At 41.5% G+C, this 130,330-nt stretch overlaps 2 protein-coding genes across 6 annotated transcripts; one reads left to right on the top strand and one right to left on the bottom strand.

The window, feature by feature from the left end:
• Positions 1-9,284: 9,284 nt before the first annotated feature.
• Positions 9,285-24,312, top strand: LOC127652882 (GTP-binding protein 1-like). 4 transcript variants are annotated; one of them, XM_052139308.1, is made up of 14 exons: positions 9,330-9,416; positions 9,545-9,733; positions 12,441-12,552; positions 12,645-12,825; positions 14,483-14,831; positions 15,225-15,348; positions 15,448-15,562; positions 15,712-15,856; positions 15,937-16,119; positions 18,974-19,109; positions 19,213-19,391; positions 20,319-20,483; positions 20,832-20,882; positions 23,233-24,312. In XM_052139308.1, exons 2-14 carry the CDS (start codon positions 9,545-9,547, stop codon positions 23,329-23,331), a joined length of 2,028 nt encoding a protein of 675 aa, XP_051995268.1. In that variant the 5' UTR covers positions 9,330-9,416; the 3' UTR covers positions 23,332-24,312. The 4 variants fall into 4 exon arrangements, with proteins under 4 accessions (XP_051995267.1, XP_051995269.1, XP_051995270.1 ...); XM_052139307.1 differs by having other exon boundaries at positions 9,285-9,733; XM_052139309.1 differs by lacking the exon at positions 20,832-20,882 and having other exon boundaries at positions 9,285-9,733.
• A 2,397-nt stretch (positions 24,313-26,709) lies between these two features.
• Positions 26,710-63,704, bottom strand: LOC127652880 (small G protein signaling modulator 3). 2 transcript variants are annotated; one of them, XM_052139305.1, is made up of 22 exons: positions 63,544-63,704; positions 49,462-49,543; positions 47,806-47,891; positions 43,593-43,656; positions 43,221-43,432; positions 42,789-42,896; positions 42,207-42,350; positions 41,910-42,105; positions 41,016-41,161; positions 40,598-40,828; positions 39,220-39,402; positions 35,210-35,365; positions 35,065-35,119; positions 34,868-34,917; positions 34,593-34,745; positions 34,315-34,385; positions 34,156-34,204; positions 33,332-33,417; positions 33,063-33,185; positions 32,377-32,437; positions 32,181-32,252; positions 26,710-28,056 (listed from the first exon to the last, which is right to left on the bottom strand). In XM_052139305.1, exons 2-21 carry the CDS (start codon positions 49,466-49,468, stop codon positions 32,181-32,183), a joined length of 2,253 nt encoding a protein of 750 aa, XP_051995265.1. In that variant the 5' UTR covers positions 49,469-49,543; positions 63,544-63,704; the 3' UTR covers positions 26,710-28,056. The 2 variants fall into 2 exon arrangements, with proteins under 2 accessions (XP_051995265.1, XP_051995264.1); XM_052139304.1 differs by lacking the exon at positions 32,181-32,252 and having other exon boundaries at positions 26,711-28,056.
• Between the last annotated feature and the right edge of the window lie 66,626 nt (positions 63,705-130,330).

The raw sequence follows: 130,330 nt of genomic DNA, 5'->3' as shown, positions 1-130,330 counted from the left end.
GTATGTAGTAAGTAAGCAATCTATAGGATTTACGATTCCATTGCATATTTCTTTTTCCATTTACTCACTATGAGGTGTGCAGCAATCAGGAGAAAATCAATCAAAAACGATATGATTAAGTGATGAGTAAAGATGCTCACTACCACCCCTAGAGCCGCGAGTTCGAATCCAGGGCGTGCTGAGTGACTCCATTCAGGTTTCCTCAGCAACCAAATTGGCCCAGTTGCTAGGGAGGGTAGAGTCACATGGTGTAACCTCCTTGTGATGTGGTTCTCACTCTCGGTGGGGCACGTGGTGAGTTGTGCGTTTATAGGGAATTGTAGGCCAATTGAATAAATTATGCAGCTAAAATTGTGTGGGTGTGTTGGTATGGATCCCAGTGTGTGTTTTGTATGTGTGTATTGAGAAATGTGTGTGTGTGAAAAACAACAGTGGCATTATGTAAACAAAGTGGCATTTAAAGAGTTAAAATCCTGAAAATGAATGAATATTTGGAAGTTATGATCAGGACTGATATTGTTAAAAAATAAATTAAGTCAGTGAAAGTGGAAAATAATATTCATATATAAAATTTTTGTTTCAGTTTTTTGACGTGGACATATTTGTCCTCTAAGGTACTGAGAGTGAGGTTTTTTATCTGACACTGCACACAAAAATAAAATAATGCATCAAAATCAGTGTTGTAGCTAATTATTGACTGCACTTGAAAGGTGGCTTTCTAGATTCTTTTAGATCCAGAAACGTCTCAATAACTATTTGGAAATTATTTCTGCTTTTATTATCTAAAATTGTCTTTTTTTTTTGTTTTGTTCATGCTCTTGTCAATATACATTTGCACTATAGATAACTTCAACGCTGGGGCATTTGTGGGCTGCCACCTGCAATTTTACACACTGACATTTACACATACTGTGGCTTAATTGCCAAAAATGGGTCCCATTAAATTAAAAAAGGAAAGAAAAAAAAGACTTCAATTATTTATAAATAATATTGTGTGTTTACAATCTTATAATGAATAGAAATGTAAATAAATAAATAAATACATTATTAAAAAAATTGCTGTTCTAACTTTGAAAGCATGTAATTCTGGTTCTGTTCGCCCACATCTCACTCAAAGTCTTATTTTATTCCACTAGATGGCAGCAAGTACTAGAAAAAAATAAGTTCCCTCTCGAGAGGTCTCTCCTATTGCGTAAGTAGCTTACGCTATGGGAAAACTCCGTTTCTTGAGAAATATTGAAGTCTTTATGTAAAACGCATTGCAGCTGCACAGCAGAGAGCAATGAGTGAGGCAGCTCGGTCATTGGCTGTGCTGCAGCAACTTGCTCGAATCAATGGCGGGGCGACTCTGAACGTGCGACCAATGGGCGCGCGCTTAACGCTCGCGCGCTCAGAGCCCGCCAAGATGGGCGTGGCTAGGGCTATATATTAGGCGCCCCGTCATGAGAGTTCTTTAGATTTAATCTCCTCAGCGAAGACCTTCTCTTCGCTGGATCCTCCGGATTATTGGAGTCTTTTCGCCCGCCGTCGACAAGCCTACAGCAGGACTGCTACGAGGACGCCGGCGCCTTCAGCCGCATTCAAAGCCTTCTGCTACGCCATCCGGCGCGCATCACCCTGATATCCTTTTGCTAAGCTACTTTGCAAGTGTTCGCCTCTGCGACGCTTTTTGTATTTTAGTAAAAGAGCAATTTCGAGGCGTTGTTCCAAATGCCTTCCACCTGCGCCTCGTGCAGAGGCCTTCTTCCTGACGGGGACCGTCACATTATCTGCACTCGCTGCCTGGGACCCGACCACGCAGAAGCTGCTCTCTCTCGAGGCGGATGCCCCGAATGTGACTCCCTGGGCCTCACCGAGCTGCGCGCTCGCTTCGCCGCCTTCGCCGAGAACGAGCCTGCTACCACCGTGCTGCCGTCCCCTCTGTTCGAGCCGCACAAGAAAAAGCGCCGCTCACAGAGGCTGCCAGAGCACGCAGACTTCAGTGACGTCATGCCGGGCCAGTCCCCCCGTGCTTCACCACTACCCGAGAACTCCCCGCCGCCAGTCCATTTCACGCAGGCGGACCAGCACCCCTCCAACAGAGCGGTGGGTCTCGTCTCGTTTGGTGCGTCAGGGGACGACGGTGAAAAGGATGACAGCCTTTCCATTGACGCTGCATCCGACGACTGGCCGGGCTCGGCCTTCGACCCCGCGCCGTCGACATTAGCGGACACGAGCACGGGCACCAGCATGGACTCGGAGATCGTCCGCATCCTATCTAAAAGCCGTGGAAGACCTCGGGCTCGACTGATCTTCTCCGGAAGAACCCGCCCGCAGCCGGCTGGACGAGTGGTTCCTACAGGGGCGCCGGCAGGCTCCTCGACAGAGACCCTCCCCTTTCTTCCTCGAAGTTCACGACGAACTAGAGAGAGTGCGTGTCTCGCAAAAGCCGGACCACTCTCTCCAAAACGTGTAAAACATTACCCAGTCCCCTTACAGGCGGCTGGAAATGTCTGTACAGCAGTCAATGGGCCAGTCACAGAACTCGATCACCTGCAATCAAACGCCGTTTTAACGGCGACACACAAAAATCACAAATAGAGTCATTTTCTGCTTGTGTCACTAAGGGGTCACATGTCCACACTAAAGTGCGCATTCCCACATATCAATACTGTCCAAACAGTGCCGAATACTTCCCCAGCTCCAGCTGGACGCCCCATAAATGTAGATTGTGTGCCTATTGTCATGTATGCACCACTACACACAAGCACTGTTCCCACAGTTATAAACACTTCCTCAGTAAAAGCGGGAAATACTATAAAGGTAGCCTGCTGTCATGCATGCACCCCTACACACAAACACTGTATGCATGGCCAGATACCCCCCGCCGCGAGCGGGAGGCTTTATGAAAGTGGCGCGCGTGCCTACTACAGTATATGCACCCCCACCCATAAGTGCTGCCCATACAGTTTCAAACAGTTCTCTGGCTCATGCCGAGAGCATCACAGATGCGACGCGCGAACCAAGAAACTCCCCGCTAAGAGCGGGAAGCTTTATGAAAGTGGCGCGCGTGCCTATTACAATGTATGCACCCCCACCCGTAAACACTGTCGATACAGTTTCAAACATTTCTCCAGCTCATGCTGCGAGCATTATGGAGATAGCATGTGTGCCTGTAATCTCACACGCACCCCTGCACTCGGCACTCAACAAAGCTGCTCAGCGTGCGCCCGCGCTTCTGAGAGCTGTAAGCCCAGTGTTAGCACAAGGCGATTCGCCGGTGGGGCCCATACAAAGGGGTCACATGTCCACACTAAAGTGCGCATTCCCACATATCAGTACTGTCCAAACAGTGCCGAATACTTCCCCAGCTCCAGCTGGAAGCCCCATAAATGTAGATCGTGTGCCTATTGTCATGTATGCACCACTACACACAAGCACTGTTCCCACAGTTATAAACACTTCCCCAGTAAAAGCGGGAAATACTATAAAGGTAGTGCGCGTGGCTGCTGTCATGCATGCACCCCTACACACAAACACTGTATGCATGGCCAGAAACCCCCCGCCGCGAGCGGGAGGCTTTATGAAAGTGGCGCGCGTGCCTACTACAGTATATGCACCCCCACCCATAAGCGCTGCCCATACAGTTTCAAACAGTTCTCTGGCTCATGCCGCGAGCATCACAGATGCGACGCGCGAGCCAAGAAACTCCCCGCTAAGAGCGGGAAGCTTTATGAAAGTGGCGCGCGTGCCTATTACAATGTATGCACCCCCACCCGTAAACACTGTCGATACAGTTTCAAACATTTCTCCAGCTCATGCTGCGAGCATTACGGAGATAGCACATGTGCCTGTAATCTCACACGCACCCCTGCACTCGCCACTCAACAAAGCTGCTCAGCGCGCGCCCGTGCTTCTGAGAACTGTAAGCTCAGTGTTAGCACAAGGCGATTCGCCGGTGGGGCCCATACGTCACTGCGACACGCCCCCAGCCAGCATTCAGCCCATATCTGTGCGAGCAAAAGCCTGGGAAAAAATCCCCAACATACCGAAATGGGTTTTGAACATAATAAAACACGGTTACTCGCTTTTCAGCTGTGGTCGAGACGAAAGTGAGGAAAGATGTTTCACATGTTCTACGCACCGAGGTGCTCAAACTGATAGAGAAGGGCGCTATAGAAACTGTCCCTCCCTCTATGAGCGAGGCGGGTTTTTACAGCCGCTATTTTCTCATCCCGAAAAAGGACGGTGGCCTCCGCCCCATCCTAGATCTCAGACATCTGAACAAAGCTTTAATGATTCGCTTGTTCAGAATGTTAACGACCAAACATATCCTCGCGCAAGTTCGCCCCGGGGATTGGTTCCTATCAGTGGATTTGAAAGACGTTTACTTTCACATCCCGATAGCGCCTCATCACAGGCCTTTTCTGAGATTCGCTTTCGAGGGACAGTCATACCAGTACACAGTACTACCATTCGGCCTATCATTGGCCCCCCGTACATTCACGAAATGTATGGACGCAGCACTTACTGAATTACCTCGACGATTGGCTAATCATAGCACAATCAGAGAGTCAGTTGACAACGCACAGATCTTGGATTATCAGCCATCTAGAATGCCTGGGTCTGAGAATCAATTTTGCAAAGAGCGTGCTATCCCCCAGCCAAAATATCTCTTTTCTGGGAATAGTGCTAGACTCAGTGCAGATGACGGCGCGCCTCTCATCAGAGCGCGCGCTCGCTATTCGGAGCCTTGCAACATCATTCAGAGCGGGCGCGCACGCCCCGTCAAACGATTTCAAAGGATGCTCGGTCTCATGGCCTCGGCATCAGCTGTACTCCAGCTAGGATTGTTGCACATGCGTCCTCTCCAACGCTGGCTCAAGAGCCGTGTCCCCACTCACGCGTGGCTCTCGGGCCACTTTTTAATCAGAGCGAATCACGGCTGTATAAAAGCCCTGACGCCCTGGAAAGCCGTCGACTGGTATCAAACCGGCGTGAGTCTGGGTGTGAACACACGGAGAAAAATGATCACGACAGATGCCTCCAAAATAGGATGGGGGGCCCTTTACGAGGGCAGGCCTGTCTCCGGCTTTTGGTCAAACCCGGAAAAGTGCCTACATATAAACTGTCTGGAAATGAAAGCGGTCGCCTTGGCTCTCAGAGCCCTGCTTCCGTATCTGAAAAACGAACACGTCCTGGTCCGAACGGACAACATGACGGTAGTATCGTATATAAATCGCCAGGGTGGACTCAGGTCGAGCTCCCTGCACTCTATGGCCAGGGAGCTCATCTTATGGTCACAGCACAACCTGCGCTTGCTGAGAGCAGCGCATGTGCCAGGCGTCCTGAACCAGGGAGCGGACATGCTGTCCAGAGACAAAGTTCTCCCAGGGGAATGGTCTCTCCACCCCCTGACGGCTCAGTGGTTATGGCAAACCTTTGGCGAGGCAGAGGTCGACCTCTTCGCCTCTAGGGAAAATGCGCACTGCCCTCTTTTCTTCCCCAAGTCTGGCCGAACCGCCCCTTGTATGCTTTTCCCCCGATCGCGATGCTACCTCAGATCATCAGTCGGATCAGGGAAGTGAAATGTGCAGTGCTCCTGGTAGCCCCACTCTGGAAGAACCAGATGTGGTTTCCAGAACTGATGCAGATGATGCAATCTGCCCCATGGCCGATTCCGTTGAGGCTGGACCTCCTCAGGCAGGCCAACGGGATGATTCTTCATCCCCGCCCCGATCTGTGGGCCCTTCATGCATGGCCCCTCAACGGGTTCCCGAGAACCTCCCCAGTGGAGTGTTGAGAACCATCACTGAGGCGCGAGCGCCCTCTACGAGGTGCTTATATGCCCAAAAGTGGAAAGTGTTCAGTGACTGGTGTGATACCAAGAGCTTGAACCCCAAATCGTGCGAGATACCAAGTGTACTCGCCTTCTTGCAAGAGCTGCTGGAGGCGGGCCGCACACCCTCCACGCTCAAAGTCTATGTGGCTGCCATAGCGGCGTCACACAATCCTGACAAGGGACGCTCATTAGGGAAAAACGACCTAATCATTCGTTTCCTAAGAGGCGCTAGGAGGATGAACCCTCCTCGCCCCCCCCCTCGGTGCCGATCTGGGACCTGGCCACGGTCCTGGACGCACTCAAGAGTGCCCCGTTCGAACCTCTCCGAACCATGCACCTTAAACAGCTCTCGCTCAAAACTGCGCTCTTGCTGGCGCCGCCTCAGTCAAGACAGTGGGCTGACCTGCACGCGCTGTCATCAAGCGCTGCTTGCCTGGAATTTGGACCTAACGACTGCAGAGTTGTCCTTAGGCCAAAGCACGGGTATATTCCTAAAGTGCTCTCCACACCCTTCAGAGTACAGGTTATATCTCTGGCAGCGCTATCGTCTCCAGCAGACGAAAGCGACGCTAATTTACTCTGCCCGGTCAGGGCGCTCAGAGTATATTTGGAACGTTCTGCCCCTTTCAGACAGACGGAACAATTATTCGTATGCTTTGGCGGCCGCACTAAAGGTCTCGCAGTTTCAAAGCAAAGAATATCGTGCTGATAGTGGATGCTATAGCGCTGGCTTATGAAGCCAAGGGCCTTAAATGCCCCTTAGGCGTCAGAGCTCACTCTACGAGGAGCATGGCCTCCTCGTGGGCGTGGTCGAGTGGGATACCCATTGAAGATATTTGTGCGGCGGCAGGCTGGGCCTCGCCTTCGACATTTATCAGGTTTTATAACCTACAGGTCCCCTCATGGCATTCCAACATTCTATCAGCCTGACTGTAGTATGAACTGGAGTATGTATTTGCTGAGCATTATCTCCTCCCTTATAAGGTCCGTCTCTGACTGACTTAGAGGGTTTTTATGCATATCAGTAAGTAAAAAAAAAAAATCAGTACATAAGATATGTGCTTATGTTTTTACAATGAGCGCCCCACCATGGGCCACCTTGGGGCAAAGGCGCTCTGTATTATCCCATTATATAGCTCGCCGTTGGCCGGCTCGTTGAATAATCACTTTGCTTTAAGGCTCAGGCATCTGCCTCTGGCTTTATAGAGCGAAGTCAGCACGCACGGCGTTTTGCATGGTGTTCCCATAGCGTAAGCTACTTACGCAATAGGAGAGACCTCTCGAGAGGGAACGACTCGGTTACTAACGTAACCTCGGTTCCCTGAGAGGAGGGAACGAATATTGCGTAAGCTGCCGTGCTTGTGCTTGGTCAGTTCGCATCAGTCGATTGAACCTAAAGAACTCTCATGATGGGGCGCCTAATATATAGCCCTAGCCACGGCCATCTTGGCGGGCTCTGAGCGCGCGAGCGCGAAGCGCGCGCCCATTGGTCGCGCGTTCAGAGTCGCCCCGCCATTGGTTCGAGCAAGTTGCCGCAGCACAGCCAATGACCGAGCTGCCTCGCTCATTGCTGTCTGCTGTGCAGCTGCAATGCGTTTTACATAAAGACTTCAATATTTCTCGAGAAACGGAGTTTTCCCATAGCGTAAGCTACTTACGCAATACTCGTTCCTCCTCTCAGGGAACCGAGGTTACGTTAGTAACCGAGTCGTTTTCCTCCATCATCTTCTATCACAAAATGCCGATTTGAAATGTAGGTGGCGCCTTAACGCATTTTTGCCCTCACAGATGAGCTTGCCCATCAATGTTTTGTTTCATCAAATATTTCGGCCTCTAAGTGAACTCAAAGCTCAATCTTGGTGTTGCGATGATGTATTTTATTGAAAATTGTATTATCAATAGTCAACAGCATGTATTTCCGATGAATTGTTTACATGCTTTTCCTGCTGGAATGCATATTTTGTTCAAGACATCTAAGATAAAACATTGGATTATTCAGCCAAGCAGGCTCACGGACGATTAAAAAATGACTAATATTTTAGAAAACTGCCTAAGGTAAGAGCAGATATATAGTTTTTAGTTATTTGGGTTTTACGGCAGCAGTGATCGGCACATAAATTAGAGGTTTGTATTTGATGTCTTATAAAAAATCAGAATAAGAATCAATCAGCTTTATTGCCAAGTATGCTTACACATACAAGGAATCTTAGTGACAGAAGCTTCAAGTTCACAAACAATATAGCATATATATATATATATATATATATATATATATATATATATATATATATATATATATATATATATATATATATATATAATACACAGTTTCAAATATATATATTTGAAACTGTGATATTAGGGCAACATTATAAACTGTACGGTCACATTTCTGAGAATGAAAGCTTTCAATTTATATATGATCTGTCTTTTTAAGTGCTATTTGAAAGATTTTATATTCATAGGAATATTTCTACCACATTACCTCTAGTTGGCGCTGATTTGCTACACGGATGTTTTCATGCCTTATTTTGTTATTTTATGTAACAAATTCAGAAGTGATGATATCTATGTAAAGTTCAAGACTGAGCTTTCAAACGATATCCCATATGACTGATTTATGTATCCGGAGACTTGAACATTTTAAGCATAACTTTTTTCATGACTTTTTTTTTTGGATCCGATGGCGGGTCCGGAGAGTGTAAGAGATCTCAAACTTTTAGTGTGCGTGTTTATGGAAAATATTGGTTCGGTGGAAGAAATGGGAAAACATAAATATTTGTAAAAATTAGTTCAGTCTGCTCAAAAAATTAATAAATAAATAAATGATCAAGTGAACATAGAAAATCAAGTAAACATAGAAGGTTGTTGTTGTTATTATTAGTTTCATTTTAGATTTATTCATTCTTGCTAAAATGCCATTTCGGCTTTACATTCAATAGAATGGCCTTAACCATAGCACGCATATGTTGTCATTTGTGTCTAAATAGACGACCACTGCATATACAGTTTGATAGTTTAATGAACCATAAGGTTTAATAATGTAACACATTGATATGATATTCTTGATAAACCTGTTTTGTTGTAACAAATGTTTTCAGAGTTGCTACAAAGTTACAGACTGTAAACAGAAGTGTCTGATACTTCTTTCAGGCAGAAAATAACTAACAGTTATACATTTTATGGTCCACTGACACATTAATGATTAGTTACAGCAAACTGTATATATTTTACTATCATAATGGAATTTGTTCTTGTTTCTATCAAAGATTATTCCGAAATAAACTTTGCGACTTTGTTAATAAATGTTGCATCGTTTGCATTGCAGTTACGTTGCATGACAAATAACATGCACCGCCCACGAACTTTCATTGGATAATGACACATCTGATTTGGATCAGGAAGAAACTGATTGGTCAGGAATTCTGTTGAATAATTCATGAGCAAATGAAAAACACACATGACTCATTTTCTTTCAATTTTAAACAAACGCGTTAAACACCATCAGAGAAGAATTTTAGGTCTATGTTTACGATGTTATATAGATACTAGTAATATTCTTGTTTATGTCGGCACAGCAGGTTTTAACCTATTGGTGAGCGGCGTAACAGTCTGAATGTGAATTTACAAGTGTTTGTGCTATATCAGAATACAATTGTTTTTCCTAAAGCTGCATCGTTTTAAAGTTGTTTTATCTTAATCTTAAAAATTACTGCCTGGAAGATGGCATCGGAAACGACGACGGAGCCGGTTTTTAATCCTGGGACCTTGGGGTTATCAGAGTCCGTAGTCCCCGCTAGCATGTTTGCTCCAGGCCGGGGATACGGCGATGATGACGGGGCAGAGTGCTTCGAGGACGAGGAGATGTTCAACGGGGAGACCTTGGATCACGGCATAGACTTCTGCAGCAAGGTAGGCCTCATCAGAGTCAGGCTTGTCGGGTTGAATTATTGCGTTTAAATTGTATCTGAAATATCGAATTGAAATGACTGTTTGACAAATAATTTTGATTGTAATCACACTTTAAAATATTACTCGTATACGTACTAGAATTATTGTGATTTTGCAAGTGTGAGGCTATCATTAGCTAAGAATGCTATGTTAATCTTTACAACATTTAAACATATGACGTATTGAGTATATTGTATGCATCTGTAGTAGTGTAGTGTACGAATATGGCTTTGTGTATTATCTATTTGTGTGCAGGATTAGCTTTAATGTGTGTTGATTATAGGCTGCATTTCTGCATTCAAGCAAATGAATGAAAAACGTACATTATCAATAAGTGAAGAGATGACAAACTGACATTACAGTACCTGATGAAATATCAGTGCAACACAAAGGGATTTCCTTTAGAGGGAGGGAGATAAAAAGAAAAAGACACCAGGAAATGGATATTACATTACTTTTATCCATTGTCAAAGTTTTAACAGCATCTAAAGCAGTTGAGCTCTAATCAACGTGAAAAGATTGACTTTTATTTATAGAGACTTTAGGTAAACATATACAATAACAAATATCCCATGTAATCTCTCAATGAATATGAGGTTAAAATAATTACATGCATTATAATTGTATATTTATTAATGCTATACGAATTATACATGTCACTATTTGAAATATCAAGATGCATCACAATATCGTGATTGAATTTGATTCACAAGCTTTCACTTCCAGTTCATTTTTGTATATTTCAAATATAATGCCCATTTTGCTTACATATAGTATGAAATAAATGAACTTTACACTAATGATGTAATTAATTATACAGGGGACTTTATAACTTGGTAATTATGGAATTATTCATTTTACAAATGTTATTTTTCAATTAATCATTTTGGTCACATTTTAGCTTTTTAAAAATAGACAAATTCCATGCTTTCCATCAATAAATATGTTGTCTCAAAATGCATTCGTTATATTGTATATATTTATATGTATTGTCATATGTTTGTTGTAGTTTACAAGCATTTACATTAGATATTTAGAACAAGTGCTAAAACGGTACGATCTCTTTGGCCAGAGGCAGGGACAGAAGTGTTTTAGTCAAATGGCTTCTTACAGCATCCATGCTACGTGTGATTAGAATTAAATGTTTCTTTTGTTGTTTTTTATCAATAACTGACTGTAAAGGATATTAAAAAGAGACATTATTCAATGACAAATGGATTGCGTGGATCTCATCTTTGGACTTGCGTTACATGGAATGAGTCAAATCAAACTTTTACTCTCAACACGCAGTGAAAAGTTCTCGATGGCGAACTTCTTCGCCACTACACTACTCAAACACTGGTGAGTGAAATCTGAAAAATGACCAGCCAGTGGCTAATCACAGACATTTAGTTGAATATTTCTTTGCACATCATAGAGGTTTGTGCATGGCATAAAAGAGCAATTTTAGGATATTATGAATTGACTTGGGGATTGTTTAAATGAAGATCAGGATTAAGTGGCAAATCAGTATTTTTGCCTGGCCCTCATGCCAAACGTGAACATGAGGCACGAGAGTGTATCCATGAGAGAAACTGGTTCAGCATTTCTGACTGCACTGAGAAACACCGCTTTCAGAGTTTGCACTTAAACAACCTGCTTTGTCTTTATTGAAATGCAGGACATGAATACACAAATAGTTGAATATTAATATTGATACATGGATCCAAATTATCAATACAATATCGTAAGAAGTATTGCGATATATCTGCATTTGATTGTATCAACACAGCCCTTATATTTATTTAACAGAATTAGATCTGTATAGCATGTCACACTGCTGTCACTGCTTGACATGTCATGTTAGCGAACCATTAACTTTAGTGTAGGTTTACACAGCCACCAGTGCATAAACTGGATGGATGTGGGAACAAAGACAGATGGCTTTTCATGAAATAGATTTAGCAGGACAGGCAGATTTCTGCTGTGGTAGCTGCCTTCTCGTTCATCAACCCAGTTTTAGACTTATTGTAGATATGGATCTGTTTACATGGGCAGGGCTGAACTCTTTCTGTTTTTTTGAGTACTTTGCATGATGCTCTGTCACTCCGTGTGACATTACTCCTCACAACTGACGTAACATGCAGTAAAGCCAGGCAACCCTGTTCCCACAGACTATTGATCTATCTTTGTTGAACTTTGTTTACACCGCCATTTAAATCAATATGTGAGCATGTGTGCTCTGAGGCAAGCAAAACAAACGGGTTTAAAAGTGCCTCTCATCACAAAGAAGTTAATCGTACCTTTTGAGTTTGTATTTTAAACCATTTACTAATGAGATAAAGACTCCGTCATATCAGTAGACACTATTATTTTGGTAACCATCCTGTAATTGGACACTTTTGCCTGTAAAATAAATTAATCATGGGTGACTGCATATAGAACATTCTACAGCGGTGTTGGTAACTTAAATGTTTTACTTTAGGGATGCATCCATACCACTGTATAAGTCCAAGATGACTGCCGTATCATCCAGTGCAACATAAACTAAATTACAGCTTGCACCTAATAATAAAAAAAAAGGAATTAAAGAAAGTCTGTGTTGCTCAATCACAAATTTTATAACTTTGAAGTAACAAGTAGCCTACTATTTTTTTTTTTTTTGTTGTTGTTTTTTTTTGTTTCATAGTTGGCCTTGGTCAGTCCCAATGGGGAACAGTATGACTTGTTACTACGGCAACTGCGTGAGAGGATGGACGAGGGCTGTGGGGAGACCATCTATGTTGTGGGAGTGGGTTCAGGTAAGACCATGGACACAATAAACTGTGAGATGAGTCCTGTGAAGCTGAGTTTTTCCTTGAAGCCCACCAGCATCTCTCTATCCTGCTCTCAGATGGAGGAGACTATGGTCTGAATGACAATGATATGCAGGCGTCTGTTGCAACAGTGAGGTCCATGTGTGAGCAGATAGAGGCAGATCTCATCCTTTTGAGGGAGCGTATTGAGGCTGGTGGCCAGGTCAGAGATTATCTTATTCGCCGCAGAGTGGGAGAGGCCGACTTCCTGGAGGTTAGGTGAGTGATGCTGACAGTGAAAGTTCACCCAAAAATATTATATTATTTCACAGTTAGACTGGAAGAAACTGGAGCCATGCATTTAAATATTTATAAAGCAGAAATGTGAAGCTTGTATTTTTGTGAAAGAACTTCAGTGAATTCTCCCTCTTATAATGGATATTACTTGAGCTGAAAAGTTGTTTAAATCGTAGTTTTTGCTGTAAGATCAGGGCCTGGATTTCTGCATGGGATTGTGGGTATTGTGCACAATTTTAATAATTACTGCAAGTTCTACGTTCAGAATGCGGGAATCTCCCGCACACATTTATTCATGTTAACATGTACAATAAGTGAGAATTTGTAAACTAAACCAAACAGATTTACAAATCAAATCAATAATTTTGTCTTTATATCATAATTCCAGAGCATAGGTAGCAGCACATTGTCAGATACTTGCTGAACTTGGATGTATAAACCTGTTAAATCGATATGCAATTAAGTTATATCTTGTCTCTACAAGCGAGCGACCTGATTAAATTATCGCTCCTGTTTATGACCAACGAAGTTGTCTAAAGTACTTGACATTGGAGTGATCTAGTTTTGCCTTGTCACATTATGCTGCTCACTTATTTTACAGTACCTTTGACAAGATAGGAAGAAATGGCAATAATACTTTGTGCATAATGCTACCAAATCTACTCCGCTGCAGGGTAAAGAGAATCACTTAAAACAGACAACTTCACAAACACCTGTTTCATCTCGCTAGAGTTTCATCTGACCTATACAGGTATTTTCTCTGCCCGGAGACTCAATCAATTTAAATTTTATAATTAGACCAATGTACTGATTTACATAATATTATTGATAATATAATATTAATAATAACATTCATACATAATATTCCAAATATAATTTTATTAATTTTAATATGATCTATTTTCACTAAACATCAGAACTGATTTAGATCCCCTCTAATTTCAAAATTCAAATTCGAGAATATGTTGTGCTCACTGATGTCATACAGTGGCAGTTTGTGATGACCACCTCTTCAAGCATTAAAAGGATGCAAAAGTATAATTATTTGCTGTGAATACCCAAGTAAAATGTCCAGTGCAATTGATGTCTCTTTATGTGTCTCTTATTGCCGCTAAAAACACTACAATTTCCCAGCCCTGAGGGAGAGACATTAGGCCCTTTCCCACCTACGGTCCTGGTATTTTTCCCTTAATAACTTTCTAGATTAGAACTCTTATGAGGAACGGCACACCAGAGGAGACTTTCCCCTTTTGCATTCGCACTTAAAAAATTTATCCCAGTAGTGATGTCATCTATCACCGACCATTTTTCTTGTGACATTGTTTACATGCACAATTCAATAGCAACCACAACAACAACAAAATCAACAACACCGACAGAGGATGCCAGGATCCAAGCTACACTTTTGTTAGGGCTGTTTTACACAAACTGCATCGGAAAACATAGGCAGCTGCATAATCATTTAAATGATAGCATTTTTGAATGAATAGATCTTTTAGGGAAATTGACCTCAGAACAGTTTAAAAAGCACCTTATTATTTAAAGACGCTTTTTTACCTTTTATGACTGTTTCAAGTAACCGTCCTGCACTACTAACTCATTATGGTCCTCTCTCTCTCTCTCTCTCTCTCTCTCTCAGGGTGGCTGTAGTGGGGAATGTGGATGCAGGTAAGAGTACGCTCCTGGGTGTGCTGACTCATGGAGAGTTGGATAATGGCCGTGGCTTTGCAAGACAGAAGCTCTTTAGACACAAGCATGAAATGGAGAGTGGACGTACCAGCAGCGTAGGCAATGACATCCTGGGATTTGATCAAGAGGGCCAGGTGGTAAACAAACCCGACAGTCACGGGGGCAGTCTGGACTGGACCAAGATCTGCGAGAAGTCTTCTAAAGTCATCACTTTTATTGACCTTGCTGGCCATGAGAAATACTTGAAGACCACAGTGTTTGGAATGACTGGTCATCTGCCTGATTTCTGTATGCTTATGGTAAGAAGGGAGACATGCAGTCAAATTTTAAGAAACATAGTGAGCTGTCTACATATGCAGCTACCTTCTAAGGCAGCACCCTAACCTAAATTGAAAGCTCATAAACTAATGATTTGAAATGCTCCTCATGGGTTGCAACTCCATTAACCATCACTTATGTCGCATGTCATGGATAACACTTCTTGTGTACTGAATGAGATATTTTTGGATGAAAATAGGATTGCCTTATCCACATAGATACATAAGATGCTGCCTTTTTGCCAAAAGGAGGTACAGTATAAAGCAACACAATTTTGTGGACTGCTCATGCAAGAGTGTAAGTCTCTGTATTTATGTGGACTTATGATTCTCGAACATTTAGATGCTGAGAACTTCATATCTTTTCTATTTCAGATTGGAAGTAATGCAGGAATTGTTGGTATGACCAAAGAGCACCTCGGCTTGGCATTAGCCCTCAATGTTCCTGTCTTTGTGGTGGTTACCAAGATTGACATGTGTCCAGCTAATATTCTTCAAGGTGAAACATGTATTCACAGATATGATAAATGTTAAATTATTTTATTTATTGACCAAAAAATAATGGAAAGAATACTTAAGAAAGGTGTCCATCTTTCAGAGACCTTGAAGCTCCTGCAGAAGATCTTAAAGTCTCCAGGCTGCAGAAAGATTCCTGTGCTAGTTCAGAACAAAGATGATGTCATTGTCACAGCATCCAACTTTAGTTCGGAGAGGTAATGCTGTACAGTACACACTTCTCTTTGCTAACCTGCCAACATTGATGATGCATGTCAAATGATCTCAATTTTGAATTATTTGTGGTGCAGTACTATGAACCCATCTTCACTCCCCAAACCCATGTGTATATTTGTTTGTTTTGTAGAATATGTCCCATCTTCCAGATCTCTAATGTCTCAGGAGAGAACATGGATCTACTCAAGATGTTCCTGAACCTGCTCACGTCCAGAAGCTCTTTTAAAGACCACGAGCCTGCTGAGTTCCAGATAGATGACACCTATTCAGTGCCAGTAAGCAAGATGTCTGTCTCTCCCTATATTGATACCTTTTATATCTCTCCCCTTTCTCAACAGTCTGATATGTATAACAGGGCGTAGGGACAGTAGTGTCTGGGACCACATTACGTGGGCTGATTCTACTGAACGACACCTTGCTTCTCGGACCAGACCCCTTGGGCGCTTTCCTCCCCATCACTGTCAAGTCCATTCACCGTAAGAGGATGCCTGTTAAGGAGGTCCGTGGTGGACAGACAGCCTCCTTTGCTCTGAAAAAAGTATGTGGTAATGCTGTTTTAAACTTTTATTTCTGTTCTGTAAATAACTTGCTAAAAAAACCTGATATTATTTGTTGCTGGAACACCTGGATTGAACCTGCCACTTTTAAATGACCAGGCAGTTCCTTAAAGTCACCATGACCTCAAAATTGACCTTATTTACTCATAATGGACGTTCCCTGGTCTTGTGCATTTTGTTCCAAATAAATTATGTTGGTAACACTTTACAATATGGTTCCATTCGTTAACATTTGGTATCATGAACAAACAATTAACAATATATTGTTTACCGCATTTATTAATCTTTGTTAATGGTGCTATATGTAAGATTGACAACAAGCATTTGAAATGGGTACTGCATTTCAAATTCAAAATATTGGAGAGTTGCCTGCCCAGCCCTAGACTCGAAGCTCATGCGGTTGCCAGAAATGGCCAACTCCGCATCTGTTTTAAAGGATTTCTTGGCTTTAAGCTGTTTCCATCTTCCAAAGGCATCTCCAATATTTATCCTTGTTTTACTACGCCTCTGGTCATGGTGGTTTTTAGATGGATGGTGAGGCTTTTTAGGTCGGGTGGAATCTGTTCTCTCTGATCCAGTTTTTTTGCTGGCTTCCATGGCTGCAGCACACAGTGTTCTTTGCCTGCAAACTTGTTCAAATCTGGCAACCCGGTGGTGTCGAATTACTATTGGTGAGTGGGAAGTGGGCGGGATCACACAGGCCAAAACATAAACAGAAATTCTGGCCCGGAATGGAAACCTCAAATTAGAATTGACTGGCTGTAGCATTAACCAAAATTAATAAATGCAGTAGAAGTATTGTTCATTGTTAAAGTTAACTAATGTTGTTAAAGGTAAAGTATGTAATTTCTATGCTATTACTGGCACCAAACAAAAATAAAACTTTGCCAACACCTCTTAGACTCATCACGCCCTTTCGCACACTCCGATTTCCTATGAACAAATAGACCATACTAAATGAAAGGTGATAAGCGTTTAATGTTGTGATACCAAGACCACTATAACATATACAACCCTGCTGTCGAACACAACATCACTGTGCAGCTGGGTTCGACTACAATAACGCCTTCAAAAACTCAGAAATTTTGGGGTAACCATTGATAACAAACTAAATTTCACAGACCACATCTCAAAGACCGCAAGATCATTTAGATTTACACTCTACAACATCAGGAAGATAAGACCCTTATCTGAACATGCCACACAACTGCTTGTTCAGTCACTTGTCATGACTGGACTACTATAACACTTTCATTGCAGGCCTCCCTGCATGTGCAATTAGACCTCTGCAAATGATCCAGAATGCAACAGCACATCTGGTCTTTAATGAACCAAAGAGAGCACATGTTACATCACTCCTTGTCTCTCCACTGGCTACAGTTGATGCATGTATCAAATACAAGGCTCTATTGCTGGCATACAGAACAGTCACTGGGTCTGCTCCAACATACCTAAAATCATTTCTGCAGAGCTATACACCCATTAGAAGCCTGTGTTCGGCTAAGGAACGTTGCCTTGTTATACCAACACAGAGGCACCAAAACACTTTCTCAGACTTTCAGCTTCATTATACCACGTTGGTGGAATGACCTCCCCAACTCAATCCGTGAAGCAGACGCACTCTCTGTCTTCATAAAATTACATAAAATGCATCTTTTCCAAGAGCACTTAACTAGTCACCTAAAAAAAAAAACATTGCACTTTTATATATGTTTTTAATACTATTCTGATGCTAGTGAAACTTTGTAATATGGCACCTTTGTACCACTTTTATAAGTCGCTTTGGATAAAAGCGTCTGCCAAATTAATAAATGTATATGTAAATATATACACACTGGAAAAAAAGTGTCGCAGAGGAATTGGGTCGTCCAAAAACCTCGCCAGATTGAATGGTAGCTGGGTGTGCGGTGCGGGGGATCCAGCACATGAGGTAGGATGGTTCTTCTGGTAACTATTAAACGTAACAATAAATATTCCAAGTATCTTATTAATATTTAAGTTCTACAGTAATGAGGTAACTTGTGTGGCAATACCTTGGGTGTAGCTTACCTGTTGAGAAGCAACTTTGGCGTCTACATTGAACCCCCCAAAATTCCCTCAAAGTCCTCCACCTGGTAAATGGGATGCCAATGTTCACTCTAGGTTTACTCTAATCTCTGTCTGTCTTTTAGCAAGTCTTTGAATTTTGGCTAAGCTAAATATCTTTTCCTCTGTACACATCTGCCATGGATGTTCACATTCCCCTGGCTAAACAGCTTACTACAAGTAGCCACTCCCCAAACTCGCACTATAGGTTGAGCTAGAAAGGGATGGGTGTGGCTGAGCGGGCGGCTCAAAAAACAAACATGTTTTAATAGTGCCTGGGAGGCTCAATGTTTTTGGTGGAGGTAAACTCATGAATGGCTCATTTATAGTTGTCAATGAACAATAAACTGGGATAGTAGAATGTATTTTGACCAAAAAAAAAGTTACATACTTTACCTTTAACTAATGTAAATGAATGGAACCTTATTGTAAAGTGTTACCAGTATGTCTTTTGTAATTTTAATTAATACAAATGTAATAACTTACTCCCAATTACCCCCTCCTCTTCAACCATCTTGCTCCATTCTGATATGTAATGCCCACCTTATACAAACCAGTCAATGCCTTATAGATAAAATTACGACCTGCCTTTTTTCATTGAATATTCTGTTTCATTCCAAAAAAGACACATTACGGAATTAAAATAGATTGCAAACAAAATTTCATGTTTACTTCAATCAGTCAGGCTGAACCATTTATGTCTTGCTATTCATTTCAATAACTTTCCTCCTTATTACTCTCTTTTTCCAGATAAAACGCTCCTCAATAAGGAAGGGCATGGTCATGGTGTCACCAAGATTAAACGCACAAGCATATTGGGAGTTTGAGGCAGAGATACTAGTTTTACACCACCCGACGACAATCTCCCCTAGATATCAAGCCATGGGTGAAATGAAAACGCTCTCAGTGTCTATTGTGAATATAATCAAAATGTAGTAGATTCCAAACATATCTCACGATTTCTCTCGCTTGTCTATTCCTTCGCATAGTGCACTGCGGTAGCATCAGACAGACAGCCACTATACTGTCTATGACCAGAGACTGCTTACGCACAGGAGACAAAGCTACTGTACACTTCCGCTTTATTAAAACTCCAGAGTACCTGCACATAGACCAGAGGCTAGTCTTCAGAGAGGGGAGGACTAAGGCTGTGGGCACCATCACCAAGGTCAGCTTCACGAGGTCTAAGTGGGTGTAGGTCAGAACCGAAAGCATACAAGTGTTGCAGTGGTTTTGTAGAGGTTTCCAAGCAGATGAGGATTATTAAATGGATGTTGGCATAATTATTCATCATAATTATTTTTCTAGTCTAGTTACAGAATGTATCTCTTGAATACTTTGTGATTAGTCAATCACTGTATTTTGCACTCACATTTTTTTCATATAATGACTGCTTAAAGGAATACCACAAAATTAATTTTGACTTGCCCCCTTTCTATAAAAAAAAAAAGCAAAAATGTGGGTTCCAGTGAGACACTTACAATGGATGTGGGGCCAGTCCGTAAACGTTCATATAGTCACTGTTTCAAAAGTATAGCCACAAGTTGTAAACAATATGCCTGTTGACATGATTTTAGTCTGATAAAATTGCTTGCTAACCTTTTCTGTGGCCATGACAATATGTCAACAATCCCTAAAATGACTGTACAAATTACAATTTAAACAACTTTGCTAAAATAATACATAAGAGTTTTAACAGAAGAATGAATTTAAGTGCTTTTATACAATTATAAGCCCTCCAAAAATTGTCACCATCCACTTTCATTGTAAGTGCCTCACTGTGACCATTCTTTTAAGAAAAGGAGGGACTAAATTATTTTTGCAGCAATCAACATGATCACAAATGCTGTCGATTGAGCTTGTATTGAACCCAGAATATTCCTTTAACTGTGTTTGACCGTTGTCCTTGGCAAATAATCTCCTACACTGTGCTAACTTCATATATTTACTATATTTATATTATCCTTTCAAGCAAATGCTCCACCTTTGGGGTCCTGTCAGGGTTTATTACACAATAATAATCAGCTGACTGTACATTATCCCTTATTTTACTTGCTTATACCAATTTGATCACTTTTGTTCTCTTCAATTGTAGTTGCTCCTATCAACAAATAATCAACCGTCAAACTCCAAACCTCCACATATCAAGATGCAGTCAACAAAAAAAGCCCCTGCAAGGAGAGAAGATGGTGTGGCACCAATCAATGAGGAGACCACAACCACAGGAGCACCAGGAACTCTGCACAATGCACCACAACAAGTAAGACGACAAGAGACGAGGAGGGTACAGAATGTAAAGAAAATAAAGGGGGATTCAGGTTGACATTTAGATGTATAAGTATTGGCAGTTACTCTTTCTGCTGAAGTTTTACAGATGTGCACATCTCTCCGATCTAATCACTTTCTATCACTTTTTCATTACACTCCCAACCATTTTATTTTTCTTCTGATTCTCACATTCAATATTTAATTTTCTTCATCTGCATCCTGCCCTGCTTTAATTTAATTTTCAACATGATTTTGTCCTACCCCTTTTTCACTTACCCACTTTACCCACTTTTCACACATTTCACTTTACATTTATCTTTCACACTTTTAACCGCTTCAGACAGAGATGGAGGAAGACCCTCAAAATAATGTGGGCAACAAAGAGATCAAGGTAAAAAGGCAACCATTTCCGATGATTCTCTAATTCACAAACTGGCAATTACCCCCCCCCCCCCCATAGGAATTGTGATGTTTTTATAAAACTTGGTTCTGTGTATCTCTCATTTGACCCAAGACTGATGTATTGACACTTTAAAAAGTAGAGCTGTCCAAATAAATGCGTTAATGCATGAAATGAATTTAAAATGTTTAACGCATTATTTTTACTCTAAACCGATTAACTCATTAACAATTTTCACTTTAGATTCTGACATGCACCATTTCAGTTCCTAACACTGGTTGGAACAGGGCAGAACATATGTGATGTTTTCGGAGCTATTACACGTGTTGCACTTATGTCGTACTGGGCAATTCAAATGAAGTATAATTTATGTGCACAGTGCCAGCACTCAAAACAAGACATTCTCTGAAGCGATTTTAATGTGGAGTTCAAAAGTGTGCAAATCATGTAAATACAGCTTCACGATTACTGTAGCAAACTGGATAGCCACAATTAATATTGCGGAGGATGGGAGTTTAAGAAATTGAAAATGCATTGCAATGAATATGTAAACTACAGGGACTAGTTCTTTCATATATTCACCCTTCCACTTTGGGAAATGTTTAATATTACTTAAATTGGTGCTATTTTCCTGCATTCATATCTCTATACTTCTGAATACTTTTTTGGGAAATGTTAATAAAAAATGGTTACAAATTGCTTTTTCTTTTCTAAGAAGGAACTAACTGCATTTCTGCCAGTAAAAGAGTTTGATTTAAGAAATTTGAGCACTCCAAAATATTTTTTTTATAAATATTTAAACCACTGCCAGCACAATGGAAACAGACATGGCATAAGGATAGCATGACACATCTTTTACCCAAATATACTGTGGCATGTAAATAAATAATTCTTGTAACCACAATTTCATTTTCGATAGGGTGTGCATGTTTAATACTTGCTGAATTTTGCAACAGATCAAGGCATCGAAGTTAAAATTTCAAAGTTTTTCTTTTTGTGGAATTGGCATTAAATATGGGCCATAGTTTAGATAACTGTCAAACTCTGTGTATTTGGTGTAGCTCCTAATTAGTTATTACTTAAAGGATTAGTTTACCCTAAAATAAAAATTCAGTCATTGCTTATTCACCCCTATGTTGTTATAACCCTGTGACGAGGAGGAAGGCAGGGGCGGCCTCCAATATGGCTAATCAGCCGAGGAGAGAGATAAGGCAGGAGAGGGATAAGGCAGAGCTGGATGCGGCAGTTGGTGGAGTGCATCATGCCGGGGGTTCCTTGGCCTGAGGCAAAGGAGGGAGGAGTGTGACGACGACAAGGAGGAGGGTAGGGCCGTGAGCCGTCCCCCAGTCGGGCTAATCAGCCGTGAAGAGGGATAAGGCCTAGCCGGATGTGGCAGTTCGGGAGAGAGAGCACCACACGAGCTGCCGTGTGTGTGTTTTGTCTTTTTGTTTCATTAAATATTACTTTGACTGTTCAGCCGGTTCCCGCCGCCTCCTTGCCCATTTTAACCATGTTACAAACCCTATTTTTCTCAACACACTTCAGTTTATGGTGACCACCTCCTCAAGCTTCGATGTCATTGATATAATTCAGAAGTCTAATAAATTATTATATGCGACTCATGTCATGTTTGGAAGGTATACGATAAGATTAGGTGAGAAACCAACTGAAATCTAACGTATTATTAAGTGAAACTCTTGTCTGACCATTGATCTCCTGTTCTTGTCATGAGACTTTAAAGCTTTAAAAGTTCTTGCATGAGAGTAGTAGTTATGCTGCTACTCATGAGGTGGGTCGTGCAATAGAAAACTAATTTTGTTTAGCCGTATAGGGAACCACCAGCGATATTAACAACAGAAAACACAACATAGCTGACATAGCATTGTTTTAACCGGAGTGAGGATTTCTAAAGCTTGCGTGCTACCGGTCTCATGAACGCACACAAGAGATCAACAGGTGGTCTAGAGTTTTAATTAATAATACATTCGATTTCACTTGGTTTCTCATGTTATTGTATTCCTTCAGAACAAGACACAAGTCCCATACAATAATTTATTAGACTTATGAATTATACTTTTGTGTCCTTTTTGAAGCTTGAAGAGGTGGTCACCATAAACTGTCATTGTATGACATCACTGAGCAAAAAATGTATTCACAATTTCTCCCTTTGTTAAGAAAAAGAAAGTCATATGAGGTTATAACAACACAGGGGTCAGTACATTTTCATTTTTGGGTGAACCATCACTTGGTGTTACTGAAAAATGTTAGTTGCCATATCAGGATCAAGTATACAATTTTGAAATCATCAAACATCTTATAACTTCACTCTTTTCTTCTCAAGCCAAAGTCTGGAGGCAGAAGACGAGGGGGTCAGCGGCATAAAGGAAAACCTCAAGGCAACGCCACAGTAGCCCTTGCTGGTGCAGTAGGAGGCTGCTAAACTCATCTCTTCAAGAATTCAATACAGCTGAACAGTCCAGTATGCCCTACATGTTTCACTCTTTTACCTGCCCATATGGACCATCTCACCTCCATGATAAGAGAAAGGAGTTCACAGAGCCAACATGCACATTGTTTTGTGAATTTTAACTTATTAAGATGCGTGTTCTTAAGACTGTATATACCGTAGATATTGAGAAAATAGGACCGACATACTGCATGGTGGTTCTGTTTTGGCTGTAAAGGTCACCTTAAAGTTTCTAACTTGCTAAATGACTCTTATCACATTTTAAGATAATCTAGTTGGAAATTAGGTAGAGCTTGGGCTGAACTCTTAAGTAGCTAACTGTTTTAAGGGGACTATTAACAAGTCTCATCATGCATCTGTGTTTCATTCAAATCAACATTCCAGTGTTAACCTTGACAATAAGAACTGAAGAGTTCCTGATATTTTCAGTAGGTGTAATGGCCTGGATTCATTTGGGGCTTTTCGGCACTGTGACTGCAAAGTTTGTTGGCAGCTACTTTTGTTTGATATGAAATTGGAAATAGAAAATACGTAATATTGCTAATTACCTCATATATTAGTCTATTTGGCAGTGCTCCAAAATCCTTTCTGGTTGAGAAAATCATCCTGACACTTTGCGCCCCTGTTTAGCATTACAAATTGTAGATCTTTGATATTTGAAAGTTAAAAGAAAAGTGAAAATGTCCTGTTTGATTACTCTTATGGAATCTTAACAAAACAGAGTGCCAGTAGTTACGTTTTGTTCATTAATATGGAGGGATGTTGGGCTACATGCTAAATTTTATGAACAAAGTTCTTTATTTTCTGGCAGTCATCCATATCATAATATAAATTTGTTTAAAATTGGTTTAATATTAGCTGAGCTTTAGTAATCACACCCTTTAAGACCATTCTCTCAGTTTACATGTTGTGAAACTCATTTTCCACAACTAATATAAAAATAAACTGATTTTGACACTTTCATAAGTTTGTGACTCCCTTTCTTCTGATCTACATGATTCAATTAAGATTGTAGTTTTGTCAATATAATTCGTTTTATTGACATTTTATTTAGGTCTGTCAATCAGTAATTTTTATTTAATTAATTCAGATACAGTGCATCCGGAAAGTATTCACAGCACTTCACTTTTTCCACATTTTGTTATGTGGTACAGCCTTATTCCAAAATTGATTAATTATTTTCCTCAACTCTACTAACAATACCCCATAATGACAATATGAAAGAAGATTGTTTGAAATCTTTGCAAATTTATTAAAAATAACAAAACACAAAAAATCACAAGTACATAAGTATTCACAGCCTTTGCCATGACACTCAAAATTGAGCTCAGGTGCATCGTGTTTCCACCGATCATCCTTGATGTTTCTACAACTTGACTAGAGTACACCTGTGGTAAATTCAGTTGATTGGACATGATTTGGAAAGGCACACACCTGTCTAATATTAGGTCCCACAGTTAACAGTGCATGTCAGAGCACAAACCAAGCCATGAAGTCCAAGGAATTGTCTGTAGACATCCGAGACAGGATTGTATCAAGGCACAGATTGTGGAAGGGTACAGAAAAAGCATTGAAGTTCCCGATGGAGCACAGTGGCCTCCATCATCCGTAAATGGAAGTTTGGAAGCACCAGGAATCTTCCTAGAGCTGGACGCCCGGCCAAACTGCGCAATCGGGGGAGAAGGGCCTTAGTCAGGGAGGTGACCAAGAACCCGATGGTCACTCTGACAGAGCTCCAGTGTTTCTCTGTGGAGAGAGGAGAACCTTCCAGAAGAACAACCATCTCTGCAGCACTCCACCAATCAGGCCTGTATGGTAGAGTGGCCAGATGGAAGCTCTCCTCAGTAAAAGGCACATGACAGCCTGCCTGGAGTTTGCCAAAAGGCACCTGAAGGACTCCCAGACCATGACAAACAAAGATTGAACTCTTTGGCCTGAATGGCAAGTGTCATATCTGGAGGAAACCAGGCACCACTCATCACCTGGGCAATACCATCCCTACAGTGAAGCATGGTGGTGGCAGCATCATGCTGTGGGGATGTTTTTCAGCAGCAGGAACTGGGAGACTAGTCAGGATCGAGGGAAAGATGAATGCAGCAATGTACAGAGACATCCTTTATGAAAACCTGCCCCAGAGCACTCAGGATCTCAGACTGGGGTGACAGTTCACCTTTCAACAGGACAACGACCCTAAGCACACAGCCAAGATAACAAAGGAGTGGCTACGGGACAACTCTGTGAATGTCCTTGAGTGACCCAGCCAGAGCCCAGACTTGAACCCGATTGAACATCTCTGGAGAGATCTGAAAATGGCTTTGCACCGATGATCCCCATCCAACCTGATGGAGCTTGAGAGGTCCTGCAAAGAAGAATGGGAGAAACTGCCCAAAAGTAGGTGTGCCAAGCTTGTAGCATCATACTCAAAAAGACTTGAGGCTGTAATTGGTGCCAAAGGTGCAACAAAGTATTGAGCAAAGGCTGTGAATACTTATGTACATATGATTTTTTTTTTTCTACATTTGCAAAGATTTCAAACAAACTTCTTTCACGTTGTCATTATGGGGTATTGTTTGTAGAATTTTGATCCATTTTGGAATAAGGCTGTAACATAAAATGTGGAAAATGTGAAACTCTGTGAATACTTTCCGGATGCACTGTATGTAGTTTAATTTATCACAATTAATATTTGCTGAGAAAGACCCCCCCAAATAATTCAATGTATAAAAATTTTAATAATAATTGTATAATACAAAAAATAATAAATCAGATTATTCAAATACATTAATCTTCCAGAATAATATATTACTGAACACGAACATAAGCATATCGCTGGCAATTGGTCAGAGGCAGACTTTAGGGCTGTTCTCACAGAACACATTCTTGCATCTGAGCTATTTTTGTTGGTCTATGTAAACATGCATCAGACAGACGCTTTTGGAGCTTCTCACTTTGGTTACGTCTCATGTCATAAATGCTGTCAAGTTTAAAGTCGTTTTTAAAAACATCTCGAGACCCTATATGCTGATGCGCTCTATCCAGCTGTATTTAAATGGAAGAACGCATCCTTTGAGGTGCTTTTTACTAATTTTATGCTACCTGCTATCGGTCAGTGAGGTTCAGCAAGGTGGGCTGACTGCCCCCTGCGGGTCACAAAAATATGAAGGTGGTACTTCAAGCTTCAAACATCCTCTGATTCCTTGTTTTTAACTAGTGGGTCAGGAGCATGATTAATAGCATATAATCCTTAAACCAATAGCCCAAATTAGAATGTACAAATATTTAATATATTTATACCATTATTTTAGTTAGTTTTGGACATATAAAATACAAGAAATGTTACAGATATAGAGATTTATTTACGTATACATAATCCGTGTATGTGGATATGATCAAAAGCCCTGTGAGTTAGTCATGCTAAAACATTACAGAACTTTTTTCCAATCACAAGAACTAGAAAATGGATCCTTTCTTGTGTGCCACAGTAGGCTCTCGTAGAAGGCCTTTCTACATCATTCTGACTGAGTTGCAAAGCCTGCAATTCAACATGACCCATTATGACTAGTTTAGACTGCAATGCAACTCGCAGCTAAAGACTCAGCCTTACCATGTCTTCATGTAATTTACATTTCAAAAAGGTAAATACTAGTTTTTCGCTTCTTTATACTTTAAACAGTTCATAAGAAATGGCAAAATATGTGACACAAAGCCGATTCATTTTTACACCACCAACAATTAATCATTGACATCCTACACAGCCCCAACAGAGGCAGATTTAATCAAGTGATTTTAATGACTGCAGCCAAAACTACACATTTCAGCAGTGAGAATTCTGCTTGGAGACATGAGAGAAAGAGATCTTATTACAGAAAATATGTTTTCTCGGTCACTTTCCATAATTAGGCTTGCTAGGTTTGATGAAATTTCATGTTCATTTGATTTTTACAGATGAGGGACTGGTAACCACAGGCTGTTTTTTACAGTCATGCTAAAATATAACAAAGGAGATGGCTGCAGAGTTTACTTCAGTTATTTTGAAAAAAGTAATTATTTGAAAATTCTTTATAAAGGTTTAAATTGTTTGATAGAGCAAAGCTTGATATTGAAAATATTTGTTTGGCTAAACGTAGTGATTTAATCTCTGATTATACATGCCCAATATAAACAAAGGGAAAGGTGATCAGTCATCTGAAGCATCAGTTTGTTCTATTCCAAAAGTCTTTCCTACTAACTGCCATTGAGTAACTGAACAAAAGTGTAATCTGTAATCATGCCCAAAATGGTGGAACATGTATCTTACTAGGAGAAAAAGGAAGTGCTTGCAAGTATACCACACAATGGCCCTTTCCGTAGTTTGATACGGAGTAAACTCTTGGCACAGGAAGCATTCGACTCCTTTATGCAGACAGATGTTTTTTCAGTGTCACTTCTATGGTGCAAGTCAAATCGAAATCATTGTGAGGAGACACACAAACACAATTTTAATGTGATATAATGCTGTATGTGAAATAAACATGAATTTTCATATCTGGTCCTCTTTTCCTGCATATGGGTTATAAAGCAGAGTGTGGTTTGGCTATATGTTTGGCTCACGGGCTACCGGAGAGAACCATTTTTTTAGCCGTCGATATCCCAGCTGAACAGGTGATGTTTCACCAACATGTCCTGAACACCCTCCTTCAGAGGCCTCTGCTCTTTCTCCTGGAAAAAAGATCAGAGTGGGGTAAAGTGAGCCCTTCAGTAATGTGCCTTTGCAGTCGGCAATAACAATGATTAAACAACATCCCGAATTGCATCCAATGGCACACTAATAAAAACAACTGTGCTCAGAATGCCTGATGATTTTAAAGACTACCGTAATGTAATTAAACATGGCATTCTATCAGTGCTTGAGAGCAGTCAACCCATGCAGTTCACTAATGTGAACCATGATGCACTAACAATGTACCTAAACATCAGAACAGGAGTTCATCTATGAGCCAACATCAGTGTTTCAAGTGAATGTGCGGTCACTCTGAAACCTGTAACACCAGGCAATGCCTTACAATACTACTTAGTTCACATCAAAGAATTGTATTAGTAGCATGATGCGTACATCCAGAATGCAGAGGTTTTCCTAAGTATGTACTCCACCGTTCAAAAGTCATTTTTCTTTTTTAAATAAATTGATGCTTCTTTTTTAACCAAGGATGCTTTAAATTGATAAATAATTGCAGTAAAGACATTTATAATGTTACAAATGACTATTGTGGTTTAAATAATTGCTGTATCCTTCAAACTTTGTAAATCCAAGAATCCGCTACTTGCACCAATGACATTTTGGCCATTCTAACAGTCAGTTTAAAAGCCCCTGATTTTTTTCTTTAAATAGTTGACATAAAACAGTTATTTCAAACTGTAATAATAATAATTTGCAATATTATTAGCAGTATTTATTTACAATTTAAACCATCCTTGGTGAACAGATGCATTCATTTATTTAAAAAAACAAACTTTTGAACAGTATTTTGTAAGTACTGTGATAACATTGTATTGTGAAATACCAGGCAATTCATACACTAAAACAGTAACTTGTATAGCAGGAAGTGTTTGTGAGGGAAATGTATTCCAGAAAAAGGCATCTGAAAATTCAGCATTAAGGCCTATTCACACCAAGTCCGTATTTTTTTATTTTTTTTTAAACGATGTATCCTATGAACCTTTTAACAAAGATTATGAAAGTTTGTAATGCTGTAATAAAACTGTTGAGATGCTGAACCCCCCAGTGTTTCCCAACCTTTTTTAACACTTTATGACTAAAAAAAATTCTACGGCACAACACTATCCCACATAGGCTAACTATCGTCAATATTTTTTCTTTTCAAGAACTTGTCCATGTTTTCTGTCCATCTTAGTAGTGTGTTTATTGTAATGTTTGAAATTCAGCTATGCACAAAACAAAACAAGCCACATAGGTAGGGTACGCTGTGTGAGGTCGCAGGTGGCAAGAGCAATAAATAAGTAATGAAAAGCAACAAATTTGCTTCTTTTCTAATTTGTAGATTTGTTCTTGCAATGCCACAACAAATTACAGGGATACAAACTCATGAGGGGTGAAAAAGGTAAGACAATCACTGGTCCACGAACATTTTCTCTGGGGATATTATTTTTAAAGAATAAGCTCAAAATACCAATTCCAGCTATTTTAGTGATTCAAGTTTACAATTGTGCAGAATTAGCTGCCAAAAAAAAATATATATTTGTGAGGCTTGCTTCAGTTTCACAAATTTGTTCAATTTTATTAACTGATTAGTTCAGTGACCCCTTCTGGAAATGTCACTAGGTGGTGACAAATGAGCATCTTAGGTGCCATGAGTGAGTCAGTGAATCATTTTGAGTCGTTCATGAGCAAAATCTACCAAGAGACTTTATAGTGTTTAAGCATTAAAAGAAAAAAGCAGATCTATAGTCTTCCTTCAGTCTGAGCATTATTTGTCATCCAATAATAGTGAGTTTCAATAACGTCTTTACCTTCTCTTTTATTACAACTTGCATGGCTACAAATCTACTGACCTCAGTAGAAGAATTACAAACACAAAGCAGATCTACGGTATCATTTTCCTACAGTAGCCTATTTAAACCGCTGAACGTGGCTTTTATCAGAAAATATCACAATAATAGACAAATAATAATTTTGAGTTTCAATAATGTTCTTTCGTCATTGTAAAGCGCATTTCATGAGTTGAGGTGTCAACGCTCCGTCCAACGCCAGCGTCAAGCGCCACATCGCCCTCCACATGACAAGAGTTGCAGAAAGCGTCAGAGGGCAATTTTACGAGTTTGCCACCTAAAAAAGCGGGAGGTGTGCACAATAAACATTGAAAACGTATTTGGAAGAGAGAAAAAAGCTTGCAGTTGCTTTGATAGCAGAAAGTAATAAAAGGACTCCTTTATGTTTAAGTCGAAGCTTTTCTTGATGAATTTAAATTAGTTCAATAACTGGGGTCTCTGATTTTCGTAATGATAAGGTAATATTTAATTAAAAGAAATTAGGAAACATTCAATGTCTCTTAACAAATTTGAACAGTTTTTATATTTCTTGTTGCTTAGTACTCTCAAAGACATTATTGGAGAAGCAAAAACGTGTGTGAAAAACACTTTTTGTGATGTCACTTCATAGACTTCAATGTATTCTGCAGCGCTGACGTGATTCATGTGAAAGACCCTTAACACGTATAAATATCTCTCACTTTTGCACATTAATCATTGCTCTTCACAATCACAAAAGTGACCGATTCTGCTTTCAAAATGGCGAATTTCTCCGAAAGGTGAGGAGTTTGGATCCCTGAAATGTTTATATATTTTTTCATGCATTTATTTATTTTGTGGAATTTGATAATTTTCCACAGCACACCTGACAATCTTTCACGGCACACTAGTGTGCCACGGCACAGTGGTTTGGAAACAATGTATTAGCTTATGGGTCAAGGGATCCTGATATTGATGATGTCTTCAAGGAACTAGGACTAAAACAAGTGAAACAAAAAGAAGTGATATGGAAAGCCATTACAGACAAAATGGGAATAAATTAATATTCTTATCACAGTAATATTGTCCTTTCATAGCTCCATTTCATCATGTAGGTCTGGGTGATTTTTTTTTCTTCAATTATATCGATTAATTCTAATTTACATTTATTATTAAAAATACGGAATCAAAGTTTTGCATAAACCACCACTCCTTTAACCATGATGATTCAGATAGATCACTAATTATTGCTTTGATCTGTGACGTGTTTCAAGTGTACTGCATGTATAGCAAACATTCAGGAAGTGACCGTTTTGATACATTTTGCAAATTAAATTGTAATAAAATAATTGAATACTACTGCGCTGCTCAGCGTGCACCACTAGAGGGCGGCCGTGTGCCCTGGACTATCGGCAGCAGTTTATAATTATACATACAAATTGTTTAATGAGTACTTTCTAGATACTGATTTCTAGATAACATTCTAGATAGACTTAGATTAGATCAAATTAACTACATTGGCTAAGAAGTATTTTGCAGCTTTCTTATTTATAATCCTATTATTTCTAAACAGCTGTTTTTTTTATAAATTAGATTTTAATTTATTTTACATTTACACCATGTTGCCAACTTTACTTTTGTGCATTGTCCTTGCATGCCTATATTTCCTATAATAAAAATAACTTTGATTTCTCTAACCAGATGGCCCTGCATTCCAATAAAGAACATGTTATTTGAATCATGTTGGAGTTACTTTTTAGTTGAGTACATTAAAAGGTTGAAAAATGTAACCGTAAATCTTACGTTGATTTTTTTTTGGCCATATCACCCAGTCCTAACATGTCAGCTACATTTCAGCAAAGAGTACTTCAAGTGACTGAATCTGTACTGAATGAGTACATTTCATTTTCATTCAGATACACAGGCTTTGCAGAGGATAATGGAAATTCGGCATCAAACTCTAAATAGTACTGGTGAATTTTGTTTATTACAGTTCATGCCATTTAGTCGTTTCAAACAGGGCATGAGCAGGCCTTTATCCTTATAAGCACACTGGAATACAAGGGTCTTTTCAGAGTTAAAACATTGGCAGAGATTAGTATTTGCTTTAGTGTTTTAATTAGTATTTCACACAAAGGTTGCTGAACCAGTTCTCAGAGGTTTAGTTCTAGCAGGTTTACTCAGTAGTCACATTATGTAACATGTAAATGGTAGACAACAAGAGAGAGGGACACTCCCAGCACCAAAGCTACTACTACCACCACTGGCTGTTTTGCAGCTAGTTACTATGCATCAGGCTAACTCATTGTCAGCATTACCTAGAGGTCCCAACTAAAGAGGTGATGTTGGACCAAGACATCCACCACTTCTGATTTCAGAATGGGAGACTTCTGAAATGGCAGATAAAACACGCAAACACATGTTACCCTGTGTGCAGTCTGTGTGTATTTGTGTGTGGGAAGGGATAATCTTTTGAGACACTGAGTGAATGTGTCTGAATTGCAGAGCTCTCACCTCTTTTTTGGTAGGCAGCTCACAGTCTTGGGACAGACTGAAGGCAAACTTTGAGAGAACTCTAAAAGTAGCACACACAAACTCATGTCAGATATACACACAAGATATATAATAAAAACAAAAACAAGTGAACATTCATGGTAGTAGTTCCTAACACCAGGTTTCGTCCAATTAATCTCCATGACTTTTCCAATTGTTAAAATAAATTAGCTGTAATTACAGATGATTAAGAGCATTTCTAGATGATTTAATATATTAGACCTGGGCATAACCAGATAAACTTAAATTTATTATAGAAATGTCCATGACTATTCAGGATGTTATTAACTACCATGACTTTACCAGACCTGTAAATCACAATTCTAAAATTGCCAGATATTTCTAGGTTTTCCATGACCATGGGAAACCTGTAACACACAGATGAGCTAAAATATATTTGCAATGTTGATTTCTCCTAGCAAGAAATAATTTTAGTTTAAGAATCAGCTAACTAGAAACAGCTGAAGCTACTTGGCCTAAATACATTAAATGGTCTGTAAAGGACTTGTCTTAATGTATGCCTTTGACCAAGGACTTTAATCTTTTGAGCTGAATTTTACTTTCAATGAACTGATCTGCTCATGCCCACTCAATTCCTGAGTCGTCTTCTACTATTCTTATCAACCTGTCAACAGTCTTGGTCTTACCTGAGTTCACACTTTATCTGGACCCAGCCAGGACTGCGCAGGAAAGACCAAGGATGGTACCATTTCTCCACTGCACTCATACTGGAACACAGTACCTCCAGCCACAGGTGCAACACCTGCTCACTGCCACAACACACACACACACACACACACACACACACACACACACAAAACTTACTAACGAAGTACTTGCCTTTTTTTCACAAGATGTGGAAAAAGCAAAATAACAAATTAAATAAGATGTGACAGCAGGGTAACAAGTGACTTACTTTAGCCCCACACAAAGGAGCGAACGGAATTTGACATCCATCTGAACATGTGCAGCATCGTGGCTCATATTAACAGACTGCATTGCCTAAGATGACAGACTGAGAGCACTCAACATACAAATGTAAAGCCGGCATTAAAAGAAACTCAAAGAACAAGTGATTAATGGTTAATGCCTGAACCAATTTTTTTAAGGGTTAGTTCACCCAAACATAAAAATTCATATATATATATATATATATATATATATATTTTTTTTTTTACTTTTAATGCGGTTTCAAAACCATATGACTAATTGCACAGTTTGGAAAAAAGATGCAATGAAAGTCAATGGTGACTAGGGCTGTCAAAATTCTGAAATTTGGCTGATGATATACTGTCAAACAAATAACTGCAACAATGATAATTAATTGTCTGTTTTAGGGCCTGCATGATTATGACAAATAATTGTCATACAAATTGTCATGCTTTTGTCATTGGTGTACTGTATTTGCCATTACACAATCATTAAAGTGAAACTGGAGTGCTTTGCATTCACTAAAATCCTTGTTTATATTTTTATGAAAGTTTGGGGTGAATCATGAATATCGTGTTCAGATGATTATTGAATAATAATAATAATGCTTTATGGTGACTGTAGCTATTGGTCTCTAACATTCTGCCTAACATCTCCTTTTGTATTCCACATCAAAAAGAAAGTATGGATTTGTAACAGCATGAGGATGTGGAAATGAGTTCTTTTTTGGGTAAACTATCTCTTTGAGGATTTTTCAATGGTGTAATTGACAGTTTAACATGAATATGAAAATGAAGATTTCAAACTCACTCTGTAAAGCAGCTCTTCAGGTGTGAGAACCTTCCCATCTTCATCTAACCTGAAGAGACAAGGATCAGACCAGCTATAACATCAACAAAGCATTTTTAAGGAAGCAAGTTTTGCAGTTAGGTTCCGCCACGTCCGTAATTGTATGTGTATGGGTCTCACCTGTAGGTTTTGCACAGCACCAGTCTGGAGTAGACAGAGTTGAAATCCCTCTCCACTTCCCTGCTGGCTGCCTGTGATCAATACACACAACCAGCTTTAACATATACTACTAACATACAGTATATACATCTACACATTAAAAAAAACCAACCTGCTACAAAATATTTATGGAGTAAAGAAAACAATAAACCTCTCAATTGCCAAGTAGTATTTACAGTACCATATTTACATGTGCTAATATTCTAATTCATTCTAAGTTTGAAGGTGGTAATAGGTACCTCCTCAATGAAGAGCCAGGGGTGACAGGGTCCACCCAGTATGGAGGGCTTCTTCAGGCCATGCTGAAATATAGCCTTGAGTGCAGGACACAATGTCCCTCTAACCAAATCATTCACTGCCTCAGTAACAGTGTCATCTCCAGCCAGAGAGTACTGAAAGACAACACAGATATTCTTTAAAAAGTACAAAAGCAAATGAACTTATCAGAAACCATGCAACAGTTTCTAAGCAAAGAAATTTTTTAGCCATTACACAAAAATGTAACTGCACATACCTCTTTACTTCGCTCATCCAAGATTTCCACAAATTTAGCAGGAAACCAGCCTAAAAATATTCAAGAGTTGCAGGAGATACTGACTGATATACTGATTTTGCTTTAACACATTCTTGTTTTAAGGTTTTCTGAGTGTAGTTAAAGCTACAACAACTTTGGAAGATTGGTTTAATGGTTATAGTTGTATCACAGCTTACCTCTCAGACCATTCAGCTCTCCCACCCAGCAGTGCTCATCTTTCTGTGAGACGATCTAACAATGGGCACAGAAGTACACAGATAAGGAAAAAAAATCTATAGAATTAGTTAATATGCTCAGATGACAGAAATAGTAGGTGCTTACTGTTATGATGTCATTCTTCCGAAAACCCAGTTCATCATCGTCATGCCGTTCAAAGTCAAGCAAGGCTTTGGCTCTTCTCCGACGATTCCGAGATACGACCAGGAAGTTCTCATGATCCCTTTGATGACTCTCCATAGAGTAGTCAGGAGTCAAATCCTAAAATAGAGACAGTGATTATGTATTTATTTATAGCATCATGCCAGCAACAAGGTTATCCACATGGCGAGAACAGCTTAAATATCAGAAAACATAAAATTAAATAAGGAATTTTAGATTTATGTTAGACAGAAACTCTGATAAGGTGATCCACTGTGCTTTTTCCTTTTCTAAACCTACACTGGAATTCACTGATCTTGTGGTCAGTCTCTAGTATCCACACTTAATGGTTATTGACTATTGGGCAATAATTGTTAGTGTCAGAATGGTCCTTGCCTGGTTTCGGTATGGGTATAATTATTGATGCTTGCCAGGATTAAGGAAAGTTTCCTGTTCTCCAGATAGTATACAAATTTTTCCAGGAGGAGCAGTAGTACTGTGAAGCAGATGCTTCAAAAACTCAATGAATTTTGTCTGGTACAACTGCTGTATTATGAGCGCACTTTAAAGCTCTCCTCCACTGTGAAAGGCTGATTATATGATTCCATATTGTTTGATGAGAAATCAAGGGGTTTCTGTTCATGTTGTATTCTTATTGTTTTGAAATGATGTCAACAGTTTTCTAGTGAAGTTCTTTACAAAAGACTTTTCTAAAGTTTATTTGCCATTTCCTGTTTTTTAATTAATAGAGTGCCTTTGTTTAATATGTTGAATTTGTGTTCCACCTCCCCGGTTTTTCATCTTTCGAATCATATCCCAGATCTTTTTGGTTGGTGTATCTGATGTAGATTAAATACAAAACTCCTTCAGATGTCTTTTTCTCTCATTAATGAGTCTGCGTGCTTGTGCCCAACACCTTTTTAATCTCGCAAGATTCTCTGTTGTTGGATGTTTTGTTGAAAAATCGCTCTTTTTTTTTTCCCCGGATTTAATAATATTTTTACAGTTGTCGTTGAACCATGGGTTAGACTTGCAATGTGGCTTTGATGATGTCTTAGAAATAGTTTGATTTGCTATTTCAATTAGTGTCAGAAAGCTTTTTGCCGGGTCTTGGTTATTTTTAATCACCATGTAAAATTTTTCATAACACATTTTTCATAACATATGGCTTTTTTGAGTTGCCGTATTGGGATTCTTTGTTGGATGTCTAGTCTTGTAGAGGTGAGTATCAGAGGGAAGTGGTCACTTCCACATAGGTCATCCCAGGTTTTCCACGAAAAGTCAAGCAATAACTCGGGCTTGCACACTGTCAAGTCAATGGCCGAATATGTTCCATGTCCCAAGTGTAAGTAAGTATCTGAAACATTATTGAAGAGGCACAGAGCATTATTACTAATAAAGTCTTCAACTCTTTTACCCATCACATTAGTGTGGCTTCCTCCCCATAATGGACTATGGCTGTTAAAGTCACCCATAATGATGTAAGGGGATGGCAACTGGTCAGCTAGTTTGTTCAAATCTTGCAAGGTCACGGTAACAACAGGGGGTATATAAATTGAGCAAAGTAATGGTTTTGTGGAGTTATACGGAAAGCTATTGCTTGTAGGTGGGTGTCTATTGTGATCTGACTGTGAATTATATCCTGTCTTAATAATATGGCCTCCCCGCAAGACGGATTATGTATATTTGGGCCATATGCATTCAAACTTATAAATTGTTTCAGAGAAAAAGTGCTGTTTGGTGTAAAATACATCTCATGGAGACAAACAGCAAGAGGATTAAGCATAGCAGTTAGATTCTGAAGTTCTGCAAAATTTGCCTTAACTCCTCAACAGTTCCACTGAATAATGTGACTAACCATCAGGTGGGTAGAACAGGAATATGTCCTCTACTCCTATCCTTAGGGGAGGCACTATGTCTACAGGGGACTAATATCCTCTCCATATCAATGTCCTTTATGTGTTCAATGTACTTTCCTGACTAGCCTTTGGTTGTTGTGCCATGCTGTGTCTTCTTTCCTTTTAAAGAGAGAGAATTCTCCACTATCAAGCTTTAATCTTCACTGGTTTGAGTCTGACTTGAAGTTTCTTGCACCTTCTGTTTTGAGCTACAGAGGCAAAGAATGTTTCAAATTTGAAATTAGTTAGCTTCTCAACCTCTTTGCATGCTTCCAGGTAGCTCATCATTTTAAGGCATTTTACATTTTAATTCCTTTTTCTTTGATCCAAATAGGACAATCTTTTGATGAGGCTCGATGGTCACCTTTCCAATGAATACATTTTGATGGCTTTGAACAAGTTACATGTCCTTCTCCACAACTACATCAAATAGGCTTATTCTTACATTCAGCAGAGCCATGACCAAACTGGTAATTAAAACATCTTAAAGATAAGGAAAGAAGATATCAACAGGAACACTCAAATATCCTAATCGGATCCTTTCTGGTGGTTGGGATTTGTTAAGTCATGATATATGTGCTAGTTTTTATTATTTGATCCCCTTTTTTATTGTGATTCTCTTCACATTTGTTACTCCTTGCTGTGTTAATTCTGAGGCCATTTCAACCTCATCCATATCCTGAAGTTCTCTTGTGTGGATTACTCCTCTGCTGTTATTTAGATGTGGGTTATAAGAGACTTTCATAGGAACACCAGCAAATACATTAGCATGTATTAGATTATCAGAATGAGCTTTCTTTGCACATTCCACAAGGATCTGAACAGATCTCAACTTCTTCATATCTTTGACAGTCGCTGCTAAAACGGAGATTCCTTTCTGTATTGCGAAAGGGGTTAACTTGGTAAGGGGTGTGTGTCGGATGATAAAGATTCAAGAATAAACCTCTGCCATTTTGCAATTTGTTGGGAAAACACAACCAAACTCTGATCCAACATTCGTCTTTTTGGGTTTCGTTTGTTAGCCATGTTAGTATTATTTGGTTTCATCATCTCTGCTCCCCACCCACCTTGGAGCACAACAGGGAGATGCACAGAGCCACGGATCTCCTGCAGATATGCACCAGAGATACAGAGATGATATACTCGAGCAAGAAGAACTGAGAATTCAAATTACTTGATTGACCCCAAGCCATTGCCTTCAGGATGAGTAAAATATGGCTGATTGAACTGCCAAAGACCATCTAGGCCACGTTATGACTAGCCGCTTGATTGGATCAGGTCCTTTCAACCTCCCATCTATATTAAGTTAGAGCCAAAGCACTGTGTTGGACCTGGGAAAGCCACAGCTAACCACATTCCTCAAGCACCAGGACCTCTTCCTCCACAGAAATGGACTTTTACGAACAGCATGGGGGTGCTGGGGATCTATTCTACCCCGGGTCCCCACAGGGGATGAGTATCAAGGTAAAAGAGAACTTGGTAACCCTAGTAACGTAGGCTTTAGGGTTATTCTTCTCTTGCCCAAGGAGAAGACCCTAGTACTACGGAGGGAAGGAGCGTGTCACTGTTCCTTTCACAAGCTACCACCATAAAGATGGGTCCCGTGCCATACCCGGAAACAGACATTGATAATACATTTATAAAAATAAGAATGAAGAATCCAAGTTAACAAAAAAAGTTTTCAAGTGATTCACAAAATTGTATTATCAGAACTCAACAAAGAACTGAAAAATAATGGCATAAATTATGTTAAACTTATATTTGTCTTTCTATATCAATCTAGATAAAGAAATTCCAATATTGAAGTATATCCAGCCTGATGCCATTAATTATTCTAATTGAATAACAACCCAAGTTTCTACATGATTCATGATTTGTTTGCAGGGAATGCGAGCATGTTGCTAATTTCCTGATACATAGGCCCAATTCAGCGAGTCATCAGATTAGCTTATTGCAGTGGTAAATGACTCGCAGTGTTTTGGTTTTTGTGCTCCTGAGAACACAAATGTTCAACTTATAATTAAATTAGACTTGATATATTCAGAACTGTGATGGCTGTGATTGAGTAGCTCTTACAGTGCTGCAATTGCGGGGGTCCAGGCAGTGAAAGTGCTCTGCAGTGCAGCTGATGGCTTCTCTTAACGCCGCAACCAACTCTGTTTGTTTAATGTTTTTGGCCTTCAGCGCCTCAACCTCATCCTCCCCGAAGAGCAGCGAACTCAGGGTGGATTTCCTGTGCAGGCTCTGTCTACGCACCACCTGCACAATTACCCACAAGGCTAAGTCATTTGAGAGAAGTAATTTACATCAATGCCTCATACGAGGAGGCCTTCAATCATAACTTCTATTTTCCGAGAGACTAAGGGAGTACAAGTTTAACATTTAAAGGGATAGTTTACCCAAGAATGAAAATTCTGTCATCATTTACCAACCCTCACATTGTTCCAAACCTGTAGGACTTTCTTTTTTTCCATGGAACACAAAAGTAGAAATTGACAGGCTCAGTTGCCATTGCCTTAAATTCAATCTTTCAATGAAAATGAATAGTTTCTGAGGCTGTCCTTCTGCCTGACATCTCCTTTTGGCTTTGTTCATACCACAGCTGAATGTGGCCCAAATGTGATTTTCTGCTCAAATCAGATTTCTTTTGTAAGTTTGTTCAAACTACATTTTAAATGTAACCCATATCAGACACTGGTCTGAACGGCAGACACTCTTTAACTGACCTGTAACTATTAGCACGATTATAAAGTTTGGCAGACAATTAACTGTCAAACAAATAACTGTGATTATGAAAATGAATTGTCTCTTTAAGAGCTTTCATGTTTAATTGTCATTAAAATCGTAATATTTCTTAAGGTGCATGTGTGCTTCATTCATCTTAAGTGATTTCTTCATATATCACTACAAATATATACATTTATTATATAATAAATAGGGATATATGATTTCCTTTTAATACTTCAAATACTTATGAATGACAGTTTAAAAAAATATATATATTTGTGGGTCAACTTTAGCTTTAATAAAAAAATTTATATATAAATAGTTTGTTATATATTTACACTGATATAAAAATTCAAATTTACATTTGACCTGGCTGTTCAGACTGAAGCCACATTGGAAAAAATCAGTTATGCATCCGATTTATTTCCACATATGAAAGTGGCCCAGATCGGAGGAAAATATCAGATTCAAAGTGCTTGTGACTGTTCACAAGGTCATCCAATTAACAGATCTGTGTCACATATGATTTGGGCCACACTCAGCTGCAGTGTGAACGTAGCCTTTGTGTTCAACAGAAAAAGGCCATAAAGGTTTGAAACAACATGATGGTAGGTATCTAACAAAATTATTTTAATTTTTAAATGAACTATCTCTTTAAATGTGTGGGAAACTGTCACTGAGATGCTAAAGTATGTGCATTACACTGAGATTGTGTTCATGTTTTAACCTTGTTGTAGTTGTTTAGTGAATGGGAGTTGTTGGAGTTGTGCTGGGCCTGTTCTGCCAGGATGTAGGCTAGATGCTTGTGTCTGTGAGCATCCAGGTTTTCCTGAGACAGAGATCCTGTCAGACGCATGGCCTCTCCCAGCACTGCTGCCCCATCCTCCAGCTGACTGGGCAGGTCTGATAGTGTGTTGAAGATTGATGCGGAGTTCTCAGATGACACCAGCTCATCTTCCTTTACCATTCAAGAGGATTAATGTTTGTTGGCATATCAAATATGAAGTAGTATACAAGTTTGTTTGTGAAAACAAAAACACTCATAATTGCCTTGTTTGACATATGAAGGCTTAGTTAATGTTTTTTTTTTTTTTTACTACCAAGTCAATCAATAGAGTGACGCAACCAAGGAGTTGGCGAGTTACCTTGATCTTCAGCATACCCAGTGTGACCTGAAATAATACCACAGAGCTCTCATAGAAGAGCAGGTCCCAGATTCGCAGCAAGATACGGATGTCCACCACACTGGCGAAGGCAGTGAGGAACCAGTGCAGTGTTATTAAAGACAGCTCTAAGAGGACAGTAAAGAAAAAACACATTAACGGTAGTCAGATGTAGTGTTCACAATGTACTTATATGAGGCCCCATTACATCCCCCTCTCCACATACAACGTATGCGTTTGTCTCTTTTGTCATCAAGCTTGAGCCACAATTACTTCATATTATGTATTCTATCAGGAAGTTCCTGAGTTTGGAAGTCATAATAACAAATTTTGTACATTCAAGTGATTTTGGTTGTTGTGCAATTTCATAATTCTTTGTCTTTTTTTTTATCAAGCAAAAAAGACAGGGAGCCTTTGAACATAGGTGCAATAAACTGAAGTGTAAAGGGTGCACATTAGCTATGTACTTGATGCTTTACATATGTATTTTATATATTTTTTTTGTTTACTCCGTTTAACATTTGTGAAAAACTACCTGCATACAAACTAAATTGTACAGTCATTTAATATAACAATGGCTCATTCCAATTTACCATTAACTAATATATATATATATATATATATATATATATATATTTTAGTGTATTTATAGCTTCAGCCATGATTGTTTTAAATAACACACCACTAACTTGGAAAATCTGGGCTTAATAAAATCCAGAGTTTCTTCACTATTTATTTAAGACATTGTGGTACCATCCATGTCTATGTCGTATAATAATTTCAACATGACTGATAAGGCAGCATTCATTAATCCAGTCTCTTTGGCAAATGTGATAATTCTTTGTGAATTAATTGTCCCTCTCTCCAGCATCTCACCAATGTCGTGCTCCTGTAGCAGCTGATCTAGGCGAGGTAGGTACTGCACTATGAGCTGTCTGAGCACACGTTGGTCAGTCTGCACTCCCAGCAGAGTGGAGGAGAAGTAAGAGGGAGGCAGAATGTCCTCTATCAGAGCACACATCATCCAAAGAGCATCCTCCTCCTCCAGGAACAACAACAGGCAAGACACCACCTTCATCAGAGACCATACACAAAAGAGTCTTATATCTGAGTCAATAACCAGAATGTAAGATTGCAGAAAGTCGTAGAGTATGTGATATTGTGGCCTCTCACCATGCCTGTGCCTTGACAGTATCCAATGTCTGGGTAAAGCCATGCCAGCCCTCTCAGGACCCGCTTGAGCTTGGGCACTCCCACACTTGACAAAGTGTTGAAACATGCATTTGTGGGCATGGTCCGCAAAAGATCCTTTTCTATCTGCAACAGAGATGTTGAGAGAGGGGCACAATGAAGGGAATATTGAAAGATCATTTTCGCAAAAGATGCCAGGGCAGCTATTTTGTTTTTTTTGGTCATGCAAGGACAGATCTTATACACTGGAATGGGGAAAGACTTCAAAAACTCCAAAAGAAATGTACAAAACTGTTTGCCAAGCTTTGTTTCAAAATCATGTCAAATCAACAAAAAAAATCTTACAATGATGGTATAATTAGTTTTGGTTCTTTAGATCAAATAAAATACTTTGTCATGGAACACAAAAGGAGATGTTAGGCTAACATTCTGCCTAACATTTTTGGTATTCCATGAAAGAAAGGAAGTTATATCAAACTAGAAAGTTAGTGGATAAGAGGATATCATATGAACTGTATAAACAAATCACCGTGTTACAACCAATCTTTGGGAGATACCATGCACCTGTTTGGCTGCTGTGGTGTCATCATTAGAGCTGTTCTTTACGATTTCTCTGTAAGATATTTCTGATGTTCTCTTTTTCTGCAGGGCCCCTGACAAACGCATCCACAACTGAGAGAATGCATGAAAGAAACAGTGTGGAGAGTCAGAGGGTGACAGATAAATACACAAAGATCCAGCAAAAAAGTGGTTGGAAAAACACAGATTTGAGACACTCTCTTGGGAAACTCTTAAAATAGCAATACAGCATAAAAGAGATATTAGCAATACATCAGGTCCTATTTCAGTGACACCAATATTCCCTCAAGCATGAACATGGTTGCCATGGGAACATGACATCAGCAGATTAGATGCCTGATGGTGTGTAACAATGGAAAGATTGCCTTAAATATGATGTGGAGACTAAACACACAAATGAAAAGTTTCAATGCTAACCTGTGGTCTCATGCTGTGTGGTATGCCTCCCAAAACAAGTGATCGAAGGCGGTCTGAGTGGGGCAAGTTGGGGGAGATCTTGTCCCAGGTGAGGTCTCCTACAGTGTTGTTGTGGGTGAACTCCAAGTGGGCTTGCCAGCGAAGTCTTTGCTGAGGGTCTTCTCTTTGAGGGGCTCCCTCACCCTGCAGCCATTTCCGTGTCTCCACCCCCTCTGAAACCAAACACAGATTCAAATGCTCAAAGATAATGATGATCAAGAGGAAAGAATGACAGTACCAGATCATACCGCAGGCAACAGAAGACAACTCGACTACATTTACACATGTTATTTAACTTTTGATGAGTGCAGATGTTCCCACCAACCAACAAACCTTCACTGTCGATCCGGAATCCAAATTCATCGTATCGTAGTTCTGATTCCATACTGGGGTCTTTCTGCAACAGTCAGAACAGTGTCTGTGAGAATTGAACAACTTCCCATGACAATAAAGATTTTAAAACTGAAGAATAGCTTTTAACAACACTTCTCAATTTAGCACTAACGGTATCAATTAGCAATGCACAGATGGTATCAGCCAATAAATGCAATTATCTGCCGTATCGGACATTGACAGACTGTTTAAAAACAGCTGCAAAACAGTATGCTTCAAGTTGTAATTTGTAAACTTTGCACTATATGTATCAAAATATATATTGAATATCGTCAATTGGTCGAAAAACATCAAGATATAATTTTTGTAGCCATATTGCCCAGCCTTACAATATACAAGCATTATCAGAGTTTTTCCTGGGACAAACCTTGTCTTTGGTGGTGACTGACTTATATATGCTCATCCACATGCTCAAAGTTGCTTTATTACATAATTGCATTTATTAAATATATATTATATAAAATAATAACATTTCATGTTTACACTGGATAAATAATTTTACACCATCTAAGTACACTCACTGAACACTTTATTAGGAACACTATGGTCCTAATAAAGTGCCCCACGTGGTCTTCTGCTGCTGTAGAGTAGTAGTAGTATGCCCACATCATGGACAAAATTCATGAAACAAGAAGAGAACGGCACACTTCTATAAATGCTCCCATGTAATTGAATAGAAAAGAAAAATTTTCGACCACTTGGGTCATCCTCAGTCAGTAAAAATCATCAGGTATTGACGGCCTATTCTGCTCAGTACAATTGTACAGAGTAGTTATCAGAGTTACCGTACACTGTCAGCTCACATCAGTCTGGTCATTCTCTGTTGACCACTCTAATCAACAAGGCGTTTACATCCACAGATGTAAACGCCACATTACATCTGGATGTTTTTTGGTTTTGGTACAATTCAGAGTAAACTCTAGCGACTGTTGTGTGTGAAACTCCCAGGAGATTAGCAGTTACAGAAATACTCAAACCAGCCCGCCTGGCACCAACCATCAAGCCAAGGTCAAAATCACATTCAATTACCCATTCTGATGGTTGATGTGAGCATTAACTGAAGCTTCAGACCAGTATCTGCATTATTTTATGCATTGCATTCCTGCCACACAGGGCCCACCAGCCAACCAGCTAAGGTGGGTGGTAGATGAAAACATTAACCAGCCAGTTCGATTTCTTGCCGGCCATTTTTATTATTTTGTATTTATTTTATAGCATTTTACAGACATGAGTCAAATAAATAATACTGTAAGTATATTTAAAAGTGAACTGCTTTAAAGAATTGTATCGTTTTATTATTTATGAAATATTTAATTGCCAGATAGTCTATCTAGAATTACTTTCCAGTTTATTCACTTATTACAACAAAACTAAATTTGTATTTTAAATACATGTTGTCATATGAATGACCAGTAAGTAACTCTCATGAGCCTGAAGTACACATTACACAGTAACAGATTTGGTTTATTTGGAGTGAGTCAATTAAATCAGAAAGCCCAACTGATTCATAAGTCTGTTAGATTCACTAAAAAGAGCCATCTCATAGATTTACTGCTAACTAGGGATGTCCTCATATAATTTGTTTTTAGAAGTACCGATACTTCCTTTTCAGAACTCGCCGATATTGATTCCTGTTTTTTGTTTTATTTTTTTATGAAATCCATATCAACAGTTTATTTCAATGTTATCATCAAAATTGTGTCTAAATAAGTTAATTTAATTAAAACTTTAATCAAATGAAAAAAGGCCAATTCATTTTCAATATAATAATGCTATTTTTATCAAATGAGTTGGTTTATTTAGAACCTCCCAGCACAATCCAAAATACAACTCAAATAAAGTGTTGCATAACGTAGCATCACATGTGTAAGAAGTTGCTTAAATATTATAAAATTGCCATTGATTTCTTCTTATTATTAGTAGTAGTAGTTTTAAGCCCTATTTGGATGGGATTAGTTTAATATTGTGGACGTGGGGTAATGTAATAATTACCAGAGCTGCTCAGTTCGCAGTTATTTTAATCCCTCGCGAATCAGTCATGTCAGTAATTGTCCCGACTTTCTAAGGACTGCGCATTCTTGCGCCAGTAAAAATGACAACGCGAATTATCTACTATAAAATGGCCTGTAAAAATAACCCCTGGTAATATTAATCCAATGCGAAACAAAAACAAAAGCAGATAATCTGCATTTTACAGCACTTAAGCCCTTTGAATGTAGCCGTTTCTTAAATTCTCTGAGTATCTGAACTGGAAATTGGTCAAGAGAAGTTGCCAGAAAACATTAAATGTGTTTCACAACTTCAGATAATGCTGGCTGTTGCGTTAGAACTGATGCATGTTTTCCTCAAGCTCTTTATGCTGTCGAGTGTTTATTTACCCATGCAAAAAAGAAATGAGCAACGTTTGATTATGATTTAAGCAGAGTGAGTGCCGGATCTTGTGTTGAGCCCAGCAATTCGGAACTTTTGATTTTCCCATGATGTCAAGCAAAGGGGCACGGAGTTTGAAAATAGGCCTTAAAATACATCCACAGGTAGACCTCCAATTCAGTACACCTCCTATCAGAAGCTAATTGTCTAATTGTCTAAAAGCTTAACATCATTTTCAGGAATTTTTTAAAGGCTTAAAAGGCACAATTAACTTAGTATGTAAACTTCTGACCCACTGGAACTGTGATATAGTCAATTAAAAGTGAAACAATCTGTCTTTAAACAATTGTTGGAAAAATGACCCTTGTCATGAACAAAGTAGATGTCCTAAACGACTTGCCAAAACTATAGTTTGCTAATATTAAATCTGTGGAGTGGTAAAAAAATTAGTTTTAATGATTTCAACCTAAGTCTATGTAAACTTCTGACTTCAACTGTACATGAGCGTGGTATCCCTACTAATAACTGAGGTTTTCGATGAGCAGCAGGACTAGCTAATGAGAGTCCTTCCATGTAAAGACCTGCAACCTTACTGACTGAAGACCCACAGAACCCCCTTGATGACAAAACTGGAACATGTTACAATATTTTACAAGCTGACACAAACTGACAAAAAAGCCTCCGCCAGTGGCATATGAAACCGCAAAATTCACCAGACACATTTGCACTTGCCGGGTGTTAATTTCGGACCCTGCTGCCACACAATTGGCTAATTAGATTATCGCATGAATAAGTAGGTGTACAGGTGTTCCTAATAAAGTGCTCAGTGAGTAAATATGGAACCTTCTGAATTCAATGCATAACTTTTTAACTTTAAAGTGCTAAGTGAAATCAAACTAATCTAAATATAATTTTGATTATTTCTATAATTCATTTTCTAGAAAAATTATCTAGTTCCTCCTACTGCATGTAATATACTGTATGTTCTGTTCGACTGATGTATGATATTAGGAAATAAACTGACCTTGTTTGCCTTCAGATATTTTTAAAGATTACTAAAATTATTAGGAACCTATTTGCCAAAATACCACAGTAACTGTTACTGCTGTAAAATCTTGATCAAATTTATTAAGGGTGATCATGTGTATTTAAAAACCTTTATTTTTGGTGCATGCTAGGGATGGGCGATACCACTTATTTTCTTTTTGATCCGATATCAATAATTTCAAGATACCGATAATGACATTTCTATAAAAAAACATTTTTGGATGGATGGATGGATACTTAGAATTTAATGGGTAATTTAAAATATATTAATTTGTCATAATTCAAGTCATTATTTCTTTTTATTTTTTACATTTGTGAGCCTAAACATAAAATTCTAAGACTTCGGTTTTGTTCACCCTTACAAAATTAACCATGGTTTCACTACAGTAACTATAGTTTAATCACAGGATTAATTTAAACCATAGTTACCACACAATTACCACACATAGTTATTATTAAGAATATGTCTTCTTTAGATGTTATTTTAGTGTGAATTTACTCCAGAAGCTGTTTCTCTGATTTTCTATCATTACCTCTAAAAGCTTCAGTTGCACTGCACAAACATGCGACCAAGATGAGAAGCGTATTTAGCAAGTATAAAACGGCAAATGAGCGATGGATATCATTCACTTTGTTTTCCGCCTCTAAATTATGCTTGGGAAATTTAAATGCAGGAAAAACCCTGCATTATCAAAACATAACCACTAAGAACTTGATGGCAATATGAGTGAAATACCTGATAGTACTTGGCTAGGATGTCTTGAGGCCACATGCTGGGTGTGAGGGCTGAAAAAGGGCCCCCTGGGGCAGGAGTGTAACTACCTGTTAAAAAAATAAGAACCGTTTATGAAGAGGTTTACATGCTTAAATGTGTTTTACTATACACATTTAATAAGTATTCCGCTACCTGCAATTTAGAGCTGCACGATTCTGGATAAATTGAGAATCGAGATTTTTTTGCTTAGAATAAAGATCACGATTCTCTCATGATTCTGAAGAAAAAATATTATTTTAGTGATTTACTAAACCTGGACATAAGAGTACTAAACAAAGTAACATGTAATTTACTAGAGGTTCTGACAAAATATTCTCTGCTTCAATCTATGCAAAAATGCATTAAATTTGTCAATCAAATATATAAATGTAAAATGTCAAAAGTCCACAATAGGGCACAACAAATACATTATAAAACAAAGAGCACCTTGTTATTATTGAAAAATAATATTAATAAATATATATATATATATATAAATAAAATAATTAAATAATAACATTAACTCGGCTATAATTATAAAAATAAATGAAAAGATTTAGCCTGTTTCTCACATGCTAAGTAAAAAGCAACGAGTGGAAAAAAAGCTTCATTAACAGTTCTATGTTAAATTAGTTTTTCACTGGTAGGCAAAAAGGCAATGAAACTGTTATTTTACAAATGTAAAAATATATTAGGAATTAAAATTAAAACAATGAGACCTTCAGTGTCTCTTGAAAAATTGCTTCAAGCTTTTAAATGAATTATTGAAGAGGAATTAAATAGAGAACAGAGTAAACTGTCCTTTAAGTTTTTCAGCAACAGTAGCAATTAAACATTTAAAAAAATTATATATATATATATATATATATATATATATAAAAAGTAATTTAACACTAAATGAAACTATTTTAATATTTGACCGTCTTTACGGAGTGATTATTAGATACAAATGAATACTGATTTGAATAAGAATGCCTGAATGCCTAATAAACAGCATGCAGCTTATACACATTTAGACATCTTATAGATATAACATTTTGAAGAATGTGTCCCATCTGCTTATACATTAACGGCTGTGTTGGCTTTAATGCCTTGTCAAGACAGCGCAGATTTAATCCCCCTCTCGTAATTCATTAATAGTTGTGTTTACATTAATATCGCCTAAAGAGGGGTATTTTGGTTAAAAACAGCGCAGAAGTGCATCATTCATCACGAGACACAAGCGCACGGGCAGATACACACATGTAAGAATTGGAAAGCAGATGACTGCAATCAAACGGGTAGCGAGATTCCGTCACACTAGTTAATCATGGGTACACCCTGCAGTCTGTAAAGCACTGTGCTGAACAAAAGTCTTTGGCCGTTGCATTTTAGTTTATTCAGCATCTCATGCAGGAGCGCTGTGTTTTGTAGATGCCACATAAGGTTGAAAGGATCAACATTTAAAAATACATCTTGAAGTGAATTTCAAATTTAAATTTGACCGCCTTACAAAAGGCATGCCAGAGGAAGGTTAATACATCGCAAAATCGGCATTTAGAAGTGAGATTGTGTGGGTGTCTGAATCAAAATCTTTTAACGATTAATCGTGCAGCTCTAATGCAATTTTATTTTGAGTATATATTCAAGAGTGCTTACTTGACATGGTCCTGAAGTTTGAAGAGTGCTTCTTTAGTGCCTTAAGAGAAGATGGACTAGAGCAGGTCAGGTTTCAAAGGCTCTAGACAAGGAGAGCAAATCAAACCAAATGTCAACACACACTGATCCCTTCCCAATCCCACAAGACAATATTAAATAATCAATTCACACAGAATCATTACTTGATAGCCAATGCAAATGAGTCTGTGAAAATAAATCACACAAAAACATGTTTTTAAGAAATCAACAAAGGCACCAGCAAAGCAGAATATCTTATAACTAAGCCACTTTATTGAAATTTAAGGACAGAATAAGGCATGCTATGAGGAAGTAAAGTGGCTGAAAGCTTTTCAAAGTTTAAACTTGAGCTGCACGCACCTTAATACTGTATTCCTTCATGCTCCATTTCTCCAGATCAACAGAGACATACAGAACAACGAGCTAAATTTTCAGCAGCACAGCATGTTTTGAAATATTAATTATACCAATAGGCCCACAGACAGCATGCAACCTTGCATGACTTCTCTTTTCATAACACTGACATCAGTGGTGTTTATAGCCCAGTATAAGGCAGTCTTTGTTTCTCGATTAAACTCATGACATACCTATTATCAATGTGACAGGGGTAATGGGATTATAGGGCCACCCACATCAATAGAGACTGAAGCAAACCTGATCCTGGTTCTTATTACTGGATTCTCACCTACAAGTGCTGCTGTAGATCTTTGGTCTCCTGAGGACATTACAGACTCTTCTGCCCTAGCGTTTTAAAAGCCTGAACTAGTCAGGGGTTTTTCAGATGGTATGCTAATGAACAATTCATTTCCTCATCTGTGTTAAATCCAAAGCCAGTCTGTTTGGGAGTGGAGGGAAGGAATGCTCTATAAATGCACCTTAACACAATGGCAGAGATTATATTCCTGCTCTGCCTATGTGTGTGTGTTTAGTCGAAGTAAACAAATGGAAAAACCTAAATGTTATCTGGATATGCATTATGCAAGTACAAGTCCCTGGTCTTAGAAGCTCCATCTCAGGATATAAAATATGATTATGTAGCTAAGATGACAATATATGAGCCTTATAATCACACTTGCTGAACAGCAACATCTGTTGATGTCACAATGAAGTTGCAAATTACAGTAGAAATACATGTTTCTCGACTGTTACTCACTGGTTAGTTGGTTTTTAATGCATACAGAAGTCCAAAATAGGGATGTGTAAAACTACATAATTCCAAAATCAACAAGTGGGTGGGTTGCCTAAACAACTAGTTAACTAATGGTCTTATATACGGGAATCCCTGTGTAAACAGGCTGGTTTACGGTTCACTAGACCCTGAAAGCGTTTCTTATGGGGCTTCAAAGTCTATGCGTAGGGCAGGGTATCGTTCCAAAAAATTCTATATCGATACAGATACCTAAACGATACTTTTTTCGATACCAATTTTATGAAATCTGCTTTAACAAGATTACAAACTTGTAATGTGTAATACATTACCTCAAAAAAACTTTAATTTTTTTTCAGTCAGATGGAAAAAATTCAGTTTTTTTTGTTCAGTTTGTTGACTTTTTTTTTTTTTTTTTAAAAGACTCAGACTCATCTCCTGAGCCTTCTGGTCTCCTCCTGCCAGGGTCGCCAGGGGCAGAGGCTATAACTTTAATGTGAAGAGGAAAAAAAAAAACAAGAAAGCTAATCTGTTAATTCAGCCAAACCTAAGGATCAGTGTGGTTTAATAAGATAACTAGTTTAATGTACATTAAACTTGATCAGCTACTGTTAACCTTAAAGCATTTTTAGAATTGATTTAGCTAGCTATTTCTAGCCACACATTCAAACAACATCTAACGTGACTTAGGTCCCAGTTTCTAGGACTATGTCACCATGCACAGAAACGTTAATTTAACATGTACACAAGCATGTACAACTACAAGTTAGCCGAATTTGTTTGTTGGTTTGTTTGCTAAACGTTAACCTTACCTGTCGGTGTCCCAGTCATAGCGCCGCTGCATTCATCAGAAGTTTTGAATTTCTTTTTCAATTTCAAGTTTTGTCTGTGGCAGGACGCTGAGAGGATGACTGCATCGGCTTCTTGCAGTCAAAGACGGAGCAACTTTCTGCTCTTAAGTTTATTCAGTACACTGTCAAGTGCTTCATCAGATTTGTCACGTTACCAGATTTGGCAGCAATTATCTTGTCACAAATATTGGATCGCGTGCTGTTGGCATCAAGCCTGGTGAAATGTAGCCACACTTTTGATCTTTTCCACATCTTTTTCATCTATGGGGGTTGAGGCGAACACACAAGAGCCTCACATGTGAGCCACATCTCTGGGCGTAAACTAGTGTTTTTCTTTGATGCCTAAATACAGCCAATCACCAGCACTTTTAGATTTGGGCACATCTAGCATGCTACATGCTTATCACTGACATTGACGAGATTAACCCCATAGGTATCGAAATTTGGTACCGAACGACAAGACATTTTTTGATACTCTATTGCAATTCAGTCTGTGCCTAAAATGTATCGAACTCGATACCCAGCCCTGTCTATGCATCAGCTACAGCATTACTCACAACATGTTAAGAGCTGCAGAGGACATCTTGTTTTGATTTTAGTGATGGCATTGACCACGTAATAATATTTGGTCATTATCTGAATTGTCCACTCACAGAGACTCTTTGAAAGGTCAGCTGCAAAAATGTGTCAAATTTGAAATTGTTTGAAATATAAGCAGAGGCTTAACAGAAACAAAGCACGGCACTCAAAGTTGAAACAAACCTTTTGAATTGTAATGGACAATTCAGATGAAGTTTTATTATGTGGGTGATGCCAGTGCAAGGAAAAAAAAGTTCCCTACAGCACTTTTCATTTGGAGGTCAATGTGGCCCTTGAAGCTGGCATCATTTTAAACTTGACACACTGTCTTAATAATGCAATGCTTGTGGTAAGAACGCTTAAAAGAAAACAGATAATCACTGTTTTTAAACAGATTCCATAAATAAAAGATCGCGACGATAAGCTTTTGAGTAATTTCGATATTTAGCGTGTTGCTAAAAACACTAGCAGTTTGGCTTTCTTGTCATATGTTTCCACTGGCGCGTGTGGAGCGAATGTGAGCGAGCGTTTTCAATTCCTTCCAATGGAAGCCGAGCGTCAAGCTCATGTGGTGGATTGTAAAATTGACAGCAGCACGGGGCGTGGGTTGGGAGTGGCTTTGTGCGGATTTCTTCCGCTTCAATGGAAACGCAGCCTCAGACTGTATGAAGTTGCTATTGCCCCCGCTATGCAGGACACCGCGTTCCGGATCCATTTCCCAGATTGATTCCATCTTGACTGCAAGACATCATGATGATGGTTACGCCCTCTCATCGTCTCTAGTGAGCAGCACGACAAAACAACAGTTCCGGTTACATCATATCTGATCTTTCTGCTCTGTATTCTTGAATATTTTATCTAGCACTGAAACACGCTTCACTGATGCAGTCCCGGGCCGCACCCACATCCTCTTTTCCCCACATGTGTGTAAACATGAGGTGCATGTTTCCAGAACACCTTTAAACCATAAAGTTTTTTCTTTCTAAATTTAGTTTTATTAATCAGCATGTTCAAAGCCTTTAATAATAAACAAATAGATTTCAGTTCTAAGTTTGTGAAATTATTCAGATCTCCTCATCTCTGACAAGGATGAAAGTCAAAACAATTACTAGTTTGTAGTCTAGTCTTTCTCACTTTAATGAAAATAGAAAAATGGTCCATTCAGACTTTTACATTTTCAAAAGTTTCTCTCTGGAGATACCCCTGAAGGTATCATTCCTCAGTCACAAGGGCTTCTATGCCCCCATACGTCCCAGGACATATTTTATTGGTTCCTTCCATTGTCAACATATTTTGTTGACTTCCAACTATAGATGTAAGGCATTGGCCTTATTGCAATTGGAGATTTTGTCCACTTTGTGTTGTGGTTTTCCTGTTTTGTTTCTCCCCATCTCTCTCTTCCTCTGGCCTTCTTGCAGGGTGATTGACATCAGGTGCCAGCAATGATGATTACCAATCACTCCCCTGTCTGGATTGGTTGGTGAGAAGAGGAAAAACAGGATAAATCCCAAGCAGATCTTCATTGCAATAGAACTTCCCTTTTTCCCCCATCCCAGACAGTTGTGCTTGATGTATTGCTGCTACATAGTGTTGTTGTGGTCATAATTTATTGTTGTAAATAGTGAGTTGAAGGTAACTTGTTGACGTTAACCTTAATCATTGTGTAAATATTATAAATAGTAAATATTGTAAATACTAATTAAGTGTGGAAGCTGTAGGGAGGTGGGTGCCATTTTGTTCAACCTTTTATCTTTTCTCCTGTGTTTTGGTTAGTGAGGGAGGTAGGGAAGTTAATGTTGTTTATTTACACTTTTTCTTTGGTAGGTAAAGTAGATTTGACTCCACAACAGATATTTGAGTCTACAACAGATATTTAAATTTTTTTTTGTTGTTTTGGCCTTTGCCCCCTCCTGAAGCCTTTTTGACTTCCTTCTCTTGTTTTGATTAAATAAATGATTTGTTTTGGATTTTAAACTTGAGTGATCATTTAGCACTGGGATGGGAGAAGGGGAACCCCAAACCTTTTAATTTTGTTACTCCTCCCCAAACCTAGGCTGGGGTGGGACGCAACAATTTGGGGCTCATCCGGGATCGTTTCTGTTACTGGTCCTCCTTGTTTGTGGTCCAAACCCTCTGTGTACGAACCCTGTCTTTTGACTGGTTCTGTGTCTCTCTCTAACAATGCTGTGTTCAAGCCCATCTTGATATTGAGAGACATGGGAGCAGCACATTTGCTCGTTCTCAAAAGTGTTTTGCTTTTCAGACTCCTCCACTGGCACCAATGTGTTAATTCAAGGTGCTGACTTGGGCTGTGTCAAAGTGATTTTACACAATGTATATGTGAAGTCTGATATCATCACATGTCCATGCAAGCTAGGTGTGTGCTCTCAGTTACTGGTAGATGGTGGGAGTATTGTCTTTGGGAGTGATCTAGCAGGGGTTATGGTTTTTCCTGTCCAGTTGTTGTAAATGAGCCTGATGACTGCGATCCGTCTGACATTTCTAAATCACCTCGATCAGCATTGCTGCCTGTGAACTGATGTGCACACAATTGCTGAAATTCAGAGATGATGTGGATCTCTCCGACTCATTCCTGGTTTCTGAGTCAAATCCTATTGGGAGCAAATTGGCTGTTGAAACTGAAATTGGCTTTGAACCTGTTGCGTAGTCTGTAGTGCAAGAATCTCCCTTTAAGCCAAAGTTGAAGTCCGATCCCTACTGTATCAATATAATGCCTTGTGATACTGACCACTCATTATCACCCTTAACTTCAAATGAAAGAATGTGTCCAAAACCTGTGTTTCAGGAGATGTTGACTAAAATTTTCCCTGCCGTTTCCACTGCTGTCACTACGACTGCTTCTAGTCCTGTGGATTGACTGGTCAAAAGGGATGCTCAAATCTCCTGTGTGTATTTGCAGAAGACGTTGTTGCTGATACACTGTGCACACTGGAGATTAAGTTGTGTGCTGACCTTGTTGACAGTTTATTTAAAAACCTTTTAATTTTGTTACTCCTCCCCAACCCTAGACTGGGGTGGGACGTAACAGTATGTAAAAAATATGAAAATAATTTTAATGTTAAAAAAAAAAATAAAAATAAAAAAAAATCTCTCTCTCTCATATATATATATATATATATATATAATTACACACTGTCATTATGATTCAAAATGAACAGATCATCTTATAACATTCATATCCAACTGCACTCAATTGATAAACTCTACAATATTTTAAAATGTTTTCATAGAAGATCTCTCAGACTTACATGCATTGGCGGTGTCTGGGCCCCCAATGCAGTTTTGTGAAGACTATTTAGACTTTTTTTTTTTGGAAATTCAAAATAATGTGCAAATGTGATTCAATATCATGCTAAATATCGATATCGAATGATATGAAAAAGAATATCGTGATATTTTTTGCCGTATTGCCCAGCCCTACCGTGGACTATGCATAATAATGGGAACATTGCTCACAGCAGGCAATTTAACATCCGATAATGACTAAAATTTACATTCATTGTTAAATGTGGTGAATTTGTACAAAATGCAAAAAAAACAAACAGCCAATGCACATAAAATACCGGCATTTGTCGGATACTCATATTAGAGCTACAATAATTTAAAATCTAGTCAGTTGGTTTGTGTTCGTTATGCGGTTTCATCAGATATTATCTTGTGAGTTACTGAATAAATCTTAAGAGCGCGCACCACCAGTGTGTCTCGTAGTGTTGTCAAAAAAAACGGTACCGGGTCTACCCGATACCCACGCAGAGGCGGGAACTTTCGAACGCTCACAACAAGCAAAAGATTGTGGCAAACAAAGCTGCTGTTGCTGCGGAGCCTCAACTGAATCTTGTCGAAATGAAAAGTGGGAAAAAGCCAGGTAATTTGAGGCTGATGAAAAGGGAAACCTCATAGATCAACAAAAACCTATTTGTAAACGCTGCTTTCGCAATTTTCTGACTAAAGGAGGAAACACATCAAACTTAATAAAGCACATGAAAGACAGACACCCGGATTTATTCAAGCAAATAAAGCAGGTGAGTTTAAATTATGTAGATCCCAAAGTATTAGTGAATGATTAAAAAAAAAAAAAAAAAAAAAGTACATTCAGAAGCATGTACCGTTGTGGAATAAGCAGAGGCGGAGCTCTTTAAAGGAAACATCCCAGCGTTACATCTTAAATGCAGTCAAATTGAATGCGTTATACCTTTATTAAAGTTCAAATAATACAGTATAAACTCAGAAATATAACTATAAACTCAGAAACTGGCATTGCTCTGTGTGGTCGGTGCCTCTACGAGTTGCGCGAATGTCCCAATCTCAGGGGGAGAGATTGAAACTGCACCCGGCTGAGAGAGACTCTGCCTCGGGGAACTCATCCCTCGCGCACGCACGCTTAATGCAGCTAGATTAGAACACGATTGCTCGCGACTTATTTAATCATAATATATATATATATATATATATATATATATATATATATATATATCACACACACACACACTCACCTAAAGGATTATTAGGAACACCTGTTCAATTTCTCATTAATGCAATTATCTAATCAACCAATCACATGGCAGTTGCTTCAATGCATTTAGGGGTGTGGTCCTGGTCAAGACAATCTCCTGAACTCCAAACTGAATGTCAGAATGGGAAAGAAAGGTGATTTAAGCAATTTTGAGCGTGGCATGGTTGTTGGTGCCAGACGGGCCGGTCTGAGTATTTCACAATCTGCTCAGTTACTGGGATTTTCACGCACAACCATTTCTAGGGTTTACAAAGAATGGTGTGAAAAGGAAAAACATCCAGTATGCGGCAGCCCTGTGGGCGAAAATGCCTTGTTGATGCTAGAGGTCAGAGGAGAATGGGCCGACTGATTCAAGCTGATAGAAGAGCAACTTTGCCTGAAATAACCACTCGTTACAACCGAGGTACGCAGCAAAGCATTTGTGAAGCCACAACACGCACAACCTTGAGGCGGATGGACTACAACAGCAGAAGACCCCACCGGGTACCACTCATCTCCACTACAAATAGGAAAAAGAGGCTACAATTTGCAAGAGCTCACCAAAATTGGACAGTTGAAGACTGGAAAAATGTTGCCTGGTCTGATGAGTCTCGATTTCTGTTGAGACATTCAGATGGTAGAGTCAGAATTTGGCGTAAACAGAATGAGAACATGGATCCATCATGCCTTGTTACCACTGTGCAGGCTGGTGGTGGTGGTGTAATGGTGTGGGGGATGTTTTCTTGGCACACTTTAGGCCCCTTAGTGCCAATTGGGCATCGTTTAAATGCCACGGCCTACCTGAGCATTGTTTCTGACCATGTCCATCCCTTTATGGCCACCATGTCCCCATCCTCTGATGGCTACTTCCAGCAGGATAATGCACCATGTCACAAAGCTCGAATCATTTCAAATTGGTTTCTTGAACATGACAATGAGTTCACTGTACTAAAATGGCCCCCACAGTCACCAGATCTCAACCCAATAGAGCATCTTTGGGATGTGGTGGAACAGGAGCTTTGTGCCCTGGATGTGCATCCCACAAATCTCCATCAACTGCAAGATGCTATCCTATCAATTTGGGCCAACATTTCTAAAGAATGCTTTCAGCACCTTGTTGAATCAATGCCATGTAGAATTAAGGCAGTTCTGTAGAATTAAGGCGAAAGGGGGTCAAACACAGTATTAGTATGGTGTTCCTAATAATCCTTTAGGTGAGTGTATATATATATATATATATATATATATATATATATATATATATATATATATATATATATATATATATATATATATATATATATATATATAGGTCACTATGCATTTCTTATCATGAAGAAAATTGCCAATATGCAGCTTTATTAATAAGAGAGCTCTTTGCACATTAGTTTGGAAATTGTTTTTTATTCATTCTATTTTATGCTTGTTTATTTAGGTATTGTTTTTTAGTACTTGGTAAAAATGTAAATTAAAAGTTGCAAGAGTTGAAGCAAATCTTATGTAAGTGTTCAAAAATACTTTTTTGCATACATTGTTCAATTTTGTTATAATTAAAAAATAATATATTTAAATTAAAGTGTTGTTCAATGGTATATTTTTGTTCTTAGTTCTGCTGCTAATGTTTTGTAGACTTTTTTATTAAAAGATTGTTCTTCAGAAACCTGTTTTTGTGTTTTGCTTTGGTACCGAAAATGGTATCGAGTACCATGAAATTTCACTGGTATTGGTACCGACTACTGAAATTTTGGTACCATGACAACACTAGTGTCTCGCGCTGCTTTTCACCTGTTCCGTTTCTGACAAGCTTGCTGCACCGCATGCAACAACAAACTCAGCGTAAGAGAGTCATGAACAAACAGTCTTTTTCCATGAATCACCCGAAAATAACTGAGGGTTTGAACTTGGGAGCTGAGGTTAGCAGTTTGAGTCAGATTCACTTTCTCAGCAAATCAGCTGTCGGTGAGCTCACAACTGGGAGCGCAGACATTTCAAAATAAGAGTCCCATGTTTATTTCAGGCTTCTTTATAATTAAAAGCTGTCAGTTTGTCCAGATACTCAGGTGACATTTGACCCCATGCTTCCTGTAGCACTTCCCATAGGCTGCGTCTCATTTTGAAGGCTGCGTGCTAAGTAGGACAAGTCCTTTGAAGGCTGCAGTGTACCGACCATCCTCCTTTAAACAAGTCTCGTTTAAATGAGACTGCCTTCGTAGGACAAATGGAACTTATCATGGTTGCTATAACAGCACGCCACTCTTTAACAAGCGCTTCAAGTGAGAAGGTAACAAAGTCCCTTTGGAAGGGAATTATTGGCACTTGTCCACTGCACGTTACGCTTCAACTCGCTTTACTTTTCTGAGCTTGCATTTCCATTGCAGTTTAGTGCCACCTCAACAGTAGCTGTTAGCTACTAGCTCATTGTGCTGTTGTTGCATGGTGATTTTACACAAGTGTAACAGTTAAATTGGCCTGATTGTTTTAGAAGCAAGCTTTCCAGTAGTTGGTCAACTAAATAAAGTGAAGCTTTCAAGCAGTATAAAGTTAACATACCATCCTCCATCGTGGCTCCAGTTCAAGGCACTCCCATTGCACTTCCACTTTTCCTTGATGGTTCTGTAGTCACTTAAGTTTTTTTCTTTTCCTTTTCCCAACACTATTGGTAGGTCCGGTGGTAGCCGTGTGCGGCCAACAGCTGATACACTTCCTGAGAGAATTTTTCGTTTCGCTCATTGACCGTCTGCACCTCGTTTGTTGACCACGACGTGGTTTTGCGCACATCCATTTCTTTTTTTTTTTCACAATTCCAAAGTCACGTGAACAAATGATACTGCTATCGCTGTTACTAAATCTTTAAAACTAGCATGTTGATGTCGCGTGTCGGAAATCCAGTGATGCTGATAGTGACGATCAGTGATCTGCAGGATTTTGACGTCACATTTAGTATCAGTTCGGCTCGTTTGGAACCCCGACCGAGGTGCTACTAAAAAAGTATCAGGTACTATCCACAGTGGAAAACCCCCAAAAAGATAGCAAAGTCGAGTTGAGTCGAGTTGTACCGTGCAGTGGAAAAGCCCCATATGAGGTAAAATTGAGGAGAATTATAATGATGGAGAGAGAAAAGAAAATATATTTTTACAGGTGTAGTTTTAGTCTAATACTTTAATAATATATTAATATAATTATACATATTCTATACTCTGCACCATCTACTGAGGTAATTCAACTCGGTAATTAACATTACTTGAGTTTGAACATCAGATTTACGTGCAAACTAGTGTAATTTTTATTAGACATTTCCGTTGAAGCAAAGAATTGCGGGTTGCGAGTGCCCACGAAGGATGCACCTCATACATCCTCTGAATCCCCGAGAAAGAAGGTCGCATTCGAAGTGTCCTACTCGCTTTTCTGAATGAGACAGCCTTGATGATGTATGCGGCCGACAAATGCGACCTCTGGAGGATGCAGCATTCCAAACGAGACAGCCATAGATGTGGCTGTCTTGTCAGGCCCATCTCACGAACCTTACAGTCTAGCTGATCCAATAAAAGCTCAATGGGGTTAAGATCCATAACACTCTTTTCCAATTATCTCTTGTCCAATGTCTGTGTTTCTTTGCCCATTCTAACCTTTTCTTTTTCAAAGTGGCTTTTTCTTTGTAATTCCTCCCAAATGGACTGGGACCCTGAGACTTCTCTTTACTGTTGTACATGAAACTGGTGTTGAGCGGGTAGAATTCAATGAAGCGGTCAGCTGAGGACATGTGAGGCATCTATTTCTCAAACTAGAGACACTGATATACTTATCCTCTTTGTTTAGTTACATCTTGGCCATCCGCATCTCTTTCTGTCCTTGTTAGAGCTAGATGTCCTTTGTCTTTGAAGACTATAGTGTACACTTTTGTATGAAATCTTACGTTTTTGGCAATTTCAAGCATTGCATAATCCTTCATTCCTCAAAACAATGATTGACTGGCGAGTTTCTAGAGAAATCGGTTTCTTTTTGCCATTTTCCACCTAATATTGTCCAGAAGACATGCCAGTCTATTGCATACTGTGACAACTCAAAAATAAAGACAATGTTAAGCTTCATTTAACGAACCAAATAGCTTTCAACTGTGTTTGATATAAATAGCATGTGATTTTCTAGTACCAAATTAGCAATTTAGCATGATTAGAAACATCAGAGATTCCCTCCCTCCAGGACATATATAACAGGCGGTGTGCGAAAAAAGCTTGGAGGATCATCAGAGACTCCAACCACCGGAGTCATGGGCTGCTCTCACTGATACCATCAGGCAGGTGGTATAGCAGCATCAAAACCCGCACCAGCGGACTACATGACAGCTTCTTCCCTCAAGCAATTCTGAACACTTGATCTCTCATGATCAATATACACCAGCACTGCACTTTATTAATCTATTATCTCACACTGGACTGTAATAATTATATTCTCCACAATACAAATACAGCATATATTATATATATATATATATATATATATATATATATATATATATATATATATATATATATTTTTTTTATTGTATGTGCATTCTATATTGTGTGTATAGTTTACTGTACATTGTATATTATTATTATTATTATGTTGTGTAATTAGGTGTACATTTGATATGTAAATTGTATTGTGTAAATATGTTGTTTATTGTAAATTGGTAGAAGTCTCGTCACTGTCATGACTGCTATGTTGCTCGGAACTGCACACAAGGCTTTCACCTACTGTTGCACTTGAGTAGATGGTCTTGTGACAAAGTGATTTGATTTGATTTTGATTACTCAAGGATAAGGTGTTTGAGTGATGGCTGCTGGAAATGGGGCCTGTCTAGATTTGATAAAAAATAACTTTTTTTTTTTTTCAAATAGTGATGGTGATTTTTTTTTTTTTTTTTTTTACATCAGTAATGACCTGTCTAGACTTTGTGATCAGTTGACTGCCACTTTGGTGGATTAAAGTACCAATTTCCTTCCAAAACAGCCAAATCTACATTATTCCAAACCTTTGGATGCCAGTGTATATATAATTACGTTTTTAACACTTGGGACAATTGAGGGACTTGTACACAACTATTAAACAAGGTGCAAACATTTATTTAATGGATTTGCAATGACACAAGAAATGCTGTTAGAAACAGACACGTTCATGAAAAAACACACTTCATTATATTTTTAAGAGCAGATGACTGAAAAGCTGTCTATGCGCATGTCTGACATGCCGTCTCATGGAACACATGTATATAAAAGGTGCACTCTCTCTTTATTTCAGTCTTCTGACATTTTTTTTGCAAGAATATTATCGTCTATAAGAATGCTGTAAATGATCTCAGATGTCTCCGCTCAGGAAATGCTTCAAGTTCATTTTGCGTTATGTCCACTGGGCAGTTTGTTGTGAGCCCAACTCTATAGGGTCACTTTATATATAGCCTATTTAAATCATAAAGTAATACAAAAACCTTACATCGAACCAGGATTTATATTTTAGTGATAATTATCATCATTACAGCGTTCACATTTAAAATGACAGAAATGTTGGGTGCATCTGTGGGGAAGCAGGTGTGTTTCTGTGTGTGAGCACAACTGTGAGAGACACCTGCCTACTGAAGGACATTCATGCCAAGAGCTGAGAGGAAAGGCACGTGACGACATTCAAGACTGGGAAAACAGGGGAAGGGATGGGGCCAACATGCTACATGACTCACTGTGTGTTGTGACTAGAAGATGCTGGAGGAAGGAACTAATTTCCATTTTTGGGTGAACCATACTTTAATGAAGGGTGTGAAACATGTTAGACAAACAGACTTGTAGCTACAGTACATGCATGTGAGGGGAGAGCCAGATTCAAATTTTAAAGTAGACTACATAATAAATGTGTCAGTTCACTCCACAGTTTTTATGCAATACAATAACTTGACTACATTGTAAGCATATTAATGGTTAAAACAACCTTTCAAATCTGATCTCCCAGGAGGGAGTCCAACTCTTGAGCCAACAAATATTTACAGCTAATTGTATTACATAACATTACAGGGCCATGAAGCACAACAACAAATTAAAGTGTAATCTTAGAAAGTGTCATCTAAAAACATTAATCAATGTGAAATTACTTCATGTGAAATGAATTAATCCATCTATGACTGTCCTATAAAAGAAAAGAAAAGTGAACACGGCGCCCAGACTTTGACTAAACAAACATAGCTTTGTGTGGGCAAAAGGCGTGTGTAATACACAAAGGTGGAGTAAAACACAGGCACGTGCAACAACTCCCATTCAAAAATATAGGAGACAAAAGAAAACATTAATTATTTAGTCCAAAATGGCTAGATACTTAATTTACAGTGGGTGGAGCCATTCATATGAGCAAACAGTACGACTCATTCACCATATGTCGCCTGAAACGTGTCTCAACACGAACTAGCGCGCGGCGAATCAAAATAACGGACCGGCAGCAATAACCGTTTATCGTTACCGAACCCGTCAAAACACACGAAAGTCAATCACCACTGCGACATTAGAAGAGCTACAGGTGTACCTACACGTACAGGGGGAGAGATTTCATAATGTACACAGTGTGACAAAGATGCTGCCATTAAAGCAAACTTCTTAGCATGAATTGTACACCTTGAAACAAGAAGATATTTAAAAATTTTAAATGAATATGATCTTGTCTTACGTGTTTAATTGCATCTACAGGATAAATTACATTAACAATGCTCTTAATAATAATAATAATAATAATATACGATACTCTCAAAATGAGCAAACTACTACATCTGAGAGGACATTTGTGTGCTGCTTTCGTAGCCGATACTGTTACAAAATACAGCTGATACAGACATAAACAGTAAACTAAAACATAAAAGAGCATCGAGACACCAGACCGTTCGAGCATCATTAATCAATACACTTGCCGCTATGATTAGCCACCGAGCTAGCGAAACAACAAATGTCATCTCTTCTTACCTTGTCATGTTGACTCTCCTTTAGAACCGCTGTACCCCGCTGCACTATTGCGCATATGTATCGTGGATACGATTTTATATCTGGGATATGTGTAAATGTTCCTCTGGTTTTTCGATGATGGACGGTTAACTGCGTTGACCGACTGTTTTGCGTCATACACCTGTTCGTGTCGCGCACAGAGAAACAATATCCTTCCGCCAAACAAGATTTCCAAAAGAAATAGTTCCCATCCTGCAAACAGATTATGGCCATTTAATTAATATGAACGGTAAAAAAGCAGTTATTATACATATGTAACGTAAGCAAGTAAAGCGTATTTGACACTCTTTTTACATTTACTTCATCACATATAACAGAAAACTATTGCTCTCTGCAGAGTGAAACATAACGTGTGGGCTATTCAATGAAGGAGAGACGTATTTAGTACGATCTGCTCACATCAGCTGCGTCATGTAGCTCTTGTAAACCCTATACATTTAATTCTGTGAAAGCAGTGTTCAGAAATCAAGCCGGAGAGCAGGAACTAGAGCAGACAGCCAACAAAACATCATATTCATCCGCCGTCTTGATCAAACTTCATGACGTACCCGTACAGCGTTCATTCATTTTTAGGGGCCTCTTTTGACTATCTACGTTTTATAGCTTTAAAGCGTGTAATTTCTTTGCTCCCTCCAAGTAATACGTTTTTCCACATCTATAGTTCATGTGTTATAGGACAAATTCACAGGCATCCATTTTGGTACTGAGGAGCTCATTTCTATATTTCGCAAAATAAACATGTCCTAAACATAATTTAAAAAATGTACTTTCCCTGGCCTTTGTATTCCAGAAGGAAATATGTGTTTTAATCCACTTTTCTTTTATGACATTTTTTAAATTATGTTTAGGACATGTTGTTTTTATATATATGACTTTGAATGTGTGAATAAAGTTGTTTTGTTCCCTAGGGCTGGGCGATATGCAAGAATTATGTTCACAATATTTTTATTTAAAGAAAAAAATAAATATATATATATTTTATATATTAAAAATAATAAATTGTATTAATATAGCACCTTTCCAAGAGCTCAATTTCGCTTAACAATAATAGTACATAGTTGATATCGACAATATATATATATATATATATATATATATATATATATATATATATATATATATATATATATATATATATATATAATTGTATTAAATATTCTAGATATTAGCATTTCTTAAATTAACCTTTAGAAAATAACGACTTTGAATAGTATTTTTTATTATAAATATTTAATTTTATTTAAAAATATTTACTAAATATTTAGATTTTTTTATTCATAATATTTACTATATTTTTATAATATTTCTTGAAGAAAACTTTATAAAACACAATATAACGTGAAAAGTGTCAGTTCCAATCTTCACCACAAGGTGTCAGGAGAATATTGCACATTATTTGAAAACGACAAACGCATACTCATCTGAAATTTCACTATTTGAAAAATCCTGTCTTTATTAATGACATACTTCACTCAGGCACAAATAGAGGAAGGAACACGTTGGAGCAGAATGGGGACTGATGTTAGGTCTACACACTGAGAAAGGTGTAATGTGTGTTGGCTACATGCTAAGTGTTTTGGCTAATTACATTTCTCAAAGAACATGATCTCTGTCTCTATTGTTGCATGCAAATCTGAAAAGCGTGAAAAATCAATCAGATATACACAACATGGATTTGCTTATTTGTAAGTACTCATACTTAGTCTACAATATTAGCAAATAAGTATTGCAAAATATTAGCAATTATTAGAAAATAAGTTTTGACTAAAACACTTTTGCTAATTTGCTTGCTTGTACAATATAGGCCTATATGTTGTAAGATATAACAACTTGGGTCACACTAGTCTTGTAATAATGAAAACAGGTGTTGCTGACTGTATATTAAACAAAACTTTGAACTTGTAGAAGAACAGAGAAATCTATTGTAACAAAATAACACATGGTAATACCTAGACACCCCAAAGTTCAGACTGCCCTTCCAAAGCAACTTGACCAAATGGCCAGAGAACTGAACTAGAACAAAGCCACCTCACTGGCAGAGTTGTTGAGTGCTTTGACAAACTATGAAAAACTGTCCAGACATAACCAATCTCTTTAACACTTCACAGATTCAGCTGCTTTGGAAGAATGGCTAGAAGAAAACTCCCCAACATTGGTTATGCCTGGAGTTTGCTAGAAGCTATGTGATGACCTGAAACCTTTGAAGGAAAATTGTGGTCTGATGAGAGAAAAGTTGAGCACTTCTGCCTGAAAGAAAAACCCAACACTCAGGTAACACCATTCATACTGTCCAGCATGATGATGGCAGCATCATGCTCCGGGGTACCATTTCCTTTTCCACGGATTGCTACTATTAAGGGCAACTGGAATGAGCCAAATACAGGTAAATACCAGGCCTGAGGATCAGTCACTTAGACATACCTGTATGAGTTTCACTTTTTCAACACAAAGCACATGGCTTGCAGAAAAAAAAGTTTGGTATTCTGGAATGACCAGCCTCTTCACAGGCTCGAATCCAATTGAAAAATCTTCGTACAACTCCGACTGGAAGGAGTTGAAGCATATAAACTTTATGGTTTTACCTTTTGAAACACAATCGTGGCAACAAATATAAGATTAAATGTATAAATTATATACAGTATAAAACCAAATTACAAACAATAATCTTACAGGACACAGAATCAGTACCAGTTACAGTGCAAAACTGAATGAAATGCAAATTATAACAATGCGATGCTGAAATGTCTGCATTTGTTTTGAATGTTGAAATTAACTTCTGCAATAAAACGTTATTATATATGGTCATGTGTATATATATATTTTGTATTACAAACAATAATATAAAAAAGCTAGATTTGATCTGTTGACCTTTTGCACAAGAGCCAAACAATATCTATGAAGCAACCGTTTTAATTTATTGAAAAAGGCTTGCCATAAAAATTAAAAAAATCTAAATATCAATTCAAGACATAACTAAGCTATAACAATACTACTGCTTTAATTTTGCATTGTTAGATAAACTTCTACACATCAAAATGTAAATAAATACATTACAAATAATAATATTAACAATGTTAATCATAATAACTCACTTTCTTCACACAATGGTGCCATAAGTGTCCCTTTGCGCCTCCTGCCGATAAGTCTCATGTGTGAGAATTTAAAGTTTTACCATCACGTAATCCCTGTGATGGTAAGGGCCATTCTGGTTGTATACCCACTGTAGTTGCACTGTCGATTTTGCCCATTCTTCAGTAAATAATAAAAGCATTCCTAGAAGTTATTGCATTGTCTGAAAAACATTTTAATTTCCATGTTTTACTTTGTACACTGTACACAATGTGCAGTGTAAAAGGACGTTCATAGCAGTTAGTCATCATCATCTAGGGCTGGTCGATATATAGAATATTAACGATATAATCGAGATTTTGCTGACAATGTCAAATTTAGCAATTTCGTCAATATCGCAATGATTTTAATGTACTTTCATTTGGTCATTAAGTTTCATAAAAAGTGCATAGACTAATTTCACAATCCTTCTGGGCTGCACAACTAAACAAAATAACATACAAATTGCAAGTTGTTCATATGTGATTTATTAATCCACAAAAGGTTGTGATTTAAAGACAGATATGTGTGTGATTCAGAACAAACCAGTGATGCGCTGATCTGTGCACACACATGGCGGCACTCTCAGATCAGTTCACGTGCATTATGAAATCAAAGTAGCATTACTTTGAATTCATAATCATAAATTCCAGCAACTTATTGTGAGAAGTTTGTGGAAGACTACCCAAAATGCTTGACCCAATTTAAACATTTAAAGGCAATGCTACCAAATACTAACATGTATGTAAACTTCTGACCCACTGGAAATGTGATGAAAGAAATAAAAGCTGAAAGAAATATTTTTTTCTACTATTATTCTGACATTTCACATTCTTAAAATAAAGTAGTGATCCTAACTGACTTAAGACAGGGAATGTTTTCTATGATTAAATGTCTGGAATTGTGAAATATATTTGGCTAAGGTGTATGTAAACTTCTGACTTCAACTCTATATTGTTTCTGTATGTATTCCCAAGATAAAATCATTTTAGATGTAGCTATTCATCAAACGCAGGGCAGCAGCATTACTCAGACCCCTGAGTCAGCAGCAGAATACTTTCTTAGAATCCTAATAAATATACCATTTGTCTAGACTGTGTGTGTATCTGTATTATGCATCAGTTTATCAAAGTAGACAGTATTTGTTATCATTCAGTCTAATGTCCACCTCAGCACAAGGGGTAGTTGATGCACACCATATTCTACATATAAGTTTTTTCCCTCCCTGTGAGGAATCCCCCTTCCAAAAATGTTGCTATATATTTATAAGTATTAAGACCAGTTTAAAAAAAATTCAAGTGTGAAAATATAAAGACAAATTAAATAATTTGCTTTTGTATTTTTATTGTACTTAATCAAATATTATCTGGAAAATATATAACCTACTTTGTATTTTGTTGACATTATAACTTTTTTCTACCCATTATTTGAGTAATGTTTCCACAGACCCCTAGAATCTCCTTGTGGCCCACTGAGGGTCCCTGGACACCAATTTGAAATTAGACAATGATCTGACCTGTGACAGACGTGTTTGGCTCAACTATTCTCTGGAGAAACCATTTGAAAATTTGACCATATACAAATAGCTGGACAATCAAAAAGCTTTGAAGCTCTTTATAAGATTCTTAGTTGTGCCTGTGGTATCTTATCAAAGACCGAATCCAATCCAACACTTTCTCTCTCTTTTCCTACTCTGCACTTTAGTATCCCTTTCATTTGTACCCTTCACATGTTCTCCCATCTGCCCTGTTGCCTCATCAACGGCCTGTTTTGTTGTCAGCTTATCCTCCTACCCCTCTCCGTCCCTCTCTCTTTCTCTCTCATCTATCTCTGTCTATTCCTACTCCTTCTTTTTTCATTCTTTCCGTTAGTCTTAAATTTAGTTTTTTCTTATCTGTGCCTGATCCCCTCTGCTCCTGGCTCATCAGTGTGTTGGATATGCATTAAATGCTGAGACAGCTGCAGTCCCTGTGACGTCAGTTGCGAGAGTAAGAGCGAACGAGAGAGGTGGTAGGTGATTTTAAAGGGAGACTCCACATATTTTTCTTTCTTTTATGTGCCTGTTGAATCAATAATATTAGACCATGTGGACGTGAGATGGCTACAGGATGGGGATGTGTTATTGACCCAGCTGGCAATGTTAATATTTATGGGGTTTGATTCAGCAGACCTCGCTCAGGGAGACGGAAGAATGGAGAAGAGAGCTGGAGGGGAGAGAGCTCTTTTCTAAACCTCAATAAATCCTGCTCCTCATATACTTACCTAGTTCACTGCAGTAATGTAGCTTCTTAGGCAGCTCAACAGATGGTGCTGTTGGAGTCTTGAAGTATAGGGTATACAGTAGTTGGCACTCTAAAGGGTATGCAAATTTAATTTTAGATCAACTGATTAATTATGCATACATTTATACTGTGTGCACGCATAATTTAGATTGTATATAACATTTTCAGATCTTTATGTCACTATACTGTTGGAGTCAGTGGATGGACACTTTTGTGTAGGAGTTTTATCGATGTGAAAAGTATTTTTTTTTAGGCAGAATATGTATGCTTTTTAACTTGAGGCTCTTCAACATCATAAACAAGTTAACCTGATTCTTACAGGATATAAGTTATAAAGTGATATGTCACTGTTTTACGTAACTATACTGCATCATCTGGCTTCTGAGTTTGCGGTCTCTTGGGTCTTTTCCACAGATGCACAGCTAGGATCTCAGATGGGTTTCGGTCACATTGATTGGCTCACATGTGTCATGCTCCCATGTCTATGGCTATTTTCAGAATGGCATACTATACTACTCATACTACTTCTGCAATATGCAGTATATGTATTTTCTGGGCACATCATGTGTTAATCCCATTAGAGGTGTGCTAGCAAGCTAGTGTGTTGTAACAGAACCAGAATATGCTTTAAAGTGTTTTGTTTTTGAAAGAAAGAGCCATACTGAATAGCTAAAGGGGATATTTGTTACCATGATAATATATAAAAAAAAAAATTATTCTTTAGGAAAAACTTTATTCAGCTCAAGATCGGATGTCTACAGATGGCAGAATAATGGGACGTGCATTATATTTATATTCATATCGGGTTCCCATGATCATGGAAAAACATCCTGGTTACTTGAGTAACCTCCATTCCCTGATGGAGGGAACGAGATGTTGTGTTGATGAAGTGACACTAGGGGACACTCTTGGGAGCCCGAGACACCTCTGATCTTTGATAAAAGGCCAATGGGAATTGGCGTGTGGTATTTGCATGCCACTCCCCTGAACATACGGGTTAAAGGAGCTCGTTCATTCAGTTTTTGTGCTGAGGAGCCGAGAGAGATGTCCCGGCCATTTAAGCGGGTAGTCCAGCTTTGTGGCAGGAGGGACACAAAGTCTCGTTCACTCCATAAGGGAACGGAGGTTACGGACGTAACCAGGACGTTCCCTATCTGTACTCGACGTTGTGTCGATGAAGTGACACTAGGGGTCCCCTACAAAAACGGCATAACTAGATGAACTGTGTTACGTGAACTGGCGGTGCAAGGCAGGGAGACTACTGTGTGCCACGTAGCCAGTGCACCAGGCTGACACGTAACCTCCCCCAATGCTGTTATGAGCGTTGAACGGCCCTTCGGGGGGAAGACGACTGCCCCCAAAAAAAGAATAGGGAAAGGCTAGCCCAGTCATGCCTTTTCCCTCTTTTTTTCTTTTTCTTCCCAAAAAGAGTGGAAATTTGTCAACCGACTGGGACCACCAGTGTCCATGTGGGGGTATTTTGAGTGGAAATACATCACATGGTCTTGCCGACTCTTTTTTTTGTCTGAATTATGTCATGTGGAGAAGTCCCATGGTAGGTCCAACCCAGCGGGGGAGGAGTTTCTACAAACACGGTGTCTGGGGCAGAGGGGCCTGTGCCCAAGGAAGACGCAGTTTACCAACAGGGAAACAATTTAGCCGAAGATATATGTTGCATGGGATTACCTACAAGGAACCAGCACATGCGGAGCACCTACCCCAGTACAGGGCTTAGTTATCACGTGTACTGAGCCAGCAGCGAGTTTCTCCGCAAACTCGTCTGTCACAGGGCTAGGAGGAAGTCATCCAGGGAACACATCTTGTGAACACTACTGGGAGTCAACAGCGCACGTCTTCAGTTCAGTGGAGGTGAAAGGCACTATGCACAGCGATACAACTGGCCAACTGTCTCAGACTTACCTGTTCGTTGCCGGAGATTGTAGATTTTCAAGGTGGAGTGGGACAGCCCTCCCTCCAACCTCTCATGCAGCAAGGAAAACACTGATCTGACTGCGCATCTCTGGGGGTCTTCGCATCAGGAAGAACACCACTTAGCAAACAGATGCCACTTCAAAGCATACAGGCACCTTGTAGAGGGAGCCTTAGCCTGAGTGATCGTATCTACCATGGCGGGTGGTAGGCCACTTAGATCTTCTGTGTCCCGTCAAGGGACCAGACAAGGCGATTCCAGAGGTCTGGTCATGGGTGCCAGATGGTGCCCAGTCCCTGAGAAAGAAGGTCCTTCCTCAGGGGAATTTGCTGGGGGGGCTGAAGCGAGGAGCGTTAGGTCCGAGAATCAAGTCTGGTTGGGCCAGTAGGGTGCTACTAGCATACCTGCTCCTCATCCTCCCTGACCTTGCACAGGGTCTGTGCAAGTAGGCTCATTGGGGGAAAAGCATATTTGCACAGTCCAAGAGGCCAGCTGTGTGCCATTGTGTCTATACCGAGGGGTGCCTCAGTCAAGGCGTACCAAAAGTGGGAGGATTCTGGGGAGGTGAACGGGCCTACATGTGCCTACCCAAATCGACTCCAAATCAGCTGGACCACCTGCGGGTGGAGTCTCCCCTCTCCCTTGCAGGTAACCTGTCATGACAGTGCGTTCACTGTAGTGTTGAGGTCATCCGGGATGTGAGTGGCACGCAGCGACTTGAGGTGCTGCTGAATCCAGAGGAGATGACGGGCGAGTCGTGACATACGACGGGAGCGTAAACCACCTTGGCGGTTGATGTATGCCACCGTTGTCGTGTTGTCTGTCCGAGCTAACACATGCTTGCCCTGGATCAAGGGCCGGAACCTCCACAGGACAAGCAGTATTGCCAAAAACTCGAGGCAGTTGATATGCCAACGTAGCCGTGGGCCGATCCAGGAGCCTGTGGCTGCGTGCCCATTGCATACAGCGCCCCAGCCCGTCTTGGAGGCATCTGTACTGTGCTGTGCCAGTGCTGAAGCAGTCTACTATGCATCAACCCGAGCAGTGTGGCCACCGCTGAGGATGCCATATGCCCCAGGAGCCTCTGAAACAGTTTCAGTGGAACCGCTGTCTTCTGTCTGAACACCATCAAACAGGTAATTCGCCGCTGGAACGCCGAACCTACCAAAATGTAATGGTGGACGATGGTCGTAATGACGGCCGTGCACACCAGATATATGACCCAGGGAGTGAGAAAACTGCTGTTTTGTTGAATTTTTTGGTACCGCAGCTACTTGAGCATGCTGCGAAATTAAATGAAAATTAAACAAAAGATTCTCCTCCCAGTCCTCCACCAGGGATGGAGTGGTCTGTCTACCAGCTCCAGAACTGCAGGTCTCCTCGTCCCTGGGTTGCCCGTCTCAGGGGCGCTTCGAAGTCTTCTTCTTGGCAGCCGGCCGTGAGAAAGGTGGCGTCTGCTTCCTGCGGGGGGCTCGACGCCGGAGTGGGGCCGCAGGAGGACGCCCTTGGCAACAAGGAGACGGGTGCAGGATCTTGAGCCGGGGCAGGATGTGTTGGATGGCCGCCTTCTGCTGCTTCACTGCCGAGAACAGCTGGGCAAAGTCATCGACGGTGTCACCGAATAGGCCAGCCTGGGAAATGGGGTATTAAGGAATTATGCCTTGTCAGCCTCTCTCATCTCGACTAGGTTGAGCTAATGGTGGCGCTCCTGGACCAACAAGGTGGACATCGCCTGCCCAAGAGACCACGCCGTGACCTTCGTCGCCTAGAGGGCGAGGTCGGTCGCTGAGCGCAGCTCCTATATCAATCCCGGGGGAGAACTACACTTGTGCAGCTCTTTCAGTTCCTTGGCTTGATGGACTTGCAGGAGAGCCATGGCGTGCAGGGCGGAGGCGGCACCGTAGGCTTTGGCCGTCAGGGATGACGTAAACCTAAAGGCCCTGGATGGAAGCCTCGGGCCTTATCCACTGGGGGCATCGCCGAGTAGCCCTTAGACGCCCCACCATTGAGGGTAGTGAGGGCGGGCAGTAAAAGGTGCCTCCCATGACCTTGTCAGCTCCTCGTGCACTTCCAGGAAGAAAGGAACTGGGGCGTGGCGTGGCTGTGAGCAACGGCGCGGGCCCAGGAACCAACCATCGAGCTGTGAGGATTCAGGGTAGAGTGGAGGGTTCCACTCTAGCCCGATGCTCGCGGCTGCCCAGGAAAGCATGTCCATCATTTCGGCATATCCTGTGACTGGGCGACCGTACCCGAGGGGGGCAGCCCAGCCAAGGCTTCTGTATCCGACTGGATGAGCATGCTCTCCGATGCTGCGCTTGAAACCTCATCACCTTTGCAGGTCCTGAACAGCAGGTCGAACTCACCCTGAGACGCCGGAGCACTCATCCGGAAGCCTGATTGGGGTAAACAAGCGTGCTAGGGAATGGGAGGTCCGTGGGGATTTACCTGGTGGAGGTGGTCCCATTGAGGTCCCCAAATTGCCCCTAGTGCTAGCCGCACTGGCCTCATACCCGTAGGTAGAAAGACCGAGGCGGGGAGCCGCTGAGGTGGCTTGCTTTCTTTTGAAGTCAAGCAGCGACTGCAACATTGCCATGGTCATGTCCTTGCTGTGAGGACATGACGCATCCAAGAAAGATGTCTCCACGTGAGCAGCACACAGACACGAAAGACAGCGATTGTGGCCATCAGAAGGCAAGAGATAACGACCGCAACCAGGAATAACACACAAGCAGGAAGGCGTCTTTTAAAAAGATGCGTCTTTAAAAGACATTTCCGTGTGCCGCCCTTTTAGTGAAAATACTCTTTTAGAATGTACACTTTTACTTCTGCTGAAGTGCCCAGGGGCAATCTCTGCAGTGCACCAGTGCAGAAGGAGGAGAAAGCCACTGTAATGCGCAGACAGGAATCCAACAGAGGTAAATGGGAAGCCGTGGGAATTCAGCTCAACGAACATCAACCACTTGGCTCCGAAGAGAAAATCTGAATTAGCGGTTCGCACGCCAGCTCCTTTATACCCGTATGTTTTGGGTGACTGGCATGGAAATACCACTCGCCAATTCCCATTGGCCTTTTATCAAAGATCAGCAGTGTCTCTGGATCCCAAGAGTGACGCTTAGTGTCATTTCATCGACACAACGTCGAGGGAGTGATAGATAGGGAGCTGAAATATCATGCAATTTTAAAATTGTGTTTTTAAGCCCTGGCAAAATATACATTTCGGACAATATTTGCCATTTCGCGATTATCAGCATCGGCCGATAACTGTGTTTGCTTGACTGATTAACGAGAGTGTCGACTTTCACTAAGGTCAGTTTTCAAATCTATCAATAGATTTGTCAATGGATTGTCAACACTTTCTGTTTTTTAAGGTTTGTTCTTTCCAAGTTTATGCAAATTTGAGGAAATATTCCATGAAATAAGTGTTTGTATTACTTTAGAAATTTGATGTACATCTGATTTGCTGTTGTCAAAGTGTATTATGTTTATCTGCATTTATACCGGCCATCGTGCTCTCTAGATATCGGTATCAGTATCGGCATCGACCATTGAAAAACCCATGCTGGTTGACCACTATTTGCGACCTGAAGTGATGTCCAACTTTTTTAACAAATCATTCTTTGAGTCGGTTCTTATCAATGAATCAGTCAAACGTTCTCAATGAAAAAAGATTCATAAATTGCTCTGAAGTCAAATGATTTTCAAAAACCTTTATCTGGTTTCACTAACAACTGGAAAGGTCGTGGAAAAGTCATGAAAATTAATTGGTCAAAAAGTAAAGAGTATTGATATAGTGAAACTTTGTAGTATGGCACTTTCTTTTCCACTGTCTCCTTAAGATGATTCGCTTATGTTTTCCTCTTTTGGAAGTCAAAATTAATAAATGTAAATGTAAACCCTGTAACTTGCCAATCAGTGGCTCAGCTGTATATACTGAGGGGCTATCGATCCTGATGTTTTAAACTTGGACTGTTTGCACAAAGGGGCCCAGGTGTTTGTCTCGTGGTGTATGCACTGAGAGTCTAGGGAGCATTAGTGGTTATCATGTGCTGTAAATGCCAAGGGGCCTGGGAGCTCTAGTGGTCAGCTCACACTGTATATACTGAGGGTCCCTGGGCTTTTTAAGGCCCCTGCCCTGTCAGTTTTGGGCAGTGGCCCTACAAAATGTGCAGTATCCAACCAGAGCAAACTGCTTGGAATTCTTGCTTGAGTTGACCTGAGGGCAGAGGTATGCAATTTGGGATGCAGCTATAATCATTGCATACAGTTTAAAAAATATTAGTCAGTATACAGTATATACTGCACAGTAAACTAGTATTATATTCCAAACATAGTCTATATCTGTCTCTTCAGATTGTTCTTATTGTTACATAGAACAGATCGCAAGCATGTTAGTAAAAGAGCTACAATGATCTGCTCACTTATCTGTGTGTGTCTCTGCATAAAAGCTAATCATTGGTATTCAGTCTGACAGTCGGGATCAGGCAACTAAAAGGCTTGAAAGAAAGATGCCATCGAATCTACTACAGTGTGCAAGAAAAATGTTTAATGTCATCAAATGTCTCATGGCTTTATTATAACTACAAAAATGACTATGTTTGTGTCTGCCTTTGAGTAAGCATTTAATAAATCCATTGAAACATGTTGATTGCATTACATTAAAGATATTACAAATCTCCGTCTGCTGTTTTGTGTGTGTGTGCGTGTGTGGGGGTAGTGGTCATACGCTCTAGGTATACAGATTACATCAGTATATATAAATTGCCAGAGGCTGAGGGCACTCTTTTTACTTGACCATCACAAGAAGAAATATGACAGGCTTTGACAAGCCTTAATCCGTCATCCTTCAGCAGGTTGCAGGCATCCCTACTACTGAGTGCGACATGCAAAGAAGATTCTGTTGGTGGTCTGTAGGCATTTGGGCATGCAAAGCTGTATATCAAGACCTTAAGGAGCAGGTCAATAGGTCAGCATCTGTGCCGCCTTCATACCACACAAATCACACCAAGGCTGATGTCACTATTTCATGCTCTATAAATTAGCCTTGGAATGACAATACTGGTTGTTCATCACAGGGTCAAATATGACAGCAGAGATCTGACAATTGGAAAGAAGAAAGGCAAGGCATTGCCAGATGTACCCTTGTGTTTTTGAATTCCAGCAAGCATGAATAATGTAAACTGATGCCTCATTGCCAATGGTTTAAAAGCCAGTAACTCTTGAACACAACGTTCTTGTTGCGATGATACCAGCTCTGAAAGGGATTTTAAACTGGTGTGAGCCTATGAATATTGAGGTTTGGCTTGAATAGGTTGCTGACAAAATAGATTAGAGAGGTCAAGAGACCAAATTAGTACAGCTAGGGCTGGGACAACGAGTCGACGTCATCGATGATGTCGACGCAAAAAATACGTCGACGCAAAATATGCGCGTCGATTCGTCGGACCCAAAACAAAGATGGCGGTGCCGGCGAGTAGTAGAAACACGAATGGCTCCTCAGACTATCAGAAGTGCAAGGCGGCATGCACTCGTTCCTCTAAAGTATGGGAATTCTTTAATTTAAAAGGAAACAATTCCGTGATATGTCGTCTTTGCAAAATGGAGATGGCCTTCCATTCTAGCATCACGGCAATGCACCAGCATCTGAAGAGGCGCCACCCGGTTGCAGCTGCAGATGACAGAGCACCGTAAGTTTTTTTTTCAACTCCCCACTTTGCACTCGATGTTGGAGTAGGCTATAATACGTCGACACCTAAAGTTTTCGCTTATAGCTATTAATAATGCGTTTATAGCTATGAATGTCGTGAAAAATACATAGAGGACACTGACAACGCGCTGACAGATAGGACCAAGCAGGTAACATTTAATAAAGTCTCAACTTTCAAATTTGGTCATTCAAAGAAAATGAAACCATAAATAGGCCTACTATTTTGTGGCTCTTTAATGTGTCGTGACAGATTGCCTCAGTTAAAGCTGCTCGTGAACCGATCATCTTTTCCTTGGTTAATTTATAGCATCAAATAGGCTAAACATGAATGTAGCCTACATCAGAAGGACTGTTGTTTTAACCACGGAATGACATCAGTACGGTAGCCTACAATCCATTATTCAAATTCAAATCCACCGACGTTAATCTTCTCTCTCCTGACTACTTTGTTGGACAAAAATGGCATATTATGATTGATTGATCAGATCGCCAGTCAATCAAACTCCCGGCAAATGTTTTTTTTTTTTTTACATTTTATACACCCCCACCCCCGATGAAACTGGTATTACCGGTGTTGTCACAAGTCGATTAATCGAAACGAAATCGAATCGGACTTAAAAATGAATCGTTAGATTAATTGATGCATCGAAAAAATTATCGCTAGATTAATCGTTTAAAAAATAATCGTTTATCCCAGCCCTAAGTACAGCACAAATGTCCTTGCTGGTTCAGACTGGTTTATGTTTGCTTGGTGTTGGTCTAGCTGGTGGGCCAGAATAATCAATGCTGGCAAAGTCTCTCTAGCAAGTCATTCAACTGGCGACAATCTTTAGAACGCTTTCGGGAAGCTATTTCCAGTCATGAAAGTGCCGCTACTATACTTGAATGTGGGAACACTGAAATCTCAAAAATGGTTGGTCAAGATTATGATCAAATAATATTTTTCAAATCAGCAGTAAAATCTGACAACACTGGAATTATAAATTGTTCTGTTTTACTGTACTTCAGATTAGGCTAAAAAACATGATTTGTCTGACTTGTTGAGCTCATGCGCATGCACATTCTTGATAAAATCAAATCACTTTTATTGTCACACGACCATATACACAAGTACAACAGTTTCTTGTGTGCAGTTCTGAGAAACATAGCAGTCATGACAGTGATGAGACATATACCAATTTACAATAAACCACAGATTTACACAACACAATTTACATATTTACAATTTACATATCAAATGTACACATAATTACACAACACAATATACAATGTACAGTAAACAATACACACAATATAGAGTGCACATACAATAAAAATACAAAATAAAAATTATATATAAAAAAAAATATATATATATATTTACAGTGCATCCGGAAAGTATTCACAGCGCTTCACTTTTTCCACATTTTAGCTCAAGTGCATCCTGTTTCCACTGATCATCCTTGAGATGTTTCTACAACTTGACTGGAGTCCACCTGTGGTAAATTCAGTTGATTGGACATGATTTGGAAAGGCACACACCTGTCTATATAAGGTCCCACAGTTAACAGTGCATGTCAGAGCACAAACCAAGCCATGAAGTCCAAGGAATTGTCTGTAGACCTCCGAGACAGGATTGTATCGAGGCACAGATCTGGGGAAGGGTACAGAAAAATGTCTGCAGCATTAAAGGTCACAATGAGCACAGTGGCCTCCATCATCCTTAAATGGAAGAAGTTTGGAACCACCAGGACTCTTCCTAGAGCTGGCCGCCCGGCCAAACTGAGCGATCGGGGGAGAAGGGCCTTAGTCATGGATGTGACCAAGAACCCGATAGTCACTCTGACAGAGCTCCAGCATTTCTCTGTGGAGAGAGGAGAACCTTCCAGAAGAACAGCCATCGCTGCAGCACTCCACCAATCAGTCCTGTATGGTAGAGTGGCCAGACGGAAGCCACGCCTCAGTAAAAGGCACATGACAGCTCACCTGGAGTTTGCCAAAAGGCACCTGAAGGACTCTCAGACCATGAGAAACAAAATTTTCTGGTCTGATGAATCAAAGATTGAACTCTTTGGCCTGAATGGCAAGTGTCATGTCTGGAGGAAACCAGGCACCGCTCATCACCTGGCCAATACCATCCCTACAGTGAAGCATGGTGGTGGCAGCATCATGCTGTGGGGATGTCAGGATCGAGGGAAAGATGAATGCAGCAATGTACAAAGACATCCTTGATGAAAACCTGCTCCAGAGCGCTCTAGGGTGAAGGCTCAACTTCTAACAGGACAACAACCCTAAGCACACAGCCAAGATAACAAAGGAGTGGCTATGGGACAACTCTGTGAATGTCCTTGAGTGGCCCAGCCAGAGCCCAGACTTGAACCCGATTGAACATCTCTAGAGAGATCTGAAAATGGCTGTGCACCGACGCTCCCCATCCAACCTGATGGAGCTTGAGAGGTCCTGCAAAGAAGAATGGGAGAAACTGCCCAAAAATAGGTGTGTCAAGCTTGTAGCATCATACTCAAAAAGACTTGAGGCTGTAATTGGTGCCAAAGGTGCTTCAACAAAGTATTGAACAAAGGCTGTGAATACTTATGTAAGGCACATGTAATTTTTTTGTTTTTTATTTTTAATACATTTGCAAAGATTTCAAAAAAACTTATTTTATGTTGTCATTATAGGGTATTGTTTGTAGAATTTTGAGGAAAGTAATTAATTTAATCAATTTTGGAATAAGGCTGTAACATAACAAAATGTGGAAAAAGTGAAGCGCTGTGAATACTTTCCGGATGCACTGTGTATGCTTTAGTTCTATTGTGGCGAATATAATTATGACAGTCCAGTGTGAGATAATAGATTAATAAAGTGCAGTGCTGGTGTATATTGATCAGGAGAGATCAAGTGTTCAGAAGTCTGATTTCTTGGGGGAAGAAACTGTCATGTAGTCGGCTGGTGCGGGTCCTGATGCTGCGATACCGCCTGCCTGATGGTAGCAGTGAGAGCAGCCCATGACTCGGGTGGCTGGAGACTCTGATGATCCTCCGAGCTTTTTTCACACACCGCCTGTTATAGATGTCCTGGAGGGAGGGAAGCTCACCTCCGATGATGTTTCTGGCAGTTCGCACCACACTTTGCAGGTCTTTGCAGTTGTGGGCGGTGCTATTGCCTTAAAAGGCGGTGATGCAGCCAGTCAGGATGCTCTCTACAGTGCTGGTGTAGAACCGTGTGAGGATGTGGTGGTTCATTCCAAACTTCCTCAGCCGTCTCAGGAAGAAGAGGCGCTGGTGAGCCTTCTTCACAATGGCCTCGGTGTGGACGGACCATGTGAGTTCCTCAGTGATTTGGACACCAAGGAACTTGAAGCTGCTGACTCTCTCCACCGGTGCTCCATTAATGGTGATGGGGCTGTGTTCCCTGTCTTTCCTCCTGAAGTCCTCTACAAGCTCCTTGGTCTTATTGATGTTGAGGGAGAGGTTGTGCTCCTGACACCAGCGTGCTCCTCTCTGTAGGCTGTTTCATCATTGTCAGTGATCAGACCTACCACCATCGTATCATCAGCAAACTTAATGATGACACTGAAGCTATGTGTTGCCACACAATCATGTGTGTGTATAGGGAATACAGGAGTGGGCTGAGAACACAGCCCTGCGGGGCTCCAGTGTTGAGGGTCAGTGATGATGAGGTGTTGCTGCCCATTCTAACCACCTGATGTCTGCCTGACAGGAAATCCAGGATCCAGCTGCACAGCGAGCTGTTTAAGCCCAGAGACCGGAGTTTCGCATCAAGCTTGGAGGGCACTATGGTGTTGAATGCTGAGCTGTTGTCTACAAACAGCATTCTCACATATGTGTTCCTTTTTTCCAGATGGGAGAGAGCAGTGTGTATTGTAGATGCAATGGCATTTTCAGTGGAGCAGTTGTTGCGGTAGGCAAATTGCAATGGGTCCAGAGAGGTGGGCAGCAGAGAGCAGATGTGATCTCTGATTAGCCTCTCAAAACATTTGCTGATGATGGGGGTCAGAGCAACAGGATGCCAGTCATTTAAACAACTGATTTTTGATTGCTTTTATACAGGCACAATGGTGGATGTTTTGAAGCATGTGGGGACTAAAGACAGGGAGAGGGACAGGTTGAAATTGTCTGTAAAAACACCAGCCAGTTGATTCGTGCACGCTCTGATGACGCGGAATGCCGTCTGGACCCGCAGCTTTACGGATGTTCAACCGTCGGAAGGATCGGGTTACATCCGCAACAAAGACGGAGAGTGAACCATCCTCTGTAGTGTCGGCCACGAGTGTGTTATTTTCCTCGAAACGAGCATAAAATGTATTAAGCTCATCCGGGAGAGAGGCAGCGGTGTTCACGGCGGAGTTTTTATTCCCTTTGTAGTCCGTGATGATGTTAATTCCCTGCCACATACTTCTAGAGTTGGTGGTGTTGAACTGTCCTTCAATTTTCTGCATGTACTGGTGTTTGGCTGCTCTGATAGTGTTACAGAGGGCATAAATGGCTTGTTTACGCTCCTCCGCGCTCCCGGAATTAAAAGTGGAGGTCCGCACATTAAGTGCTGCGTGAACATGGTTTAACCCATGGTTTCTGGTTGGGGTATATCCGTATTGTTTTGGTTGGAACAACGTCCTCTACGCACTTCCTGATGAAACAAGTTATGCTATCAGCGTAAACCTTGATGTCGTCATCAGAGGCGGACCGGAACATCTCCCTGTCCGTGTGATCAAAACAGTCTTGTAGCATAGAGTCTGATTGGTCCGACCAGCACTGGATCGTTCTGAGGGTGGGTGCTTCCTGTTTCAGTTTCTGCCTGTAAGCCGGCAGAAGCAGAATGGAAGAGTGGTCTGATTTGCCAAATGGTGGGCGGGGGAGGGATTTGTAGCCATCCTGGAAAGGAGAATAGCAATGATCCAAAACCTGGTTCCCTCGTGTGTTGAAGCTGATGTGTTAGTGGTATTTTGGTGCTATTGTTTTAAAATTGGCTTTGTTAAAGTCCCCGGTAACAATGAACGTGGCCTCAAGGTGCGTGGTTTCCTGCTCACTTATGCTCCTGTACAGTTCCTTGAGTGCCCGGTCTGTGTCGGCTTGTGGGGGGATGTACACAGCAGTGATAATGACCGCTGTGAAATCCCTCGGTAGCCAGAATGGTCAACACAGAAGCATGAGAAATTCCAGATCAGGAGAGCAAAAAGACTAAAAGATAAAATGTACGTTCCTCTGATCACACCATGATCTGTTGATCATAAAACATACACTACAACCTCTGCTTTTACCGGAGAGGTCTTTCGCTCTGTCCGCTCGGTGCACGGAGAAACCCGCGGGTTCGATGGCCGAGTCTGGAATCTCCGCAGACATCCAGGTTTCCGTAAGGCAGATAACGCATTGGAAAGAGATCTGCGCTCTCAGCTCGCAGAGCTTGTTGTCCAGAGACTGAACATTTGCCAGTAGTGTACTGGGTAGCGGGGGTCGATTTGCACGACGTCTTACGTCTTACTCTGATGAGAATGGCGGCTCTTTTTCCCCTTTTCCTTCTGCGTTTCCACGGCCGGGCAGCCCAGACAAAGGGCTCTGCTGGCATGTTTGTAAACAGCAGGTCGGCATTGAGGAATTTGAAGTCCGGTTTTTGGTGTGTAATTCCAGAGCCAATGTCCAAAAGCCTTTGTCTGTCATATACAATAAGGCAGACACCATCCAAGACCAAAAAAAAAACTGTAAATAAACTTCTTCATCTTGATAACTTGAAGCTGTATTTTTTAAAATGGGATATTTACAGTGTAAGAATTCAGAACCAAAAATTTGCTGTTTGAAAATACATATTTATAAAATTGTGCCATTAAAAAAAACAATTAAATTTGGTTAAATATGAAATGTCCAGGATTGGAGTTTAAAAAATTCTAATTCAAACTAAAACTTAAACTTAAAACTTAAAATACAACTTAATATTAAATTTGGCAAAATCACACATAATTAAAATTCAAAAGATTATAATTCTCATGTACCAATGAAAAGACTGATAACAAGTTAAGACAATAAACCTATGAGAACAAGACACATGAACATGAGGGAAACAGGATAATCATATGACTAGACAAAGAAGTGAACGATTTACAAGTTACATATCCACCACCCCCCTACGAATGGCTCCCGGAAAAAAAAAACATGGGAGCTAGGTGGGGGGGAACTAAGTGGCGCTGCAGGCCACAAGGGATCTGGCAGATGGCCAGTAAACCATGAAAGACCAGGCTTGACTGCAGAAGGCCCTAGTGGAGCAGAGGGCAGAGCCAGTGGAGTACCCAGACACCAGGGTGAATCAGGAGACCAAAGCTGAGCTGGCGGTGTGGAGAACCTTGGAGTAAACTTTACCAGGGAGGCTGAGAAGTGTGATAACCCTGTAGTTGGCACACACTCTCCTTTTTGAAGCGGGGAACCACCACCCCATTCTGCCACTCCTTAGCACTGTCCCAGCCTTCCACGCAATGTTGAAGAGGCGTGTCGTCCATGACACCCCCTCCACATCCAAAGCTTTCAGCATTTCTGGTCGTATCTCATCAATCCCCGGGGCTTTGCCACTGCAGAGTTGTTTGACTAGCTCAGTGACCTCCCCAAGGGAAATAGAATCTGATCCCCCATCAGCCTCTGGCTCTGCCTCTAGCATAGAGGGCGTGTTGGGATTTAGGAGTTCTTCAAAGTGTTCTTTCCATCGCCCAATAACCTTCTCGGTTTAGGTCTACCCCGTTTCCCCCTCCTAAGGAGGCGGGCGTTTTCCAGAAGCACTTTGGTGTGGGCTGAAAGTCCTTTTCCATGGCTTCTCCGAACTTTTCCCACACCCACTGCTTGGCCTCCCTCAAGGCAGAGGCCGCAGCCCTTTGGGCCTGTCGGTACCTTGCAACTGCCTCTGGAGACCTCTGGGACAACAAATCACAGAAGGCCTCTTTCTTCATTCAGACGGCTTCCCTGACCACCAGTGTTCACCACGGTGTTCGAGGGTTACCACCGCTTGCGGCACCTAAAACCTTGAGGCAGCAGCTCTTCACCGCGGCTTCGGCAATTGAAGATTTGAACATTGCCCACTCCGGTTCAATGTCCCCAACCTCCACAGGGATGCCTGAAAAGCTCCGCCGGAGGTGTGAGTTGAAGATCTCATGGACAGGGGCCTCGTCCAAACGTTCCCAGTTCACCCGCACTACTCACTTGGGCTTCCCAGGTCTGTCCAGAGTCTTTCCCCACCCCCTGACCCAACTCACCACCAGATGGTGATCTGTTGACAGCCCATGTGCGCGTTGAAGTCACCCAGCATCACTATGGAGTCCCCTACTGGGGCCCTATTCAGGACTCCATTCAGGGTCTCCAAAAAGGCTGAATACTCTGAACTGCTGTTCGGTGCAAATACACAGACAACAGTCAGAGTACCCCCCCCCCCCCCCACCCCCACAACCCATAGGCGTAGGGAGGCAACCCTCTCGTCCACCGGGGTAAACTCCAACGTAGCGGTGCTCAGCCGGGGACTCGTGAGTATTTATACCGTTTATGAGTATTTAGAACTTTCTCTTTCTTTTGAGTTCACAAAACTGACACATTTTAGTGTTCTAGCTAGTACTAACTAGTTAGGTTTTCTCAAATTGAAGTATTTAAGTTGAGTTTACTTGGTAATTTTAAGTTCAGCCAAAGTTACATTTAAAAATGTTAAAGTAAAATGTGGGAGTTAGCATACTCAATGTTTCAAGTTAAAGGCAATTTACATGCATGTGTAGTACAAAATAAAAATCTGAATGTTATATTTAATTTAGGAGTTAATTCATGAATTTTTTTTTAACTGATTACCTAAAATGTTTTGAGATATGACAATTTATTAGGGCTTACAGTAAGGGCTATAGACGTTCATCTATAATAGACATTTTTAGTTAGTATTGCTCAGTTGTATACAGTGTAGCAAAGTTTTTTAAAGACAAATGTGCTAAATCTAAGGATTATGGATTATTTTATGTTCATGTACACTATGTTATATGTTGAATTAATGAAATAAAAATATAATTTCTAGACCTATAGTTTATTTAACACAGAGAAAATAAATAGTTAAATATGATTTCAGAATAATTATTTTTGGAATACATTTACTCTATAAGAATTCAAGAATGTTCAGTAGCCTTTGTAAAAAGTAGCCTGGAAATGCTGAGCCCAGATGCCACAGGAATTCATAATTTCTTTTTGAAGTGACAGATCTGAGCACAGTGAGACTTTGATTGATCAGGTAGTGCCTGATCAATCAAAACTAGAAACTATCTCTCACCTGAAACTAGATGGATCCGAAAGATTCAGTGCACAGAAAACAAAAAAGACGAGAAGTAAGCCAACATTTATGTGGGGAGATGTTCATTGTATTTCATTTTGATAAATCTTTAATTGACTGCATAACTCCATCACTGTCACTTCCAGTGACAGTCTCTGTCTAACTGGCGGTATTGTCTTAAGGCATTAATTAAGCATTGTGTGAGATTCCAATTATTTTAGTCATGGACATCAGCCTTGTCCTGATTGTTTTCCATTTTCATGTAAATGCATTTTTCAAAACTGAAACAAATGAACGGAATGCACCCCTCCTCATATGCATGATTCTGTCCCTTCATGTGGACACATGCATCTTGCTTTGTTGTCTATTTAAGACTAGTGACTTGGCGGCTAATATTCCGCAGGGAGTTTCAAAGGCGGTGAAACTGAAAGATGGCTTTGCAGAGCCTGGGACGTCATTAAAGTTTCCTCTCTGTCTTTCAGATGTCGACACTATTGAAAAGATAATCTGGGAATTATGAATTATTCACACTCTTCAATTATGTAATATCACAAAAATAAAAGGATACGGAGAGCAGATTTTCGTCAGTCTACAGTATGCATGATGTTTGAGGTGATTGGCTGGTATAGGACTCTCTTCCAGCCTGTGAATATTAAAATTAATGTCCCCAGGAGGAACAGTTTGACTTTAGCAGTATTTCTTATGTAAAACCAGAATTTGATTATATTAGATTCAATTTTATTTCAGAGTTGTAGGTTTAGAAGAAAAAATATAGGCCATAAATGCAAAAGCATACGTAATGTTTTGAATTATGTTTAGATTTTGGTATACAGTTTAACCATATGAAATTCAGTTTGATTTCTGATGTTCAGTTTGATATATGTTGGCCATAGTGAATAACTTAGGCTCATATTAGTCTCAACACTGTGTTCAAACCTGGATAATGAAAGTAGACAGTAGACTTGTTGGAAAGCAGAGAAAAGGTTGAAATACGTTGATATGAAGTTGATTCACTCTAAGTGAGATTGAGTGAATTGAGTGGACTCGAGTGGAGCAGATCTGCTGGAACTATGACTGGTAGTGTTTGAAAGCCCAAAAATTGCAATCAATTTATTAGAATGTTCCCCTACTGCACATATTTCAATTTCAATAGCAATCAGGGAATAAGGCTGTGTCTGTCTTTTATTTAAAAATATATGTTCTCTCTTACATGAATTGCTGACTTGTGTTGTGAAAACATCAGTCCTTCACTTTTAAAATGCTAATGATATATTTTCTTTACATACTGTATGTTGTTCCATTGACTCTTAAAGACTCATCTTTTCTCATCACTCTCGTCACAATTTTTTCTGGCTCTTGCATTGTCTAGACCCCCTTACAAAATACATGAGGAATATTTTACACAGGTCATAATTCTTAAATGTCTCTCAGAATTATATAATTATAACTCTTTAAAAAAAAAAAGAGACAAAAAATTTGCTCTGCTATATTATCCTTCAATGGATTTCAGAAACCTTGCAATGTATTGGAGCAAATATTTGTATAAATAGGTATCCAAATATAGGACCATGCTATTACTATCAACCCCAAAAGAAAAGAGTCTTTGATGCTCTCCACTCATTGGTACAATAAAAATGTATTCAAGAAGAAGGTTTTAAGAATCATCGCTTTTGCTTGTATTACTCTCATTTGTAAGTCACTTTGGATAAAGGCATTTGTAATTAAATGTAAAATGTAAATGTAAGTTCTCTGCCTCCAGAGAGATTTGATCTACACTGAAGATTTAAAGTGAAGCTAAACCTGGATATCTGAAGCTTTTACCTTCGTCATTTGCACTTTTTATACAGTGAGAGGAAAAAAGTATTTAATCCCCTGCTGACATTGTACATTTGCCCACTTACAAACAAATGATCAGTCTATAATTTTAATGGTAGGTTAATTTGAACAGTGAGAGACAGAATAACAACAAAATAATCCAGAAATAAGTATTCAACCCCCTCTCAATCAGAGATTTTTGGCTCCCAGGTGTCTTTTATACAGGTAACGAGCTGAGATTAGGAGCACACTCTTAAAGGGATCGCTTCTAATCTCAGCTTGTTACCTGCATAAAAGACACCTGTTCACAGAAGCAATCAATCAATCAGATTCCAAACTCTCCACCATGGCCAAGACCAAAGAGCTGTCCAAGGATTTCAGGGACAAGATTGTAGATCTACACAAGGCTGGAATGGGCTACAAGACCATCGCCAAGCAGTTTGGTGAGAAGGTGACAACAGTTGGTGCGATTATTCGCAAATGGATGAAACACAAAAGAACTGTCAATCTCCCTCGGTCTGGGGCTCCATGCAAGATCTCACCACGTGGAGTTGCAATGATCTTGAGAACGGTGAGGAATCAGCCCAGAAATACACAGGAGGATCTTGTCAATGATCTCAAGGCAGCTTCGACCATAGTCACCAAGAAAACAATTGGTAACACACTACGCCGCGAAGGACTGAAATCCTGCAGCACCCGCAAGGTCCCCCTGCTCAAGAAAGCACATGTACAGGCCCGTCTGAAGTTTGCCAATGAACATCTGAATGATTCAGAGGAGAACGGGGGTGAAAGTGTTGTGGTCAGATGAGACCAAAATTGAGCTCTTTGGCATCAACTCAACTCGCCGTGTTTGGAGGAGGAAGAGGAATGCTGCCTATGACCCCAAGAACACCATCCCCACCGTCAAACATGGAGGTGGAAACATTATGCTTTGGGGTGTTTTTCTGCTAAGGGGACAGGACAACTTCACCGCATCAAAAGGATGATGGACGGGGCCATGTACCGTCAAATCTTGGGTGAGAACCTCCTTCCCTCAGCCAGGGTGTTGAAAATGGGTCATGGATGGGTATTCCAGCATGACAATGACCCAAAACACATGGCCAAGGCAACAAAGGAGTGGCTCAAGAAGAAGCATATTAAGGTCCTGGAGTGGCCTAGCCAGACCTTAATCCCTAAAGTCTAGCCAGACCTTAATCCCATAGAAAATCTGTGGAGGGAGCTGAAGGTTCGAGTTGCCAAACATCAGCCTCGAAACCTTAATGACTTGGAAAAGATCTACAAAGAGATGTGGCCAACTACAAGAAACGTCTGACCTCTGTGATTGCCAACAAGGGTTTTGCCACCAAGTACTAAGTCATGTTTTGCAGAGGGGTCGAATACTTATTTCCCTCATTAAAATGCAATTCAATTTATAACATTTTTGACATGCGTTTTTCTGGATTTTTTGTTGTTGTTATTCTGTCTCTTACTGTTCAAATTAACCTACCATTAAAATTATAGACTGATCATTTGTTTGTGGGCAAACGTACAATATCAGCAGGGGATCAAATACGTTTTTCCCTCACTGTATATTCTTGTGATGTAAAACACATGTTCTTTTCAATAATATACAGATTAAAACATCTGCATCTTCCCGCTGTCTGTATTTTATGTCTCCATAGAATGCTAGGTTTAGAAAAACAGACGTACCACACATGACACGTGCACAATAACCAAACCCCTTCCATTAAATCAGGATAATGCACTTCTAGGTAGTACAATTTATTCATTCATTATCACTGTAGTGTTAATTGTTTGCTCTCTGAATCTTCATAAATACAGCTCATTCATAAAAACATTGTTAAAATATCCATGTTTGTTCACTTGAAGACAGACTAAACAAATTATAATGTTTTTGATGAATGAAAATAATATGACAAAAGACATAATTTTGGTGCAATTTATAACACTTGTAAGGTCTAGTCCAGGGCTAGTCAACTGGCAGCTCGTGGGCCAAATCCGGCCTGCCAATCATCTTTGTCTGGCCCCCAACTGATTTTTTATAAACCGTCTTGCCTTCTGAAATACCAGAGAGCGCTCTGTGCAAAATTCAGCGTTTGTAGGGACAAGCAGGTGATGGATTATGACTTGCAAAGGTCCTGGGGCCAATTATCTCCAAGGGCCCCCCTCCACCCAAAAATTGTTTAGAGGTGGGGAGTTTAACAGTGCTCAATGGCGCATGCAACAGCATTCAGCTTGTTATCAGTTGTCCAGACCGGAGCGCAAAGCTTTTCTGGTGATAGTTTAGTTACACTGCTTTGCCAATGTGGATCGCACCGTTTAGGTGAGCATTTGATTATGTCTTTTTCAGTAAAATGTATTTATTTAAATTGCTTATTTGTGTGGATTGCAATCAAAACTACAAATCAATAATGTTAAAAAGTATTACCGCAGTTGTTACAGAAATGTTATCAGCACATACTAGCACATCTTAGGCAAAAAAAAGAGAAATCAATTATGAAAAGCAAACTTTCAAAATGTCAACATAAACAAGGAGAGAGATGTTAGTTTAACCCAATTCTAGTTTTTAATGATGAAGATAATATAGAAATTGCACAAGGCTTGATAAACAAAATAACAACTTAAGTAGTTCAATGCCTCTATAGACGAGACTAGTCCATGAGTGATGAAACATGAGGGAATATATACAGACTTGGGAAATCACAACACAAGGAACAGCTGGGAACGTTTGGTTACGTATGTAACCTCCGTTCCCCGAGGGAGGGAACGACACGTTGTGTCGGAGAAGCGACACTAGGGGTCTCTCTTGAGCGCCGATATTCACCTCTGATCTATGAAAAAAGGCCAATGAGAGTTGGCAGCCAGTATTTGCATGTCCCACCCCCGGACATATGGGTATTTAAGCGGCGCAAATACGGGAGTTCATTCAGGATTTTTCTGAGGAGCCGGAAATGGTCCGACCACAACAGTGGCTCGGTTCAGTGACATGGCGGAGGAAAGACACAACGTGTCGTTCCCTCCCTCGGGAACGGAGGTTACATACGTAACCAAACGTTCTCCTTCTGTCGCCTCTCCACGTTGTGTCAGAGAAGCGACACTAGGGGACCCATTCCAATCTTGCCATGTGCTGAACCGTGTACGTGAACTGCCGATACAGAGGCGGGCAGGGATTCATCCAGTGCCACGCATCGTCTGTACCCGGCTGCACGTACCCTTCCCCAATGCCCCATACGAACATCGGGATCCTTCTAGTTACCCTGGGAGGGGAACAAGGCGATGTTTGCCAACATGGGAACGGGCCAGCCTGGCTGGGCCTCTTTTCTCTCTATGTTTCTCGCATAGAGCAATCACGGCCGGGGCCCTTACACACATATAGGGAAGGGGGTCTTACCCAGACACTGCGGTGACCACACCTGCCCTTTTTCTTGGGGAGGAAAAGTGGTAGACACGTCACACGGCCGTCTTAGGGCTCGTGTGGAAAATATGGTGCGGTGGTAGATCCCAGCCTCGAAGGGGGGAGTTGCTACAGCACGGCGACCGGGGCAGCTGTAACTGCCTAAGGGAGACACGGGGGTCTGCTCGTAAGGGGACAGAACCGTGGAAATACACACAGGGGGCGTCCGCACAGGAGGCCTTCTACTTTACCTGTGGAACACCTATACCAGTACAGGGTAGCCATCAGGGTACCCGCAGTGGTTTGGGTCGGCGAGTTCCTCCGCTGAACCGCGGACCCGGAGGGCTGGGGAGGAATCGACCAGGGGCCCGACTCGAGTGGGGCGCTCTGGGAAGAAGGCGACTACTTTACCTTGACGTCAGGAAAAGGCGCTGGGTGCAAGCGATCCACCCGGCCGGTCGGTCTCACGTGTTACCGAAGTTCTCACGGGCTCGGACCTGAGAAAACACGAGCGCTAACCGACTCAACGCGGAGGTTGTAAAACCTCGCGAAGGTGTTGGGTGTTGCCCAACCCGCGGCTCTACAGATGTCTGCTAGGGAGGTGCCCTTGGCCAGTGCCCACGAGGACGCTAACACCCCTTGTTGAGTGAGCTCGGACCCGTACGGGTAGGGGCACGGCCTGGGTGTGATAAGCCAGTGTGATGGCATCGACAACCCAGTGGGCGAGCCTCTGTTTGGAGACGGCATTCCCTTTCTGCCGTCCCCCAAAGCAGACAAAGAGCTGCTCAGAGCGTCTGGTGCTCTGTGTGCGGTCCAGGTAAATGCGCAGGGCGCGCACTGGTCACAGCAACGAAAGGGCTGGGTCTGCCTCCTCCCGGGGTAGCGCTTGCAGGTTCACTACCTGATCTCGGAATGGTGTGGTAGGAACCTTGGGCACATAGCCCGGTCGCGGTCTTAGGATCACAGACGTATCTGCCGGACCGAACTCCAGGCAAGTGTCGCTGACAGAGAACGCTTGCAGGTCCCCGACCCTCTTAAGGGAGGCGAGCGCGATCAGCAGGGCCGTCTTAAGAGAGAGGGCCCTGAGTCCAACTGATTCGAGCGGCTCGAAGGGAGGTCTCTGGAGTCCTGCCAAGACTACCGAGAGATCCCAGGAGGGAACTAGGCCTGGCCGGGAGGGATTCAACCTCCGGGCGCCTCTCAGGAACCTGAGGATCAGGTCGTGCTTACCCAAAGACTTGCCGTCTACAGGATCGTGGTGGACGGCGATAGCGGCAACATACACCTTGAGGGTGGACGGGGACAGCCTCCTGTCCAGGCGGCTTCGTTGTGGCCTGAGGCTGAGGTGCTGAGAATAGACTCAAAGCACTTACCTTGCTCCGCACGCCCGGCAGGGGGCGGGTTCTTGACTGAGGAGGAGGTCTGATGTTGGCGTCCTCTGGACTCGTCTGAACCGGCCGGCCGGGGGACAGTCGTGGGCAGGCGGAAGGCGGGATCGCCGCGTCCGGTGTACCGGGACTGTTGTGATCTGAAAGCACATTGCCGTGAAAACGGCATTTGCGGGCTAGATGACCCAGAGGCAAAGGAAATAGCTCTTTTATTGAGAATGTGGGTACCACAGCCCCCGTCAGGGGGTGTGGCAAATGAAAAAACAAAGGATTCTCCTCCCGGCCCTCCACCGGGGGACGGAGCGGTCTTATCACCTCCGGAGCTAACGTCTTCGGCTCTGGGTCGGCTGTCTCAGGAACGCTTGGGAGCCTTCCGGGTCCTGGAGGGGGTTCATGAGACAGGGGGCGTGCGCCGCCTGCGGAGTGCTCGACGCTGGGGCTGAGAGCTGGGCCCGGGTTGAGGCGGAGCAGGAGCTGGTTTCCTCGCAGGGGACGCCTCGGCGGGCAGACGGGGCAGGGCCCGTAGCGGCAGGTTTGCGGCGGGGCATGATGTGCGAAATGGCCTCCGTCTGCTTCTTCACCGCGGAGAACTGTTGGGCGAAGTCCTCGACGGTGTCACCGAAAAGGCCAATGTGGGAGACAGGTGCGTCCAGGATGCGGATTTTGTCAGCCTCACGCATCTCGACCAGGTTGAGCCAAAGATGGCGTTCCTGGACCACTAGGGTGGCCATCGTCTGTCCGGGTGCCTGCGCTGTGGCCTTCGTCGCTCTCAGGGCGAGGTCGGTCGCTGAGCACAGTTCCTGCAGCACATCAGGATCAGGTCCATTCCCGTGCATGTTTCTGAGAGCTTTGGCCTGGTGGACTTGCAGGAGGGCCATCGCATGCAGGGCAGAGGCAGCGCGTCCAGCCGTAGTGTAGGCCTTCGCGTTAAGCGAGGATGTTGTCCTACAGGGCTTGGACGGGAGTACGGGGCGACCCCGCCAGGATATGTAGGGTTACCGGGGCATAGATGGTGCGCAACTGCCCTATCAACCTGGGGAATCGCGTCGTACCCGTGGCGCTCTCCGCCATCGAGGGTGGAGAGAGTGGAGCGGGTGGCACCTAGACGAGCGGAGAGCGGGGCTCTCCACGTAGACGTCAGCTCATCATGCACCTCCGGGAAGAAAGGGACCGGGGGGATGCGAGGCCGCGAACGGCGCGCTGCCCCCAGGAACCAATCATCCAACCGAGAAGGCTGTGGGGAGGATGGAGGGTTCCAGTCCAACCCCACGCTCAAGGCGTCCCGGGCAAGCATGTTGGACATCTGAGCGTCGGCCTCAGCCTGGGCCTGCTGGCCCGGCGGCAGTCCAGGGGAGTCCTCGGCATCAGACACCGCACTCTCCGTTGCAGCGGCGAGCTCATCTGCTTCGGACTCGGGAGGATAGACAGCCGGGCCGTGAGGCGAGCCGCTATCGCCGCAGAGTGGACGGAGACCAGCGAGCGTGTCGGGAACGGAGGTTCCCGGGGGCTACCCGGCGAAACTGCACCCGCTGCCGCCCCCAAATCGCCCCCAGCGCCAACCGCACCGTCCTTAATCCCGTGGGAAGAAGGAGCAATGCGGGGTGCACTGGGGTGGCTTGCTTTCTGTTGAAAGCGATCCACGACCGCAACGTGGTCATGGTCATGTTCTCGCAGCGAGAACATGAACCATCCACAAACGCCGCCTAGGTGTGATCGCAGCCCAAACACACGAGACAGCGCCTGTGGCCGTCTGAAGCAGAGAGCACTCTACCGCATCCAGGAACGACACAGGGGCGGAAAGGCATCTTGAAAAAGACGCGTCCTTAAAAGGACGTTCAACGCCGCTGTGTTTGCTCTTTTAGATAAAATTACTCTTTTAGTAAAAACTCTTTTAATACACAGTGTGTGTGTATGCGTGTCTCGCGCTGTCGAGCGCTCAGGGCAACAATGCACGCCGTGCACTGAGAAGGAGAAAGCCGCTGTTGTGCGCAGTCAAGATCCAACAGCATGCAGATCGTCAGAGGAAAACAGGAACGTTTAAGTGCCGTGTAACTCGCAGCAAACTGCAGACAGACCATCGGCTCCGAAGAAATTTTCTGAATGAACTCCCGTATTTGCGCCGCTTAAATACCCGTATGTCTGGGGGCGGAACATGCAAATACTGGCTGCCAACTCTCATTGGCCTTTTTTTCATAGATCAGAGGTGAATATCGGCGCTCAAGAGAGACCCCTAGTGTCGCTTCTCCGACACAACGTGGAGAGAGCGACAGAAGGGGAACACTTATTATTACTATTAAACCTTTATTTAACCAGGAAAATTCCGTTGAGATTACTAATCTCTTTTTCAAGGGAGTCCTGGCCAAGACACTAATGGGAAACAGGTGAATGTAATGATGATGGTGCTTGCTGGGGAATGTAGTGTGGGGACAAACTACAACATTAAATCTTATGAAAGAGTTAAACTAAGAGTCCATGAACATGAAGGGATGGTGACATGAAGGGATGTGACACAAAGAAAATGTGCTGAAAAGTTTGCTTTTATTCATTATTCTTGAAGTGTCAAATGGGGGTGTCTCATCTGTTCAGGGTCTGTAGAGCTTGTAAAGATAATGTAAAACTGAACCTGCAAATGTCTCAGTCACAAACAGCATAAGCTCAGTTTGTTTTTCTTTTGCCAATTATTATCTACACAAAAATCTGAATCATGCACTGGCTATTGTGTGCAAATTCAAAACATCTGCAGATTTATTTTTTCCCTCGCTGAATAGGATGATACTTTATAAAGAAAATGGAAGAATAGACATTTTATCTATTTTTTTTCCCCCCAAATATAAAATGTTATTTAAATGCATTCTTATGTATGTAATGACTTTTTTATATGACCATTATTTCATTTGTGGGTTGATATTGTGAGAGGGCTTTAGCAGATCTAAATGTTTCTCCTCAGTTTTCATTTGTAAACAATAGCCCGAAAACTTTAAAATTATGTATATTCTTTATTTTATTTTGAAAGTAAAGTTGATACAAATTTATTTGTTAGTTAAGAGTATAAGCAGGGCCGGTTCTACACATTTGGAGGCCCTAGGCAAAATGTATGTTGGAGGCCCCCCGCCATGCCCTCCTCCCCTCCACCTTTCAGAATTCACGAGTTCACACTTACATCAAATTAAATAGAGTAAAGATTATGCGTATTTGGCATGCTGTCCAGGGGAGGGCTCCAGGCTCTGAATTTTGGCCAGATTTACACAGTATTACATTGGATTGCATTGTATTTTGGATTGTGTTGTTTACATCCAATAAGAGATTATTAAAAATCAAAGTGAGGAGATGGGGGTGGTGGAGGGATGCTGATAAACTGTCAATGAACAGAGGTAAGTCTGCAGTATATAATACCTCTTATCTCGATTATCTGAATGTGCTCCACCTGAACTTTGTTAATAAAACATCACTTAATAAAAAAGACTTGAAAACAAATATGATTCCTAACCATTTTATTTATACAAAACCTGTTATAAGTATTTTTATATTTTTACTTAAATGTGCATATTAATGTAACTTTAATTAAGGTAAACAAAAAAAAAATCATCTGAAAAGTCATCTGGACCAGCACTTATTATTCTTATTCCATGGCCACCTACAGAGGCACTCTTCTGCTTTTTTTTTAAGCAAACTCATCAATAACTACTTCATAAGAAATCTGCTGTGCAAGTTCTCTGTTAATACTGATTAAAGCAAGTCCACTAAGCCGTTCCTGAGTCATTGTGGAGCGCAGGTAATTTTTTACATGCTTCAGTTTTGAGAAACTTCTCTCGGCAGCTGCTACAGTTACTGGCAGGGTAACTGCAATTCTGAGAGCAATCCAGAGGTTTGGAAATATCTCCTGCAGTTGCTTCTGGTGAAGAAATTTGAGAAGCTCCAGGGCTGTGTTTTTTGATGGTAATGGTGGAAGGTTGAGGCTGCCATTTCAATTGCATGCTTAAGATTGCATACTTATTTTCAATAAATATTGCAACAGTATTTATGATTGGAAAACGAAAAAAAAAAGTCTATTATGGTCTATAGTCTATAATGATAGACTAGAGCAGTTAATGTAGGCTAAACATCTGCGTTTTAGAAGATATACAGACTGTTTTAAAACATAATAAACAATGCTTTGGTATAGTGCGTTTGCTCTTTGACTGACAAACTTTACTTTTTCTGTAGTATTTTGCGAGTCAGCTCCTGAGTAGGGCTGGAAATTCTAAAAGAATCGATTCCTTGATTCAGAGGCGTTAGGAATCAAGATTCTATTCCACAGGTTGTAATCGATTCCATCGAGGAGAATCGACTCCTTTGTAAGATTAAGTTCAACAGTTAATCATGAATTCGCCTCTATCTCTCCAACAGTGACTGGAAGTCCGATTCATTTCCGCGAATCAGACTCTTTTCGGACGGTTCATTTAGAACGTATTTCTTTTTTCTAACAAAAGTCTGCACTGTAGCTACATACGCTCGGATTCAAAGTGTCAGAAGCGAATTCAGTCCATCAACGGTGCTCGTGCTCTTTTGAACTGGAAATAACCGTCAAATGATCTATCTCAAAATGACGCTGATCATTAGAATCAGTTTATTTTTTACAATACATTACAATCACTCAAAAATAGATGATACCTGAATCACGAGCTGCACTTTCTTTGCGTGCCTGCTTAGCCTTATGCTTAGCAGCCCCTGAAGGATGAGTTCGTTTCGGCGCCATCAGATAAATTTGCAGAAAAGTTGGATTTTATTCATCTACAATCTCTTCATTCATAAATTCAGAGGTTGGGAGTGACTCGCATGTAAACGGTGATATGAATTGGTTTCACTACAGGTGAATGACAATTGTTATATCCAATGGACAAACAGCATAGTATTTTGCTGCTCTTGATTGGTGGATAAGCATGTGTATGTTTTGGAGGCCCCGCCTCCAAGGCCGAGGCCCTAGGCAACTTCCTAGTTCGCCTATAGGTAGCGCCGGCCCTGAGTATAAGTCATGTTTGTTTTTTAGCCAGATCTTATGAAGGATCAGTATTAAAGGTGTTTTTTTAAGTAACGTGTTACTTGCAATGAAAGTGTTAGCTAAGATGAATACTGAATAAATGTTGGGCCCCACCATGTTTTCATCTGGATAACCTGGCCCCCGCAAGAAGGTAGCTGAAAAGCCCTGGTCTAGTCAAACAATAGCACATTGCAAAAATGTATTTTCTAAATGAGTATTTTAGTCTTGTCTTCTAGTAAAAATATCTAAATATTCTTAAAACAAGATAAATTTACTTTTAGCAAAATTATGTTTTTTAATTTTACAAAATGTTAGTTAAGCTTTAAACAAGTAAAATTCTATTTGCCCTTGTAGGAAGAGAAATAAACTTCATTTAAAGGGATAGTTCACCCAAAAATAAAATCATAATTTACTCGATATGGAGCAATATGATAGGTTTGGGTGTTGTTGGAAAGGCGGAGCTTAGAGCGCCTGTCAATCAACAGCATTATACAGCGGAACGAGGCAGACAAAATACATGCCCGTGATATGTGCTAGATAGCTTGTTGTGGGTGTTAAAGTGTGCGTCCATGAGTGACTAGTCACACAAAGACAAAGACAAAGATCCCCCATTTAGCCTTAACAGACTGTAGGGGCAAGTGCTGTTAGCGAGCACCTATGACACACACCTATAGTCACACACACACACACACACACACACACCTGTTTGAATACTCTCCTATGCCCTCATATAACTGATTACCTAAATATGTAACCTGTCATGTGCCTGTGACTTGTGGCTTCTACCATGTGAATAAACCCCTTTTGGATGGAACCTGGCTGTTTGAATCCTATCCTGTGTTCTGACCGACATGCCAGGAGGCGAATGGATAATTACATTTACATTTACATTTATGCATTTGGCAGACGCTTTTATCCAAAGTGACTTACAGTGCACTTATTACAGGGACAATCCCCCTGGAGCAACTTGGAGTTAAGGGCCTTGCTCAAGGGCCCAACAATTAGGAACCTCCTTAGTATACCGCCTTTGTTCCTTCCTGAAACTATCAAACATTGTGGTCCTTCGAGCCGGATTCAGTCGTTCCCCTGGATAAAGAGGATTCATAAGCCCTAATATGCAGCGACAAGGGGTATATGCAGATGGAGGGAGGCCTCAGTGGCATTTTCGCCCTCCAGCGTACTTAGAGGACTATGAGCTCACAGCCACACGGCGGAAACATGACAGTCAGCCTTTGGCACTTTATGATGAGGAGGTAGGAGGGGGTAACCAGCTGGATGATGTCGGGAGAGTTACTTCATTATTAGGCAGAGCCTCCAGCCCTATTAGTCAGTATTCTTGGAGCATTATGGACGAGTGGTCTGCACCTACCTACAACCTAGGGCACCATTATGACAGAGAGTGAGTCGGAGAGTTGTCACAGTTTCAAGTTCCTACACAGTCAGCTCAGACAGCTCAGTCTTCCCTTTATCACCGACCCTGGGAAGGGAACCAGACTCGGTTCATGCCACAGAGTGCTCATATTACCCCACATTATCCTCAGCAGTCACACAGTGCTATATCTGACCCTGTTAACTCACACTTAATGCCTTTGCCTCGCTTACTTAGCCCCATGCGGCCACCGCAACTAGTAGTGCCCACCGTCACACCTAATAGGGTCCCTCATCCAGCCTGTAGTGCAGGCTATATCCCTACAGTTCCCTCAGAACAGGCTGCAGACAGGAGAAAAAGTGACAATGTGCCTAATCAGCTAGTTGAAGGCTCTGTAGAGCCGCACCAAGAGCAGGCTCACCTGTAAAGCCCCTTACACGTCGTGACCTCCAGCCTAAAGGTTACGAAGGTAAAACTGCCAGTCATTCTTGCCATGGAGGAGGTCTGCCACCTAATGATTACAGTAGTTGGGGTCCTGCTCATAGCCATCATGCAGGTCCGCCACCTGAGCCTGTTAGAGTTACACATTTGCCTCCTGAAAGGTCATGCTATGACCATAAGCCACCTAAGAGCCCTGTGCCTGCTTACACAGCACTTAATCAGTATCCGAGGGGGAGAGAGAGCACATATCGTGGTCCCACACCAACAATTCCTGACTTTAATACAGGGGACCCGAGTGAGTTCACTAGACTCAGAATTGCCCTAGAGAACCTCCTACCCCCTGACGCTACAGAGCTCTTCCGTTACCAAATCCTGCTGGATCATCTGAGGCTAGATGAGGCAAGGCTGGTAGCTGATTCCTATCGCAATTCACTTTTCCCCTATACTGACACTATGGCAGCTCTTACTGAGAGATTCGGACAGCCGTATAAAGTAGCTCTTAGGAGGATAGCCAAAGTGATGGATGCCCCTGATATCCGATGAGGGGATATTGTAGCCTTTGATGGTTTCGCCCTGCAAGTTAGATCCCTCGTAGGAATGCTAAAGACATTGGGTGCCGAGGGCAAATCAGAGTTAAAGTGTGGGTCGCATGTTGAGAGGCTGCTTAGTAAGCTACCCCCTGAGATGCGGTCAGAATTCAGGCGACAAATCTTCCGCCATCCTGGGGCAGTTTACAACCTCCTAGACTTCTCAGAATGGCTGCAGTATGAGTCATGGTGCCAGAGCAGTGAGGCCCACATCTTTGAACGGCGGCGAAAGTCAGAGCCCCAGGCAGACCGTGGGAGAGTCAGAGCCCTTGCCAGATGGTCAGCCACAGTTCTCCATGGAGCAGATGCTAGCCCTGTTATGCCACCAGCAGCAACAGGCCCTGTAGTTCCAATAGTCAGTTCGAGGGCCGCCAAAGCGGCGCCTAAAGCCTTCTGTCCCTGCTGTGATTCAGAAGATCACTACCTTAGTCAATGCCCCACTTTCAAATCCTTTTATAAGCAACAGATCACCGACTGGATTATGGCGAATCACCGCTGCTGGCGCTGCGGACGCGCCCATCAAGCAGCTAAGTGCACCCATAAGAAACCCTGTAGTCTCTGTAAAGGTCGGCATCTCCAGATCCTACATGATGTCAACATCAAGCCTATGACAGAGGGTTCTTGTTTAATTAGTTCAGCTACTGACACATTGTACCTAGACAAACCAGCTACGGACAAGCGGGTACTTTTGAAGGTTGTCAGAGTCCTACTCTGCTACCAAGGCAAGACCCTTGACACTTATGCCGTTCTGGATGACGGCTCGGAGAGGACAATTCTTCTATCGCCTGCTGCTAAAAAGCTGGGGGTCCGCGGTCAGGCAGAGAACTTAGCCCTACGGACCATCCGACAGGATGTGCAGATAGTCAATGGCTCTTCAGTCTCTTTCCATATCTCACCTCTGATGAAGCCCCAGAATGTATTCGAGATCACTGCTGCCTTTACCGCTTAGACCTGGCCAATCATTCTTACCCTCAGAGTGTTCTGGAAAGGTACAAGCACCTAAGGGACCTGTCACTGCAAGCCTTTGAGAGAGTGCACCCACTTCTGCTCATTGGTGCCGATAATACTCACCTCATTACACCTATATCCCTGTCCGCTTAGGCCCAGCTGGAGGACCTGCTGCTATTTCGAATAGGCTCGGATGGACTCTGCAAGGACCTGTGAGACTGGTGAAGAGTCAGATATTCCCGCAGAACTGCTTCTTCCTATCCTACACTCCCGCTGATCTTGCATTGCGGAAGGATGTTGAAAGGCTGTGGCAAGTCGATGTTCTACCCTACCGCTGCGAGAAACAGGTTGTCAGATCTAAAGAGGATCAAGAGGCTATCCGCCACCTGGAAGCAGCAATCACCCGAGTGGAGGTGGATGGTGTACTTCGTTATGCTACTCCCTTGTTACGCAGGAAAGACTTTCATTTCTTCCATGCCCCTAAGGAGGCAGTGATGCCTAATCTCTGAGGAATGGAGCGACGGCTCGCCCAGATCCCTGCCATGGCGGAAGTGTACAAGGCAGAGATCAAGAAGTTGGAGGACAATGGGGCGGCCGTCAAACTTTCAGAGGCAGAGAATGTGGCCTCAGGTGAGAACTGGTACATTCCGCACCACATGGTTCACCACAATGGTAAGTACAGCTTAGTATTTAACTGTTCCTTTCAATATGAGGGTCTGAACCTTAATGACTCTCTCTTACCTGGCCCTATGTTGAGTCCTTCACTCCTAGGGGTCCTCCTGCGGTTCCGAGAGCATGCTGTGGCAATAAGCGGTGACATCCGTGGGATGTTTCACCAGGTCCTACTCCTACCTGAGGACCGGGCCCTACTACGCTTCCTATGGCGTGACATGCGAAGAGGTGACCCTCCTGATGTCTACGAATGGCGAGTCCTGCCATTCGGGACTACTTGCAGCCCCTGCTGCGCATCATTCGCACTCCAGCATCATGTAGTAAAGCACAGTGCCCCGGGTGATGACGTGAGAGCCTCAGTAGAACAATGCTTCTACGTAGACAACTGTTTACAGAGCCTACCCTCAGCACAAGAGGCGCAGCAGTTATTGGACAAGTTGCGCAAGATTCTTGCCTCTGGAGGATTTGATATCCGTCAGTGGGCTAGCAATGTACCTGAGGTCGTTCAGCACTTACCCCAAGAGGCCCGGTCCACTGAGCTGGAGCTGTGGCTCTCCCATGACAGAGCTGACCCAAAAGAGTCTACCTTAGGCCTGAGTTGGCACTGCAAGCTGGACTGCCTGGGATATAAGCACAGACCTATCACGTACAAGACTTTGACCATGCGGAATATCTACCAGGTACTGGCGAGCCAGTATGACCCTCTCGGGGTCATCCTTCCCTATACCACTCGGGCAAAGATTATAGTGCAGCAGCTATGGGCCAGCCATCGGGACTGGGACGATCCGCAGCTACCCAATGAGCTCCAGCGGGCATGGACAGCCTGGGAGGATGAGCTGCAATACCTACCACAGATAACACTCCCTAGATGTTACACTCCTATCGCAATGGATCGGCCAGATACCCACCATGAGATTCACATCTTTAGTGATGCCTCGGAGAAGGTGACGATCTTAACCGAGGCCGGAACCTGAAAGACTTCGCCAGTCCTAACCGATGGATAAAAGGCCCAGGATTCCTACTACGACCTCCAACAGAGTGGCCCTCTCCTCCAACCCTGCACCTTTCCAAAGCTGAGGACACCACTGAGCTGAAAGGGAGCTTGTTCTGTGGAATCATGACTGAGACCGTAGCTGCTTCGGATGAGAGGAGGTATGATAGTTGGGAGGACATGGTAGAGTCTGTCGCTCGAGAGCTGCATGGGGTGGCTGCGCAGGATGACTCTCCCCCGGCGAGTGCCTACAGAGAAGCCGAAACAGTTGTTCTAAGGAGGGCACAGATGGGCAGTTTTCCTGAAGAGTACCAGGCACTGAAAGCCAGTAAATCAGTTTGCCCTACCAGCCGTTTACTCTGCCTCTCTCCAGATTTTGACCCAGACCACCAGCTCATCCGTGTCGGAGGCCACTTAAAATGAGTGGAAATCCTTGATCCTGCCACTGTAAATCCTGTGGTACTGGATCCCAAACATCCCAGTACTCAACTCCTAATCAAGGACTACGACAATCGACTCCACCATCCTGGACCCGAGCGAGTGTTTGCTGAGCTCCGCAGGAGAGTATGGATCCTGAGGGGTAGAGAGGCAGTTCGGAAGCATCAAAGGAACTGTCTTGAGTGCTGAAAGTGGAGATCGAAGCCAGCAAAGCAGAAAATGAGTGATCTGCCCCTGCCGCGTCTCCGACTGTACAAGCCGGCGTTCTATTCGACCGGAATGGACTGTTTCGGCCCCTTCCTAGTCAGAGTGGGCCGGCGAACAGAAAAGCAATGGGGTCTCCTATTTAAGTGCCTAACCACAAGAGCCGTGAACCTGGAAGTGCTAACGTCCATGGACACTGATGCCTTACTGATGGCACTAAGGAGATTCATTAGCTGCCGGGGCCAGCCGGCGGAGTTGTACTCCGATTGGGGCACTAAGTTCAAGAGTGGGGAGACCGAACTCAGGGAAGCCTTCAACCAACTCAGTCATGACTTGCGTAGACTGTTAGCCAAGAGACAGATCAGTTTTCACTTCAATACTCCAGCAGCTCCACACTTTGGAGGGGTGTGGGAAAGGGAGATTCGGTCCATCAAGGCTGCCCTTCGTACGACATTGGGAGCAGAATCTGTGACTGAGGAGGTGCTCCTGACTGTGCTGACAGAGGTTGAGGCTGTTCTGAACTCAAAGCCACTAGGTTATGTATCGGCTGTCCTGGCCGACTTAGATGCTGTCACCCCTAACTGTCTCCTAACTATCTCCTGACATCACACCCGGCACTGTAGTCATGTTAGCTGACCCTCAACTTCCCCGTTCCTTGTGGCACATTGGGAAAGTTAAGAGAGTCTTCCCGGGTAAAGATGGTCATGTCAGAACAGCTGAGATAGAGATAAAGGTGTACACTCGGCCCATAGCACACCTAATAGTTCTCCCTGAAATTCCCGAAGGGGAGGACGATCCCCAGCATTATACGGCATTATACAGCGGAACGAGGCAGACAAAATACATGCCCGTGATATGTGCTAGATAGCTTGTTGTGGGTGTTAAAGTGTGCGTCCATGAGTGACTAGCCACACACACACACACACACACACCTGTTCGAATACTCTCCTATGCCCTCATATAACTGATTACCTAAATATGCAACCTGTCATGTGCCTGTGACTTGTGGCTTCTACCATGTGAATAAACCCCTTTTGGATGGAACCTGACTGTTTGAATCCTATCCTGTGTTCTGAACGACACGCCAGGAGGCGAATGGATAATTAGGAACCTCCTTAGTATACCGCCTTTGTTCCTTCCCGAAACTATCAAACAGGTGTGAAACAGATCCATATTAAAGTCCTTTTTTACTATAAATTCTTCACTTTCACATTCACATTCTTCTTCTTTTGTGTTTGACGATTCACATTCTTCGTGCATATCTCCGCCTACTGGGCAGGGAGAAGAATTATAGTAAAAAGAACTTAAATATTGATCTGTTTCTCACCCAATCCTATCATATCACTTCTGAAGACATGGAGTCAAATACTGTAGATTACTTTTATGCCACCTTTATGTGATTTTTTTGAGCTTGAATGGTCTGGTGACCATTCACTTGCATATTGAGGACCTACAGAGATGAGATATTCTTTTAAAATCTTAGACAGTCTTACACATCTGAGATGGCATGAGGGAGAGTAAATTATAAAGAATTTATAAGAATTATAAAGATAATACTTTACAGTAGAAATACTGGAAAACAAGACAAAAATACTAATTAATAAATATTTTTTTGCTAGTGCATCCTTTTGTAATTAAGTTTTCCTTGTGGTAAATGCTCTTGCAGCTCGTGCCCATAAATACTACCTGCAAAAAGTAATGAAAGACAGTAATGCGTTTGGCACTCTTTTGATTTCTTGTTCAAATCGGAAATGATTGTCCAACACTTTATGCCGTCATAAAGTATGGTGACCTCACTCCCTTGAAAATGAGTGAATTATAGCCATAATGAATAGTCGTTTTTGATCCACAAATAATTAAGTGGCCTTTCAATGTTTTCAACCATAGGTTCTTTTCTTGTCTGAACACTTGTAAAATTTTAAATGTATTTAAAGTGATCTATATTCATCTCAATCTGTCTCTTGGAGATGTACACCTGCTGTCATGCCCTTGTTCAGATGCTAAATATTCAACATCAGCACAAAACAACTCACACAGAATACAAAGAGCAAATTCAAGACTTCTAAAATCAATACAAAAGCCCCAGAAGAGATTCAAAGGTGTCATCCTCATTTAAGTTGCATGTGGAGAGGTGCATATTGTATTGTAAGCATTTCACTTCTTGGCCGGGAGCTCTATTTCTGGAGCAAAACTTGAATGGGTAACACTTTCATTAGAATACAGATAATGGAGAGAAACATCCTGTCTCTGTTTGAAAATCTCATATATCAGGAATGAAAAACCAATGTCAGCTGGACCAAATAAAGTTTAACGTAACGTAACAAGTTTAACGAAAACACAGCTTACAGTCCAGATGCACTCTAAACTTTCCAAACAGCTTCAGGTGATGTAGATCACGAAGAATCGGGGAATTATAATGCAAAAATAAGTAAATACAGAAGCACTCTCGTTGTGGAATGTGGAAGTGAAGTCGGAGCTCTTTAAAGGAAACACGCTGGTGTTACATCTTAAATGCAGTTACATGTAATGTGTTGTACCTTTATTAAACTTCAAATAATACAGAAGCAGATCATGTAAATAACTACGAACACCTAAACTGGCATTTCTCTGTGCGGTCAGCGCCTCTTCTATGAGTTGTGTAGATGTCCCAATCTAAGGGGGAGAGATTGAAACTGCACAGGGCTGAGGCACACACTCTTGTGGGGACGCTCATCCCTCTAGCAAGCACGTGCACTTGCTTCAGCTAGATTATAATATGATGGCTCGGAACTTACTGAATCATAATACAGTATAGGTGTCATTGTGCATTTCTTATCATGAAGAAAATTGGCAATACGTATCTTTATTAACACAAGAGAGGTTTTTTTTTGTGAGTTAAAGATGGATTGAAGTGAATAGAAAGGTGAGAGAAGGTAGTCTTCGACCCCATTATACACGGCAACAAAATATGTTTTTGATTCAGAGGGGTTACCAGGATATCATGTTTGGGGGGGCATTTGGCTTGTTTGGGGGGTCAACATAAACAATTGAAAAAATCGGCGCAAAATTAAGCTATACTACACACAATCTGTTTTAGTGCATATCTTTTTCTAAGCCAGGAACCCAGAGATTAGACGGGCACAGGGCCCGTATTAGACTATAGGGCTATCACATAAAAGTTAGTTAAACCAGGTCAACATTAATAATATGATGATGATGATATTATTATTTATTATTATTATTATTGGGCTCCAGCCCCCCGCGACCTTGTACACAGGATAAGCGGTTGACGATGGATGGATGGATGGATGGATTATTATTATTGACAGATTCATATATCAGACAGTGATTGCCTGGTGATGAGTAACAGGTGTTTGCTTGTGAGAAGACGTGCTACACGAGTAGGCAACCGAGACGAGAGAGTTTTTTAAATGAATCTGAAGTCACGTTTGTATAGACAAGAGGTAAATTAATTTGTTTCTTCTTCTAAGCTGGTTCAGACTTAGGTGCTACTTTTAGGGCTAAAATGCTTAGTGAATTACTCTTAGTAAAACACATTAGGAGTTTAAAGTTATGAAGCTACTTGTAGCCTCTTATAAGATTCTTTGTGAATGCGGCCCCAGGTAAAAATTTTTGATATGCTCATTTGAACGGTATGAGAACAGTATTTTAATGTTATTCTCTGGTTGTAAGTGGCTTTGGATAAAAGTGTCTGCTAAATGAATAAATGTAAATGTAAACAGTAGGCCTATATAAAAGAAAACATAACATATTAGGCTACAGGGGGTCAGGAGACCTAGAGAGTTGAAATAAAAGCTATTTTTAAATTGAAATTTTAAAAAAAGCTATTTGAGCTATTTTCTATTTTAGAAATAATCTTAATTGCGTTTGAGTAGTTATAGGCCGTTTTGATTAATGTGCCAAATTTGTAAACTGTATTCGGATCCTATGGTGATCCGGCGCAGTAAGGTTGATTGGGCATTTAATGCAGGGTAAATTATTGGGAAAGACACACGCGGATCAGTTTAATTAGGTTTGGATTTTTTTTTGTAGTACGTCGGTGCGGGAGACGAAATTTGGTTCGTTTGTGCCTGGGGTTGTTTAAATACAGCCAGGTTATAGTATTAGGGGGTGGTTGTTGGGTAGGTGCGGGCCGTTGCTGTGTTTACGAGACAAAAATTATGAATAACTAATTGATGGTGTAGCCATTGGAGCTTTGCGAAACCCTGTTAAGCGCTTAACGCTTGATTGTTATTTTAGTTATTTGTTTTTGTGCTATACCCTGGGCGGAGGGCACAGTCGTGGATGCCTGCTTTAACGGCATTTTGTCGGGGAAGTTAGGTGCCGCTGATATCGTGTATTAAAAATCTCTGTTCTTGGGGTATGCATGAAGTGGATCGATGTGTGCAGGGCAGCTCCATTTGTTTTTGTCTTGTAGCTGCAGGTGGCCGCACTTACATTGATAAATGTGCTTTGTTGTTTTGTTTAGGGGTTAAAGGAAAGGGCAGAGTAAATAAATGGATACTTTGGATAATTTTTTCGCTGCTCCATCAGATCAGGTTTTAGATGCGTTGAGTAAGGAGCAGTTGTGTGACGTTAGTGAACATTATAATTTTGAATTGGGCTTGAAGAAAAATGCGAAACTGGTGCAGATAAGGCAGGCTGTTAGAACTAAATTGGCTGAAAGAAAAATTCTCCCATCAATAGCTCCAATGGATGAGTTGGATCCTGAAGGTGCTTCAACGCCATTGGCAACATTGGGTGAGTCTCACAGTCATTTTGGTATTACCTTTGAACAACAAAAAGAGTTGTTAGAAATGCAACAAAGAGAGAGAGAAGCTGAACGTAGAGAGAGAGAATCTGAACGTGAAGCCGAACGTAGAGAGAGAGAAGCTGTACGTCAACTAGAAATTGATAAAATCAAAAGTGATAGAGAAATTGCTTTAGAACGTCTTAGGTTGATTGCAGAAGGGAAAATTACGGGTGATACCGGTGGCGATGTTCTGACTGGACCAGCGCGCACTCCTGATATCTCTAATATGGCCAGATTGCTTCCAAGGTTTAGTGAGAAAGATCCGGATGTGTTCTTTTCACTGTTTGAAAGTGTGGCAGATAGGGGTGTGACGAGATGCTTACTCCACGAGACGAGACACGACACGAGATTGGGTTCACGAGAACGAGACAAGACGAGATTTTTACACAATTTTTAAGAAATCCTCAATGATGAAATATATGAATGGAAAATAGTCTTTTATTCAAATGAAAATAACAAAATGCAAAGCAAGTTAGGTGCGTGCATTTTGAAATCAACTTGTAATGAATGTTATTTTGCTTCTATGTTAATGAATTCTATGCAGTAAAGGACATGCAAACACTGCAAAATATTTGCTATAAACTCTACCGCCTGGCTTCTCCCCTGTACGATTTCACATGAGAAATCTAACTCCTTTCCACAAATCGAACAAAACTACAAGTGCAAACAGAAACAAAATTTTTCTTCAAGCATGAAAAAGAGATAAATTAACTACACAGAACAGCCTAAGATATGGTCATGCTCTTTTTCAAGAATATAAGCATGTCGACGATTTCTGGCAGCAGTTGAGACCTTTGGGCAGTAACTATGTCTCCTGCAGTAGAAAAAACACGCTCACTTGGAACAGAGGTAGCAGGGATGGAAAGGTATGCTTTGGCAAGTGGAGACAGCAAAGGATATTTAAAACTGTTTTCTCTCCACCACTTCAGAGGGTAGCAACTGAGTGGGATAGAGGCCTCTCTTCTGTAGAGATCAATTTCCTTCTCAGTCCCTCTGCTGGACTTTTCTGTCTTAGAGAAAGAGTTCCCTAGTAGATCCTCAAGTGCTGTCTTCTTGGAAACAGGTTCTCCCTCTTCTGACTCGACTCCCAGAGCCCCCTCTCCGTTATGTGTGGAACAGTGAGCTGCTGCCTCTTCTCTCCTCTCTGTACTCTTCTCACCTGTGGTCTTTAAACAGCAGAAACACTGTCTTTAACCTTAAGCAGCAAAGCAGTCCCCCCTCTCCCTCTAAACACAAACACACCCACTCTGATGCTGTCATGTTTCTAATACACACACACACACACACACACACACACACACACACACACACACACACACACACACACACACACACACACACACACACTTTGCATTAATCCATTAAACATTTTCATTTGGTACTGGGAACATAAATCTAGTAGTAAAAAAAAAAATTCACACACACTGTCACACTTACAAATGGAGTAAAGCAATTCAAATTGATGTATACCTGATTTTGCTGCAATTGTTCTGCCTTTTTCTGCACCCTCAGGAAGACAGACTCGCGTTGGTTATGGTCTAGCTGCGGTAGAGTCAGGAATCTTGGGTCCAGCGCAGTGCTCTCTAACAGAACATTGTATGCATCTCCACTGTATCTCCCTGAAATATTACTGAGGATTGCTCTCTTTGTGTCTACCACGATGGGGGAATCGCCGTCATTTGGCGCCATGCTCTGTTCAATCATGCTCTTCAGTGGCACAATGAGAGACACTGTGGGGCTCTTCTCCTCACATAAGACTGTGGTGGCTGTCTTCAAAGGATTCAGCAGCTTCACAAGGTCTTCGGCATTCAAGATATCGCTGCTGTCCAGTGTATCAATGTTACGGGCATTTTGTCTCATCTCGGGGCTGGTGAGAGCTGCTGATATGGCAGCTTGCTGCTCCAGGTAACGAACCAGCATATCTAAAGTGCTATTCCATCGCGTGGTAACGTCCATGATTAATTTGTGTGGTGGCAGTTGTAGCAACTTCTGCTTGGACATGAATAACGCGGAAGCCGGTGAAAAAAAGCTGTTACTCGTCTCACCCGCCCAAGCAACCGAGTGACGCGCGCAACACCGAGGCCAGCCTGGGTAGCGAGGTTTATTGTGTGTGCAAAGCACTTGATGTGCGGCTCTAATCCTGCCTCACGCACAGCCACTTCCATATTACGCGCATTGTCAGTCACAATTGCGATGCCATGGTTTGGTTTTTTAATCTTCCAGTCAGTGACAGCTGCTTGTAAAACTTCAGCTATGTTTGCCCCTGTATGGGACTCAAAAAGTGGGCGAGTCTGCAGTACAAAATTTACCATTTCCCAGTCACTGTTGATTATGTGGGCTGTAATTGTGATATAGCCCTGCGTACACCTAGAAGTCCAACCATCAGTAGTAATGGCGACGCTTTCTGCCTCTTTCAGAGTCTGTACAGCCTTGACCTTGGCTTCTTTGTAGAGGGTTGGGACCACAGTGCGAGTAAAATGCGCGCGTGATGGGATGGTGTACCTCGGTTCCAGTGTGTGGAGGAGTCGCCGAAATCCCAGATTTTCCACCACAGAAAATGGCCTCATATCAGCTGCAATGAAAACGCAGATGTCTCTCGTTATTGCCGTGGCTCTTGCACTTGACGGTGGAAGAGATGCAAAGGCTTTTAGAGTTGTTTGCCCTTTTAATGTTTTCATCACAGGTGCAGCTAGTTTTAGTAGAGAGCTGTGGTGGTTCTGTATGTGTTTTTGCATAGTGCTCGTGTTAGCCGCGGTGTACGGCATTATTTTCTTACAATGTTTACATATTGTGTTCGTCTTGTCTGTCACTCTTTCGCCGTTTATTATTTCCGCAGGAAAACCAAAATGTTGCCACACAAATGATTTAAAAGTGGCAGGGGCATCTTCAATACTAAATTCACCCTCACGCTCCATCACGCTGACATTACAACAACTCTCGAGACAACTTTTCACCTCGACGAGAAATCTCGTAACACGAGATCTCGTCACACCCTTAGTGGCAGATGATCGTGGTTGGAGTGATTCTGAACGAACATTGTTACTCCAGAGTGTTCTAGTTGGAAAAGCGCAGGAGGCATTTATTGCTTTATCGGTGCCTGAAAGAAGGATTTATAAAAGCGTGAAAGATGCTGTGCTTAAAGTATATGAGTTAGTTCCAGAAGCATATAGACTGCGATTTCGTAATTGGAAGAAGGGAGAAAAGCAGACTTATACAGAGGTAGTAAGAGAGCTGAATTGTCATTTCAATCATTGGTGTGCTGCAGTAGGCGTTTCTACATTTGAAAATTTGTGTAATTTAATTTTTTTAGAGCAATTTAGAAACATCCTCCCTGATCGAATCGCGATATATATATAAATGAGCGGAAGGTAAAAACAGCAGCAGATGCCTCAGTTTTATCTGATGAATACGTTTTAACGCACAGGCAAAATTTTAAAGAACACAATTCAGGAAGGGGCTACTGCGAGCAGCGCTTTGGACGTTTCAGTGAACGTTCAGTATTTTCTAATACTCCCGCTAGTCAGTCTGTTGCCAAAGAACAGTCTCGTGGTAAGGCAGATCCGGATGCTTGTCATTACTGCTTAGAGAAGGGGCATTGGAAGAACGAGTGTCCGGCCTTGAGAGCAAGGGGCCAGAGGAGCAAATCTGGCGTGGCAAGACCTGTTGCTCTTGCCGTTTCGGATGCGCGCGCACAGTCTGAGTTCATCCACACCGAGAGTAGGTCAAACCCTGAAGGGGGTGTGGCCTCCTCTAACTTGTCTGTGGACAGCCTTGTGGGATCTAGCCAGTATAGCGGGTCTGATGTAATTGAAGCCAGTGTTAATGATTACTCTCCTTTCATTACAGATGGTTTAGTATCATTGGTGGGCAGTTCTGAAAAGGTGCCAGTTAAAATTCTTAGAGATACGGGGGCTTGTGAATCTTTTCTTCTAGAGTCTGTTTTGCCTCTTTCTAGTGAGTCCAGCATTGGTAATGTTTTGGTGAGGGGAATTGGGTTGCAGGTAGTAACTGTTTCTCTGCATAGGATTGAGCTACAGTCAGACCTGGTTCGGGGTGAGGTTGTCATTGCCGTGCGCCATTCGTTGCCTGTAGATGGTGTACATCTCATCTTGGGTAATAACTTGGCTGGAGAGCGTGTTTGGCATGATGTACTGCCTCCTGTGGTGGTTAAGAGTGTTCCATCTATCCCATCAGGTACTGATTGTAGCCTGCAGAGCTTACCTGAGGTGTTTACTGCCTGTGCAGTAACACGCGCCATGAACCGTGCCTCTGGAACTGAGGTTCTAGAGAAAACTCGTAAGCCTGATTTACAGCCTATTGTTTTGCGCGATTTGCCATCTTCTCTGTCATTTAGTGATTTTGTTGTAGCTCAGGAGGAGGATTCAACATTGAGTGAACTGTTTGCTGGGGTTTTGCCTGGTGAGGAGCGACATAGTGGAGCGAGGGGTTATTTTGTTCAAGATGGGCTGTTGGTTCGTAAGTGGATGTCTCAGACTAAAGAGATGTTTGAGGATCCTGTTTTCCAGATAGTAGTGCCAGGGAAGTTTAGAGACTTGATACTACAGACGGCTCATGGTGATATAGCAGGCCATTTGGGTGTGCGGAAAACGTATGACAGACTTATGAAGTACTTCTATTGGCCTTGCCTACAGAAGGATGTGGCATGTTTCATTAAGACCTGTCATACATGTCAGATAACGGGAAAGCCTAATCAGGTGATCAAGCCAGCTCCACTTTACCCTATTCCGGCTTTAGGGAACCCATTTGAGCATTTGCTAATCGACTGTGTGGGACCATTGCCTCCATCGAAGTCAGGGTGTGTTTACCTTTTGACTGTGATGTGTCAGACCACCCGTTACCCCGCTGCCTATGCGTTACGTACAATTTCTACCAAGTCGGAGGTGAAGGCGCTCTCTCAGTTTATTTCCATCTTTGGCATCCCTCAGATTATTCAGAGTGACAGAGGCTCTAATTACATCATGTATGTTTTCAGAAGTGCTTGAGCAGCTGCGTGTTAAACATCAGCTTAGTAGCGCTTATCACGCCCAGAGTCAAGGCTCTCTGGAGCGTTTTCACCAGACGCTCAAGTCATTGCTTAGAGGTTACTGTGTTCAGCTCAGCAAAGACTGGGAGGAAGGGCTTCCATGGTTGTTGCTTGCAGCATGTGAGGTAACACAGGAAAGTACAGGTTTCTCACCTAATGATTTGGTGTTTGGCCATAGAGTTCGTGGGCCATTAGCTGTCCTGCGGGATAAGCTGAAGTGTCCTGAGAGTCCCTCTAACTTGTTGGAGTATGTGAACGGCTTCCGCCGGAAATTTTTCTTAGCTTGTGAGATGGCTGTAGAAAATCTGACTAAGGCTCAGAAGAAAATGAAGAGTTGGTATGACTGCCGGGCTGAGCCAAGAGTGTTCAGTCCTGGAGATCAGGTTCTGGCGCTGTTGCCGATAGCCGGTTCACCCTTTCTTGCTAAATACGCAGGTCCCTATACGGTTGTTCGGCAGGTGTCGGACCTGAATTACCTAGTTTCAACTCCTGACCATAGGCGTAATACGCAACTCTGTCACATTAATCTTTTGAAACCTTATTACAGTAGGTCTCCGGTTTCTGGGGCAGCAGAGACTGGTGATCAGGTTAAGTCAGCTGCTTTGGCTGCAGTTGCTGGGATATCTAGCTCCTCTCCCCACATGGTGGCAGCATGTGGTGATGAGGATGTGGTTAGCCCAGACGACTGTGTGCTCCAGCCTCGGTTGAAGAACTCAGAGAAGTTGTCTGATTTGGACACATTACTTGGGCATTTGTCCAAGGAGAGGGCATTAGCAGTTGAGTCGTTGATTTTTAACTTTCCTGCTTTGTTTTCAGACACACCGTCGTGTACTCATTTGATCAAGCACGGCATCGATGTGGGTGATTCTGAGCCGATAAGGCAGAGGTTCTATCGGGTGTCACTCGAGAAACAGCAGCACCTAGAGGCAGAGGTGAAGTATCTCCTGAATAATGGTTTGGCAGAACCCTCTTATTCTAGTTGGGCTTCGCCTTGCATTCTAGTTAGTAAACCTGATGGGACGTATAGATTTTGTACCGATTATCGGAAGTTAAATAACATCACAAAGCCAGATTCTTTTCCGCTCCCAAGGGTTGAAGACTGTGTTGACCGGCCAGGTTCGTAAGTAAGTTTGATTTACTTAAAGGCTACTATCAGGTTCCTTTGACATCTCGGGCTCAGGAGGTTTCAGCCTTCATAACGCCGTCTGGCCTGTATTCGTACTCTGTGATGAGTTTTGGGTTACGAAATGCGCCCGCTACATTTCAGAGACTAATGAACCGCGTAGTCTCTGGTTTACAGGGCTGTGCTGTTTATTTGGACGATGTGGTCGTGTATAGTGACGGGTGGTCTGAACATCTTGAGCGTATCCAGGCTCTTTTCAAACGGCTAGTTGAAGCTCGCCTCACTGTAAATCTTGCTAAGTGCGAGTTTGCCCAGGCAACAGTTGTTTATTTGGGGAAAGTGGTGGGGCAGGGCCAGGTGAGGCCTGTGCACGCTAAGGTGGTGGCTATCGATAATTTCCCTGTTCCAGCTACCAAACCTGAGCTCAGACGTTTTTTAGGAATGGTGGGGTATTATCGTGGTTTTTGTGCTAACTTTTCCACTGTTGTTGCCCGTTGACCCGACCTTTTGAAGGGTCAGTATTAAATTTGATTGGACCGCGATTTGTCAGGCCGCATTTGATAATGTGAAGTTGTTGTTAACATCTGCTCCTGTGTTAAGGGCTCCCCGCATGGACCAGTCATTCCAGATGCAGGTCGATGCTAGCCATGTGGGTGCTGTGGCCGTACTCCTGCAGGGGGATGAGCAAGGGGTAGACCGACCAGTGTGTTTCTTCTCTAAAAAGTTTAATCGTCACCAGTTGAATTACTCGACCATCGAAAAAGAAACACTAGCTTTAATATGGGGATTACAACACTTTGATGTTTATTTAAGTGGGGGTGCTGTTCCGGTTACCATTTATTCTGATCATAACCCACTAACGTTCTTATATTCTCTAAAGAGTCCAAGTCAGCCTCATGCGCTGGGTGTTATTTTTACAACCGTATAGCTTACTGATCCGGCACATTCGGGGTGTGGACAGTGTCATGGCTGACACCTTGTCCCGTGCCCCGTGTGAGCCCGATTGAGTCAGTGTCTTGTCCTGTCTGTCTGTCTCTTGTATTTCATCTCTTTCTCTGCCTAGTCTCCTTAAAATTTGGCTTTCCAGGTACCGGGACTTGCTGGAGCCTTGGGTTCGAGGGAGGGATTGAGTGGAGGGGTGGGGGCCTGCTGGACTCAAGTGACCGTTTTGCAGGCTTGGGCGGAGTGTCCAAGCCATAACACCTAGACAAAGTTGAGTATTTTTTTTTCTTTCATATATGTATTTATTGAGATGTTTGGGTGCTGGGGTGGGGGGGGGGGGGTGGAGGAGTGTGTAATTTTTCCAGAGTCTCTCTTTGAGAGGCCTCTGTCGTAAGGAGGGGGGTGTTACGGCCTTGCCTGGCTCCTCCTCCTGGCTGTGCGCTGTGTCTGTCTCCTACAGGTGAGCTGGGCGCAGGTGTTTGGAGTTGTGCTAATTAGTTCCTGGTCTGGGTCTTTAAAGACGCTTCAGATGAGACCGGGAGAGTGAAGACAACACCAGCCTCCGTTGAATCTCTCCCGCATCATTTAGGATTTTGTTGTGCTTTGCTTATTCATTGCACTGATTGTTAATATTTTTTCTTATTTCTGTTAAAGCCAATTTCATTACTGGCTGTACAAAGTTTATTCTGTTTAAAATTATATTAATTTAATAAATCTAGTTTATTCCTATTCTGTGTGTGGCCTTTCCCTACTCTGTTGCTTGCGTTGAGCCAGGCTCGTAACAATCCAGTGTATCCTATCTACAGGACCAGTCTGCGGCTAGTCTTGGCAAATTCAGAAACAAACTGATTTATGTCCACTGCGCACTCTGGTTGTTAATGTGATCCGGCAGCAAACTGACACAGACCCAATAACGGCCAATAGAAAAGCAATAGGCTACATTTTTTTTAATGAACGTTCTAGTTAGGACTGTTCGTTTTCTTTTTAAGGGGCTACTGGAGGAGTTTTGAGATCTATAGTCAAAATAGACTTAGATAAATGTATTTAATTAAATACTACTATTTTTCACAGTCTCATTTTTACTTTAAGACCGGGGTAAAGCAAGGAAAACTAAAATTTACCTCAAGAAGGCGGGATAATGATGAACTACTCTAGTCTCATTCGTGGAGGTGGAAAAACAAGCTCTTTGTGAAATGCAAGATTTATTGTATTAAAATGTAAGAGTTGTTCATTGTATTAAATTTATAAAAATATTGTATTAAAGGTATGAGTCTGCTGTTTTTGTCAATTTTAAGTTTTAATTTAAAATGTTTGCGATTTTAATATAAATACATGGTTAAATATTTTTCCACTTAATTGCTCAAGCAAATTAATATATACATCTGTATAGAAGTAATGCATTGAATACGTTGATTAAATTGGGTTTTAACGTGAATACGTCTATTAAAGAGTGTATATGTGTACAAAGAGAATCGCAATGCAGACAAAACTTTTTTTTTTTTTAAATAAAAGTTGTTGATAACTTCTGGATTTGAAATAAAAAAAATAGTGAGTATGCCTATGTGTTTCTGGTACAGTACAGCCGCGGATCAGTTAGCCTACAAAGTAACGCAGCATATGTGAAAGCATCTTGCGCTGCTCGTGCACCGCATACAGTGCACTGCACACTGCTTTCTCATCGCCGCACATTCTATCAGTTCTGGCGCCTCGATCAGTCCCCGAAATCTCGACGTACATTCACATCATATGTTAATGCAGCGGTAGAGTTACACTCACAGGACACTGCACTTATTCGCAATCACAAAAGTTCATTGTTTGCTCGTGCTTTAAAGCTCTGCCAGGTAAACATTTCATTGGCGTTCTGTTCTGACATAATGCACTTTTTCTGAGCGTGTACGCCGAGCTCGCGCGCACTGTGAAACAGCGCCAAAACTGGATTTTTGTTGTGTCAGACCTCACTCATCTGCTAGCGATGGGGAAAAATATGCACAAAACAATCCACTTTTAAATTGTAATTTATCATCAGATGGACAGATTATTTCTCAAATTCTCAGGGGAGGCAGAGCTTATCCTAGGGGAGGCACTGCCTCCCCCAGCCTCCCCCTAGACACGCCCCTGTTTTGATTTGTTGTTGTTTTGGCTTTTTTTCTATATAAATATCTAAAACATCTTTAAAATGACGTACATTTTCTTTAGCAGCTATATGGCAGAAGAAAAAACTATCTGAGAATGTTGAATATAATCTAAAAAATATATATATATTTTAAAATATCTAAAAATCCTTTAAAAAAAAAAAAAGATGCATTCACCTGAGAAGCAGCATATACAATATTTAGACTTGTCTTTAGAGAATAGATCTTGAAAATAAGTATATTTTGTCTTTACTGCACTTGCAGAATTATAATCAAGTGAAAAAATACACTTGTTTACAAATTACACTTATATTTAAGATTCATTCTATTAAATCAAGTTTAAATATCTTATGTGTTGTTTCTCAAGTAACTGTATCTTGTTAAGGATATTTAGATTATTTTTAATGGAAAACAAGACAAAAACACTTGATAACAATAGGATTTTTTGCAGTGAATTTCTTTACTGAATTAAACTTTTTCCCTTTAATTCAGTGTATGTCATTTAGAGGGATTTTTAGATCTTTATTGTTAGCAAGCATGTTTAATGCAACATTTTAAGTCTGGGCACAAGTTGAATAATCAGTTAAGAGCTATTGATTAATTGTTGCAATAATCGCAGAATAGTCTAATAATCATTAGATTAATCGATTATCAAAATAATCGTTAGTTGCAGCCCTACAACAGAAGAAAGAAACTCATACACATTTGGGATGGCGTGAGTAAAATCATTTTAGATTTTTGGGTGAACTATACCTTTAAGAGTGTAACATCTAGAAGCCATTTAATAATTGTAGAATCAACTAAATAAAAGGGCTTAAAACTGAATTAGAGCAAAAGAGAAACAGGGAAGAGCAATAAAAGCAAATGCTGAACATCCAAAAACATATGCACAAACACTCATGAGCAAGCATGTAGACACAGACAAACCAGATCACATGAGATTCAATTACCAGCCTGAACTGTCATCTACCCACCCATACAGACCAAAGAGATGGATGATGGGATGGCATATAGTTTTTTAAATAAAAGAGATAAAAAGGGGATCACTTGAGTTCTGTAGGAAAAGAGCAGAAGAGATGGAAAAAAGTGATGAAAGCTGTAACCATTGCTCATGATAGCAGAATCTCTGGAGAAGGAAAGTGATGAAAGTATCTTGACAAGAACTCTGCTATCTCTGTCACCCACTCCCAGAACCAATAACAACACTATGAACATAATTCATTATTCATAATTGCTCATAATTACATACTCCAGAGAGACTTACAATGTTCTTTACCATTCCCTCTGTTTCTTTATGCCCTTCATTTTCTCCACTTTCTACCAACGGCTGACAGAAGAGATCTGAGAGCTTTAAGACCTCTTGGGTGCCATTGGAACCAAAGCAGATGATGAAATTTTTTATATAACTGGCTGAAAACGTATCGGTTACCTAACGTAACCTCGGTTCTCTCTAGATGAGGGAACGAGTATTGCGTAAGCTAGCTTACGCTACGGGAAATATTCATCTTTTCTGAGATATTGAAGCCAAAAAATTATCCTTAATTTTGTATCCATTGTCAACGCAGTGCGGCAGCTGCAGACCTTGAGCGGGCTAGCTAGCGAGCTCATTGGTTGCTCTGCGGCAACTGCTGCAGCCTATAGACGAGCTTGGGCTGAACTCGCGATCCAATGAGAGGCCTCCAGCGCTCACTGCATCAAAGCCCGCCAAAAATGGCGTGACTAGAGTGCATATAAGCGTAGTTCGTAGGCTGGAACCCTGGTTTTCATTGACTGAAGCGTAAAAGTCGCCGTGGCGCTGAAAGCACGGCCGGCTACGCAATACTCGTTCCTCATCTAGAGAGAACCGAGGTTACGTTAGGTAACCGATACGTTCTCTTACGAGAGGTTCTCTCGTATATGCGTAAGCTAGCTTACGCTACGGAACCCATTGTCAACGCCGTGCGCGCCAAGCATCCACTGTATGAGCCCCAGGGAATTAAGGGGAACCAGGGGAGCCCTTATGAGTGGGGAAATAAGATTTGGCCGGCAAGAATGCGGGTCAGTGTTTGTGTAATATATAAGCACATAGTGGGAAGGGAACGACAAAGCGGCGGTGCCGGTCTGTGTGGAATGTGTCCCATCAGTGCAGCTCACCAGGGGAGCTGTAGCGTATTAAACCGCTAGTAGTTTTTGCCTGCAGAGCGGGCACTTCCATATTGTAAAATCTGACAAATGTGGAGGGGAAGTCCATCCCGCTGCCACACATATGTCGTGAATGGGAATCCCGCTGGACCATGCCCACGAGGATGCCATGCCTCTAGTGGAGTGAGCCCTAATGCCCAACGGGCATGGCAGGTCTTTTGACGCCGTATGCAGCAGCAATAGCGTCCACTATCCATCTAGATAGTGTCTGTTTCGAGGCGGCGAGACCTTTGGTGCGCCCTCCGAACGAAACGAAAAGCTGCTCAGAGCGTCTGAAAGCGGCGGAGCGCGCAGTATACAATCTCAGTGTTCTGACTGGGCAAAGGAGATTGGCGTCGCGTTCACTATCGGATGCTGGTAGCGCCGATAGGGAAATGACCTGTGCTCTGAAAGGAGTACCGATCACCTTGGGAACATAGCCGTGTCTAGGTTTTAAAATGACCTTGGAGTCACTTGGTCCAAACTCAAGACACGCAGCGCTGACAGACAGCGCGTGAAGGTCTCCCACACGTTTGACTGATGACAGGGCAGTCAGAAAAATGGTTTTGAGTGAAAAGTATTTCAAATCCACGGATTGAAGTGGTTCGAAAGGGGGGGCTTTCATAGTTTCGAGAACTATAGAAAGATCCCAGATAGGAACCGTTGGGGGGCACGGGGGGTTCATCCTTCCAGCTCCCCTAAGGAAGCGGATGACCAGCTCGTTTTTTCCCCATGACTGACCGTGCAGGGGTTCAGCGAACGCCGCAACGGCTGCCACATACACTTTGAGCGTGGATGGGGATTTGCCCTTATCCAGCAGCTCTTGTAGAAATACGAGCAGCGACGACACCCCACATGTCCGCGGGTCCAGGTCTCTGTCGGTGCACCATTTTGAGAACACAGACCATTTTGACGCATAGAGTCTTCTTGTGGAAAGGGCTCTAGCGTGTATAATGGTATTTATTACTCCTTCTGGCAGAGCGACGGGTAGTCGTTGATCACCCACGCATGCAGCGCCCAGCGCTCTGGGTTGGGATGCCAGATTGTGCCGCGAGCTTGAGAGAGGAGATCTGCTCTCACTGGGATGGGCCACGGCGCTGTCAGTGACAGCTGCATAAGCTCCGGGAAGGCGAATCTCGAGAATGGCCTGTGACGGGGATTTATCTGAATCTGAAAGTATGCATCTTTCTGATCGAGAGAAATAAAACAGTCCCCCTGGCGCACATGCGTGAGGAGTTTCCTGATTGTAAGCATTTTGAACGGTCTTTTTGCAAGCACCTTGTTCAAAACCCTGAGATCTAATATGGGTCTGAGGCCGCCGTCTTTCTTGGGAACAACAAAATAAAGGCTGGAAATCCCCGACTCGCTCAGAGAGGGTGGCACTTTCTCTATGGCCCTTTTGCATAGAAGGCTTGCTATTTCTGAACGAAGCATGCACGCTGCTTCCGTGTTCACAGTGGTTTCGAGCCGCGCTCTGAAGCGAGGAGGGCGGCGATCGAACTGTAGCAAATAGCCCTGTTGTATTGTGCTTAACACCCACTTGGATATCCCTGGAATAGCTTCCCACGCTTTGAAGCGTAACGCTAGAGGGTGAATGGCCAATTCGCTCTGATTGCCGCACACAGAGCGCTGAACAAAACGTGTGAGCACGTTTAGTGTGTTTATGCATGATTGCTCGCAGACAGCATGAAGAGGCTGTTTTGTGAGTGACTTCCGATTGGAATGAATGGGGAAAGAGTCACATCTGTTACGTGATGCGTAAGCATAGTCATGGGCACGGGACTTACACACAGAGGAATGTTTGCTGGCCGTGTAACAGAGCGGGCAGAGAATGGGCGCCGCGACGTATTCGTGGGCACATTTATTGACTCTAGCGCTCGAGCGGTTCAGTAACCGCTTTATGTGAGCGTGCTCTGGTGGGGACACGAGACATGCAGTGCTTGTGTGCAGAAGTGAACACTGGATTGTGGGCACGTTTTCTACACATAGGGCTGGTCGTGTGACAGAGCGGCCAGAGAATGGGCGCGCGACGCATTTGTGGGCGCCTTCATTGACTCTGACGCTCGAGCGGTTCGTAACCGCTTTATGAGAGCGTGCTCTGATAGGGGCACGGGATGTGTTATGCTTGTGTGTAGGGGCGAACACAGGGTTGTGGGCACTTTTTGTACACATAAGACATGTTTGCTCTTTACAAGATTTATTTGGGTCGCCGTGAAAATGGTGTTTGAGTGCAGGCAATCGGGCAGTGTCACCGGCTTGTTGGCTGCTAAATTCACCACTGCAGTAGCCTGAGAGAAGGGGACTGACAGGGGGTGAAGCTTTGACGGTGGTCCGGCCGCGGCGGGACTGAGCCGTCGTTTGTTCAACAAAGCTAGGAGGACTTTGGTTGTTCAGGTTTCAGCGCAATCTTAGGCCGAGGTCCGCGGGGGGGGGGCGTTGGTCTACGGCGGCTGTCTGAGCGCGATCTGGGGCGGCTGCCCTGTCGGCGCTGGGAAGTCTGGCTTTGTTGAGCTGGGCGCTGTGAAGATGCTCGTGCAGGAGGCTGGTTACGTGGGTGGCCTGCAGAGGAGCTAGCGCGGCGAGGCAGGAAGAGATTCATGGCTTGGGTGGCTTTCTGGACTTCCGAAAAACGGTCAACAATGCCACTTACCGCGGAACCGAAGAGACCGGACAGAGAGAGCGGCGCGTTGAGGAACGTGGAGCGCTCAGTTTCTCCCATGTCGGCTAGCGTTAGCCACAGGTGTCTCTCGGTTACAGTCAGCGAGGCCATGCACTTCCCTATAGCTTGGGCTGCAGTTTTGGTGGAGCGAAGGGCGAGGTCCGTCGCGCTCCTTAGATCTGTAACAGCCTCTGGGTGCCTGCCTCTCTCATCCCACTCCCGAAGAAGGTCCTCTTGGAGGATCTGCAAGACGGCCATGGAATGCAGAGCAGATGCGGCTTGGCCGGCGGTGGAATAGGCGCGGCCAACACAGGTGGAAGTAGTTTTGCAGGCCTTAGACGGGAGCACTGGTTTAGACCGCCATCTCGCGGAGGGCGGGCAAAGGTGTGCTGCTACCGAATCCTCGACCGGGGGGATGGAAGAGTAGCCCTTCTCGGCGGCGCCGTCCACTGAAGCGAGAGAGTGGTGGAGACGTGGGATCGAGTCCTGGCCGAGAGAGGCGCGTTCCACGATTTAGAGAGCTCGGCGTGGAGTTCCGGCAGGAAGGGAGCCGCGCGGTGACGGCTTTGAAGAAAACAGCCGTCGAGTCTGTTGGGAGCCTGCTGAGGGGGCGGTGACCACTCGAGCCCGAGGCGGTCGACGGCCTGTGTGAGGAGGCGTATCAGTTCCCCTTCGACTCCGGCGCGGGTCCTGCTGGATTCCTGGGCCGTTGAGGAGGCTTGTGACCACTCCTCGCTGTCCGAAGCCATGATGGAACAGCAGCCTTTGTCCTCCGCCTCGCTCTCCGAGGTGGCAGCAGTGCTCTGTCGGTCGTTGTTTGTGAATGGGTCATTTCATGTTTGCTGTTCTTGCCCCCTGATGTTGATTCGTGTTCATCCGAGGTTCCCTTTCCCCTTCGTGGAGGTTTGTCAACTTGTGTTCACCCGTGTGTCACTGTGTGTTTGAATGCACCTTTCCCATCGTGGACTTTTGATTTGTTCCAGTGTTTGTGTTCTTTTCATCCGTGTGTTAGTTTGACTTTGAGTTTATTTTCCCATCGTGGACTTTTCTTTTGTTCCCGTGTTTTCTTATCTGTGTACATTCATTAATAAAAAACGTGTTTGGATCCGCATCTACCGTCTGCCTTCTCCTGACTCACCAGATCGTGACAGAAGTTGATCCTAGCTCCCATCCAGTGGGACCTCATGTCCGACATCTCCCAGGCCCACGCTACTGCTCCGCCTCCACCCGAATGTCCACTCAACCGGACATTTGTACCTCCCAGCATCCGGGATAGGGTAATTCGCTGGGTGCATGACGCCCCGAACTCTGGGCACCCTGGCATCACTTCCACCGTTCGTCTCTTAAGGAACCGCTTCTGGTGGGGGACGCTGACGAACGACACCGCCGACTTCGTGAATAGGTGTCAGGCTTGCAACATCGCCAAGACCCCGAAACAACCACCAGCAGGTCTGCTCCAACCTCTACCTATACCTCAACGACCCATTCACAAACAACGACCGACAGAGACTAAACAAACAGACAGGGTTTAAATACATGTTCAAGGGAAAAAGGGGCCAATGAACAAACAGAACTCAAACAAGGTAACAAGGTGATGAACAGAAACCAATGGCAAATTAAAGAGGGCAGGTGAAAACAATGAACGGAGAACACAAACGCTAACAGGGAGACTATGTAGCTACACAAGCGACAAAAGTGAAAACTAAGGAATTACAAAAGTGACAAAAAATGATAAACAAAGGGCAACGGTGAAACAAGACAAGGTAATCATTACATCCTGCGGGTAATGATGGACCTGAGTAACAGGGGCCCTTACTGGAGGGAGGCCCCCAGAAAGACTTCATTGATATTCCATTATGTTATCATTTGTTTTATATATATATATATATATATATATATATATATATATATATATATATATATTAGTAATAACATGCTATTGGTTGGAATAATACGTCGCAAGACTCTGTTTTCCACCTGTAAATATGGGGAGTTCCACTGCAATCTGCCTTGTCTCCTCCCATATATACGACCCCCACCCCTCCTCAACAAAAGTGAAAGTGGTCTGGTCCATCAGTGGCACGCGGTCCTAATTCAGTACTCGTCATGATGTCATTTGCTTACTCCATTCATTTATCTACAGAAATTAAACCTAAAGAACTCTGGCATGAGCTGAATAAAACACCCTAAGACAAAAGTTGAGTAACATATAAAACATGAGTACACTTTAAGCAAAATCAATGTAACATCTAAATTATTGGTTTCATTCAAGTCAAAAATATTATTTATCATTGCTTAATTAACCTGAATATATTGGATTACACCAACAAAACTAATTTTAAAGGGATACAGTGGTTCACCCCAAAATGAAAAGTATCTCATCATTTACTCACTTTCATGACATCCCAGATGTGTATGACTTTATATCTTCATCTGAACACAATTGAAGATTTTTAAAAGAATATCTAAGCGTTGAAGGTCATTTCAATGCACATGAATGTTGATCTGTTTCTCACCCACACCTATCATATAATTTCTGAAGATATGGATTTAACCACTGAGTCATATGGATTACTTTTATGCTGCCTTTATGTGATTTTTGGAGCTTGAAAGGTCTGGTCACCATTCACTTACATTGTATGAACCTACAGAGCTGAGATATTCTTATAAAAATCTTATTTTGTGTTCAGCAAAATAAATAAATTCATACACATCTGGGGTGGCATGAGGGTGAGTTATCCATGAGAGAATGTTCATTTTTGGACAAACTATACGTTTAAAGGTTAGATCTATATACCATTAAGGTAACAACTGCAGGTTAGCACTTTTTACAGTGCAGTCCCAGCATGAAGTGGTACAGTTTTACAACCAATGTGTGTGTATATGAGAGAGAGAGGGAGAGAGAGAGAGAATTATTTTCACTCTTAAATATAGTATTTTTTTTCCTCGACAGTCTTCAGTGGACTGGAAAAATGTATTATTTAAATGGCTCATCCAACAGGTAAGTTAACACTGCAACATTAATGTCTCTATAAGGTGGGGCCTGTGGGGAAGGTTGAGGAGTAAGAGATGGAAGGGGAAATAGGGCATATGGCCATGTTTAAAATATTTATATGATTTTTAACATGTTACCTCCCTCTACTGTCTCACTCAAATAGCAAAAAGTCAACCAAGTGAATGTTGGAAGAAAAGAAAAACAAGGGTATCAGCTCAAATAAATAAGACGCAATATGGAAAATATTGAACAATGAAACATACACAACAAGATCTTTACAGTTTACACTATTGGATTGAAAACAGCTACAAGTTAATACCACAGCTTCTCAGTACTGACCAATGTACATGATGACAACCTTAAGGAGCTATCTTTAAAATTTGTTTGGTTGGTGTAACTTATGTGTTCAGGTTGGTTTAGAGATGTTAAATCATATTTTGGATTGAATCAAACCAGTTTATTTAGATGTTACCACATAATGCATTTTGTTTATTAACACTTTTTTCAGTGTAGGAAGAATCATAATCATGTTAGTCATGCTCATGTTACATTCATCATTGGGTTCAAGGCCGTCCATTCTTCCTGCCAATGACCAATATAGCAAGGAAGTAATTAACACCCTTTACAAATATTAGGAATCACATTTGATAACCAGTGACAACATTTCCAAATGTATAAATCAGTATAATATATAAGTTCTTGCATTGTGTGTGTGTGTGTGTGTGTGTGTATGTGTGAGCGTGTATTTATCACTTTGTGGGGACCAAATGTCCCCATAAGGATAGTAAAACCCGAAATTTTTGACCTTGTGGGGACATTTTTTCGGTCCCCATGAGGAAAACAGCTTATAAATCATACTAAATTATGTTTTTTGAAAATGTAAAAATGCAGAAAGTTTTCTGTGAGGGTTAGGTTTAGGGGTAGGGTTAGGTTTAGGGGATAGAATATAAAGTTTGTACAGTATAAAAACCATTATGTCTATGGAAAGTCCCCATAAAACATGGAAACACAACATGTGTGTGTGTGTGTGTGTGTGTGTGTGTGTGTGTGTGTGTGTGTGTGTGTGTGTGTGTGTGTTTACTATAGTTAGCTGCTCAAGTAGGTAGTAAGCTATAAAAATCACTCACAAAACCTCACACCAGAGTGGACCATGTGTAAATACAGTGACCTTCTACCTGATAAATTATGTTATGTATGCTAGGCTTGTTTGTGGTTATGATAACAATAATAATATGATAGATATAAAGAGATTATAATGCCTTTAGCTTTAACCTCCTCTCATGATGAACAGGAGTACTGTGAAATTAACTTCTCATTAGCAGTATAAAAGGAGCTCACTGCTGGCTATGTTCTGTTTTAACTTGCATTACAAGATTTTGAGAAAGACTTCCTCAATTATTGTGTAATTGCAGTCTTAGCTCTGGGCGTCCATGGTGCTTCCAAACTATGTGGAACTAATCAAATGAAGTGCAGGGATGGATTGAGTTTAGCACCATTGCCCATTATGAGGAATTTTGGCTGAGCACTTGCAGTCATGAAAATATGTGTTCTTGACACAGCTCGCAGACTGTAGCTGACAATTTGGTGGGTGTCTGTGTGCCCCGGGATGAAGGAAATGAAGACAGCCATGAGATCTCAGGTCCGTTTACCCAGGCTTTAATAACACTCTCACCCACACACACAATGTCACAGATTTATGTGCTGAATTCCCATTCAGCCTCTCTGCGAACCAAATCTATCTGTGATGCATAAAAATACATCCAGAGCCAAGGGATGTTTCACTTTGACTTTTTTGTCATTGCTTTTCTTCATTCTCTAGACCATGGATATAAAATTAAAGTTCCAAGTGGTCCGGTCTCTACATTTCCAAGGTCCAGATAATAATACATGGCTTACATGGTGTCAGTAGTCATATGGCTATGAAATTAGAATATATACTGTATTTTTGAATAATTTGTTGAACTTGCTATGTTGGTAGCAATAGTACTTTGTAAGAAAATAAAAAAGAAATCCTAAACATTCAAAATAGTCTCTTCAAAACTGGGTAGGGATGAGGACACAGGGCCCAGGGACAGCCAAAGTTGGGTATGGGGGATCTTCTACCAAAGGATTAAGATCTTTCACCAAGACTTCATCAGTCGAGGGCACTTAGATATGAATATTAAAAGATAAGATCATACGTTCGTTTTGAAGCTGAATGACAGCAGTCCAGTTTTTGTGTTTAAATATTTTTACTTACATAATATATGTGTGGGGCATTGGAGGCCTTTTGATGGATAAATAATACTGTATAGGGGTTCAGGAGCATCCATTTTTCAGTGGTGAGACCATTTTTATATTTTCCTAAGATCCTAAGTAAGGATCTACTAACAAACAAACAATTTACAAAGCAACAGTGAAGCATTAAAATACTGTTTGCTTAACTGAAGTATAAATAGGCTTTCCTTGTCATCCATTCCATGATGACATCTCTGATTATTTTTCACAAAATTAGAACAAAAAAATCAGGTTGTTTATTATAAAAAGGCTCCTAACATGCTAATTAATTAAGCTAAATTTAGATAGAAAAAAAAAAAAATAATAATATAAAATAATAAAAAGTCCTGACACAAACTTGGCTTGGCTGAACTGTCTGAATCACATTTACATTTATGCATTTGGCAGACGCTTTTATCCAAAGTGACTTACAATGCACTTATTACAGGGACAATCCCCCCGGAGCAACTTGGATTAAGGGTCTTGCTCAAGGACACAATGGTGGTGGCTGTGGGATCGAACCAGCGACCTTCTGATTACCAGTTATGTGCTTTAGTCCACTATGCCACCACCACTCCAGATAATCACATATCAGACAGATGAAGATAGTTTGACTTTGCTTCATTTTTGTTTTCTGCAGTGTGTTTAGGTGAAAGATGGCAGTATAGTGGGGTTTCTGCTACTATTGTTTAAATAACTGCGCATGCAACCACGTACAGTAAATCAGGCTTTGTGTGACACCTTGTGGCTCGCGTATACACGTATGCTTACACAATCACTATGGGCCGTAACATGGAATTCTGGGCCCCCTGACTTTAAATTGCTCTGGGCCACTAAACAATTAAAAATTTGTTTTGAATTTGTTTTGTGTCCCCCTGTACCATTGGACTCCTAAAATTATTACCACCTTTCACCCCAGTAGCTATGGCCCTGCAATCACTTAGCCAGGTATCAGATAACTAGCATAAAGGTATAGATCTCGGTCTGGATTGAAGTGTCCTTCGGTCCGAATCTTTACCAGAGTCCGCTTATTGAGTACCTCTTCTGTAGACTTCGTGCGTGTAAATAAGATTTGAAAGACATGCATAGGCTATATAGCACACTTAGAAACATAATGAAAACAAACATTGATGATATATGAAAATAACTGAACACATACAATACAAAGTCTGAAACCACTAGTGTAAATACTTCTGTTGTGCAATCTACTGTATTCTATAAATTACACTGAAAAATGTGGTAACCTAAAAAATGTGCTTCATGTGGAAACATTGTTTTATTCAAGTCATAAATATTATTTAACGTCACTGAATCAACCTGATTACATTAGGTTACGCCAACAATTTTAAGGGTTAGATCGAATAAAATAGCTTCTGAAAGTAACAGCTGCAGATTGATTCTTTTTACAGTGTACTTTTAAAAAATGTTAACTTAAAAATTTGCTTTATACGGTAACATCTAAATTAACTCTGTTTATTCAAGTCAAGAATATGATTTAACATCACTAACTCAACCTGGATACATTTGGTTACACCAACGAAACTAATTGTAATGTTTAGATTATGTAGAAATGTTACTTTTGTACCCCATAGTTTATAGGTAGGAAAAACCGTGAGGAGATTGAGTGAAGAGGATGCAAGGAACAAGTGCAAATCCCTTACAATTCAAAACTGATTTTTTTAAATAACAAAGTCACCCCATTCAATATAAATACAGCTCTTTATCCTATTATATGTGTTTGCTCGACCGTAAGCAGTGCCCGCTTCGCAGTCAAACTTCAAGCATTTTAAAACTACACTCAGTAAGAGCTGTCACAGGCTCTAACTGTGTATGATATAAACAAACAATGATAAAAATAAAGGCGGACACAATCCGGGGCAGTGCAATAAGATTTAACTTAAAGGGATAGTTCACCCAGTCACAAGTTCTCTCATAATTTACTCACCCTCATGCCACCCCAGATGGGTATGACTTTCTTTCTTCAGCAGAACAAAAAAAGAATATTTTTTTATAAGAGCAGTTCGTATCTATAGGTCCATACAATGCAAGTGAATGTTGACCAGACCTTTCAAGCTCAAAAATTCACATAAAGGCAGCATAATAGTAATTCATAAGACTCCAGTGGTTAAATATGTATCTTCAGAAGTGATATGATGGGTGTGGGTGAGAAACAGATCAATATTTAATTCTATTTTTACTATAAATCTCCACTTTCACGTTCATATTCTGAAAGTGAAAATAGAGATTGTGGAGATAGGGGTGTGGCCGAGTGATGTCTGTGGAGAGGGAGGCCAGGAGAGAAAGATCGGCAAGGATTGACACCTGTGGGAAATTATTTATAACAGCTCTTTTATGTTGCTGTGAGAGCTGAAGTGGGATATAAGGGCAGTCCAGACCACCAGAGAGGAGCGAGAGAGAGACAAACCTGTGTGTGTGCTACTGCTGAAAATTAAACTGCATGTGAATTTAATTTGTTAAAGAAGTGTGAATTAAACTTATTTTAGACTGTTTAGCCGGCTCCCGCTTCCTCCTTCCTACACCCACAATAGGGTGTGCTACAGAGATTTATAGTAAAACATATTTAAATATTAATCGGTTTCTCACCCAAAGTAATTGCATTGCTTCAGAAGGTATTAATTAAACCACTGGAGTCAAATTACCTTTCTGTTGCCTTTTATGTGATTTATTTGAGCTTGAAAGGTCTGGTCACCATTCACTGGTATTGTAGGGTCCTACAGAGCTAAAGTGTTCTTCTAAAAACCTTTGTGTGTATTCTGCAGAAGAAAGTAAGTCATACACTTATGATATGGCATGAGGTTGAGTAAATGATGAGAGAATTTAAATTTTTGGGAGAACTATTCCTTTAATTCAACTTTGTTCAACTAATTTTTATTGTGCAAATGCAACATGTGTATAGCAATTCCTTCCCATTTCAGCCTACAGATGTGGCCTGCTGGTGGGCTGGCAGTGTTCTTACATACGGTGTGAGTTAGAATCCAGCTTGCAACATTTCTTAATCCTGCTCTTTCCCAAAAGTGGTGAATAGGACAGAATGTAAAATTAATACAATAAAGGGGGCCTGTGTAGCTGATCGAGTATTGACACTGACTACTACCCCAGGAGTTGCGAGTTTGAATCCAGGGTGTGCTGAGTGACTCCAGCCAGGTCTCCTAAGCAACCAAATTTAAAGGATAGAGTCACATGGGGTAACCTCCTTGAGGTTGCGATTAGTGGTTCTCGCTCACAGTGGGGCGTGTGGTAAGCTGTGCGTGGATCGAAGAGAGTAGTGTGTTGTGAGTCTCCGTGGTGTCATGCACAACGAGCCATATGATAAGATGCGTGGATTGACGGTCCCAGAAGCGGAGGTAACAGAGGCTATGTCTACATTAATCCGGATACATTTGAAAATGGTGTTTTCGTTTCAAAACACTCTCCGTCCACACTAATGTTTTCAAGCATTTTCCAAAAGTTGCTCGTCCACACAAAGGTAAGAAAATGCTTAAATCGTGTCACTGCGCATGCGGAAAATCCCCACTGACACTGCATGTACGGTCTGTATTGCAATTGTCCTCGTGTTCGACACCAATTCCGAGTAAACTTCCCTTCGCCTTTGAACAAATGCAATGTGAAGGTTGTACAAAGTGACATTTATGTTTTTAACAACGCTATCAAAGTGAGTATCAGGCACAACAGTGCCGCTATAACACAGGCCGCCATCTTGATTGTTTTTGTTTGGATAGATCACATAACTAAAAATGCATCATTGTTTCCAAGGCATCCGTTTTCACAGTCCACACTGCAACGCGAAAATGGTGTTTTCAAATGTATCCACTTTGGAGTGCTTTTTTAAAAAGCTCAGATTTCGCGGACAAAAATGCCATCTCACTGTGGAAGGAAGGCATAATCGGTGTTATTAGTGTTGACTAGGCCAGAGACTTGTCCTCCACCATCCTTATTGAGGTGAATAACCGCACCACCACGAGGACCTAGTAAGTAGTAGGAATTGGGCATTCCAAAATTAGGGAGACAAGGGGAAACATTTTTAATAAATAATAATACAATAATATAATAATAATAATATAA

Source organism: Xyrauchen texanus, chromosome 12, assembly GCF_025860055.1.
Source record: "Xyrauchen texanus isolate HMW12.3.18 chromosome 12, RBS_HiC_50CHRs, whole genome shotgun sequence".
NCBI lineage: Eukaryota > Metazoa > Chordata > Actinopteri > Cypriniformes > Catostomidae > Xyrauchen > Xyrauchen texanus.
Note: the sequence above shows the minus strand (reverse complement) of the source record. Positions and strands in the feature narration are given on the sequence as shown.

Coding starts and splice junctions, on each gene's coding strand:
- LOC127652882 (XM_052139307.1), top strand. CDS start 9,545: ATGGCATCGGAAACGACGACGGAGCCGGTTTTTAATCCTGGGACCTTG. Junction 15,857..15,936: donor ATGACACCTATTCAGTGCCA/GTAAGCAAGATG, acceptor TATGTATAACAG/GGCGTAGGGACAGTAGTGTC. Junction 19,110..19,212: donor CCCTAGATATCAAGCCATGG/GTGAAATGAAAA, acceptor TCCTTCGCATAG/TGCACTGCGGTAGCATCAGA.
- LOC127652880 (XM_052139304.1), bottom strand. Junction 41,162..41,909: donor GCTACAGGAGCACGACATTG/GTGAGATGCTGG, acceptor CTGTCCTCTTAG/AGCTGTCTTTAATAACACTG. Junction 33,418..34,155: donor CTGAAGAGCTGCTTTACAGA/GTGAGTTTGAAA, acceptor CTGTCATCTTAG/GCAATGCAGTCTGTTAATAT.